Source organism: Triplophysa dalaica, chromosome 3 (genome assembly GCF_015846415.1).
Source record: "Triplophysa dalaica isolate WHDGS20190420 chromosome 3, ASM1584641v1, whole genome shotgun sequence".
In the NCBI taxonomy this organism is placed as follows: Eukaryota; Metazoa; Chordata; class Actinopteri; order Cypriniformes; family Nemacheilidae; genus Triplophysa; species Triplophysa dalaica.
Window position 1 is genome coordinate 1,399,594 of NC_079544.1, and position 118,293 is coordinate 1,517,886.

The window sequence follows — 118,293 nt, forward strand, 5'->3', positions numbered from 1 at the left end:
ATACAGTCTATTGTTTAAATACATACGTGACGTGGCTGTGGTTAAGCGTGTCTTTGTTCCGTTTTATGAAGCTTCACAGAGATTTAATTTAATAATGTTCCTTGCAGTTTAAACATAAACTGTCTGGTACTACAGTTTGTTGTCATCACTTTATGAGTGCTTTCTTACCTGACTTATTAAGTACGTTTGAAAAGCAATAAAGTCCGTTTTTCTTCTTCGTGCGGTTCGTTTGGGCAGGTGTGAATGCAGCAATCGCACTCGAGTGCTCACAAAAAGCGGACCAAATAACCTCGGTACGCTTTCAAACAAATCTAGGAGAAGTTCGTTTGTGGTGAGAACTTGATTCGACCTAGAACAGACCCAAATGCAAAAAATACTGCACTTTTGTGAACTAAACCAGTTGTCATAGTCAGCAGCGCTGTGGGTCCGTGTATCATCTGATCATTTGATTATTCCATTCAATACAACAAACGGGAAAAAAAATCAGTTTTCTGTATGTACAATTTTTTAAAAGAAACGATGGTTTTCTTCTAATTTCATCCTAAAACGGGAAATCCAATAAATACATAAACCAAAACGAAATAACGACCCGAATTACTGTCTTTTCATTTTGGGGTAATTTCGCAAGGATTTACGCTCTTCACAAATGCGATCCATCAGTTATAATTAACAATGTCTGTAGCTGTACATGTTTCATATTCATGAAATGTATATAAATAATGTGACATATCAAGAGATGTTGGAAAAAAAGTCCATATGCTCTCTGGGGAACACTGCAACATTATTATGGGCCGGTACAGGCTCCTAAAAACAGTAGCCTATTGCAAGCAAAATCTGCATAAAGGAAATTATTCCCTAGATAGGCATATGACTGTAATAATTTGGCAGTTTACTAGGTTAATTTAGCTAAAACTGATGTAATGTAACAGTGCAAATGACTCATAAAAACCTCACAGTTTCAACACAAACTGAACAATTTTGTGTATTACTCTATTTCAGAACTGTAGTTTTTGCTGGGGTAACCTAATGATTTCGGTTGAGTGACGTTACGGGGGGAGGGGCTGTTTGCATCACATTACTTATAAATTACAACTGTAATGTATGGATTTACACCTTTGCTGCGGCTAGCAATTGCTGTGGCTAACTGTTCACTTAAATGTCACATATAAAAAGCAATAATGCTAACAAACTTCGACTGTATAAGCTCTGGAAAGTATTGTATGTGAACGTAAGGCATTGTCCAATATTATATTTATGAGATATTTTCCACCGTCATGTCCTCCTCGGTGACTCTTTTAACGGGAGTGAAAAGTACAAACGAAGCATATGTAAATGCACTTGATCCCGGTCCTTCACCCTAACCCACATACTAACCCTAACTAACTCTAACCATATTAACTGATTGTTAAGCTTGCTAAAAAACAGAGTTGCGTGATGACGTCAGACTGGAAACACCAAGGATTTAGTGAGAGCCGATCCCGGTAGTCGGCTGTGCATTGCGCAAAGCGTGCGCGCGCAGAAGACTTGCGAAATCAACCAAAAATGAAAAAAACGTTATTCGGGTGGTTATTCCGATTCGGTTTATTTATTTATTGGATTTCCCGTTTCAAGCTGAAATAAGAAGAAAAACGTCGTTTTCCCGAAAAAATGTGCATAAAGAAAAACGAAAAAAACGAAATATCGACAGTTTTTTTTCTTTTCCCGTTTGTTGTATTGAATGTAATTATCAAATGATCAGATGATACACGGACCGTTGTGCATTATGTAGCAGGGAAGGAGGAAAATAATTTGTTGACAGTTTGCACTGCATGGCAGCTCGCAGAGTTTTATGGAGCAGCAGAGCCTCATAGAAATTTGTCTGATGACCTTATTCCATCCTAGAGGGTCCGTGTACGTTTTATTCATTTGATATCCTATATTAAATAAATTAATGGAAACTGAAAGATGACTCGTTTTTTCATTTTTCGTTTAGTTCAACAAACGAAAAATTAGATTTCGCCCCGATTTTTCATTTTTCGTTTGTCGTTTAAAAAACGGATTTCGGACTCAATATGGGATTCGTACATGTGGGCGGTGCTGTCACGCCCCTTTCACCCGATTGGTCAAATCGCTCACCATTCTGTACGGACTTAATTCTACCCATCAGATTAAGAGTCTGTACGAGTGCGATACTGACAAGTGTTTGCACTTTAAAATATGTTTACTTCAACCACCAGACAGCCTCGCATATCTTAGACCCGCTAGGTTAAGAGGGACGTGCTCACTGGACTTTCTCTTGTTTTCTGTGCACCTTGTCTCACAGCAGTTTAGGCATTGTTATGTTTTTTGTTATAAATCAGAAATGACAAGGATGCATTTTCCCGCAATAGAAAGTGGGTTGGATTGTTTCCCCGGTGTGGGCGTGGCCTAAATGCGCTCTCTCTTTATGCGCTAGCTCAAGTTCAAAGTCTACTCCTGATGCAAGTTGGGCCAATTTTCACTTATTTTAATGTTTATTGTTATAAAAAAGTGGATGAATAGGCTCTATATCACGAACTTTGATACAGATCATTTAGATCAAACTCCAAAAATTCCATGATGACCATAATTCTTAATGCTGTCCACAAGAGGGGGTGTCAGCCTCTTTCAATCTAATTTATCCACTCTCCATACAGATAAAGTATGAATATGTTGTAGCTGTATTTCTGAGAACAAACATCACACATAAGGAACATCATGAATCTGCACAGTTGGGAGCCGGCATGCAGATGTGTATGTTAGTTTGTAAAACACAAAATTTAATTCTGCAAAAAATTATTTTATTCTCACAACATCACATGTAACCAAACGAAATGTGACCTGAAATGTTTTAGAAATTTAAGTCAATTTATCACAAATAATTTTCTTTCAACAGCAACAATTTTATAGTACAAGTTTATGAACATTGCTGAACTTAAAACAGCATTCTGTAATGATGATTGGGAACATTCATCGATTCATGTTTAAGGAGAAATAGTTCACGCCATGAAAGTGAAAGTGACCGATTCGTCAGGTATGGTGACCCATACCCGAAATGTGACCTCTGCTTTTAACCCATCCAGTGATTAGTGAGCACACACACAGCAAGTGATGAACACACGTACACCCGGAGTAGTGGGCAGATATCACTGCAGCGCCCGGGGAGCATGTAGGGTTAGGTGCCTTGTTCAAGGGCACCGCAATCGTTACCCGCCGGGCCTGAGGATCGAACCGGCAACCTTCTGGTCACAAGTCACAAGGAGATGGTGGTCTAGTGGGTTAAACCACTGAACTGGTAATCAAAAGGTTGCTGGTTCGATCCCAGCAGCCACCAGTGTGTCCTTGAGCAAGACACTTTACTCCATGTTGCTCCAGGGGGACTGTCCCTGTAATAAGTGTCAAAGTAAGTCGCTTTTAAAGCGTCTGCGGAATGACTAAATGTAAATGTAAGTCCAACTCTCTAAACATTAGGCCATTATGACTACTACTAACCGTAATTGCCCCATCAGTTATATTCCAAAAATAAAAAATTCAATCAATATTCTTCTCCCCAATAATTATTGTGATCCGAGTAAATTATATGTACAGTATGCATGTATGTATGTACAGTGAGGGAAATAATTATTTGATCCCAACACTGATTTTGTAAGTTTGCCTGCTTACAAATAAATGCAGGACCTATAATGTTTAGGTTTATTTTAACTGATAGAACCTGAAAATCAACCAAAATATCAGTGGAAATAAAGGTTATAAATTGATTTGCATTTCAGTCAGTGAAATAAATATTTGATCCCCTACCAACAAGCAAGAATTCTGGCCCCAAAGATTGGTTATGTGCCTACATGGCCCACAGATTAGTCCTGTCACTTTAAGACAGTACTCCTAAATCATCTTATGTATATAAGAGAGGCCTGCCAACAGAATCTGTATCTCCCATTTCAACCTCTCCACCACTATGGTCAACCAAAGAGTGGCTTAAGGAGACGCACATTAAATGTCCTAGCCAGTCTCTAGACCCTAGTCCTATAGAAAATCTGTGAAGGAGGTTAAAACTACAATTTACTGAGCGACAGCCAAGAAACCTTAAAGATATAAATCGTGGCCTAATGGTTAGAGAGTCGGACTCGTTACCAGAAGGTTGCCGGTTCGATCCTCACGGCCGGCGGGTAACGATTGTGGTGCCCTTGAACAAGGCACCTAACCCTACATGCTCCCCGGGCGCTGCAGTGATAGCTGCCCACTGCTTCGGGTGTATGTGTGTTCACCACTTGCTGTGTGTGTGCTCACTAATCACTGGATGGGTTAAAAGCACAGGTCACATTTCGGGTATGGGTCACCATACCTGACGAATCGGTTGAATCTTATCTTATCTAGATTGACAGAGGAGTGGACTCAAATATATCCTGACACATGTTCAAACCTGGTGACCAACTATCAGAAATGTCTGACCTCTGTGCTGGCCAACAAGGGTTTCTCCACCAAGTACAAAGTTATGTTTTGCTTGGGGATCAAATTCTTATTTCACTGACTGAAATGAAAATCAATTTATAACCTTTATATAACATTTCCCCCTGATTTTTTGTTGTTGATATTCTGTCTCTATCAGTTTAAATAAACCTACCATGAAAATGATGGACCCTTCATTTCTTTGTAAGCAGGCAAACTTAAATCAGCAGGGGATCAAATAATTATTTCCCTCACTGTATGTATGATTAACAATAGTTTTAGCATTTGTCTTTTGTTTTAGTTTTTAGTTTAGGCATTGACTCTTTGTTTCCAGTTTAAAATAACAGCTTTATCTAATTGTGAGAATCTACATATCACTATGTTTTGCAAATGTTTGAGGGAGAAGTGTGTGTGTGTGTGTGTGTGTGTGTCTGTGTGTGTGTGTGTGTGTGTTTGTGTTTGTGTGTGTGTTTGGTGGTGGAATGACTATCTGTAGGTGACCAGATTTATAGATATGCTAACCGTGTTGTGCCTAAACTAGGGCTTCTGTTGTCTTACAGTATTGAAGATATGCTGTGAACTGGACATCCATGTGTACTGTAGATATTATCTAAATTATCTTTGGCTTATTTGTATCAGTACCTATTGTGTGATTGCTCCTGTTTGACATGTCGCTTATTGCTCCCTGACCTCTCTGTAATACTCTTTGGATAAAAGCGTCTACTAAATGACTAAATGTTAATGTAAATATATAGTTCTATCATTTTGGTTTTGTAACAATTTCTGAACCAGCTCATGCAGACCGAATGAGAAACCCAATTATAAAGCAGAGTTATATACACTGCCTGTTCAAAAACAGTCAACAACAGCATGAATTCAACTAAGCAAATAGGTAAGAGCCTCCCATTGGATTTGAGGTATAGGTTCAGCAATGTTATGTGCCCAGAGAATGAGATCAGTTGACTGAATGATCAAGTTATGCCATCAATGGGTTCTTTCCTTCCTGATGGCACGGGCAGATTTCAACATGACAATGGCAGGATTCATCGGGCTCAAATTGTGAAAGAGTGGTTAAGGAAACATATACATCATTTTCACTCATTGGCCACCACAGAGCCCACACCTTGACCCAATTGAGAATCTTTGGAATGTGCTGAAAAACACTTTGCGTAGCGGGTAGACTCTCCCATCAATACAATATTAGTTTTATCGTTTAGATTTTGTAACAATTTCTGAATAAACTCATGCAGACCGAATGAAAAACCCATCTATAAAGCAGATTAGTTTTTGTTGAGAAAAACCAGCACATCTAAATTTTCAGGTGAAAGTCGAGTCTGTAAAGTACCCTAGGTGTCGACAGAGACACTTACATACAGATGTCACGGTTTGTGAAGCAAACACTCAAGACAAGCAAGCAGATACTCCAAACTGGTATAATTTAATCCACAGAGACACAGGAAAAAGCACAACACCATAAACACATTCAACAGCGGACAAATAACAAGACCAAAGGAATAAGACAGTAAACAAGGGGTAGACAAGTGATGGGAATAGTGTCCAGATGATGGGGATCAGAGTTATTCTGCTATTTTTTTTTATAATTGAGGAACATAAATTGCTGAATTGACGAAATGCATGCAGCAGGCAGTGAGTAGCTGGACTGATGCAACTCTGTCAAACACCCGCAATGCCCCGTGAAAAAGGATCTTTGTTAACGTTTTTACTTATGCTATTACACATGTATGTTTTCTATGTCTGCGTGTCAGCAGAGACCTTCTGTAGTACTTTGAAGAGGTCACATTTCTTATTCTTGACTGTCTGTGTCTTTTAAGTGTTTATTGTAATGGGTGACTTTTGTTGGAAAGATACTATATCATCATAAATCATCATAAATTACTGTATACAGAGGGATCTTCAACCCTGGACCTGGTGAACTACCGTCCTGCAAATTGCAGCTCCAACCCTGCTTCAGCACACCTTTCTGTAATTATCAAGCAACCCAGGTGTGTTTGATTGGGGTTAGAGCTGAAATCTTAAGGAGAGTAGCTCACCAGGAGCAGGGTTGGAGACCCCTGGTATTCAGCATACTGCATCTCTTAAATGTCGTACATTGCAACAGATATGTCTGCTTAAATATCACGCACTGTTAACAATAAGCAGTGGTTCGCGCCGACATACTTGCAATAACTTAAAAATGAAGGACTAGAGGTGACTCTTATTCTGCCTGGCAGAATTAAGGCCGTACAGGATGGTGAGCGATTTGACCAATTGGGTGAAAGGGGCGTTACAGCACCGCCCACATGTACGAATCCCATATTGAGTCCGAAATCCGTTTTTTAAACGACAAACGAAAAATGAAAAATCGGGGCGAAATCTAATTTTTCGTTTGTTGAACTAAACGAAAAATGAAAAAACGAGTCATCTTTCAGTTTCCATTAATTTATTTAATATAGGATATCAAATGAATAAAACATACACGGACCCTAGAGATGGGCATTTTTCAATAATTTCATATTTGAATATTTCAGATGTTAATGTCGAAAAAAAGTATTTAAACTGCATTTAAACCTGTTCGGAACGGTATTATACAAAATGAAAACATGGAAAACGAAACGCAACGTATACTGACAGTCTGTGATATATGGTTATCTTGTTTATTTTGTTTTAAATGTTCTTGATAAGAAAAACAAGAATATAGGTCTATTTGGCGACCTTCTGTGTAGTACTGGTGTGAATGCCACCAATAAACTCAGGCAAACTTTAACCTGAACCTGTTTTGTGTAAGAGTATTCATTAAAGAGAGTACTGTAACAAAAGTAAAGGGCTTGATACCTCCATGCCGACTGTTCAGATCCTAAAATTAACAATGCAAAAAGACGGAGCCATTGTAATGCTTGTTTCCATGTTCATTGAATGACCGTGCGATTTTATTTACAGGCTGTAACTTGAAGGCGACGATCCTATTTGGACTTCTTAAAAGGAAAATTCAGGCTTTAGATTTGGAAAAAGGTGCCAGTCTTATGCTAAAGGAAAATTCATTAACATGAGTTGCAGTGAAATGTACATTTTCATGTTTTCATTTGTTTTTATTGAGGGTGATTGGTGTTGTTATGTTTTTATTACAAATCAGTCCGATTGATCTTTTACCTCAAAGAACAGCTTGCAAACCAGAAAACCGCATAAAAATACGCAAATGCAACTATCCTTTTATTAAAGATTTTGTATTAACCTTTTGTACTACTCTATATATATTTGTTTTTTAAAGGGACACAGGACGGCTTGTAAGACCGTTGGTCTGAAAGTGGCCATTGTGAGAATCTGGATTTCATCCAGTCCTCCACAAATACTGCATATGTGTTTATTCCAATATTCATCATATGTATTCATATTATTCACTTCTATTTCATAATATTTGCTCCTTACTTTCTTGTTGTTTAACCTCGTTGGAAGTTCTATCATGTCATGCTGTCTTATGTTGATATAAGCATCTGTTGTTCACCATATCAAGGTTCCTAATGATGCCTATGGACAATTGTTTTATTATTGTAATATTAAATATGTAATCATATCTGATTGTTTAGGAGGAAAGACTAAACAGAAAGTCTGGTGATTGTCCACTGTTTTGGTGGTTTTATATGAAGCCTCCTGATGCAAACGTATAAGTATTAGTCCTAAAATAATAAACTTGGGACTCTGATTGAACAAGCACTTGTGTCTGTGTCAAACTTTGTCTCCTGGATCCAGAAACTCTGTGTGTTCCGTCGACTAGACTCTTCAACCGTAGAATATTGTTAGACAAGGGAACATAAGAAGTTTACATTCTTTCAAAGATGTTGAAATTAGCATTACTTAATATATTTTTTAAAGGACGAATATGAATTTACCAAGAACAACCGCTCCGAACAAGTTATGGTAATAAATTAATTATTGTTAATCATTTAATATTACGTTAGTATTTTTATACCTAATGTAAGTAGTCTAAACAAACTCTGTGTCTCACTAGTTTTTAAACATTTTAATTATGAGTCGAGCCTACGCGGTACGGGCATCCGGTGTGTAAACTTAAAATAGTTAAACTAGCTTGCGATTTGAGTGAACAAAGAATAAGGAACACATGAATTTATTTTTTATTAGTTTCTTTACATTATAAAATCATTACAGATGAATTGAATAAGCATTAAATAAGACGTGACAACTCTAATGTTGTGTTCAGACCAAACGCGAATGGCGCGTCAAGCGCGAGTGATTTACATGTTAAGTCAATGCAAAGACGCGATAGACCTACTTGCGGCGCGAATCGTGCGAATGAGGCGGCGCGAATGGCGCGAATTGCGCGAATGAGGCGGCGCGAATGGCACGAATCGCGCGAATGATGCGAATTGCGCGAATGACGCGAATTGAGTTGAAAAATCTGAACTTTGGCGAAAATTCGCGCCGCGTTAACCAATCAGGAGCTTGCTCTGGCAGTCAGGTGATTATGATGTTGCGAGGGGAGGCAGAAATCCCAAACGACAATGGAGGACAAAATTATCGTTGCTGTATGTGGATGCTGTATGTGGAGCTGTACAATACATCTTACTTTTATCGAAACAGAAATAAAAAGGATCTTGCTTGGAAGAAAGTGAGGAGGTCGGACAATCGGGCAAGTTGTCAAAAACGATCTTTACACAATTTAAGCAATATATATATGGGACTGGAGCCGCCTGGCAGAAGCCCCTCCCATGACGCGAATTCGCGTCTGCAATGAAGTGAATTTGACGCGCGAATGAAGCGAATTTGACGCGCGAATGAAGCGAGTAAACTAAAATGTTCAAGCGTCCAACTACGCGCGAATAGCGCGATTCATTCGCGTTTGGTCTGAACACAACATAAGGTTATCTGTAGCGGTAACTTATCCCTGTGGGGACGCAGTTTTTAACTCAACTCAACTCAACTTTATTTATATAGCGCTTTTTACAATTTTCATTGTTACAAAGCAGCTGTACATGAGACACATTGAATACAAGTATGAATTCGAAAGCAGCCCCCCCGGCCAGGCAGATAGTGCAAAACAATATGCAAACGGTGGTGAGGAACCCAAAACTCCCATTGAGAAAAAAAACCTCAGGGGAACCCAGGCCCAACCAGGGGATTCCAGTTCCCCTCTGGCAAAAGCTGCTGCCTCTGCACAAGCTCAACAGTGCTTGCACAACAAGGCTTAATAAAATATAAAAATTAAGGATTTAAGATTATCATTAACAATCTAATAGCATTTGAAATGTTGTAGGAAAAACAAAGTTGTCGCGTCCTTTATCCAGCTCTATCCTCTTAGCTCTTTTCAGGTCACCGCTTCCCATTCTCAGCTCTGCCATCAGGTCTGGGCATGAACTGCATCCTGCGGTAACCTTGGAACAAAGAGACAAGACTGGCTGAGAGTAGAGTACTGTTCTGCACTCTTTGATGCAACAAGTACATCATTTGTTGTTGGATGTGTTCCTGGTTCCGGTTGATCTAAATAATGCAGCCTAAATCCTCTGAGGATTAATATTATGGAAGTGTAGTGTATGCAAGATTAAAAAGATGAGTCTTTATTCTAGATTTAAACTGACAGAGTGTGTCTGCCTCCCGGACCGTGCAGGGAAGAATATTCCAAAGTTTAGGCGCTAGATAAGAAAAGGATCTACCACCTTCACTTGATTTTGAAATTCTAGGTATTACCAACTGACAGGACGCCTGAGAGCGTAATGTACGTGGAGGTCTGTAATACAATAGAAGTTCATTCAAATACTGCGGCGCTAGACCATCTAGGGCTTTATAGGTAATAAGCATGATCTTAAAGTTAATGCGATTCTTTATAGGTAACCAGTGCAAGGTTGACAGAAACGGGGTTATATGCTCATACTTTTTTGTACGTGTAAGAACTCGACCTGCCGCGTTTTGAACCAGTTGCAGTTTTTGTAATAGGCCCGCAGGGCAACCACCTAGAAGTGCATTACAGTAATCTAGTCTTGATGTCATGAATGCATGAATTCATTTCTCTGAATCTGACAGTGACAGCATATGACGTAATTTAGATATATTCTTAAAATGGAAAAATGCAATTTTACAGGTGTTGGCGACATGGCTTTCAAATGACAGAGTACTATCGAATACAACACCAAGATTCTTAGCTGATGATGAGGATTTTATGGAGCATCCGTCAATCGTTAAGCAGTATTCTTGGTTGTTACGCATTGCAGTTTTCGGTCCAGTAAGTAGCACTTCTGTTTTGTCCAAGTTTAGTAGTAAAGATTTGTTACTCATCCACAATTTTTAAGTCAGCTATGCAATCCTTTATTCGATGAAACTGCTGAGTTTCATTAGGCTTCGCGTAAATATAAAGTTGAGTATCATCAGCATAACAGTGAAAGCTAATTCCGTGTCGCTTTATTATATCTCCTAGAGGTAGCATGTATAAAGCGAAGAGCAGAGGCCCCAAGACTGAGCCCTGTGGTACACTGTGCTGGACTTGTGATTTGCGGGACACCTCATTGTTTATTGCTACAAATAAAAACGGTCGGATAAATAAGACTTAAACCATTTCAATGCTATTCCGTTAATGCCGACGTAATTTTCGAGTCTATGTAGAAGTATGCTGTGGTCAATGGTGTCAAATGCAGCACTGAGGTCTAGCAGCACCAATAACGAAATACAGCCACGGTCAGACGCTAAAAGCAGATCATTTGTAACTCTGATCAAAGCAGTCTCTGTACTGTGACATGCTCGAAATCCAGACTGGAATTCATCATTAATGTCATTCCTTTGGAGGAAGGAGCATAATTGAGTTGAAACTACTTTTTCCAGAACTTTAGATATAAAAGGTAAATTCGATATAGGCCTGTAATTCCCTAGTTCTTTAGGGTCGAGTTTTTTTTTTTTTAAAAGAGGCCTTATAACAGCCACCTTAAATGCATAAGGCACATGTCCTAATGTCAGAGATGAGTTAATAATACTGAGAAGAGGATCTATAATTTCTGGGAGCATTTCTTTCAGTAGTTTTGTAGGTATAGGGTCTAGCATGCATGTTGATGATTTAGATGATCTTATGATTTTAGACAGTTCATCGTGATCTACTGTAGAAAATAATTGCAATTTCTCCTTAGGGGTGCTGTAGTTAGTTTGTTCAGCGGATTTCACTACAGGCTGCATTGTTATAATTTTTTCTCTTATATCTTGGATTTTACTCGTGAAGTAGTTCATAAATTCATCACTGTTATGCTGATAATCAGAATCTGACGTCGATGACAACTTAATTTTGTTAATTTAGCCACGGTGTTAAATAAAAACCTAGGGTTGTGATGGTTTTCCTCTATTAGTGTTGAAAAGTAGGCGGATCTAGACGTTTTTATTGCATTCCTGTAATTTCGAGTACTATCCTTCCATGCTATACGAAATACCTCTTAATTAGTTTTCATAAAGTTGCGCTCCATTTTCCGGGACGCTTTTTTTAGAGTCCGAGTGTGTTCATTATACCACGGTGTTGGGCTGCTATTTTTAATTTTCTTTAAAACGCAGAGGAGCAACTGTGTCTAATATTTCCGAGAAAGTAGTGTTAAAATTTTCAATAGTAGTGTCAAAATCGTCAACGTTTTTACTCATGCTAGATATTTTATACAATTCAGGCAGATTATCGAGAAACGCATCTTTGGTAGTTGAAGTAATCGTTCTACCATATTTGTAACAAGGAGTTTGATTTGCAGCCGTAGGCCATTGAAGCAAACATAATATCAGATAATGATCCGAAATGTCTTCACTCTGCTGAACGATTTTAACATCGTCCACATTTATACCATAAGAAAGTATTAAATCTAAGTATGATTACGGAGGTGAGTGGGTCCTGACACATGTTGACTAACACCCATGGAGTTAAGAGTGTCTTTGAAAGCCAGTCCCAAGGCATCTGTATCATTGTCTACATGGATATTAAAGTCACCGACGACAAGGACTCTATCTGCGGCCAGTACTAGTTCTGATAAGAACCCACCAAATTCTTTAATAAAATCTGTGTGGTGCCCTGGAGGCATATATACAATAGCCAGAATAAATTTTAAAAATGTTTTTTCCTTAGTATTAGGTGTCGATACATGAAGTTCCATGACTTCAAAAGAATAGTATTTAAAATTAGACTTCTGAGAGGTGATAAAAGAATTCTTGTAAAGTGCAGCGACACCTCCCCCTCTACCTTTTAGACGAGGCTCGTGTTTATAGTAATAATCTTGGGGAACGGATTCATTTAGAGTAATATAATCATCTGGCTTTAGCCATGTTTCTGTCAAACAAAGCATGTCTATTTTATGATCGGTTATCAAATCGTTAACAAAAAGTGCTTTATTTGAGAGAGATCTAATATTAAGCAATCCGAGTTTATTCTTATAAAAAATATTCGAATAGCATTTTGTAATTTGTGAATAGTTATTTCAGATCGAATATTTGAAGATTCGAGCACATTCCTATTAGATCCCAACTTTCGAAAACCCACGAACAGCAATATATTTTCATGGTTTAGCTAACAACTCATAGAAAGGGGGTTCAATAGAGCTGTGGAACAGTGCTGGATTAAGGTAAAGAAACTCCGCCAGCAGTACATTTACATTTATATTTAGTCATTTAGCAGACGCTTTTATCCAAAGCAACTTACATAGAGTTAGGGAGCAACAAGCGATGTCATACAGGAGCCATAATACAATAGATGCCAATACAAAGTTACTGGTTTCAAACAAAAGCTATATCACTACCTGTTGCGAGAAATGGTTAGTGTTTTTTTTTTTTATTCTCTATTTGTATGTCAAGAGATGGGTTTTAATTAGTTTTTTGAATGTTGTGAGAGATGTGGTTGACCGGACAGAGTTAGGAAGAATGTTCCACCAGGAAGAAGTTGTGAAGCAGAATGAGCGGGAATGCAATTTACTGTCCTTATGAGAAGGCAATACAAGACGCAGCTGGTTTGCTGAACGAAGGGATCTTGATGGGGTGTAGGAGTGCAGGAGGGTGTGAAAGTATGCCGGTGCAGATCCAGTGATATTCCTTTAGGCAAGCATTAGTGACTTGAATATGATACGGGCTGCAACCGGTAGCCAGTGAAGAGAGATGAAAGGGGAGTCACGTGAGCCCTTTTGGGCTGTTGGAAGACAAGGCGTGCTGCTGCGTTCTGAATCAGCTGAAGTGGTTTGATAGCCTTTGCAGGAAGACCAGCAAGGAGAGCATTGCAGTAGTCCAACCTTGAGATTACCAGGGCCTGGACAAGGAGTTGTGCCGCATGCTCCGTGAGATAGGGTCTGATCTTTCTAATGTTGAATAAGGCATATAAGGGTGGAAGTCACTTTAGCAGAGAGAGTGCTCGGGGAGAGAGACCGAAGGTTCCGTCTTAAGTAAACGGGTGGTGGTGTAAGTGTAGTGCATGTAGGAAGGAGCATGTTGAAAGTGATGAAGAAGTGGTCCGAGATGTGAAGAGGTTTGACTTGAATGTTATCTGTGGTGCAGTTACGGATGTAGATGAGATCCAACTGGTTTCCTGATCTGTGAGTACAGGCTGTGATGAGGCGCGTGAGGTCGAACGAGGCGGTGAGGGTGTGGAAGTCAGAAGCATAAGGTTTCTCCAGGTGGATGTTGAACTCCCCAAGGACTACAAGAGGGCCGCTATCCTCCGGAAATGATGAGAGCAGCACATCTAACTCTTCAATGAAGTCGTGAAGATGACCTAGGGGATGGTAAACTACAACAACGCTGTGCTGAGTGGGAAAAGTGATATTAACAGCATGGTATTCAAATGAGTAGTTGTTGCATAGGGACGATAGTGTGGAATATTTCCAGTCATTGTTGATAAGCAAACCTGTGCCTCCTCCTCTTCCAGTTTGTCGGGGAGTGTGAGAGAAGGAGTAGTTTGTGGAGAGAGCAGCGGGTGTAGCTGAGTCTTCAGGACGAATCCATGTCTCAGTAAGACCAAGAATGTGAATCTCAGACTGGCAGGTAAACGCATGGATGAAGTCAGTCTTGTTAACAGCTGACTGGCATTTCCAAAGACCCATAGAGAGAGAGAAAGAGGTGTAGAAGGGGAGATGTGAATGGGACACGAGGGGGAGTGTGTGCGTCCTGCCTTGCGTCTTGGGTGAGAACGCTGCCTACGGTGGAATACAGGAGTAAACTCGAAACACATGTTAGTAGACAATTAAATGAAAGCAAAGGTATGTTAAATATACTGATGTCCCTTGCCGGTGTCTTTGCTCGTTGGAGTCGTGCAGGTAGAGTCGCAGGTCTTTACACTCTTCGGTCTTCACACGAGGGCTGACTCTAGCGCTGATGCTTATCGTGCTAGCGCAGAGGTACATGATGTTCAAGTTCCTCGTGTTGTCATGTGACTGAATTTTGGTTCATTTCAACTGGTTCGTACGTTGGCCACTAGGTGTCACTGCGCTGCAACAGAAGAAAACACATGCAAGCACAAAAAAACACAAGCAAATTCACAAAGCATCTTCATTAGTTTGGCAACACATACCTTGCAAATACTCGCAACACAAACAAACAAAGAAACGCGCTGCAAGCTGCACGCACAACAACGGAAGTGTTTCCGGGGACCCCAAACACTGATGCATCTGATTGGGACGAGCTTCATTTTGACTTCATATTCATTAGTGGAGTTGTCAGTCACATTGACTATGTCGACTAGAATAAGTTTACAAGTTTTTAATCATGTTTTTAAACCTTTAAACTTTTTTATAGTGACACCTGTTTAAGTAAGTCGAGCAGCTACTACGTCTCATACTTTTAGTAAACTGTTCAAATCGACAGCCTTATGAAATCCTACGGACATACGTTAATAAAGTTAAAATAAAGTTATAAAGCAATTACCTTCAATGTGGCTGACAACTCCACTATCGAAATTGAACAGTCAAAATGAAGCATGTCTCAATCAGGTGCATCAGTTTTTGCGGTCCCCCGGAAACACTTTCGTTATGTTACAGGGCAGTGACACCTAGCAGCCACCGTAGGTTCGGACCAAAGCAATCAATGTGGTGTGAAAGGCAACCAACACCGATGAAAAATGTTACAACGTATCATTTGTTTCAATTGGTCTGGACCAAATGAACCTTTCCCATTGTGGTACTGTGGTTGTCAATGACAAACTTTGATAAAATGATCGATGGTCTTAATCCGGCACATTCCCATGGGGCAATAAAAGTTGCATTCAATACTCTTAAGTCCTTAATTATTATTTGCCAGCTGAACTGTCTCACTAATCTAAAATTCTTATCGATATTAATTGCTTAGATCATTATATTTCTTGTTTTGACCATAAGAGGGGGGTGCACCGTTCCCGGAAGTACTGCAATACCGGGTCGATGCGTGGAGTGGTCGGAGCAAGCTCCTATTCCATCTCCCAGTTCCAAAAATCAATTTAATATATGGTCCCCGGGTAGGGGACGTATCAGATATTAAACTGATAAGAACAGATACTACACTTGATCTTAGCCAAAAGGCCGAGAAGCGATACCTACAATGGGTTTGAAGTAAACCCCACGTGCTTTGAGACAGCACATAGAATGGCGGTAAACTGATGTCATAGTTGTTATTTTCATCTCAAATGGTCCATATGAAACATTTCACCAGGATTCGATCTTTCTTATGAGCATTTGTGAGCTCTATGTTTGTTTAAAACAGCAAAACCTTCTTCAATAAAGCCTGGAGGAGGAGTTGATATTATAATGAGGTAGTGATTCTCCAATCAGAAACACGGATTTAATTCTCCCAGTATTACACAAATAAACAGTTGTTATCACACATGATAAAATGAGAATGCAAAAGAAACTCTGCGTAACACAGAAACGGTAGAACGCACTGAACGGGCGCATGTACAATGTTAAAACAGCTTTATTAACGTCACGTGTTTGCCTCCCAGTGGACAAGTAAAGTATTACAGTATTGATGCTTTCCCAGTTTAACCAATGTCACAAACCATTAACGTTATTCAAAAATGAACGGAAAATCAGATAATAAAAAAGAATTATATCATAGATTAAACAACTTCAAATTTAAATAACCTTTTATAAATCACACTTTTTTTACTGACTGTTATAATCACATGGCAGATTACAGCATTTGATTTGGCCAGATTTCCAACACGGAAGTGACTTTAACTGCAATTTATCGATTTCCCGCTAGAGGCTGACTCCAAAAGAGAGCAAAATCTCATTGAGTTCCGTGTTAAAATGAGCACCTGTACAGCAGAACAAAACACGTTTACAGCCTGGTACAAAAAATATTTTGGTCTAGAAATTTATTTTTACCCTTCATGACAACTGTGAGGAGGGTGAATTGTTGTATATCTCATCCGTTTAATTTATATTAAGTCAAATCAAATCTGTGCAAATTAGGTGCGTGGCCACTAGAGTGACAAGTGGTTTCAGCAAACCAGACGCCTCAGCTCTAACCACATCCCGCCTTTATGCCCATTTTCGATCATCCGGGAGTGACGCATGATGCCAAGATGGCGACGAGCTCTCTCTTTTCAGGCTTCATTTAAGCCACCCTCTTCACTTTTGAAACCTGTATGACAGTATAATGTGTAAACCGTATAAACACAAAAGAAGATATTTGAAAGAAAGTTAGTAACAGAAAACCGTTTGTCCACATTGTCTTTTTCTTCATACAATAGAAGTCAATGGGACCATTGGTAAATGATGACAGAAATTTCGTTTTGGAGGTGAACTTCCTTCAATCATGACTTGACTTAATTTGACATATTACACATTTTACACATAGCTTCCTGGAACCTTCTTCATTAGTTATATGATTTCTTTTCGGCGGGTTTTTCTTTCATTTCTTTCCATTTTTAGTTTTCTACAAAATTAAGCTGGATATGGATTTGAGATCAGACGAGAAGAGCATCCGACTTGCCGTAGACCGTGCAAACCCAGAAGAGGAGGGGCTATGTATATTAGCTAATAAATTTTCATTTTGATTGACGTTAACTTAACGTCGATCGGCGCACGGGGTTACTTAAACGAGTAATTTTGCACCATGCGGCGCTTATTTAACGCCTGGCTACGTTAAGAAATCGACGTTTTAATATTAATACAGCGATCCAAAGCACTCGAATTGTGATCCTTATGGCTTTCGATACTGGCGGCGTTAAAAAAAACGGCGTTTTTTAATATTGCTACGGCGATCCAAAGCACGCGAATTGTGATCCTGTTGGATTTCGATAGGATTCACGTGTAGCATACACACACATACATCATTTCCGGTGCACGCATACAGCGTGTTTACGTGTTACAACAACAGCTATTGTTTTGTGTGTCCTGCTCCTGAACTTTGTGGCTTCTCTGATTTCATCATAATCCTGAAACATGTCGTCCTCTCGCTGATCTTCTTGGGGATTGGAAGGTGGGATTTGATCTCGTGACATTATAGTTAACCACGATTAATATTGAATAGACTATCAATGGGCAAAACGCAACGTAAGAGATAATATCGTGGATTTTTTTACAAGATCAATAATTATTACATAAGTAAAATATACGTTCAATATTTATCTGCCATAACATACAAACCTTAAACTTTTTGTAAAGTTTACAATGATAAAGTAAGACCTTCTTTTGACCATAAGAGGGGGGTGCACCGTTCCCGGAAGTACTGCAATACCGGGTCGATGCGTGGAGTGGTCGGAGCAAGCACCTATTCCATCTCCCAGTTCCAAAAATCAATTTAATATATGGTCCCCGGGTAGGGGACGTATCAGATATTAAACTGATAAGAACAGATACTACACTTGATCTTAGCCAAAAGGCCGAGAAGCGATACCTACAATGGGTTTGAAGTAAACCCCACATGCTTTGAGACAGCACATAGAATGGCGGTAAACTGATGTCATAGTTGTTATTTTCATCTCAAATGGTCCATATGTAACATTTCACCAGGATTCGAACTTTCTTATGAGCATTTGTGAGCTCTATGTTAATTTTAAACAGCAAAATCTTCTTCAATAAAGTCTGGAGGAGGAGGAGTTGATATTATAATGAGGTAGTGCTTCTCCAATCAGAAACACGGATTTAATTCCCCAGTATAACACAAATAAACTGTTGTTATCACACATGATAAAATGAGAATGCAAAAGAAACTCAGAAACGTAACACAGAAACGGTAGAACGCACTGAACGGGCGCATGTACAATGTTAAAACAGCTTTATTAACGTCACGTGTTTGCCTCCCAGTGGACAAGTAAAGTATTACAGTGTTGATGCTTTCCCAGTTTAACCAATGTCACAAAACATTAACCTTATTCCAAAAATGAATGAAAATCAGATAATAAAAGTAATTATTTTAGTGATTAAACAACGTGTGTTGAATGGTATTAAATATCTTGCAAATATAATTTGAAATTACCTTTTATCAATCACCCTTTGTTACTGACTGTAATAATCACACGGCAGAATTCAGGGCATTTGATTTTGCCATCTTTTTATTTGGGCCTTACGTTGCTTATACAAAAAAGAAGACTTTAAAATTAGGATTCATGCTGCTACATAAAGGTACAAAGGAAGCCACATAAGTAAGATAATTATCAAGTCAAAAGTAAAAGAGGAAAGGTGTCAGAAAATAAAACATTCAAGCACTTTAAAAACTTAAACAAAAAAAACATAAATTCACTCAAGGGCAGACAGTATTCTGGGTTCATTTAAACCAGTTAACTGGGTTCCTCAATGTTGCAATAACGGCAAGAACATTTTCATACTGAGAATCCTTTTCTAGACGCGTCTTTCTCAGTAAATAAACATGCACACACCTTTCCTCATAACAACAGTTTACTATTAAGGCAGGTGGTTATTGCTAAAATTTATTTCAGACAAAACTCATTGATTTTGTAACTCATCAATTACACATTATCATCTAACTTGTCTAAGTCTGACTAGTCTTACTATGTGTAATAGTTTAATCCATCAATATTTACTCAAGTCTCTAAAACAAGGAATAGTCTAAAGAATTCACAACACATGTAGCAAAAATGTAGACAATTTACTAACCCATCATGAAAACAAGGCTGTTACTTTGTAACCTCCCATTCCAAAAAACCTGTCAAATGTCAGTATATTGTTTATTTGAAATAGGAATATTTTATCTTCATTTTTATGTAAGAAACACTTATTTGATTGATCTTGGTCTGTAATGCTAAAAACACCAGATTTAATATCTAACTTTTTGCAAGAAAAGTTTGATGTACTTTGACTAATTTTACAAAGAGAATATGTCATCATGTGAAAGCAAAATGGACTAAAATAAATGACGAACTTGACAAAAACTTAAAGCTATATATTTTGGAATAAAACAAGAAGCATCAAGTATTACATTTAGGTATAAAATGTTTTATGAAAAAAAACGAGTAGGTGTAATTTTCTGCCACATGACGGAAAAATAAATCTAATGCATAAAAATAAAAAAATGTCGAAGAAAACAAATGTGATTAAATAAAAATGTATATTTACAGATGGGGAAATATAAAGATGTGCAAAGGAGTGTGAACAAAATGTTTAGACACTGAACACATCCAGTGACAAAGTTAAAATGTCGAGTGCAAGTGTCGTCTTGTTAGTTATAGTTGAAATTGACAAGAACTTAAAATGAGTTTTCTACTTTAATACTGTGCAACTGTGATCGTTTTTTTCTTCCACCCTCACGATCGCCGGCGAGATGAAACCAGCGTTTGATCACATTTTCCACCTCCAGCTCGGTCGTCTGTGCGCATGAGGGATTTCTTCTTACAGCCTCTAAAATATAAAATGAATAGAGTTTTAAGCAAAGACCTCTACAAACACTACCAACATTAAATCATGACATGTGACTTTCTGAGTTCCTTACCAATCACCACATTTTTAAACTCTAGATTTTGGAACGGTGTTTTCCCATTAACACCTCTCCAGTTCACCGTTTTGGCAAAGTCGTTTTTGATAGCCTGCTTCATGATCCGCCACACCGTGTCCTTCACGTCAACTCCACCCAACAATCCAAACTCATGTACCTGTAAAACATGGCCAAAACATCGTCTACAACATGCTTTTGTATGGAATGCAGCACTTAAGTGATACTCACCATTTTTCGCCTCGTTTCCGGACACGATTGAAGTTCATTTTCAAGCTCGGTTAATGCCTTGAGGTCTTCAATTGGAAAGTGCCTTTGACTTATATTGTCCTCATCTGCGATCTCGCTGTCGTTGTTTGCTTGGAGATCCTGAACCATCATCATGATGCTCCTCTGTTGCTCCATAAGAATCTCCTGGTTTCTTAAGACCTCGTGAAGAAGCGCTGACACGTGAAACACAAGCATTGTAAGATTACCAGAATCACAAATGACCAACTAAAAGAAAGGAAAGCTTACATGTTATGAATGGATCGCAGCATGCTGGGCTTTTTCTCTGTGGACTGGTGGTTTCTTGATGCCACGTTGACTGAACACTACAGTTCTCTTCCACTCTTCTATCGGTCTGAGAATGAATCTCCTTTTCCAAAGAATCAAACACCTTGTTGACTATTTTCACAGCCCTTCTCCTTATGTTATTGCGTCTGCTGTATGCCCACTTCCTTTCCATGACTCTCTGTAAACAGGACTGGAGAATAACACTGGAATTAAAACCAATCAAAACATTGAAGAGAAATAAAAACGCTGCGAAATTGTAAAATAAAGGAATTGCTCCAGCAGACAATCGAGTGGATTTGTGTTCTGCAAGTAGAAACCAGCAGCGGGAAATCCGTGAAATCTGCGAGTTTTTTTTTTTTTAACGCATAAATTTACCTTTTTGTAATGAAGATGTGCAAAATTAAACCAAAACAGCGCGAGTTGTGCAAAGCAGTTTGAAGTTCACCTCGACTGTGTGTGTGCGTAAAGGTACATATGAGCGTAGAACTGCTGCGCAACTTCCGGGTCCTGAAGTAGGCGGGTGCGCCAGCCGCTTGTGAGCCTGACGTCATGCTGCACCATATATGGAAGGCTGATACTGTTTCCGGGTCCAAACGCTCAACGGGACTCTACGGAGCAAAGACGGCACAGAAACCGGCACACAACCAAAATTTGCTCTAACACAGACTGTTCATGTGTCTCTAAAGCGGCGTATGTGCTTTTACACAGGAGTTAAAATTATGCGAAACAATGATGAACATGACCAGACCCAATTCTTTAAGACGCTTTACAGGGAGGCTTCACCCAAACATTTAATTTTGTCATCATTTACTCACCTTCGAGTTGTGTGTGTAAACATGTCTTTGTTCTAATGAACACAGAGAAAGATATTTGGAAGAATGCTTATAACCAGACAGATCTCGACACCCACAGTAGGAAAAAAACAATGCTAGTCAAAAGTGCCCCAGACATGTTTGCTGTACATTCTTAAAATGTCTGCTTTCGTGTTCAACAGAATAAAAATGATAAAGTCATTTTTCCTATTTATGGGAGTCAAGATATGTTTGGTTATAAATCAGTTATAAGAATTATCCATTTAACTTTGCATTCATGTGCAACAGGCAAACAACAAAAATTGCGAATATACGCTAATGGCGAGCTATAAATTTCCCAGAAAACCGCGATACCAACACCCTACATAAGGAAATCCCACATGGCCAGTAAGCGATTCAAGTTATTTATTCAAATATTGATGTCGGAGATTCCGTGAGCCTGGCGATTGTATTGAGTTAATATTGTTAATATTTATTGAGTTAATAAATGTTTCGCTTAAATATGCAAGATGAGTAAACAGTGCTCATAAACAGCTGTTTAATCTGCAGCTCCGCTTGAATAGATGCTCGGAAAATGTATCGCTTACGTCACTACTTAACAACTGATATGAAAAGTACGCTGCGTCTGAAATCATATACAGTACGTGCTGAATTTGAATACGTTCCTATCGGCCGTTAAAACAGTTCTATATAGTTGGCAATGAGTGTGTGTAGTATGAATACATTTGTGACATACTGCGTCCCCTATGTTTTATGGTCACGTGACCCCTATGCTGCTTGACCTATGACGTTTTAACAACAACCTACACGTGAGCGTTGATAAAAACTGTTAATCACGAGAAATTAATTTTTGAGCACTTGCATTAAAAACGGACGTCCACCTTGAAGTTTCCCGCTATATTTATTTGATTTACTTTTGAAATTCGACCGTTGCTCAGCTCCCGTTGCATCATGGGATGGAAAGTGTCTATACGGTCCACACTCACGAATCCCGGCGGAAGATATTCTCGCCTACTGTATTTTGCATAGTGAAGTTTCGTCTACTGTATAGTATGGAAATAGGCGATTTCAGTCTTTATGGGAATTTAAAGAAGCATTTGAACTCTCAGGAGACGCCCATTCAATCACACAACTGAGTCTTTTGTCTTTATGACGCGGCAGACAGAACCGTTATTTCTGTTCTCTTCAATCTGAACTCATTTAAATACTGTCTGTCTTCTGCACATTGACACCTACTTATTTGCATTAACTGCCAATTAAAATAACTGACGTGAGCTGTGTTTTCTTCTTACAAATGTTATCATTGCTCGTTGAGGTTTGTAATCTCATTGTAAATTGCTTCTAAAAGTGTCTACAGTGTCTGTATTTTATAAAGTTTTTCCTATAACAAAACGATTTATCGCTGCATATGGCTTGTTGCTCCCTAACTCTTTTTAAGTCGCTTTGGATAAAAGCGTCTGCCAAATGACTAAATGTAAATGATATATGGGTTTTTTATTCTCTATTAAACGTATAATGTTGAACAGCTACAAAACTAAAAATGAACCACACAAGAATGTTTTTCTGCTTATTCACATATATTCACAGCCACCACATTTTTTTAAACTGCTACTTACGGTAACTTCATTTCTTTCTCAGAAAAATATTGACATATGTTGGACCTTTAAATTATTGTAATATTATTGGGCCAACTCTTACATAAAATATATAAACATGTACAATTCATATTAAATGATTACAAAATATAAATATTCAAAATATTTGTTTAAGTTTTACATTATTAACTGCATTTTACTTGTTATTTTGTATGTTAAGAATGTTAAAAGGACATTTTGGAACCACACATACACAATCTAGAAACACACAGGTAAAAGACAACGACAATAGAAACCTTTATCTGTCTACACAACAAACTAGACCACATTCAGGTTTTGGTGTAGTAGATTTTTATTAGTTGCACAGCCTGTATCCCTTATTGACGGAAATCTTATTTACTCACAATGTTTATACATACATGTATGTCGGGACTGCAGTTTTAGACTAATAAAGGTGCATTTACATCAAGTTTGACACCTTACAGAAGATGCCAAACACCACAGTATTTACTCACAATGTTTACACTTACATGTATGTCAGGACTGCATTTATAGACCAATAAATGTGCATTAACATCAAGTTTGACACCTTACAGAAGTGAACCACAACAACGAACATTTAAATGCTGCAGTTCTGAGATGATTCATCCATGGATACTGTAGTGTTTCCAATCGACAACACGACAGCTTATGTTTTTACGTCACCAGTAGCAAAGTAATGAGAGCTTCTATAATTTTGACATTTTTAGGCTGCTTTCTTGTTAGTGGCATGAGATTTTTCATTTGACGTTAAGTGTAAATCTGCATGAAGATGACTATAATGACAACGTTATACAGTTATTGCTTATTTTGTTTTAAACTCCTATATTCAGTCCTAAATCAGACATATAACAGCAGCACACAGTAGATAAGAAACAGTTCATATAAATGCAACTAATGAATTACTGGATCCAACACAGTCTGATCACTGGCAGTGATTACTTACCAATATCAGATTGCATGTGCAATAAAAATCGAAGCAGAAAAATGACAATCAAATGAACGGCCTAAAATTAGGATTAAATTACACCCTAAAGCGCTTTTAAAATATGTTAAATAATAGAATGCACGCAAGTAAACTCCAGCCACAACACTGCTGTCCCCTGAGGTGAACTCAAAAAAAAGCAAATGATGGAAAAAAAATTAAATACTTATAATTAAAATACTTACAAATGACAGTAAACAAGAGATGGCTTTAAAGCTCATGTTAATCAAATCATTAAAAAGAAAGAAAATACGGTTACATGCACGGACCACTATTACTAAGCCACAATTCTTTACTACCAGAGTCAAAGAACACTTATTAAAATAGCCTTTTCATTAAGGGATCAATGCTTCCCATTGGGAAAACAAAATAATCATGAACATAACCGCAACTTCTGAAGTTGACAAAACCCCGTGTGAAGTAATCCTCCATCATGCAAAGGCTAATAGGTTTAAAGCAAAACGAAGGCAAAATGTTATAACGCACACAACGCCAAAAGGCCGGCATCGAAACGACTAAAACTCAGGAGTCAGGGAACAGGATTCAATTATTTGGCAACATCCCTGAAAACAAAACCTTCCTTTTTGGGTAAACTTCCTGAGGCTAAAATTAAACATGCCAACAGACGTACACAACTCAAACGAAATCTAAAGCTTTGCGAGCAAAATTAAAAATCACATCTCTTAAAATGCAAAAAGACTTTGTGGTCTCCTGGTGCTTACATAATAAATAGAAGAGCGACCTGAATCGCTATAGTTACACATGTCTTCTGGTTACTGAACGTTACTGAAACCTGCAGAAATAAAAGAGTTTAAAGAAAATTCATAGGAAGGTGCGTTTATGAATCGGTGTTGTCTGAGGGTCTCTGCACCACGGCGCTGTATTTCATAGGAGCTCCGTAGGCCTTCAACTGAACATTCAGAAGCGTGAAGATGGAGATCTCCTACAGAAAGTGAAACACACACATCACCTTCTGGGAGTCGTGGTCATCCTCAAATTTCTAGAGATTAGGTCGGGTCAGGTAAAGATCAGCCTACGTAATGTTTAATAGCTTTAAAATAACAGGCACCTGTCGTATGGAGTCCTTCTCTGGGTCATCGGTTTCCCAAACAAGCGTCATCTCGGGTCTCTTCCCAACTTTACGGAAGTGGAATGTCTTAAGTCCTTCCAATGACTTCATGACAGAGACAAAACACTGCATTATGTCATGAATTATTCTGAAGAAACACAGATTTTTGGCCATTGGCGACTGAGTTTAATTTCAGACCAAACATTTACAGGGGAATTGAGGTCACTTCACAACGGTGGATGTTTTGAAAGTGAAAGTTCACCCAAAAATGAAAATTCGGACACACTCGTCATTTCATACCTGTATAAATTACTTTGTTCTGATGAATACAGAGAGAAATATTTGGAAGAATGGTACTCTTTCAATTCTGTGACATTATTGACTGCCATTGTAGGAACACTTCACTGTAAACCCAGGTAAGTTGGTAATACTCTTTTTTTAGTTTTACAGGTTCTTGGTTTTAGTAGAACTTTCAAATTTTGATTACTTTTAAGGTAAAGTTTTTACCAAATCTTAGCAATTGCGACTTCATTTAATAAAAATGATAAAATAATTGTTTAAGTAGACAGAACTTAAACAAATAAAGTACACAAAAAATGAATGTTTATGTTAACTAAACTTTTTCTTTCAGTTTCTTTTTTTTGCATATTTCTTAGCCTTAATATGCATAAATCAAACACTTTAACTTATGCAAACAGAATCCTATTGCACTGACGCAAAGCATGCTGGGAATTGGAAATCCTTCTTGACCAATTGTGTTGAATTAACGTCTTTAAGTTAAGTAAATTGAACAAGGAGCAAATCAATTTTGAGTTTTAGTCAAAACTTCAAGTTAATCAAAAATAATCATTATACTTTACTCAAAAGTAAAAAAATGTTTCTGGAACTTAAAATATTTAAGTAAGTAGAATTTTGTTTTATAAAATTAAGTTTACATTACTTAATCTGTTAAAATTTCCCGCTTTGTGTTAAACAGAACCAAAACTTTCTTTTTCCTACTATGGTAGTGGATGATGTCCCAGAACTGAAAATGGCTCACATTCTTACAAATGTCTTTCTTTGTGTTTAACAGAGCAAATAAATGTATGAGTGTGAGTAAATGATGAAAGAATTTTCATTCTTGAGTGAGCTTTCACTTTAATGCAAATTGCAAGAATATTTTTAATATAATAACTTCAACGTTTTGAAAGCGACGCAAATAAAAAAAGTAATTTGACGTACGTTACAGTAAACTCGTTTCTGCACTCCAAAGCGAAGCACAAGGACATCAAAGGACTGATCCAGAACTCCCATCACCATGGCCTCCGAGTCCAGCGGACCACACTCCTGTAAAAAACAACACCACAACAAAGTCTTCAGTCATTTCATTTATAATTCATTTCAATCATATTGATTTTTTATGCACTGAATAACCCAATTCACTCCTAAATATAATATACATTAGACAACCACAAACGATTGATTGTTTTTTTAAAAAGTTTTCCAATGCTTGACTATTTTTAGTGTTCAAACTTTGCTTTTCATTTTTTGTTTTAATTGTATTAATTTATGATAAATTGCTCTGTAGAACTTTGAGACTTTCTTGAAAAGGTAAAGTGCTTTATAAATAAAATGTATAATCATCAGTAGACATTTTTATTTTCTCGAGCGTATGATGATGTGTTATTCTGTTTTTATTTTAAATTTATTCTTGTCTGTGTCCTTTACTGGAAAGCACATTGGTCAACTGTAGTTGAAAATAATTGTGCTATATAAATAAATTGTCATTTTCATTATTATTATTATTAAGTAAATGGTTTGTGAGCCTTGTTTGCTTTATGGTCAAACCACAATGACATCCAACATCAGAATTAGCAATGGAGACATTTTGCATTTATTTGAATTGCGTTCATCAACTTTTCTTGTACTAGCACGTACTAATAAGTCTTGTGAAAGAAATGAAATAAGCCCTGACGTTTACCTTCACAAAGATGCCAAAGAAAAGCTCAGAGCTCAGCTCTTGAACTCTCTTGGATGCGGTCTTCTTGTCATTGCATTGGGAAGATTGCTTGTGAACTTCCTCTCCTGTGAGACCCAAACTTGGCCCGCAATCTGACAGCACGGAGAGAGCAAGTGCAAGAGTCCATCAACATTTACCACTAAATCTTCCATTCGAATATTTGGCAGCCTTCAAACATCAAAATCTCGAAATCTTGATAACGGAAGATTTCCTGTTACCCAACGTTCGTCACAACAGAATTATCCCCTAGTCACAAGACTCCAGAGTAACTCACTGAGGGAGGCGGCCAGTAGGCGGTGCACTATGACATCAGCGTAGCGTCGTATAGGAGAAGTGAAGTGCGTGTAGAGAGGCACGTTCAGGGCGTAGTGCCGGAAGAGCTTCTCGTCCCTCAGTGCTCCGGAACAGAAATACATTGCCATCTAAACAAGACCAAAACATCATCTTTCAATATAAGCCGTCCTGCTTTTGCGCTCTATACACGTCCGCATGTTGAACAGGAGCGCATCTTCACCTGCATGGGCCTGGAGCACATATGAGTGAGAACTTCCTTCCTGGCTGCGGCGTACCCGTCATCGCCAAGCTGTTCATTCAGACTCCGCTGTCAAACACAGCAAACCTGTTAAACATTCACCACATTAAACCAGCACGGCAGCCGTGTGTTTACACTCACGTGCAGAGCTCCAGACGAGGAAAGGTCGATGTCAATGCCCATCTGATCACAGAACTCCTGCAGGTCGTCCACCATCTTGCTCTGAGGCGGCGGGTGTCTCCGGAGGAGGGCCAGCTCTGGGTACGCGCGGAAGATCCGATGAGCCACCGCCATGTTCGCCAGCAACATGAACTCTTCCACCAGCCTGTGTACAAAGGACTCAAACGCTCTGTATGGATGCGTGGCACATTATGCAATACTGGGACAGAAGGTTAGAACTTCAAGAGCAGCGAGAGAATGGCAAGCAGAAGAAGAACAGACGCGAACAGTGCTGCCTTTAGACGAGGGCGCCCACATTTTGTGTGTGTGTGTGTGTTTTGGCTTACTTGTTGCTGTCCCGATACTGATAGACGTAACAGCCCTGAGGCATGCCGGAGGCTTTATCAAGAGTGAAGGAAAGCTTCATCTGCATTAGTGAAAAGACATCATGTTAAAAGAAATACTTCCACTTATTATGACAATGCTGTGTAGTTATAATTTGCATGTAATGTATATTATTGAATCTGATTACAAAATACAAGTCCTGGTGGATTTGAAAACGTACATCGGATTTAAGATTACTTAGAAATTTTTGTGAAAAATGCTTAAGGAACCGTGCACAATTATTTCGCTAATAAAATCTAAAACCAGAGATTTTTCCCTTGCTGTAAAAAATGATGCGTTTACTATTACTATTTTTTTCCCATTATGAAAAAAGTTGTAATGGTTTGATTTGTATTACTATTATTATTATTTAGTTAATTCTTTTTAAATAAAATTCTCCTCAATTTTATATGGCATTTGATTTCATTTGTGAGGAGGTAATAGAATACTTTTATTTTGACATGCATTGGCGTGAGTACAAGCCAAACATTTTCAGTATGGAAGAAACCCAGACACACATGGTTATGGCATCAAAGGTGAACGGTTTGCATGGAATTAAACAGATTTAGCTCGTAATAAATGTAGCTTCAGAAAACTCAAACCTCAGTCCCGAGGTTATTCTAGTTCAGCAAAATTAAAACTTAAAAAACGTTTCTGTTCATTGAAATCAAATTAAATAATGGCCTACAAATTATAATTGGAAATAATTTAGAAAATAAAGTGAAATAAGTTTAAAAAACTTTTAATTATACTAATAAACAAAAACAACATTTAATTAATCTTTTATAGCAACATAAAAAATAAATAAATAAAATGACAAAAGCATAAAACAAAATGGCTTAAACACTTATTAAACTTCTTTTAATCAAAACATTTAAGCTAATTTAAAATATTAATGAAACTAAAAGCAAAACTATAATAACTCAGCTCAGTCCTCAGTGTTTAACAGACGCAAGTCTTGTAGTTTGCCACCTTTCTCGCTATTAATAAAATATACAAAATGATCAAACAGTACAGTTATACAATCTGTCACTGGAAGTGAACCAGTGATCTGGAAAAAAATCTTCCAGGTACAACAAGTTCTTTGGATGCTTATTATTTTTGACAGTTAAAACTAATGAACAATTATTTTCTTTAATGTCAAAATGTGTACCCCGACAACAAGGTCAGTAATAAAAACACTTCCTGTAACTTTCGCCTCTTTATAACCATCTCTACATGTATAAAAAATGACAAACTGAAAATCAAACGTTGATTTTAAGTCTTTAGTTTGACAGGGTCACAAATTTCATAAGCATGCCATCGCAAGTCAAAGAAAAAATATCATGAAAAGTTTTAAACGAGTGCTAAATTATTTAATCATTTAGCATTAATTTAATTCACTCTCTATCTCCACCTCTATACTCATATTTTGAGTATGATTCAATGACTAATAAAGAGAAAATACAAAATCTATTTGCTCTAAAAAAGTAAATGAAAGATCCTCAGTTTAGAAATAGCGCTCTGGTGGTTTTGTGTGAATCATGAGCTTGTGTTGTATAAACAGAGATAAAGAGCAGGTGAAAAGCTTTATGGCAGAAAGCCGGTGTCGTGCAATACGCTTAAACACTCGAGTGAGCCGCAACGCCTGAGGACATCCCCATCCTATCAGATCCATCACTGCAGTCAAAGCAGACGCATGTTCTCCTATGTTTCTTTCATTTCTAGGTAACAAGTGTTATGTAACGAAAAACCTGATCAATCTCTACATACATTGTATATTAAGAGATCTGCATATATTTATGTGTGTATCCACCATGCATTTACAAAACTTAACAATTCTGACTTTTATTTTGTAACTTGTTAGCGAGCCTGTGGATTAATTACTGCATTTTGACAGTTTTTTACAATAACTGGGGTCTGCTGTTATAAAATGTACACGTTTGTTATCTTTATGTTTTTGAATAAAGTGTGAGGTTTAGTTTTTTTAAGAGCCTTTAAAATTATTTAAGGCAGGAGAAATGCTTCATTTATTTAACGTTTTGTTATGTTGCTGCTCTGTGTTACACTACTTTAAATAGAATTTTTTTACATGAATCTTCACTCCATAATCCATAATGACAAAACATAAACGTGATTTGCAATAACTTGTAAAATTGACTAAAAACAAAACTTGAAATAAGAATTTTTGCAAGCCACTGTATTATGATAATAAATAATGATAAAAAAATGTGTGATCTTTACAAGTTGTCTCTAGGGGTTCAGACTAATGCTGGGTTTAAACCAAATGCGAATTAAGCATTTTGCGCAATTAAATTACATACAAAGTTAATGCAAAGATGCGTATAGACGCAAACACGCGCGTCAATCTCGTCTTCCGCAAAGGTTGAAAATATATATTTCTATTCCAACCTTTCCCGCGAGTAATAAAGAGCGTGGAAGGTGATTGTTCGCCTTTGGTGTGGACCTATCATAAGGTTCCAGATCCACTGAGGCACTTTTAAACGGCTAGAAACGCCGGTTGTGGGCATTTGAACTGCGTTGGCATGAAAAAAAACCCAAAGTGCCGGCGTTGACACTGTGTCCAAACCACACGCGCAGCGTCAGGTGATAAAAGGTATCTGTTCCATGTTAATCAGAGGTTTTGTCCTAACCCGCTGGAACAGGGCTGCGTGACGAGCAACGGCCATTTATTTTTTTGTGACGTTGTGGGTCCACCCACAGAATGATCAACATTGAAAAACACGCCGGCAGAAACGCCTCTGTGGACACAGCCACCAATTTCAATTATCCAGATCTATCATTTAAAAAAAAACAGTATTGTATATTGTCTCACTGACTGATTCACAACGCAAAAATAGACTTTGTATAGTTAGCCGTCTCGTCAATAGAATTGTTCATTTGTTTTATTGATCCATCTTGTAATAAACTTCTGCTTATGTCATCACATATGGAGAACTCAAACACAGAAAGAATAACAGCTTTGTCAAAAACGTGATGATGTCACACTTGGTCTGTCTGACCTGGTCTAGCCGCAGGGCTCCGCCCTCAAACCGCTGAGCACGGAGTTGTTTGGCGATGTTGTGCAAGTTGATGACGGCCTCCTGTATCTCTTGGATGGAGTGGTTTGGTGAGCAGGGCGGCAGCTCTTCAGCACTGAAGCTCTTGTCAGGGGATTCGATCATACTCTGAGCGTGATCGTAACTCAGCTTAATGCAGGAACAGATGACTGATCGACCAAACCATTCGCTCAGAATCTGTAGGACCAACGGAGGCAACACTATAGAAAACACCGGATTGGTATTTGGGAGGACTGAAGGTTTATCTGACATACCTTGCCCTCTGGAGACAGCTTCCAAACGACAGAGAAGGTCAAGCGATCCGTCAGCGGGTTCAAACTGCACAGCTCCTCACACAGAAGACGAGGCAACATGGGGATCACCTGCAGGCAAACACTCGCGTGTCAAAATACAAACTACTACAGACATGTATATACCTTTATAACATCTTCAAAATGTCCTTACGTGTAAAAACACAAGAGAAACATTTGCAAAAAAGGCCCAGATCTCATCCAATCACATTTGATCTGCGTGTTCATTTCACTCAGATTAAAAATAGGACTAGAACCACTCTGTACCACATGAAGCCGTTGAACCGAGATCAATGAAACCTTGGGTATCATTGTACCTACCGCAAGGCCAATAAACAGACAGCTAGCCCTAAGCTTTGTTTTCACCATGACAATCACCTTTCAACGTTTCTAATATAAACTTGTCTTAAGACTTATTGAAGTCGAAATTCCATGATCTCATTCAGGAATCCCGTTATTTCGTAAACAAAACAAGCTCAAAATAGTCTACAACCCTGTGATGAATCGAAGAGTAAAAAGGCATCGTATGTGAACGAGAAGAAGATTTCTGTGCTTTAGAAACGAGACCCTGAATGATCTATAAACTTGATTTTGTGTGGGATAGTTCAACCACAAACTGACATTTGTTATTTTCTAATCATACCCCAACCTTTTTTCTGAACACAATGTGGGGAAAAGAAATGCACGGCTAATGATAAAACTAGGGATGTGCACAAATGTTCGAATATTCAATCAACTATAATTATCTGTATTTTTCATAAGAATAGAAAACTGCTTCACCACAGGGTTAAGTGACACTACAGAAGACCTTATTAGAATGGTCTCATCTTATTTAACGCTTCTTCACTGCATCTGTAAAGATTTTATAATATACAGAAAATATAAAAATCATTTGTGTGTGTTCCTAAATCTTTGTTCACTCAGATCGCCATCTAGTTCAAATATTTTAAGTTCACACACGGTGGCCTGTCCGGATGGCCATCAATCAGACGGGATTGAGAAATCATTTAAAGGTAAAGTTTTATATGGTCAAGTGGTTCATGCTACGACATAAAGCAACGGTGCGTTCCGGGCGACCCGAGTTCGAACCCCAGACCCCCGCCCCGCTCTCTTTTCCATTTCGCTTCCTGTCATCCCTAAAATAACTGTCCAATAAAGGGAATTTTTTTTTAAACATTTTATTTTTGTTGCGTATAATTGTGGTCCATAAATAAGTAACTGCACGAATGCTGAAGCAGTTTCTAGCGTCTAGCGAGCCACTTGTTTCGAACAGTCCTCTAGCGGCGGTTTTTACAAACTTTATATTCGAATATGTTATATTCGAAAAAGTCAATTTCTAGATAAAACCAATAATATATTATATTGTTATAAATAAAATCATCATCTTAATGATCGTTGAAATTGTTGTACTTGATCATTGAAATTTTCAATGAATTGGGGGACACTGATGGATGAAGTTTTTCATCAAACATGTTTATTGGACACCACACCCTTCTCCCATTTCAGATCTTCTTTCAGCTCTCGAGCAATTTCATGTGCATGTCCAACAAAATGCCACGCTGTCAAACACTTAGACTGCAGCCTACAGCATCAACATGGATTTCAGTGACATCTACAACTGCACTGCAAGGTTTAAGCCAACTTAATATCAATTGGTTGGTCAATTTGTAGCTTTCCCCCCATTTTTATATAAAAAGAAAATATCCCATTCACCTTTTGGACGAGATAGACACTTGTGGCTCTTCGGCTGGCGATTTGATCCAGAGCGTTTCCTTGCTCCACAAAATAACTCACATCTGCTATGTGAACACCCACCTCAAAATTACCTATACCAGAAAGAAGAGAAAACTGCATCATCACAAACTGTGACTTATCTCGAGGATTGGAAATAAAAAAAGTAAAAAAACGTGAATGTTCAAATTCAGAACAAGGAAACACACCATCTGACAGTTGTTTACAGGACAGTGCATCATCCAGATCTCTGGCTGTAGCTGGGTCAATTGTAAAAATACATTCTTTTCTGAAAAGAATAATGACAAAAATAATGCATTTAAACAAATGTAGATTCCTAAACAAACTACTGGTGCAAACATCTTCGTGCATATGTGATACATTTCTATGCAAAGCTCTATAGGTTACCTGAGATCTCTTCTTCTGGAAAGCTCCGGAGCAGGGATACTCCAGGGCAGATCTTGAGGGAGACATCCAACCACCTCTTCGGAAAATTCGGAAAAGTCCACGTCATATTCGGTCAGGATGCCTTCTGTTTCTGGCTCTATTTCACCTGCCTGTCCTAACGATTTCATAAGTCGCCTTAAACCAGAAAGAAGCAACATTTAAGTCTCTAACAGGATCCAAAGAACCTCCACGTTAATCTGAGAAACTACAATCCCAAGCGAGTCCACAAACAGAGAACTCACCCTTCAGCGAAGTTGCTGTCTGCTGGCCAGTGTGTGATTCGACAGACAAAGAGTATGTTTTCATAGTCCCCAGGTCTAGAGATAAAGTCGGCTGGACAGTCTGTTAGAGGGACGTTTACTCTTGGTACCCGGTGGTCCACTGGAGAAAACATGGCAAAATTCTTGCCGGGGAGAAATTTCAGGAAGCCTGATGCTGCCCTGGAGTGCTTCGGTTCGACAATATACACAACCTGAAATACATTGTACAATGGTTAGAACATAAATAACTCAAGCATTTATTTTTATGATAATTACTTATGCATTAATATGATGAATACCTAAATGCACACTAGGTAGGGTAAACCTAAACATCATCCTTAATCGTTTGTTTACACACATAACAACCAACATGAACGTATTTACAATTGTTAGACTCATGAATACTGTAAAGAATAACCAAAACGATCGTGTTGTCCTAAAATTGAACATTCTCAATATTCTTTTGAACAAATGACTAACCTTTCCAGTTCTTTGAACATTTTTGTCTGAGCTTGATTCAGAACTGTTGGATGGATTTACATTTTTGACAGATTGTGTCATGACAGGGGCTATAATAAAGAAAAAACAGAATCAATTTGATTGCCGATCTGGTTGATTTTTTGGTCTGTATACTCTGTATTTCACCATTTCATATTGGTGTACCTCAGGGTTCGGTATTTGGTCCAGTCCTATTATTGAACACTCAGAATTTCCTACCACTGGTGTGTGAAAAACCCATTCTCCTGTATAATCGATCTTTAACAAAAAAAACTTTTTTAGGAGCACTTGACCTACTAACTCACACACTTACTTCCTAACCCCTACTTTTCTTTAACTTACTTTTTTGGCCAATGAAACTGTTTTGTTGTCACGGTCTCCTATTAATTGCTTGTGTTGTAGTATTCTTCTTTTCTTTTTGGACAAAAGTGTCTCCCAAATGAATCAATTTATGCATTATAAATGTAATGCAGCTGAACCGTGATATAAACGGGAAAATCAGACTGTCAAACAGCAAGACAAGGGTCATTTAAGGACAGAACAATAGGTCACGAGGATCCGAGTTTTGGAAAAGGGAGGTGAATGGCTCATTCATTCGGCAAACACAATCATGTCTTTCTTTGCCTGCTCACTTCATGCCTCGTATCAGTCCTGACACTCTGGAATCCGCTGCAGTCTTTGAGCTACAAACGTTTAATGATTTGATATGTAGACAACTTCGGAAGGCATGTGCAAACAAAGAGATCTGGACTTAATAAAGAGCGAAAGTGATCTCAGCTCTTTGCTGTGTGGTTCTGTTTAGTTCTTTCTCATTGAGTGACTCAACAGTTTTAATCCTCGTCTTGTAACTTGCATTAGTCAAGAAACATATACAATTAAAGTCCCATATAAACTCGTAGCTAACCTGATTTGCAGGAGGTTTGGCTTTAAAAATCACAGTGACAATACTTATAGCACAGGTCAGAGCACACAAAACAGTTTATTTAATCTACTGAATTTCCAGATTGAAAATCTATATTCCGATAACAAAGCTACAAACTCTATTTAATTTTGCAGAACCAAAAGCTACCTGTAAAGTCTAAAGACTTAAAAAATGAACATACCTTTATCGTGGAGACTGACACTCTTCATTTTTCTGACCACCTCATCACCTCCATCGTGATGGGCTTCCACTATGACATCAGGAACCTTTGACACCCTCTGACTGGCTGAACTGCTTCCATTTGTGTCTCCGTTGACTGCCTGCAAAATACATTTACCACGTCAGGTTTAGTGGTGAAACGGGTCGCGGTTGATCCGTGATGCTGCAGTTCGGAATGCATGTGACTCGCGGATTAACTTTGTGTTTATTCATCACAGAGTTAACGATAGCTTTAGCGGGCACGCTCGCTCTCTCCAGTAGCTGGACGAGTACAATATGAAGGCGCTTTCCTGCGTAGATCTTAACTTAAACTGCTGTGTCATCTAGCTGTAAAGTTAAAGTAATGTACTGTTGAGTCAAAGCACGAATGATGCGATCCACCTGCACCACCTCAGCAATTTGACACACCGCCCACTCATAATTCAGTAATGCATTCAACACAACAAGAGAATGTCAGTCGAGATACATACTCCATGATCGCCGCCTCGTAACACAAGTCACATTTTTATCCTGATCTCTAGAGATCCATTTGTCAACTGTTCACTTTGACTGCACGTTTATATCATATTTATTTGTCATACATATTGTTATTTTAAATATTGGATGCATACTCTATAACATGAAGATGAATATGAATACATAAATACTAAAACCTGCCGATTTTATAACAAAGCTCATGGGTCTGAAATGCATGGTGTGCTATGATTGGCCAGTTAACCAGTATGTAGTGATTGGTGGAATACTGCAAGCATGTGAGGGAAATGTAACGCCTTGACCATATTTGGAACATCAGGTTCCTCTTCAATTGTACTGACTGGTACACCACCTTACTTGTGTTTACATTTGAACAGTCTTGGTCAAATCAGACCACCAACTGACGTGGGTTTGTGTGGGTGTGGTTACACAAGGTGTTTCAGCCAGGTCTGGGTGAGCAATTGCTTCTAGATAGAATCCATCTTTTGTTCCCACACTTTTATTTTTGCAATTTTATGTGTCTAATACATGCATGGGCATCTTATAACATACCAAAGACATGTTTTTGCGCCATATGACCCCATTCTTTTACATTTTAGTAAAAATACAAAGTAAAAAGTGAAGGAGTTGACTAATTAGGTGACACCGTATATTTCCTGACACTTCAGACCCTACAGAAATGTGTCTACAAAAATAACTCCTTTTTCGTCAGACCCACATGCAGAAATTTCCTAAATATTATATGTAACTTTATAAATACAAACTAAATATGCACCGACATATATTATTACAAACCCAAACTCTTTTTCTGGATGCAAATAACCGTGATTAATTGCAATGAATCGTGGAAAAGCCCTGATGCTGCACTGTGCGTTAACAAAAAATCTTTGCAAGAGCACTTTTTATAGTTCACCTAATGTAATTAGTTGAGTAAAAAAATATTTTTTTTCCAACTTGGGTTTCACAGTCTCTCTGAGCCAGTATGAAGTCAGGCTGAAAGGCTCTTGGTTCCTATCCATATACTTGACGTTAGATGATAGTTGATCACCTTACATGACTCTGCAAATCTCAGAATAAATATATTTGTGCCTCCAGGGCTTGATAGCTACATTTTCTCTCAGTTTAATTGCTTCCCTGTGCTACTGACTATTTACAAAGCGTCTTCTTGACATATCGTGCCTCGTAGCATTTTCAGATTTCCTGATACAAAACTGCCCACACATGCACACATATGGTGTGGCTTATATACGGAAGGTTTACATAACTTTCAAAAGAAAAAAAAAGTTACATTTCAATGAATATATATATAGATTTAAAACTAAAGCTAATATATCAATTGAAACAACATTTCCACAACGCAGGACAATCTGTGGGCAGATCATGCTTGGACGTACAAAATATAAAATCATAAAACTGATATACATCTACAAACACGTATGAGGTGAACATGTATCATCACTGCTCAAACCTTGAATAATCTCAAGTTGCGATTGAGATCTAGTGAGCGCAAAGCCGTTGCTGATGTTCATGTCTATTGCAGCGTTTGACATTCAACTACTAGCCGAATTGATTTCACAAACCACACGTTGAAACACGACGCCAAAGCTTTTCTGGAAATAATCATCGCTAGGTAACATTTAGCAATGGGTTATGTAAGGTGGTACCTCTCTTTCTGTTCCAGAGACAACAAATCATGAATTGACGGCTACAGAACATCAAAGAATGTTCAAGTCGTACCCACGCGCCTGTAGGCCTGATGAGTCTATAATAGGAGCACATCTTGCCATTAAAGTTACTAAATCTGTCAAACGCCGAGTCAATTATGATGAAAGTACCTTCCATTGTTCAGGGGGGAGGATTTTCACAACAACAACGTCTCCGTTCAGAGCCCTGTTACGAGCTGCAATCCCGTCCAGAAAGATATCGGCAGACCCATCCTGCAACAACACATCTGAATGACACCGACACAACTAAAAGCAACCTATACGTTGTAAAGTTATATAAATTACAAGCAGAGTCTAGAATGTGTGCGTTCAGGAACGGTTCAGTACTTACTGGAGCCGGCGTAAACGCTTCTTTATACCTCTTGGGGTTTATTCTCAGTGCACCCTTGAATAGAACGACATGAATGTTCAGATTGTGATGACAGCACGCTACATTTGCACTCGCTTACATCCGTTTGCATGTATTTACCTGAATGAGTTCTCCTCTTTTCAGGCCGGCAGAGACGTTCTCGGTAGACATGTAGTGCTCGAAGAGAGGCTTCCGTGAACCTCTACCACGTCCAGTGTTTTTATCTTTGTTGTTTGGTCGCACACTTTCTGTTGGAACTGTGAAAACGAGAATGTTGTTTTACTCTCATTTTCTCAGTACCTATGTTTGGGAATCAAACATTCAGAATCGAACGCTACAATAAGAATCGGATATTACATGCAGAAGTGTGCATGTGTTGACTTGTGATCTGCTCAATAACAGCCCTTATGAAAATGAGCTTATCTTTACTATAGTAAGCGTGGTTTAACTCTAGTATTTGAAGTAAAGCTCCATAGTTTCATCAAAGTAACGACAGTATTACCATGGTGTAGTTAAACTGAGGTTATACAAATCATTACAAATCAGAGAAAACATTGCTGCTTATATATATTTATATATATATTACAAACCAGCCAAAAAGCAGGCTAAATGACCCTGCAGGTTGATATCAAAGTGTTTGACATCAAATGTGGAATTGAAACAATTGACACATTGACACTAAAATTCAAACGACTAATACGAATATAGCTAATGCACAAGATCGGGGGCCTGAAATATTGCATATGCATAAAATGGCCATCGAAAAGTGCGTGGCGATATTACGATAACCGGCATATTGTTTGGCGATTCTGTGGCGATACATCGCTGTATCTGCCTGGCTATGAAAACAAAATGCCCATGAAAAGATTAAGTGGAACATTTGTCTCTTTATTCAAGTCCACAAAACTTTTTCAGAAGGTAAATTAATATATTACCAGCATGAGTAACAAGTAAATTAAACATTTTATGCTTAAATTAAAAGCTTATCTTTGTAACCTGACACATTTGAAACATTTAAATAGTGGCATATTTCTAAATTTAACAGCCACTTATTGAAACCTGGGAACATCTTCGTGTCGACCAGCTTAAATGAAAGAAACCTAAAAAAACTTTTCAGTGCAGCAGCTTGTATTAAAAATTTACAAATATGCATGGAGCATATTTTATTTTGCAATCCTAAACTCTTTCTCAGACTAGTTTGTTCCATTTCCCTCCGCCCAGTGGACCCATGACATTATAACAATTGGAAATATATTTAGAGTGTTTTCTTTTATTAATGAATTAAAATTTTGATATTTGGCGCAGCGTATTGGATTCTGGTATAGCACGGAGAGGGACAACGATACATCGCCATATCCATATATTGTCCCACCCCTGGTGGGCATGGCATGTGTTTTCCACTGTAAAGTGATTGGATGGATAAAACTGATGTTGCATTTTGAAATGTAATTGGTAGCAGACTGACAGGTGGAGGGGAGGAGCTAACAGATGCTCTGGCCATGCTGTCTAACTGGGCAGACATGCCAGATTTTGATTGAAGATGATTAAGGGAAGATGAATTTTAAAAAGATAATGACTCACACCGATAAGCTGTTTATAACAAACACTACAATGTTCCATGAAAAAAAGGATTTGTAATTTTTCATTTCACCAGGACTTTAAGGTCACAGAAACATTTTGGGCACAAATGAGGCCAGTTTTTGAAAGAAAATACCTGGAGTCTGAGGAGCTTTTTTGTTCTGTGAATTCCCAGCAGCCACGGTATCGACTGTAGGACCGCACACCTCCTTGGTTTTCTTGTCCGAATTTCCTTTTGATTTCCTCTTTTTTGATTTCTTCTTAGCCTGTTCCTCTGGACATGAACCGCTGAACTGCGGCGCGTCGCTTTCCTCAGATCCCACCAGACTCGCTTTCATGTCTTTCTCACTTTTCTTCTGTCGCCGTTTTGAGGGAAACTTTTTGGACACGGCAGCCTTTTGTACCTCTGCTGTGGCGTTCTTTTCAAGCGTGCCAGGTTTCCCACCCTGGTCTTCAGCGTTTGTGGCTTGATGTCCACTCTGTTGAGATGGAACGCCATCGCTGGAATACGATGACTCTGAATTTGCCTTTTTTCGCCGGTTGACCCCATTTTTGACAGACCTGTCTGACGCGCTTGCGTTCTCCTCTGTCTGCACTGGCTGCTGCTCTTCAGACTCTTGCAAGTGAGACCGTAACTTGCCATTTTGATGCTGATTCAGAAGTTGAGGATGCGTGTCCTTTTGGGACCTGGGCAGATTTTTTCCAGCTTTCCCATCTCGGGGTTTAGTGGTTCTCTTTACTTTAGGTGACGACTCCATTATGTCCGTTTAAAAATTTGCTGTAAGAAAAAATGAACTTGTCAGGGGTTACCCTACACCAAAATTTGCTTTGGTCAAGTTAACAAAGGCAATAACAGTTCTCAATTATGTTCAATTAGTCTGTTTATCATTTAATGTAAATGTGTTTCTGGGCCCCAGAAAACATAAATTCCATATAATGACTACATTTAAAAAGTAGCAACAACTACTGCATAGTAAAAGGAATGCAAGACTAATACAAAACAATGCAGTACAATTATACTATACAATACGGTTTCAGTGGCACAGAAATGATCAAATTTGGGTTTGATCACAACACACGCGCGCGCACGCATTAAAAACACACCATTTAAAACACACACACACAAACGCACACCATTTAAAACACACAAACATACACACACACACGCACACACACACACAAACTCCATTTAAAACACACACACAAACTCCATTTAGAACACACACAGACACAAACAAACTCCACTTAAAACACACATTGACACACACAAACTCCATTTAAAACACACACAGACACACAGCATTTAAAGCACACACACAAACACACAGCATTTAAAGCACACACACAAACACACAGCATTTAAAACACACAAACACAGCATTTAAAACACACACACACAAACACAGCATTTAAAACACACACACAAACACAGCATTTAAAACACACAAAAACACACCATTTAAAACACACACACACACACACACGTTACTGGTGTTATGAAATACAATGTTGAATGTGCGTTAACCTTGTATAGGCTGAAATCAAGAAGTTAAAATTGGAGATAAAAATTCTGCTTATATGTAAACAAATACCGTTATTCCACAATTTTATTATACTTGCACAAAGAAAGGTGATCTATGTGGTAGTTTATAATGTCAAGTTATTTTCCAGACTCGGTTTACTACACACATGTCATCTTTCGTAAAATCAGTTTACATAATGTTTGAGCACAACGCTTCCCTCTGAGTCACACTGCTGTACAACAAGCTAAACGCAAACCTACCGCTACAAACCTTTGTACGTTTCAATATAAGATACTTGTATCTTGCTTTAAAACGAATGTGAAGGTACTTTTAAAACACAGATGAAGGACTCACCGTATGAATTTGAGGTTAATCAGAAGTGATTTTCTAGCTAGACTGAAGACCTTGGACAACAACAATAACTGCGCCTCTTCTTCTTCTTCTTCTTTCTTTTATGGCGGGTGAATCTAACGTTAAGGCGCATTAGCGCCACCTACTATACTGGAGTCTTTAGCTTTACCCTTTATTTTTTTTAAACAGTCTACAGCAAGATGTACATTCCGCAGAACGCATATTATAATACATGTTGACATTTATACATATTAACATGTACATCCCATAACAAAAAGCCCAATGTCCATTAGTCAGACGTCACACATTAATAAAGTCCTCTTTGCTTTTTACTAACAATGCTTTGCAAAGCTGGTGCAGTAATCCTTAAACTCCTGAAGAAAATGAATGACATTTGACTTGACTCCTGTGCGTGTTTTCTTAACTGTGTGGAGTTTCCCCAAAATTATTAACAGTTGTACAATATAATTGAAGTTATGATTATTTTCACTGGAAAAATATAAACACGTATCAAAAACATTTAACTCACAAATAATATATGTTTTCTTTCAGATAAAGCTTTCCACATCCACCTAACAAATCTTGTGTATACAATTATAAAACAGATGGACAATGGATTCTTTCTCTTTTGAACACCCACAGGAATAATGAAAATCTCACTGAAATCTCTCGAACACACTTTTAACTGGATATACACCATGACAAATTGTAAATGTTACCTCTTTTAAAAATATTTATATGTAACTATTATGTATAAAATAAATAACTGCGCATTTTCCGGGTCTGGTAAATCAAGCGCCGCTGTTGCATTGTGGGAACTGTAGTTTTGTGGATGGCTTTTCGTGATTTTGTTCAGAATTTTTTTTTCTCGTAAAAACATGTCAAAAAAGATATCCACATCCACCAATTTGATTCATAAACATACAAAATAAAAATAATAAGATCAATTATTTGCAGAAAGTTCCTTTCATTCGCCTAGTCCTAGATAAATATAGGAATGCGTTAAAGGCAATTGATTACCTTTTATTAGGCAATTCAATCTCCACATTAAAGTTTCACAAAAGATAAGAGCTATAATCTGCACAAAACCTTTTGTTTTTATGAGCAGCAAAACTCTTTCTAGGAGCAACTATTGTTCTTTTATCAACATAAAAAACGTTTTTCGCGTTAAAATGGATCCAAACATACATTTTTTAAGATTCAATTTAAACATTTGGCCCAAAATGTATGGTTTTACAGTTTTGCGAGAGTTGTTTTTTAAAATGTTTTGTTAATTTGATCCTAAAACACTTAAATATTTCAAATAAGTTGGACCCAAAACGATCCTCATCAAAGCACCAAAATGAAATCGACGATCCTTGATGTCACTATTTAAATAATCGTGACATCACAGCTGGATTATAAAACACTGCGTGGAGTGGGCATGTGTGATCCAGTCTTTTTCAGTGAAAGTTTGCAAAGAGTCGCGGGAATGGATATGATTTACATATGGTTTTGCGGACTGTGCATGGTCAGTCTGTCACTGTACGCAAAGCCCTTCACCACAGTCCAGTACAAGGTTTGTGTCTTTTTACGCAGAAGTTTTGCATTTTTATTGCGTATGCGTGTTTTATTGCGAAAGTTAAAACAAGCGGAATTTGCGTAATTCTTTTGTACTGCCCTTTCCAAACATACAACTATTTGCGTACTAGCTTTAGAATAACTAGGACAGCGTAAGATCGCTCATGATAATTTTTTGTTCCAGTCTACAAAAGCCCTCCCAGCAGAGAACCGGAGCGCGAGACCTGCGCGGAATGAAACGGTGGAGGCGCGAGGGTCCAACAGGTCTCGCGCTGCGAAGGAACCGCACGAGCTGAACGCGAACGCCAAGGGAGCGAAACAGCGACCGGCATCGGGCGATCAGTCCAATTCACGCAAAAAACAGCCCCCTAAAAACAGAGAAAAACGGAAAAATTGCTTCGGTTTCAAGATGGATAGAATCAGCGATATCAGTGGAATGGGCTGTAAGAATGACTGACGTGCACGTGCAGTGATGAGCAGAAATGGACTAATATCCCAATGCATCATGGATTCATCTAATGAGTTGATGGGACATATACTCTAAAAAAAAAAGTTTCTACAATAATTATTTACATCAACCATCGTCTTATCATGAACATTTTTCGCTGTAAAGAGATTAAGTTCTTGAGGATGTGACATCTTTAAACCACCATTTGGGACTTTTTTGGGGAGGGGGAAGGTGCTATTTATTTTTTACAAATTTACAACCTATAGAGGCACGTTTGAGATACATATTGGATCTCTTGATAAAATTTTACTTTTATATTGTACCTTTAAAAAATGTCACATCACTGTGGAAGAAGTTTGCAATAAATTATCAAAAAAAAAATGATTTCTTCACTGCAATGTTTTTTAAAAGTGTTAGTAATACTGTAAGTCTTGAAGATTTGGAGATTTGGAACTGAAAAGCAAGACTCTGATAAAGGGAAAAACTGGACTAACATTTAGACTTCAGATTAAACTTTCATTTCCTATTTAAATTTGCACTGAAATGTTTGTAAAAAAAATAGAACAAACATTTTATAAGTCGTAAAGGAGGCAGATGATGTTAATTATTCTAAACACTGAAATATTGCTGAACTGGGATCAGTTTACAATGTGTGCATAGAAATAAATGGTAAAAATGGAGATAATCCTTTTGTTTCAAGATTCAATGAATCATATGTAGAATTTGTTCAATTAACATTAAGATGAAAATGTTATTAAAGCAATGTAGCCTTATTAAATTATATAACAGTATGTCCATTGACAGGTTTGGAACTAAAAGAAAACTGAATTTGAATACAGATGGTCCAGATTAGTGTAGCTTTAAGTTTCTTTGCTTTAATTTGCTAAACAACATTTGACTTCTCTATTTCTATATTCTCTTTTCTCTTTTTATATGTATTGCTTTCTTTAGATGCATCTTGTTGTTTTTCTCTACTATAAGTCTGCCAAATGAATAACTGTAAATGTCATTTTGCACAAATTCCTCAGCATTTAGTAAAAGTTTGTCTTATTTGTCTTATTAAAATCAAAAGCCCACATAAGTTATTTAGCCTACGATAGAGAAGTAAAACTATAATTCCTTATCGTCTAAATAAAACCTGTTTTTTTATTAAAACGTTGTTATTTTGTTCTAGCTTTTATCACATTTATATGCCAAATGTATTAAACTAAATGGAGTAAATTGTGTGCGTGAGAGAGAGAGAGAGAGAGAGAGAGAGAGAGATTGGAACATCCGGGAACTTTCTGTAACCCCGCCCACATTCCGCTGACCCTCAACAGCGCTGTAAATATGGCGGAGGTAAGAAGGAAATTCTCATATTTTCTTTCAAATAAATAAAATATTTTTTGCTGTTATATCTAAAACTATTTTTGTGCATTGCTTTATAAAACACGTTAAGCGTATATATTTATTTTTAAGTCGCGCGTTATTTTTGGCTGTAAAACGCGTTAAATTCTTTGAAATGTTATTTCTTCAAAGTTAATAGCAGCTAGCTCGCTCTCAGTTAGCCATATACTCTTATTATAATTATATTATCATTAATTATCTTAAAAATAATCACACAACAACCGACGCGTGTGCTGGTCATTGCTATCAAGTCATGAATTTGCGGAATATTATTTTACACCCGTTATATATTTAATGTTATTTTATTATACGAGTGTTTGTAATGAATGCTAATCGAAGCTGCTTTTCAGCCTTAACTTCCAAAGTCCCAAACACAAACACACACATCATCTCTGACTCATCTGCTTTCATTAGAAAACCTTTAACTCTGGTCTGTTGTGCAGTTTAATATTTCTTTTGAGTTGTGTTTGCAAGAAAACAAAATTAAAATAATTATGCCAAAAAATCAGTAAAACTTCACATGTTGTGTATCCTTTTTAGGGTCTGATTCAGATGTCAGAGTTACTGTTTTAGGAAGTCTGTGTTTCGGTCAATGTTAAATCCTACTTCCTACATTCACTTTTTAAAAAAATCAGAGATACTTTTATTATGATTTGATCATACACGATTCCCTTTATAAATCTTCTTGGATTTCTTGTGCAGTTTATTCGTCCATATTATTAAATCTTATTTTTATCTTTATAATCTTTTATCAGAATGTAATAACTTTTCGTCTCGCTGACATCACAAACCTTTTTCTCGTTTATCTTTTCTCCTATTTCATGTTTCCATTTTGTAATATAAGGGAAATCTTTATGATTTGATTAAATACTGATTACAGATACGGATGAAATCCCACATCCCTCCGTACACGTGTTTTGTTGATGCTTTTTTATTTAGAAATACTTCAGATTAAGCGTACAATAGATTGTGTATGTTTAGACTCGTATTGAAGGGAAATATAGTTACACTACTTTAAAACTTTTATAATGCAATACTTATCTCTTCAATTTGTCTCACGAACAATCAGGATTTTTCATCAAAGTAAACAATGTTTAATGATGTCAATTGATGTGAATGATTTAATTTTGTTGTTTTTCTTTTGCAGCCCTCCTTAGGGAGTTCAAGCCCAGGTAAGACAGTTATTTATTCCATCATGCTAAACTGATGTTAATCCTATAGGTATTTATGCAAACTGATACTGAAAGACGACAATTATTTTGTGTTTATGGTGGCAGATGATATTAAAATACAGTTGTATATTTTTACTACATATAGCTTCAAAGTAGTTCATGGACGTCCGTTTTAAGACTGCATACTTCTCTGCTAAACATGCTCTTCAGGAGATAATGCTCCTAAAAGATTCATCAAAGGACTACAAAAGTCATAATAAGAGTCCACAATTGAAAATCCTTCAAAAATAGTGCAATATTAATTTAAAACATGTTAACTATCACCGTTCCACAGAAGGAACGCTAAAGGTTACTTAAAGATTATTATGTGCTCCTAAATGTCACTGTTCCACCAGTGGGACACTGAGGTTTATTCAATATTTTGCAATAAAATTTCATTCTAATTATGACAAACTACACTGTAAATCTTTGGAAAGTTCTAAGCCTTTAGAATAAGTATCTGAATAATGTTTGACAATATAAAGTAGTAAATAGTTTTATATTTCTAATATGTTTCAGTTTTCTGATATTATTTTAGTTTTTATCCTTTGGTAAACATTTGTGTTTCATTCATTGAGGTTGTGCATGAGAAAGTAAAAAAGGGATAAAAACTTCTCAGTATGTGTTGTGGTGTTTAGGAAGTATACACTGGAGCATTCATGTCCCCCATGTGGACATCTGCGGTACTACAGCTTAAAGTGTTACACAGATCAAACTCAAAATCAGAACATAACTTAGTTACACATGTGGCTTTCAATTTCTAGCATTTTTTGGCTGAAAAAAAAATTATTCACAGAAATACATATTTTTTTATATATTTTCATAATCATGAAATGAAACAAAAAAATATATAGAATTTTTATTGAAGTGATTCCAGGTCAGTGACAATCTCTAAAATGTCTTCTTTCAGACAAGACCAACCTTAGGTCTGCATTTATGATATATAATGATTTGATATAGTTTGGATGGTGCATTTTCTTGTGTATGCTCAAACAGGGCAGTGACAGTTAAATATTGTCCTGATGTTTCTTGTATCCGCTCATGTGTGGTGTGTTTTCTTCTGTCTCTCTGTAAGGAGTTTCGGTTGGTTCGGATATCGTTGACTTTGAGCCCTCAGCTGAGATGTTGTTACCAGAGTATGAGGATGATCACACCCCTGAAGACCACGAGCTGCCTGAAGGAGACAATGAGATAGAAGAACTTGAAAAGGTTTGACTTTGATCTTTATTCATGGATATGGTGGGGATATCTGACCCTCAAATCTGACGGGTTCAGACCGTTAAAGACAGGCCCGAGTTATGTCATGTATTTGTCAAACTGTTGGGTTATATAGACGATTTACGTCACATGTCACATATCTTGAATAATCCTAAACAGGTTAAGAATTGGATACGGGCATTAACTCGTAATATACTGTATGTGTAATGTTTGTGAACTGCAGGAGAGCGAAATGCCCATCCAGGAGCTTTTGAACCTCTATGGCTATGGCGGAAGCCGTTCGCCGGGAGAAGAAGAAGAGGAGGAGGATGAAGACGAGGAGGAGGAAGACGAGGAGGAGGAGGATGTGGATGGAGATGAGGATGATGAAGACGAAGGAGAGGACGTGGATAATGATGAGAGCAGCAGAAGCACTGCAGAACTAAAGAAAAGCAAGGTCTGTCCCGTAAGGAACTGGGATGTTCAGATTATATCATGAAGTGTTTTCTTGACGTGAGCGCCATCTGTTCCCATATAGGATGGAGGGAAGATCTTCAAGGGTCTGGTGGACGACAGTCACTCCACTGACGGCCGAGCGGGTGCGGCTCCAGCCTGTAACACATCTGAACTCATACGATCTCAGAACCGCAGCTACTTTCAGAGTAAGAGAAATTCTCTAAGTCTGTATTTGGAGATTGACTAAGACATCTGTTGATGATGACTTGTCCAATTGTTTTTTAGATAATGAAGCGGACGAGGAATCAGAAGAGGATGAAGACTATGTTCCCTCTGAAGACTGGAAGAAAGTAAACACTGTTACTCTCTTATATCATCATTACGGGTCTTCACGTCTTGTGTCTGTAAGTTCTGATTGAATGTCTGTGAATGATGTGTTCTCAACAGGAGATCATGGTGGGCTCCATGTATCAGGCTGAAACACCGTCTGGACTGTGCAAATACAAGGAGAATGAGAAAAGTAGAGTTCGCTTTCTATTTTTTGTAGGGTTGGTGTTGAAATATGTTCATAAGGTGTATAGGCTTGTTGTAGTCACGGGTTTTGATTTACGGATCTTTTAAGGCTGTGTTCACTTTAGATTTCTTTTCTGACCAGAAAAAGTCGACCATGGCACAAAAAAAGCTTGCCGTTTCGGAGGCAGGAAGGCAGCTCAGAGAAACAGATACAAATAGGCTTCATAGTCAACGTAACGGAAGTGAAATTATAAACAGAGAGCGTCTTCGCAGTAACCAGTCACATACAGGGCGCACTTTTTGATTTATAGCGGCCACTAGCGTCATATTAATGATCGCTCAGTCCAAACACTACGGTGGCCATCATAGTACAAAAAGATGTCGTTCTCATGTTGACGCAGGGAAGAGATCATGCGGGCATTAGAAAGACTGTAGAGACAGCGATGTCTTATTTAGTACATAAAATAAAAGGTCTGCGGATTTTAAGCATAAAAAGAAGGATAAAAGTCAGGCAGGAGCTAGCTAATATTATAAAGACTTTCAAGCAAAACTCGCTTTACAAAACATGGCGGCGAATTCAATGTATGTAGGGCCGCTCTGAATGTAGATATAAACAGCTTATTTTAAGGTTTAAGAAACATCACGGTTCGTAATGTAAGGTCTTTGTACACCTCTGAAGAAATAGTTTTGTAAATTATATTGCATTTCTGTCAGTAGATCCTCCTAAAACCCCCGTATTGTTCCTTTAAAAACTACATTACTAACGCTCTGACCTGCAGAAAAAGATGCCGGTGTTGGCGTATAAAAAAGCGAAAACATGTTTTACTCCATAGGATCATAATGTAAAACAGATGCTAAAAAGTCACATCTGAACACATCCTTACATTGTTTATTTAAGCTATATTAGACCTTAAAATTTGAGTGGATTTTGATCGCCTGTCAATGTTTTATTGTTCCTATCAGCTGGGAAAAATTGCTCGGCAAGTGATCCCAATAATATTATTCTTTTGTATTGTTATTAAAATAATGTGGGCTCCGCTTTTCACTTATAACTTTATACAACACAACGTCTAGTGTTCTCCCTTCTGAATCTTTGACTCCTTCACTCGCAGTGTATGAAAACGACGACCAGCTGCTGTGGAATCCTGACGTCCTCCCAGAAAACACAGTGGTGGAGTTTCTCACAGAAGCTTGTCGACGGACGGGAGAGGAGATGGGAGTAGATGCTATTCCTGAAGGATCCCACATCAAAGACAACGAGCAGGTACTCAGCACCGCCTGTGATCTCAGTGGTTTTATAATAATGTGACTTGATGCACAATACAAACAGTGTTTTCTGCCCACAGGCCTTATATGAGCTGGTGAAGTGTAACTTTGACACCGCAGAAGCGTTACGAAGAGTACGATTTAACGTCAAAGCAGCCAGAGGTGAGAGACACCGAGTCGGTTTAGTGTCGTTTAAAGAAGGCAGTAGAAAAAACGATACACTTTTTTATCACTAAGCCTTAAAATGATGGTTTAGCCGAAAATGACAATTCTGTCATCATTTATGCTGTTTGCATACCACACATTCTTCAGAATCTCTTCTTTTGTGTTCGTGCAGAAGTTAAAAAGTCACACAAGTTTGGATGAATAAATAATGACAGAATTTTCATGTTTGGGTGAACTACCCCTCTAATGTCATCTCTCTAGTGCTACATTAAAAAGCTTTTTCTTTGTTTACTCGGATTTGAAGTATTAAATTGAAATGCCTGTCGTTGTTTGTTGCTGCAGATGGATTGTCTGTATGGACAGAGGAAGAATGCAGAAGTTTTGAACAAGGTTTAAAGGCTTATGGCAAAGACTTTAATTTCATCCAGGCCAACAAGGTACGGCTCTGTTTCTGTCAATCATCACAACAGAATTCATCAAGTTTCATTTGCATGTAATGACTGATGTCTGTAGGTAAGTGATCAATTTGATTTTCTCGAATACTTTCAGGTCAGAACGCGGTCAGTCGGGGACTGTGTGGCCTTTTATTACATGTGGAAGAAGTCAGAACGGTATGATTTCTTCGCACAACAAACTCGGCTTGGAAAAAGGAAATACAACCTTCACCCTGGGGTGACGTAAGTACCTCCGCACACATTGGAATAAACATCCTAATAATCGTACGGGGTTTCTTGTCGTCATATACTGTCATGGGCTCTCTCAGGGATTACATGGACAGACTGCTGGATGAGACCGAAAGCACCGCCTCCAGTCGAGCGACCACGCCCTTACCCGCCCCCTCCAGCAGCAGCACCAGCCAATCAGAGCGAGAGGACGTCAGCGCTCACAATGGTACAATTTTAACACGCCCAACAATTTCTGTGTGAATTCTTCTTTGTGTATCAACTTATTTTAGTAAACAGTCATTTATTTGAATCTGTATGGTTTCTACTGAAGGACTCGGGAGTCATGCGTCCAGCGCAGACTCCACACAGACACTAAGCAGTGTGAACGAGACGAAGAGTGAATGTCTTCATTCGAACGGAACGGACAGTCATGAGGACAGTCAGACAGATCATCAGGACTCCAACGGCTGTAAACTCACGGACACCTTCATCACGGACACTAACGGCTCTTTGAAGCGCCACTTGGACTGCCAGAGTCTCGACAGGCCCACAAAAAAGTGCCGGACAGAATCAGACTCACTGGTCCTGGTTGAGACGGACCCTTCCAGAGCGAAGGAAGACTGAACCAAAGTTCAGGCCAAATACAGAAAGCGGGGCGATGGGACACAGCGCTGTGACACCCGTCCACCCCCAACCCAAAGCCAAGCTGCTCCAAAAACACCACCCTTCAACTCCAACTACAGCCGATCCATGCGCCTTTTTCACCAAACCATTTTACAGAGAAATGTATATTCTATTTGTAACGGAATTTGTCTGATATTTTTTTACCGACGAGATATTTATATTTTTATTAAGACATTTTGACAATGGATGAATATGCCATTATTAAAGCCATTATATGTTATTCATGAGGAGGGTTTGATGGTGGGCGTGGCCTCGTGTGCAGGGGCGAGGAGATGAATTGAAGTCCTGTGCACAAGCAGCGTTCTGCAAGCCCTGGCAGCCGTAGTAAAAATAAATAAGCCAAGAGAACCACTCTTAAGCGTCGCTGTAAAGTGCTTTCATCGGTTCGCTTGCTGTATGGTCCGGTCACTGGGTGAATCTGTGGTTCACACCCTGAAATTACGTATATTTTGCATAAAGAAAAGGAAGAGTGTTCTTGGCTTTAAAGGAGTAGTTCACTTTCAATATAAATGTTCATGATCATTTACTCACCCCCATGTCATCCAAGATGTTTATGTATTTGTTTCTTTAGTTGAAAAGGATGACATGGGGGTGAGTAAATTATCATGAAGGTTTATTTTGAAAGTGAACTACTCCTTTAACATTAAGATTTTCTGTCAATTTACACGTATGTACATTTTATTGACGTTTTCGAATTGTTATCAGACGCTGTCATACATGAAAACCATCCTTTTCCCAACACAATTTAAAAATATGGTTCTACACACAGCCTTCCTTTATTTTATTCAAAACATAGGGTTTAATTTTAGGGTGAACTGTACATGGCCCAACTTCTTTCTTGTGGGTTTTACCTCAATCCCGATTTATGATGGTTAACTTGCACACACCTCATGCTTTTGATAATCACTGTACGTGTACCCGACGGTTTTCCTTTGGAGTTTTTGTACGTCACATGCACAGCTGATGATTGTGAGGAAACTCGTTTTGTAGCAAAAAAACACTAATATTGACTGATCACTGACTGTGACTGTAACACCTTTCTCAATCCACTATAAATGAAATGAAAAACAAATCAATGATGTAAATCATTTAAAAAAATGACCTCCATCATTACAATCAACGCTGAATAATTAAATGTCTTTCATTCAATTTATTTCATGAACTTTTCATTTCTGTAACATCTAAAAGCTTATTTAATAAGTCGCTTGATATTATTTTTATATCCCAGAGATGGGAAAGATCTTTGCTCCCAGATTTGCCTTAAATTTTCAGAAGTATAACATTTGAAGTATTTTGTTACAGATGTGAATTCACAATCCCAGCAGTCCTTAAAGTACCAGTGCAAATAAACCTCTCAGAGATCACAGTGCTATTTCTGCATTGTGATCTTGATTTGGATTATTTAATGTCATTTCTGATGTTTCCTGAGAGCTTTTTTGACTCGTGCATGTGATCTATAACTTCTTGAATATGGGAAAAACGCCGCCAGCTGCAGATGAAGAGCAGTCGTCTTTCATCACCCACTGCTACTTGTAACAGTCGAGAGGTGTTTATTTAAAGTTAAACCATGACTGTAAGACGAACGTTTATCTAATAAACATTGTGAATGTATTCTAAGCTGTACTGTCTGCTTGTATGTTTCTTCTGTAATATTACACAGCATCTTCTGATTGGTCAATCACAGCCTTTTTTTATTGACTTTTACAAATAGACAACAACCCATGTCACTCCACAGTCTTATTTCTTAATTTGTTGATATGTGTTTATTGAGTAAATTTAAGTTGGATAATATAAAGTTGTTGTCTGTGTAAAAAGTTTCATTTTTACTTTAAACCGATGGCTGTGACAATACAGTAAAGACAATAAGAAACGAAACCAGAGGACATTCTTCAAGGTTCCTTCAACAACTTTTCTTTTAATTTCTAATTGTTAATCCTTAAACCAACCTTCATAGAATTTATGAAAATAATTACAAAAATACTGAAATAATGCATATTGAAATTAAACAGTCAACAAATGTTAACAATCAAGTGCTTCTGAGTTTCAGAAGAAAAATCGTTCATTTTCTCAATAGAGAATTACGTTTTGTCGCTAAAATGATCTCCATAGCTCTGATGATCGCTGTAAACTGATGATATTTGTGACCCCGGACAACAAAACCAGTTATAAGTAGCACAGGTATATTTGTGGCAATAGACAAAAAATAAATTACATTTATTTAAATAAAATAATCGCAAAATTAATGTTGTATTATCGTATTAAGTAAGGATCGTGTTACATGATATTTTGTTTATTTCCTACCATGATTACATCAAAACTTTATTTTTGAGCCTGCAGCGAAATGGCAACAAAAATGTTGGGAAACACGCCTACAAACTTGCCGCTCTTTGACTGTAGTCTGCTACAGTGCCTCTGATGGACAACTTTAAAGGCGACTTTCTCAATATTTAGATTTTTTTGCAACCTCAGATTCCAGTTTTTCAAATAGTTGTGTCTCGGCCAAATATTGTCCTATCCTATCAAACCTTACATCAACCGAAAGCATATTTATTCAACATTCAGATTATATATAAATTCCTTACTAGTTTTGTGGTCAAGGGTCATATATTGTAATTTATGATTTAATTAAATAGTTTTTAAAGGTTTAGGCCATTGCACATTGTGTCCGAAATTTCCACACGTTAAAAAATAAATACGCACGTTGTGTCAATCACATTTACATACTGCCTGCGATATTTTTGATCGTCATAAAAAAATACGGAGTTCGATTTTCTGCATTGTTCACATCTGTATCAAGCATTTTGAGATGCAATTTGACAATTCAGAGACACCGAACAAAAGTGCGCCAAATACGAAAAAAACATATACGAAAATTTCGAAATGTATGTGCAAAAACCTTCAGAAGGATGATTCATTCTGGCTGTTAAATAGCATTCAGGTCACAGACTTCTGTACCTTCGTCATTTTGTCACTTCTAGTTGATCTCATGTGGTTATGGCTTCAAATTAGAATTTTAAATATAAATTTACAATAAAAATACTTTCAGAACTGAAGCTGAAGGGATCGAGAGCTTCATCGTTATAATGGTGTCACAATGAAACATGTCTGCGTCTGTCCACTGTTGACTCCCACCATCATAAGTTGACATTCATCTTTTGTGATCGTTTGATGCTGATTATTTCATCAACTTGTTTCTGTTGAGAGAAAAATAATTTTGCTTCATGATATCTCAAACACACTTCACTTTAATTCATAGTCTGAGAGGAAATGAAACTTGCATTTGAACATTTTGCTTCACAACCATGTAGAATTTACAGAACTTACTTTTTTGTTCCTTAGTGAAAGTGATGTAGGAGTACACGAGACTGCCTGCAATGCTGTTGTAAAACAAATTGAGTCAGAAAACAGTTAGTACCTATTTTACAACTACCATGTACATTTTGAGTCATACTTCCAGATTCTTTTCGGTTATGTTTTGAGTACCACATGAGTGTCCCAAACTGTGCAAGGGTGGATTTTAAGAAATACTTTAAGAACCTGCGTATTAACACATTTTTACCTGATGTTTAAGCCAATGAAGTTTAGCCATGTGAAGATATAATCTCCACCGAACACCATCCCAATATACGTCACCAAGATATTCTGTTGGTTTTGTTAGAAAAATATCAGTTAACTATGACCTGACACCATATTTACTGTAGTTCATCAGTGTTGAGAGGTTAAATACAGTAAATACTGACCTTGATACAGCCAACAATTGTAGTAGTTAAAGCCGAGTTATAATGTGTACATAACATAATGGAGTACATAAGAATAAACCTGCCCAAAACAATAAAAACATGACACTTACAAAATATAATTATATTTCAATTGAATCTGCTGGGAAATTATATAAAAATTATTAAGAAAATAAACTTAAACATTTGTGCAAGTTACACTGGCTAAAAACCACTTAATACACTATAAACAACTATACAAATTCATATCAATACCATATTTTAAGCAGGGCTAGATTTTATAATTTCATTTTGAGTTCGATGTAAAGTCCTGTCCACACCCTGACGAATATTGCATGCGCTTACCGCCAGCGTTGTTCAAGACATTTTTCGGCGTTCATACCCAAACGATTTTCACTGCTGGTGAGGCCAGTAAACGTGCAAATTCACTTCCTACATTGATGCCACTTAATGAAAAACAGAACTACCCCGGTACACAAGGTGGCGCTGCGCAACTTTATGCTTCTGACACTCGCTTATCACACAGAAGAAGGATTCATCTTGCTTCCTCTTCGTCAATGGCTGCGTGCGAAATAGCATACTGTGACAGTACGAACTGAATTTGAATAAGTACCTACCTATCGGCTATTAAAACAGTACATTCCATATAGTATGAGTGGGAGTAATATGAATACACCCCCCATGGCATGCGCCATGTTTTATGGTCATGTGACCCGTATGCTCTTTGAACTATGACGTATTAACAACAACCGTAATAATGAAGTCACGAGAAATGCATTTATTGGCACTTACAATAAAAACGGCCTTCGGCCCTAAAGTTTCCCGCTATATTTATTTGATTTACTTTTGAAAGTTGACCGTTGCTCAGCTCCCTTGGCATCATGGAATGGATAAGTGTCCATCCGATCCACACTCACGAATCTCGGCGAAAGTAGTAGACCATCCGGTAATTTCTCGCCTACTAATTTTGCATACTGAGGTTTCGGACGTACTATTCATGACTTTCTCCTATTAAACAGTATGGAAGTAGGCGATTTCGGACGCAGCCAATGTGCTTGAGCTCCACCAAGTCGTGTTTTCGATTTGCCAAAATCGGCAATCTCATTGGTCGGCCAGTTTTAAATGCATCAAACTAAAAAACAAGCCCGGGGTGGTAAAAACTAAGACGCTTTTAAGCCTGCCGTTTTGCGCGTCTGTGTGTGCACTAACAATGGCTTTTTGTTAGTCACGAGGCGTTAAACATCGACAATAAACATATGTTATTATCATCCCAGTGTGGACAACACATAAGACTATCAGAAAACACATACTGGAAGGAATTATCACGTAAGTGATTCCTGTAAATTTTATGAAAACAATTAAATAATCACTCTTACCCCATGACACACGTCAAGACAAATTGGAAAACAAAGAAAAGGTCGGCCCACCCATCGTATTCCAAAGCCTAAAATTTGACAAAAGATGCATTTATTTCGCATATTTTTCTTTATGTATAAATACATAACTTGTGTTATACAACAAACGTTAGATCATTGTTTTTTGTCCTTTATTCATTTTCTAAATGATGTTCAGCTTTAAGAGTAAAATCTTTGCTGATAAGAAGAATGTTTATACTTTGTGAATGTCTCCGGTGAAGTATGCCAAAACAATAGTGGGAATGATCATCAATAAAGCATTATAGTACAGCAGCCCGTATTTTCCCAGTTCCTGAAAAGCAGTATAAAAACTCATCTTACATGTCATCCCCCAAAATATTTTTGTAAACTGTATATATTTTATGAGCACTTGCATAAATGAATGTTGCAAAAATGTTATATTAAACATCTTTTAGAGTTCTTGTATGATATGATGTGACCAGTGTTCTTGTTATCAGCATTTGCACGCTGGACGCTAAATCAAAAAGATATTTAGTGTCTTCTTGCAGTTGCCCGGTTCAATACAAAAATCTCAACTGATAATTTCATTTAATGAAACAGAATATTTAAAAATCGAGATTGATATTTACTACAGGAAGGGAAATGGTTTTGATTTAAAGAAAGACGTCAGCAATATATTTGCTAGGTTGTCTGAGGGTCACATTACCTTGGAGTCCAGTTTTTGTTTCATATAAGCCCCATTAGCAGCAGTTAGAATGTTGTTAAGTGTAATGAAAATGTATCCTTGGAGGTCAAAAGCTAAATCTGTACTGTGAAGTAAGAAAACAACATTAAATTGAAGTGACATTGATGGTCTTTTGAACCAAATGTAAGTCCAGACTGTCACAAAAACCTGCAAGACCCAAATTATGCTAAAAGCTGTCTAAGCTTTGTTTATTAACACGATAAAAGATTCAAGACTTGCACATAAATGCAAAGATAAATAAACAGGCATGAGAAGAAAAAAAACAGGGAAAGGTGTAGAATAATGTTTTATCACACAGTGACTTACCTAGCAGCTATAAATGCTCCAAAGATCATGGTGAACACCGTTGCCTTAATCGACCATGAAAACGTCTTTCTACATACAGATGAAAACCAGACATGAGTGTGAAAGTGCAACTGCGCAGAGTCTACAACAAACACTGAATATACAGACGTACTTCAGCAGGTAACCCTCAAACAGCATTGTGAAGAAAATGGAGAACCTTCTGAGCACAGTAAACATTGGCAGACTGCAAGAGAAAACACACAGTGTGATATGATATATTGATCGTTTATTTAAAACATAACAATACCTAGAAAAGGAAAGATTATTATTGAATATTCTGTCATCACATACTGATCATTGAGTTGTTTGGATGAACACAGAGAAAGATATTTAGACGAAAGCTTGTAACAGACAAGCTCTGGGACCCCATTGACTCCCATAGAAGAAAAAATGACAAGGGTAGTCAAAAGTGCCCCAGAACTGTTTGCTTTCTTACATTCTTCAAAATATCTTCTTTGGCGTTCAACGGAACAAAAATTATGGTCATTTTTCCTACTATGGGAGTCAATGGGGTCCAAGAACGCTTTGGTTACCTGCATTCTTCCAAATATCTTTCTTTGTGTTCACCAGAACAAAGACATTTATACAGATTTTGAAAGACTTTAAGTTGTGTCAGGGCTCTAGACTCATCTTTCCCACTGATCGCACTGGTGTGACCCACTTTCACAGTTGGTCGCACCAACTTACAATTTGGTCGCACCCATCATAATGACCTCAGTTGATGAATCGTGCACGCTCTTTCCTGCAATTATCGCAAGCACGTCATTCACCACTCATAAATCACATTAAATGTTCAAGTAAATCTTTGCCGTTTCGTTTTACGCTCTCGCACCAATGCGTGAAAATTGTCCTCGCACATTATGAAAAAACGATCACATTTGCGAGCAGTTTGGTTGGCAGTCTAGAGCCCTGTGAGTAACTGACAGAGTTTTATTTTGGGTGAAGAGTAAAAGTGGGGATGTTGACTTGACAAATAAAACCCTAAAGACCATAGCACATGGAGTCCGAAGTTTGCGTCCGAAATTTCCACATGTTAAAAAATAAATACGACCACACATTGTGTCAATCACCTTTACACAGCGCCTCCGATATTTTCGTCAGTCCTAAAAAAATTCGGACTGGATTCGATTTTCTGCGTTTTTCGCATCCGTAGCAAGCATTCAGAGAGACGTTTGGACAATTCAGAGACACCGCTCAAAAGAGTGCCAAATACGAATAAAACGTATACGAAAATTTCGGACTGTATGTGCAAAGACCTTAAGAGCTATGGGCTATGGAAGTTTCACTTTTCTTTACTTAATCATTAATAAGTAGTTACAAAAAAAAGAATAGCAATTTACCGATATAAGCAGTTAGTTATATACATCACTAGAGGGTGCTAGTGTAAAGACAGACAAATCTTGGGTGAAGTATCTTAAAGTGATACTTCACCCAAAAACGAAAATTCTGTCATCATTTACTCACCTTCGAGATGTTCCAAATCTGTATAAATGTCTTTGTTCTGATGAGCACAGTGAAAGATATTTAGAATGATGTGTATCACCAAACAGATTTTGCCCCCCATTTACTCCCATAGTAGGAAAAACTACTTCATAATTTTTTTGGTTCTGTGGAACACAAATGAAGTTATTTTGAAGAATGGCACTTTCGACTACCATTGTTTTTTCCTACTATGGGAGTCAACAGGTGTTGAGATCTATTCGCATTCTTCCAAACATCTTTGTGTTCATCAGAAAAAAGAAATGTATACATATTTGGACCGACTTGAAGGTGAGTAAATGATGGCAGACTTTTCATCTTTGTGTGAAGCATCCCTTCAACATTGAAGCCCTTACTTGACTTGTTGTGTTCCAAACAGGCCCGTTAGTTGATTTCCCACATAGAGTAAAGGGAGAGGAAATACCTGCAATGAAAAGCATTTATTCAGACCTGTATGTATGACGTTCTTTATAAATAAGGTTTGGTTAAAAGGTGATGAGCATTGAGTCTGTGTACAAACATCACAGCTCACCTTGTGCACCACACTTCTGTCGAAATCTGGAAAATCTATCACGTGCAATGTTTTCGACCCTCTCAAAACAAAAACAGTTGCCAACATCTGCAAAAGGTTAAAGGTGAACTTGTATCACACGTGCTTAATGCATCAGTATCAGTTTAGACAGTGAATTGTAATGAATGGGTGAAACGGATCGTCATACTTGGCCAATTCCCACTGATAAGGAGGACGGGAATCTGTAAACACACAAGTTATATGAATTATGACGTGCACATGTATTAAACATCATAATGTGATGCACTAAATACTATATTTTTAACCTATTGAACGATAATAACAAGATTAAAGTGACTTCCTTTGGTTAGAAACTCAAGCAAGCTTTTCACCTGAATGCAGATGTGCTTGCAAACTATGACGAAGCTGTTTAAGTCCCGACAGAGGTGAACATCATCAGAGATAACACGATGACTTCATATAAAGACTTTTCAACAACACGACCTGCAGTTATATTGCGTTAAAATCCGCTCACAATGACTCACCTGAAAGTGAACGCGTTTGTTTTATTGTGTTACCTGTACGTGGTGAGAACACTCTTGTTAACTACGACGATGAGAAAAGAAGCGAGTCCGTAGAAAGCTGCAGCGGATAACTTTAGAAATAACGCCGATGTGTCGTTGTCTTCTGTCGGCACGTCATGTGTCGCGTTATGGAGAGGAGAAGATCTCTTACGCGCTCGTGTCGACGCCATGCTTCCCGTCTCACTCCTAACGATACAGCGCTATACAACTTCACTGAACAATCCCCCGTTCTCTGGACTCTTAAAGAGACAGTACCGTTGACAGTTGTTAAATATGGAAGCCCGTTTCCGCCAGGTTTGGTTTTTTATAGAATTAGTAAGTAACTAATAATAATAAATTAGTATCTCAAAATAATGAGTTAATATCTCATAATAATGAGAAACTAAATCGAGATTTTTACTTAGTAACTCATAATAATGATTTAGTCATTAGAGAGATACTAAGTCATTATTTTGACTTACTAAGTCGAAATTTCGACTTAGTTTCTTTTTTGAGATATTTAAGTCATTATTATTAATTCTTAAAGAGTACCTTGCATATGTTTTTTCAGGTCTTACTTTGGTTTATGGAGTGTCCAACAATGTACATACAATGTGTAAAAACACTATAATAATGTAATAATAGGCAGTTCTTCGTACCTTACTTCTGGACTGACTCTCAAATGATTCGTTCCGCGATTCATCCGTCTAGGCCCCGCCTACCCGCTAACCTTGTGTCATGAGATTGGTCAGATGGTTTAGTCTGTTTTTATTGGTCAAACGCGTTCATCATTTGTCGTAAATGGAATGGCTCCCATCATTACAGGATTACGGTTTACATGTGGTTGGATGTCATGTATATTATATGTGTAGCTAGAGATGGCGGCGATTTAACCAATATGAGCCCGAGTCTGACGAGGAAGAAGACACTAATCCACCACAAACTCCACCACGACTGGAGCAGGATGTTTGTCAGTGGCAAGTGACAACTCTGGTCATAAAATCTCCCAGTGTGACAACATGCATGTTGTGCTTTTGCTCATCAATGAAATAAAAGATTATTTTTTCTTAAAATACTGTTAATACGTTAGTATTACTATTATTTCGTCTTAACTGTGCATTGTCATGGTACATAGAGCATTTCAGAAAGTCAACGTTATGAAAAATGATATATACCCATATATACCTATATAGGTGCACGCGGCAAATGTGTCAACATGCAAAGTTATTAGCAAGATAAACAAACTCTTAACACAACAGAAATAACGGTACATGCTAATGTTAGCGTTAAATGCATTAGCTAAACACAGACATATGGTACGAAAATATTTCTTGAAGTTAAGACAAAAATCAAAAGTCACACTTACAGGTTGGGACTCGGTGGAACTAACAGGTCCAAAGAGTGTGTTTTACCCCTTCTTTCAAGGATCGTCGTTTCACATACCCTGCAGTGAACGCGCCAAGATTATTAAACCAATCTTCGGTGAAATGACGCGCGCACAGTTAAACCCTTGTGTTATTATACTCCTTTGGTATTGTGGGAAAAATGAATTGTAACCGTTTTTCCCTCAGACGTTCTTCCTTTGGCAGTTGAAATAAGACCGACTAAGTTTCACACCGTAGAACACAGGTTCTAAACATGATACACACGCATCACGAACAAGCAACAGTATTTGGGGGAGGAGAGATACGTTTTCGTGGCAGTCTCAGCAAAACGTAGGCGGGGACTATGTATAGTGACGTAGATACGCAGGTGAACTATTCCACGTCTCGTTTGTGTGATTCAGAGTCGACTCCCATTTTTACAAGCAAATAACTTTGTTATTTAATTACCTTCGGACTTACAACTTGGCAGACAGGTTACTTTCAAACACGGCAACAGAACAGACTGCATGAAATGTAATTTTCATGATCTCATGCTACGTACTCTTTAAAATAAAATCCCAACCCTGGCGGAACCGGGCTTCCATAGGTCAAAGGCGTAGTTCACTTTCAAATAAATGTTCATGATCATTTACTTACACTCATGTCATCCAAGATGTTTATGTATTTGTTTCTTTGGTCGAAAAGACATGAAGGTTCTTGATGAAAACATTCCAGGATTTTTCATATAGTGGACTTCAATGGACTCCAAATGGTTGAAGGTCAAAATGAGAGTTACAGTGCAGCTTCAAAGGACTTTAAACCATACTAGACGATGAATAAAGGTCTTATCTAGTGAAACGATCTGTCATTATTGTTTTTTTTATATATGCTTTTAAGACACAAATGCTCGCCTTGCTTCATGAACGTTGATAAGGTCACAACTGACGTGAAAGTAACGAATCAGTGTTTACAAGTTGAACGTGCACGTTTGTAAGATAAATAGTCAATTGGATATTATAAAGACAACACATTGTTTCTAAACCTAGATGGTCGGCAAACATTTCTCTTTGAGTTCTTAAAAAGAAACTAGAGTGAGAAAAACTCAGTATAGAAAGATTAAAATATAAACAATTCTGGAGACTATCAACAGCAAAAAAAAGAAGATAAACACTTTGGACTTTTATCCTTTTTTATCACCCCTTGCAACTTTCAGTAGGCCCCCTTGCGGTCCCCGGCTCCCCGGACCTCAGTTTGAAAACCCCTGGACTAATGTATCTTTATTATTGTAGCAGATAAGGAATATATTTTGTAACAGATAATATTACCATGCATATTTATTAAAATGCAAAAAACAATATGATTAACATTGACACTTTTAATACTATAATATTCATTTTAAAACATCAGTTATCACGAGTCTTCAGATATAATGATAAAATCATTCAAAATCGGACTCCCCGTTAGATTGTGACTCTCCTCTTTTCCCCTATGAAGGTAAGGATTTGGTTTGGGGTCGGGCTTTAGAGATAGGGACCAATCGCAAAACAGCATCCAGTGAATGAACCAATCAGAAGTAGGGCGCTCAAAACCTCACAGGGAGTCGAAATTCGGTAAAAAAACGGGTCTGGGAACAATTGCCCCCCAGATTTTCCTTGGACCTCTCCAAAAACGTCCAGCATACAATAAAAAAAAAACATTTGTTACTTCTTATTTGTATACATTTACATTTAGGCATGTGGCAGACGCTTTTATCCAAAGCGACTTACATTGCTTTATCCTATACATTTTATATAGGTATTTGCAATACCCTGAGATCGAACCCACAACCTTGCGTTGTTAACACAATGCTCAATGCAGGAAAGCGTCTCCGGTTACTTTCGTAACCTCGGTTCCCTGAGAAGCGGGAACGAGACATTGCGGAGACCGCATATGAAACTCCTCCTCTTTTTCACTTTTCCTGAAATCTTATAGGATAACGCCAGTAAAAAAACTGGCCAATTGTCGCAAGAATGCAACCGTATGCAAATACTGACGAATCCAGACAGTATAAATACAGTGCATGTGACGACAATCCTCAGAATCTACGAGAGAACGCCTGCACGGTGATAAGCGGCGAACACGGCGTTCTCCGCAATGTCTCGTTCCCGCTTCTCAGGGAACCGAGGTTACGAAAGTAACCGGAGACGTTCCCTTTCGAGAGCGGTCACTTCGACATTGCGGAGACCGCATATGGAACGGTAGTACAATCCCGCCGTGAGAGCTTGCAAAATCAGCCAGAAAAACTGGGTTAAAACACACAAGCATGGGAAGCATACTATTTTAACCATTCACGAGGTCGCTAAGCGTCAACAGCTGATTGGCTTAAATCGGCCAATAAACTGCTAAATCACTGAACCGGCCAATGAACTGCTATATCGGGCTCCTGCCAAATTTGCATATCCAAACCCAACGAATGCAGCGGGCTGCGCTGAAACAGGGCAGACACCACAACAGTAAGAGCCAGCACGGTATCCCGGGCGGATATAACAGAGATATAAAAGTACACCAAGCACAGCATAAACAGCAACGCGGCAACCACTGTGTAGCATAAGGATTATAAAGTAGAAGATAAAGAGTCATCAGCACTCACCGAGAGGACTTGAGACGACAAAGAGGACACGTCCAATCTGTAGAACCTGGCGAAAGTGTTCTGCGAAGACCAGCCAGCCGCACAGCATATGTCCTGAATAGATGTGCCCCTAGACCAAGCCCACGAAGAGGCGATAGCCCTAGTCGAATGAGCTCTGATACCGAATGGGCAGTTCTGTCCCTGACTCTCATACGCTAAGGTAATAGCGTCCACCACCCAGTGAGAGAGCCTCTGCTTTGAAACAGCCCGACCTTTAGTTCCCCCACCATAGCAGACGAAGAGCTGTTCAGACTGCCGAAAACCGGCCGTGCGATCAATGTAAGCCCGCAAAACCCTTACCGGGCAGACCGCTCTCGGAGCGTTTGCATTCTGCGAGTCTGACGACTCGGAAAACAAAGCGGGCAAAGAAATGACCTGTGCTCTAAATGGGGTAGACATAGACTTTGGCACATAACCCGATTTCGGCCGGAGAGTGACATTGCAGTCGCCGGTTCCAAAACGAATGAAATCAGCGCCGACTGAGAGCGCTTGTAAATCCCCTATGCGCTTAGCCGAAGCAAGGGCAAGAAGGAGAACGGTTTTTAGAGTGAGCTCTCTTAGGGAAGCCGCGTCCAGAGGCTCGAATGGGGGAAAGGAGAGAGCCTTCAACACCAGCGCTAAGTCCCAAGGCGGCACCGAAGGGGATCGCGGTGGAAAAAGTCTCCTCGCTCCTCTGAGGAATCTGACTACCAGCATGTGCCTTCCAATGGATTGCCCATCAACCGGGGAACGAAACGAGGCGATAGCAGCCACATAAACCTTCAGTGTTGACGGGAGTCCGCCGCTGTCCAGCCTGTGCTGCAGGAAGCATAAAATATCAGACACGGGGCAGGACATCGGGTCGATATTGTTACTACTGCACCATTTAACAAACACCCCCCATTTGAGAGCGTATAAACGCCTGGTGGAAGGCGCTCGACACTCCGAAATAGTGTCAAGTACACGCTGAGGAAGTGCATTTAAAACCCCCGAAGAGGCCAGGCATGAAGACTCCACAGCTGCGGGCTGGGGTGAAATATCGTGCCGTTCGCTTGGGACAACAGGTCTCTCCTGAGGGGAATCCGCCACGGCGGTGCCGTTAACAATTCGCTTAGGTCCGGAAACCACGGTTGATTCGGCCAAAACGGAGCGACGAGGATCACCGTCGCCGTCTCCTCTCTGATTTTGCACAGCACCAGGGGCAAAATCTTCACCGGAGGAAACGCGTAAAGCCGAACGTTCGGCCATCGCACCGTCAGAGCGTCGCTCCCCATGGGGGAATGGGTCAGCGAGAAATACAGCGGGCAGTGCGCGTTCTCGCTCGTCGCGAATAAATCCACTTCCGCCGTCCCAAAGCGCTCCCAAATTGACCGCACTGAGTCTGGATGAAGCCTCCATTCTCCGTGCGGAAGACCCTCCCTCGAAAGCATGTCCGCTCCGCAGTTCAGACGACCGGGGATATGCGCTGCCCTGACAGAGAGTAGATGCCGATCTGCCCACAGTAGGAGACTCGCAGCCTGTTTGAAAAGAGTTCCTGAGCGGACTCCTCCCTGGCGATTTATGTACGAAACCACGGACATGTTGTCGGTGCGAATCAGGACATGTTTCTTCTCCAGTCTCGACTGGAAAGTATGGAGAGCTAGAGACACCGCCATCAGCTCCAAGCAATTTATATGCCATTTTCTCTGTGACTGTGTCCAAAGGCCGGATGCCGGCATGCCCTCGCACACTGCACCCCATCCCGAGGACGACGCATCCGTCGTAACGACTATGCGTCTCGTAACCAGCCCCAGGGGAACTCCCCGACTGAACATGCTTGGGTCGCGCCATGGGCTCAGGGCACTGAGGCAACTGAGTGTAACCGGGACTCGCACTCGACCCGAGGACCATGCTTTCCATGGAACACGAGCCTTCAGCCAAAACTGTAGCGGTCGCATGTGCAGAAGACCCAGGTGGCAGACCGCCGAGGCTGACGCCATGAGACCCAAAAGCCTCTGAAACTCCCTCAGTGGAACAGACCGACCCGGCCTGAGCAGATGTAGAGCTGAAGAGATGGACTCCGTCCGCTCTTGAGAGAGGCGAGCGCGCATCTCCACTGAGTCGAAACATACCCCCAGATACGTTATTGACTGACTCGGAGTGAGCTTGCTTTTCTGCATGTTCACGCGTAGCCCCAGGGATGTCAAGTGACGAAGCAGCATTTGCGTATGACCGGATAGCGCCTCCCGTGAGTGGGCTAAAATTAACCAGTCGTCCAGATAATTCAGAATGCGCATACCGCTCGCTCTGAGAGGGGAAAGCGCCGCGTCCACGCACTTCGAGAATGTGCGCGGTGCTAATGCCAGTCCGAACGGGAGTACGGCAAATTGGTACGCTGAACCCGCGAAAGCGAATCGCAGAAACTTTCGGTGGCGCTTGGCTATCTGAACATGAAAGTACGCATCCTTCAGATCCACGGATGCAAACCAGTCCCCGGGACGCACTTGTGCCAGGATCTGTTTTAGAGTTGTCATTCTGAACGCTCGCTTGTGAAGGGCTCGGTTGACGGGTCTCAAGTCCAGAATCGGACGCAGACCACCATCTCTCTTGGGCACTACAAAGTACCGGCTGTAAAACCCGCTTTCTCGCTCGTTCGGAGGGACACGCTCGATCGCTCCTTTCGCGAGCAGGCTGCCGATTTCCTGCCTCAACACAGGCGCATTTTGCGCTGACGTAAGCGACGGAACCACACCGCTGAAGCGGGGAGGTCTTCGTCTGAACTGCAGGGTGTACCCGTGTTCTATCACATTTAGTAGCCAATGAGAAATGTCCGGAATGGCCTTCCACGCGTCCAGAAACAGACATAATGGCCGAATCTCTTCGGGCGTTACCGTCAGCGGACCGTTTAGGGAAGCACGCTGGTGCAGCGAGGCTAATTGCACTGGCGGGGAAATAGCCCGTGCGTGAGACTCCAGCCGTCTCTCGCCCACGGGAAAGACCGTGGACGAGGGAAGGCTGGTTATAGTCGGGATTAACTGCGGCTTCGCGCTGCACCGTGGCAGGGCAAGGAACGCAGCATTGGTCGTGTGAGGGGGAAAGAGCTCTTTTTGTGAACAGGTATGTGTTTTTATTGCATTTACACAGACATTTACAACATTGCAATGTTCGCCCGCAACCGCGGGGGAAAACTGATGCAAACAGCGGCGTTTGGGGGCCACCGGAACGCTCACAAACTCTCTCCTCCTCTTTATAGGTCCGTCAGGATGACGGCTTGGCAGACGATGACGCTCCGCCGTCGTGGCGCGGCGGTCCTCTCTGCGGTCCTCCCTTCGGCCCGTACCTCTTCTTAGGCGGGCCCGACCATTGTTTAGGCCGTGCATCCGGCTCACGACCTCGAGAAGCCTGGGCGGAAGCAGCGTGCTGTTTGGTCGGCCTCTGCGCGGAGTGCGACGCGGATGAAGAACGGGCTCTAGGAGACGGTTGATAAGAGCGTCGCGGGAGCACGTGACTCATGGCCTTGGCGCGCTTTTGCGTCTCCCCGAAGCGCTCCACCACCGACTCCACGACGTCACCAAAGAGGCCGGAGGGAGTGATCGGGGCGTTGAGGAGAGACTTACGGTCAGCGTCTTTCAGGTCCGCCAACGTAAGCCAGAGATGACGGTGTAGGACGACCATGAACCCCATGGATCGGCCGATAGCTTGTGCGGTCCGCTTCGTTGCCATCAGAGCGAAGTCGGTCGCTGCCCTCAGATCCCTCGTGGCGTCCGCCTCCAGGCTGCCGCTACCCAGCGACTGAAGGATCTTAGCCTGGAACACCTGCAGCACCGCCATTGCGTGCAAGGCGGAAGCGGCTTCTCCGGCGGATGCGTAAGCCTTACCGGCGAGATGAGCGGTAAACCTGCACGGCTTCGACGGCAGGCCTGGGTCCGAGCCCAGCGAGGTGGTAGAAGGGCACAAATGAGCGGCGAGGGTCTCCTCGACGGGTGGCATGCGCACGTAACCGTGGGCCTCCGCTCCGACCACGTGGGCGAACATGGATTGCGTAGCGGCGTGAACGCGCGCCGACTGAGGAGCAGACCACGATTTCACCACGTGCTCGTGGACATCTGGAAAGAATGGCGCACTCCTCTTTGATGTGGCCTGACGGCGGCCCGCCTGAAGGTACCACGAGTCGAGCTTACTTTTTGCCGGCTCCTCAGGTGAACTCCAGGTGATGTCGAGCTCGCTGACGGCCTTCTCGAGGACCCTCATGAACTCCTCGTGGAGGTCCGGGGTGCTCTCTAGGTCGGGGCGATCCCGCTCCGACCCTGCCCAGTCCTTGTCTGAAGCCGAGATGGACATGGAGTCGTCGTCCTCCTCAGCGCCGAAGGAAACGGCGCCCAAGACGGAAGGCGGGGGACGAAGACTCTCGTCGGCGTAGAGGACTGGGGAATGGGGTGACGGCAGAGGACAGCGGCCCGGAGCCGTGTCGTCGCCGCTCCCCCTTGGAGCGGGTAGACTCACCAGCGACTCGTTGGTGGCAGTGAGCCTTGACCCTATATTTCCACGAGCGATGTTCCTGCGAGTTCTCAAGACACGCGCCGGCAGGTCCGCACAGTGCGCGCAATCGGACTCGCAGAATGCAGCCTCCGCATGAGCCAGGCCCAGGCAGGCAATGCAGTGCTCGTGCGTATCCTGCGGGTCAATGGGACCCGCGCAAAGACGACAGTATGAAGCCATCGGATGCGGTGAAAAATATCCAGTTGCGTCTTCAACGATGGCAGCGTGAAAAAGAAGATTCTGAGGATTGTCGTCACATGCACTGTATTTATACTGTCTGGATTCGTCAGTATTTGCATACGGTTGCATTCTTGCGACAATTGGCCAGTTTTTTTACTGGCGTTATCCTATAAGATTTCAGGAAAAGTGAAAAAGAGGAGGAGTTTCATATGCGGTCTCCGCAATGTCGAAGTGACCGCTCTCGAAAGGGAACTATGTATGGTATATTTATTAAATAAGAATGCAATGAATTGATTAGAAAACTGTTTTCGCACCAGATTATTTCACAAAACATTCACGTCGCTTAATTAAATGAAGTTTGAACCACAGGACTTTACTAACTCTCTGTGCTTTGAGTTTGTTTTTATTTGTGGAATGACGTGTTGGGGACATAATTTTCATTGTCTGCTAAATTAACCCTTTGAGTGAATGATAGATGTGGAGCTCAGTCCGTCCAACAGTAGCAAGCCGGTGTTTATGAGACATATGAGGCAGAGGATAGAAAGTGAAATATCCTAAATACAACTGAAGGTCTATTTTTGCATAATTAGAAGACGTATGCACTAAGTGTGGATGTGAATAGTTCTGTATTGACCTTTGCAGAAACACACACAACTACATCAAGATTACATTATTATAATTCATTTAGCAGACTTACAAAAGAAAGGCAGCTTAATATTTTCTCAAAAGGACGAAAAACTTTTCTGTCAGTGTGTTGCATTTTAAAGGGATACTCCACCCAAAAGTGAACATTCTATCAATTGCACTTTCCTAAATTGTATGAATGTTTTTGGTTGAACACAAAGAAACGTATTTGGAAACATGACATCTCTTTGACGAAAAATGTAAATGTTAGTCAAATGTGCCCTGAACTGTTTGCTTTCTTCAATTCTTCAAAATATCTTATTAAGAGTTCATCAGAACAAAAATAGATGGGCTACAATAATTATCATACAGTGGAAGTCATGTATTACTACCGTCTTCCGGAGCAGAAGGTGGCGGTACTGCGCTACTACGTTGGTTGAAAACCGCCATGAAACAACACTGGAAGAAGAAGAAGTGGAACCAGAAACGGAGATCTGCTGAAGAAGAGAGAGCTTTAAATCAGGTTAGTAACAGTCTGTCTCAAAGTAATGTAATCCCTTGTTCTCTAAAGCTTCTGGTCAATAGAATTGAGATCACCACTTTAAATTTACCCTATACAATAATCCGTAAAGCTTTTGTTAAAGAGCTGGATCCTTGATCTTAAAAAGAAAACTATTTTATCAGTTTTTTATAAATGATGAAAGTAAAAAATTGAAAACTAAATATCTTACATTTCCAATTCCGCCTAACGTTAAGGAAAATCATTCATGATATCTATCCTTCTAGAGAACATTAAGAGGTCGATTTGGTGCTATTGTAGACTGTATCAGTTGCTCATTTTGTGTTGATGAAATTTAAACACTAGAAAATCTCTTTTTTTGACTAAGTTTGCTCATGCTTTTTGGGAATATTTGGATTACTGTTTTTTTATTTCATAATCTTCCTGTTAAACAAAGAAACATCTTAATTCTTAATTCTTAATAATGGAAAATTATTTTTACATAAAAGCAAATTTCTGAAGACAACTCCCAATTTTTTACATATTTCACGAGGATGTATGTTTGTATTTCTTGTCACTCGAGTTTATGAAAGAGAAAAATGCTATATTTGACCCTGACAACAAAATTTACGGGTCCATATTGAGATTTTTGCATAATCTGAAAGCTGATTTCTAAGATTTCTATTGACGTATGAGTTGTTAGAATATGACAATATCTGGCTGAGATACAACCGATTAAAACTCTGGAATCTGAGAGTACAAAATATCTAAATATTACGAAAATGACATTTGAAGTTATCAGGGGCACTTTTGAAAGCAAACCACAAACAAAAATAAAGTTTTTATATATTCAAGGTAGGAAATTCACAAAATATCTTCATTGTACATGAACTTTCCTTAATATCCTAATAATTTTTGACATAAAAGAAAAATCAATAATTTTGACTCATACAAACTATTTTTGTCTTTTGCTAAAAATGTTCCCGTGCTACGTAAGACTGGTTTTGCGATCCAAGGTCACATTTGTTTATGTGAGAGCGCCTAGTGTGTTATTTTTTTATTATAATATGTTTATTATTTTTCCTTGTATTGTGTAATTTCAGTTTCTACAAAGGCATATAATAATAATTATATTTTTTTATCTTATTTTGATTTGTAGTGCATGTCCGATGTCTATTTCGACATTTGCTCTTTTGTGCCATGCCACATTTGTTTGTAAAGCTTTGAATGTTCAATTGATAAAAAAGAAAAATCAGTTGAGTGGCATGTCGGGATGTTCATGTGCTGGTTACCTGCCTAGGATAGTTAATACAGAGGAGATCTGTAGTGGTGGGCAGAGCGAGGCGGACTATGGGCTATTTTTGCAGGGAGAATTAAGATTAATAAAATAAATCATACCACAATGTCTCGCATACTTGGATAAAAAGATTTGTGTTCAAAAACATAACTTGGTCTGCTGTGGAGGAGACTATACCATAACCGTGTACTTCAGTCGTGCGATGTAGAAGTAGGCTTACTTTATAGTCTTTAGAAATGCACGGAAGCCATCGTTCTCCAACACTGAAAACAGCTCTGAATCTTTGACTCAAAGCCCAATCAATGTCCTTTCCACTGAATGATGAATTCTGTGTGTATATATATATATATATATTTGAATTAAGTTGTATAGCTTTTTAAATGATTTGAGGACTTAAAAATTGTGTTCTTTAAATTATGAGATGCCTCAGAATTTGTAGTGATTATTCAGTGTGAAACACATACATAAAGAACAGATGTTTTGGCTGCACCCAGAGCCATTGAGAGAGAGAGTCGCATCTTCTATGTTGACTCCGATGGACCAGTTTTTTCACAGTTTCAATAGTTTTTAACTTCCGTATTCTGAGACATTTCTGAATGTAAATGAATTTCAAAGGAGAAAATGAGTGGGCATGGCTTGCATATTTCACAGCAAATTGATTGGATTTTACTATTTTACATTTTGCTGCATTTGGGCAATCATATTAGAAATGACTGAATTCAGGTCTTTCCAAATTGTCTGCCCAAACAAGCTATTTCTATCTACATACACAGTGGGTCCTATCACATGGAATTCACCATGTTGTTTCTACGGTCGCCATAAATGGACAAACTGCTCTACAGAGGATGTGAAAATGTGACCAAATCTTAGTTCTTCAAAAGGGAGGGGTTGAGTGAGCCATTGGTTGCAATTCACAACAGACACCACTAGATGCCGCTAAAATGTCCACAATCTCCATGTGACAGTTAACCGTGGATTGGTTTGTGCCCACTCACCCCTGCTTTGTCTCTGTTGTGCTATTATCGAAACGTTACCCATGTGACTACAGAATGTAGGTATTTATGGATGTGTAAATTATGGTTAAATAAAAGCAGATTCCTTTCCGAATGCAAATCACTGCATGAATGATGCGATCATTTAGTGATTTATCGACTATATAGAGAAATATCAGCTATCATCATTAGTAGGAATAATCTGTGATTGTAGATGTTTCGATCGAGATGTGTTGCAGTTGCAAATGTCCATTCAGTGTTAACATGTTAATACCTTGTTTGGTTAAAGATCTCACTGTGAAAAGCATTCATTTCTTGATTGATTTCGTCAGGTCAAGACTTACACGAGAACAACAAGGTGTTAAAGCCAGAGTTGTGAGACACAGTCCTGCAATCTAATCCATAAAGAAAAGATTGAAGACATGAGTGATCTGGACGTATGCCAAAAAAAAAACCAAGAGGAAGAAACAGGTCGGTGACCATTTTTGATTTTATTACATCACTGTATGAGTTTTAAAATGAGAGAACCATTAATCGCAAAAATATGTACGTCTTCAATTTAGACCCGATGAAACTGGAAGAAACCTCAATACCAGTGACCACACCCAATTGCATCCAGACTTGTTTTTCGAAAACCGGCAGCAAAACTTTTCTTTGCCCTCATTGTGAAAAGGTACTTGGAAGTAAATGTAGCCTTGCGGAGCACATAAGAATCCACACTGGAGAGCGCCCACACCCATGTCCTCACTGCGGAAAGTGTTTCATCCGAAAAGCAAGGCTTACAGAACACATGGCGGTTCACACCGGTGAGCGTCCGTTCGCATGTCCTCAGTGTGAAAAGGTACTTGGAAGTAAATCTAGCCTTGCGGAGCACATCAGAATCCACACTGGAGAGCGCCCACACCCATGTCCTCACTGTGGAAGGTGTTTCATCCGAAAAGCAAGGCTTACAGAACACATGACGGTTCACACCGGAGTGCGTCCGTTCACATGTCCTCAGTGTGGAAAGAGTTTCAGAAGAGGAGCAATGCTTAAGCAGCACTTGAGAATCCACACCGGAGAGCGCCCGTACACATGCCCTCAATGTGAAAAGAGTTTCATGAATGAAGCAAATCTGAGAAAGCACATCAAAATTCATACAGGAGAGCGGCCGTACTCGTGCGTTCAGTGTGGGAAAAGTTTCATTCACAAACACAAACTTGACATCCATGTGAGGATTCACACCGGGGAGCGTCCGTACGAGTGTGATCAGTGCGGAAAGACTTTCAACAGGCAAGATAAACTCACAGCTCACATGAGAGTTCACACCGGACAGTACCCATACACGTGTTCTCTGTGTGAAAAGAGTTTCGTGAATAAAGCCACTCTCAACATCCACATGCAGATCCACACTGGAGAGGTTTCACGACCGTAAATAGATGCTTCGTGAGTACATTTTGAGAGGAAACCCTCACCAAAAACTTTTATTGCTATTTAGGAAGACTCTGGGGTGGTTTTCCCGAACAAGGTTTAAGACTAGCCAAGCCATAGACTAAAATAATTGTTAAAGCAGTTTGAACTGAAAAATGCTCACACTGATATATCTTAAAATACATTGGTGCTGTTTGTTTTTGTGGTAATGCTGTGTTCATACCAAACGTGAATGATCGTGCTCCTCGCTCGTTATTACTCGCGGGAAAGTTCGTTATTTTATAATATTTGTGACGCGAGCTGACAAATATTATCTACTTTCGTGACACGCTTTTGACGCTCGTTTCTCGTCATAAGCATCGCCTGCCGTGATACTGTGTCTGCTCGTGACTTTGAATTGACTTAGTATGTAATTTACTTGCGCAAACCGCTTAATTTGCATTTGGTGTGAACACAGCATTAGATCAAATGCTTGGTTCACACCAACCACTAACAAACACGTTCCTTGCTCTTTATTACTCTCGGGAAAGTTTGTTATTTTCACGTAAGTGACTCTAGCTTCAAAATATTTTCAACTTGCAGGCAAATTTCTTAATTGACGTTTGGTGTAAACTCAGCATAAGGCATGATGCAGGGTTCACACCAAAACGCTAACGACCGTGTTCCTCGCTCTTTGTTACTCGCAGGAAAGTTCGTTATTTTCGCGCGAGTGATGCAATCTGACGTGTATTTTCAACCTTCGCGGAAGACGAGATGTGCGCGGCATTCGCATTGCCTGCCCAGAGTTTACGTCTATATGCCTCTTTGTGTATGTAAATTACTCACGCAAATTGGTTCATTTGCATTTGGTGTGAACCCAGCATAACATCCATTTTATAATAACATATTTTAAGACAGTCTTGATATTTATTTTTGGTTATTAAACTCAGGTACAGTTCTGATCACATTTGGAAAAGCAGGTGTCCACTAAAGGTGCTATGATGATGTTCATTGTCATAAATCCAATATCCTGGGTAAAGATTTACGTAAACTCTATCACCCTTTTCCAGCAACAGGGAAACTCCATTCGAAGAGCTGATGAATCCACCACTCTGACCTGCATATGTAGAAAACACATGTTGATCGTTTTTAAACAGGCCTGCGACCACAGCTTTATCTCGACCTCCATAGGCCTTTGAAAACACCATGAATACATAGATTCCCCTCATAGGCGCTGTAAAGATTCCTGTGTCAGATGAATATACAAATTAATTATCGATCAAATCATTTATAAAGTAACAACTGTATGAACTGTGTGTACCTGTGTTTGGATCGTAGGCATTTCCAGTGTTGAGGAAGACGTGTTTGTAAATCAGTGTGTGTAAACTGGCATGGGGCCCGTTAGAGGACAACAGGGACGTTGAGAAAACCACTTTTGAAGCTAAAACATAAAATATATGAGTGTACAATTTCTTTCAATTAAGGCTAAATGTCATTAATTCAATTTGACAAAACTTGAATTTCTTACATTACCATTTTTTTGTTTTATAAGTTCATCTACTTTCGACTTGATGTCATTCATTGTACCCTCCAGCTTTATTGCCTGTTCTAAAACAATCATTAATAGATGAAAAGTAATTCATTATAAATGTTCAAATGCATGGAATTGGAAAGGTTTTTTTTTAAGTTACCTTTATTTTCTGTTATCAGTTCATCCATTTTGATCGTTCTCTCGTTCATTTTAACATTCAGGGACGCCAATTCTTTCTCCTGTTCTGTTAGAATCATTCAAGAACTATTAAATTCATACATGAACAGTAAAGGCCAATGTTATTCACTTTTTTGTCGCCCTACTGAAACACAGAGCATACTCCATCAACTACATGTTGTAGATGAGCGATACTGTTGCTGTATTATAAAAATGTGAATTGTCACCATCAAGAGGAAACCAACATCAATTTTCTAAGAAAAATGAATCAATGTTGAATCTTTGTGTCTCAGTGTGGTCTTTAAACAGAATTGTCTGTAGGATTTTACCTGTGTTTTTTGTTTGCAGTTGTGCCATTTCGCTCTCCATAGATTTCATCCTGATTTCCATGGTTTTTATCTTCTGCAGTTCATCCAGGATGTTAATGTTCGGTGAAAGTATATCTGCTGTTATTGCCCACACATTGAGCATTAAAACTGGAACAAGCTTCATGGTTTGTCTCTTTTACTCGTCATGTATCCTCTGAATGACAGATACCTAGCCGTATGAAGACGAGAAAAACAACTTGCGTAATTGTTTACCAACCAGTAGAGTTTGGACTGCATTTTGCTTTGATGTATCCTTTTCTTCTTTGTCTAAAAATAACTTGGGCCACACATTATTTTAAGGTCCAATTCTCAGTATTAATAAACTATGAACTATGACTTTTGCCCCAGTTAACGATGCATTTGTTGCTTATTGATAGTTAGTAAGTAGTTGTTAGGTCTAGGTATTAGGTAGGGAAGTAGAATATGGTCATGTTGAATATGTGCTTATACGTAGTAATAAACAGCCTATATGCTAAACATAGTCTAATGAGCAATACGTTAATAGTGAGAATTGGTCCCTTTACCATAAGTGTACCATAACTTGTATTATAAATGTACTTTCTTGTTTTAAATATCTGTTCTTGATTCAATGGAAAGCACAATCTATCTAAGCTTTAATTCTATTTCAATGTTTTTATTTCTTCAAAGATGTATGAGAACTTTTGCTTTAGTCTCCCCTGATATCACATAAGCATCTGGCAGATGTCTATTGGATGTCTGCATTTACATACGCAATACATCCGCACAAAATAGTTTGCTCAACGTCAATCCGTCTCAGAGAAGTCTGATCATATCGACATCAAGAAGATGTCTGTAAGATGTTTACGATTCAGAATGGATGTAAAATTGCTCTTTCTTAGATGTTTAGCAGATGTTCCTTCACAGGAGAGGTTTTCCGGATCTCCGAAACGTCTGACGGACGTACCTGTGCTAGACGGGTCAAGAAGTTCTCCTGAGGAAAAAAAGAGACATTTAGGTTTTAAATAAAAAAGATTTTGGGTTTAACAGTTGGATTTACATAAGAACACAATGAATTTAGGGAGTCCAGCACCACCTGACGGCTTTCCTTGTATTTACAGCCAAACACAGTGTTCAGGAAAGGGCGGAGTGAATCACATTTCTCTACGTACAGTAAACGAGACTCAGTTTTACTTCACTACATCGACCTTAACAATATGGAGACAGTTAACTATACACACGTTTCTTTCATTTAATATAGGTAGTTTGTTTTCCTTTTAAAGTGCTCTTTTGAAGCGCACTCGTCGGGGAAGTGTGCAGCGGTGAGTCCCGAATGTCACTCTTTAAAATCTTTCAGACTCCGTCAACAACAGCAGGTAACACATTTCAGAATGTCGTTTTATATGTTTAAAAGTGTCGAAATAAAACGGAAACGTATAGAAACGGAATCATGAATCTGATGAGTAAGGACATTTTAAAACACCGGGATTGCCAAAGACGGTAACGTTAGAAGAAGTAACGTTAGTTTGATCAGGAATGAGGTTTGACAAGTCTGGATTGTCGTGAAGGATAATTCTTCTCAATTCTTATTTTATTTATAATCGAATCCGTGGAATTTGATTCTAGAAAACGACTGAGAGAGCTGGAAAGTTACTTTATAACTAATAATAATATCGACTTTTCAAGATAAAAGACCCAAACCAAGTAAAAAAATCTTAAGACAAATAATAAATGCAATAAACTCATTTTCGTCGTTACAAAAATAATCTTAGAAAAAAGTAACAACTAATGTACATAATGTATAGAATATAATAGCAAACAGTTACACCCATTCACAGTAATGAACAAATTGATTGAGTTTTTTTTGTGTGTGTAACCCAAATTTTTTTAGGATGAGGGTAAAGGAAGCATCGGTGATCACAAAACGTCTTCAGGAGTTGATTTTTTGGACAACACCTCAAACTCTATGAGTTACATGTTTTTTTATCAAGAGAAACCCCCTTGAAACCCTAATTGACGGCGTCTAATGGAAGATTCTACAGTAGACTGCTGCTGAAACTGAACAATTACTCTTTTGTTTTTCAGGATAGCCTCGGTTTAAAGTGCATGTGACGATGAGATCAATGACAGTCTTTAATCTTCCTCCTGACGTTCATATGACCTTCATCTGTTTCTAACTGTTTCCAGCAGGACCTTCACATAATGGAACTTCATAACATTAGTGAAACCTTAACAAACTACACTGCTGAGGTATAAATCTTAACGTTGTATTGACAATACAGTGCACCATCAATTTTCCCATTCGGGAGAATTCAGTAATGAAACCTTCCGACCTTGTGTGCTATACAAAACACTTACAAGCCTATTAGCGCTTCAGTTACTCTCAAATGTTTATTTATCATCGTAAAGAGGGTGTGACATACATTATGTCGGGGAGAAGGTTTGAGGATAACGTACAGTATGTTTCAATAACTGAACCATAAGTTGTTTTGTCAGTATTACTGGTATAAAGACATTGCATACGTCGGCCATTTTAAATAGGTTTTTAAACTTCAACGATCTTCACCAATCATCTAGCAACGCAATCTTCAGTATAAGAATCAAATAGAAATTGTTGCATGTTCCAATTGTAAGGCATCTGCTTGCCCAGCAGGTTAAGGAAAGAACCCAACTGTCTTTGGAGTGCAATGAGGAACCTGGTGATAAACCATCACAATTCACGCAGGTGGGCAGGTGTATTTTTGTTTTTGCACATTGGTGAATTTTGGGAGGATTAATGGATTATTACACAAATATCTGTATTTTTTCTTTATATCAACCTTTCATTGTATAAACACTTGAATGGGGGTACTTTTCTGTTTTGTGGCAGATTAAGGGTCCTGATTCAATTACAGAGACTGATGACCAACAAACACATGAGCAAGTAAGCCAGCAAATGATTTTTCATTTCTGCTTAACATTGAAATCGTTATTTTAAGCTGTTGTTTGTACCCATTTCTAAGGTTGTTGTTTTTAGGCATGACCTGTTTCTAACCAGTCGGACACATTTAAGTAGAATCAATTTAATTCTTTAATAGTATTCCTCATACAAATATGATGGGTTTTTGTGAGAGGATCATATGTTCTTCAGCTTAAGGTAGAATGCTACATGCTACACAACTATCCAAATTTGTATTATTAATCTCAGTTTTTCTTTATATCTGACCAGGAGCTTAACAGGATCTCACACAATATGACAACAGAGATGGACATTAATCAGGTGAGGTGGAGATTTGACAGAATGAATCCATGGCTGCGTCCGAAATCGCCTATTTCCATACTATATAGTAGGTAAAAGTGAGTATGAGTCATGAATAGTATGTTCGAAATCTCAGTATGCTAAAAACTGTAAGTGAGAAATACCCGGATGGTCTACTTCTGCCGAGTGTGGATGGGATGGAGACTTTTATATCCCATGATGCCACGGGAGCTTAGGAGTGGTCAAATTTCAAAAGTAAATCAAATAAATATAGAGGAAAACTTTAAGGCCGGCGTCTGTTTTTAATGTAAGTGCCAAAAAATGAACTTCTCGTGAATTAATTTTTTAGGTTGTTGGTAATACTTCATAGGTCTAAAGAGCTTACGGGTCACATGACCATAAAACACGGCGGACACAGTATGTCCCAGATGTATTCATACTACTCACACTCATACTATATAGAACGTACTGTTTTAACGTCCGTTTTGTGTTTGTATAGTGTCTAACAAAATAACTATTAAAATTGTATTTAATTTATGTTGATATTAATTAAATTATTATTTTATTGTATAATCATTTAATTTAATAAACAATTTGTTAAATGGGTCCTGTAGATTTGACCTGGTACACTGACATCTAGCGGTTGAGCTTGGTATCGCAGTCTAAATTCAAAATATAGAGAGGCAAGTTTAGCCAAGTAATGCTTCTTCTTTGTAAAAAACATGCGCTGTAACTTTTGTTTATGTTGTCGTTTCAAACCGTCTACATGTATCGTACTCATTGCAGGGGGATAGTGATCATGTTCTGGAAAAGAAGCAAGACACAGAGCGTGAGACACCTAGAGGAGAGAACAATCCCAAAGTAAGTGAAGCCAATACAGATCACATTATATGTTTCTAAAGAACAAAAACAGTTTCATATCTGTATTACTTTATGCTTACAGCAGAAAGGAGAAAAGAAAAAAAACAGAAATCCCTTTTTGCCCGATCTTGCAGCTAGGGTAAACAAGTGATTTTCAAGCTTCCTTCTCTAAAGTAAAAGTATGACATATACCAGTCGATGACTTAATGTTTCTCATTCAGAGCAAAACAGTGCAGAAGAGGAATGGGAACCAAGATGGTGGAAATGACAGTGACCCTGCAGACGTACTGAAATACACTTACAGATCATTTATTCACAATCAAACCCAGTGGAAATCACTTTCTCACATTCCTGACTACTTTGTGTTTTTCTAACAGTTTCATTCAGCCACTGTTCATGGCTCCTTTATGCAATTAGTTTTTTCCTTTGACTCATGCCTGCTCCATATTTTGTGATTTTCCTCATTTTCTTCTCCCACATTTGATCATTCCTTACATCTTCTCAATCCCCTATTTCAGAAGACCCTGACATGACCTTCTGTTTTTATATCAGACTAAAGCCCATGAGAGGTCCCTCATGGAATGGCTGGATGACTTCCGTTTGGACGAATCTAAGAGGGAAGATGAAGAGGTTGGTTACTGTAAAAATATACTAATATAGCACTTGTCTTATTTTTAATGTACTCAATCTACATCTATCTGTCGCAGAATCTTGATGGCCTCATGGATTGGTGGAGCAATGTGGAGCGTGAGTCAGTCCCGCCATGTTGGCACCAGTTATCATTTCTGTCATGTGGTATCTACGAAGATTGACATCACAACCGTCTTCTTATTTTTCCCATTTAGAATGGGAGGAGATGGCCAAAGGTGTCAACATGACGGAGAAAGAAGAAGCCAAGTCAGTTAGAATTCATTGTACGTGTGTGACATGCTTCTTTGAGGCAATTTGACCAACTTGTGTTTGTATTTCAGGGCTTTTGCTTTAACAGCCGAGAAGGTGCAGAAAGGCATACATGTGTTTAACAAACTGTTCTCAGAACGAGCGGAGGGACTGTGGCAGCACGTGATCGACCTGCACGCCATCGCTGATGGCCTGGACCGCTTTAACAAGAAGACCAAGATCGCCCAGATCACTGGCGGCTCCACGAGTGCTTTGGGGGGCATTGCCACCATCACTGGTCTCGCCCTTGCACCTTTCACCCTGGGAACCTCTCTGATCGTGACTGCCGTCGGCTTGGGCGTTGCCATAGCCGGCGGACTAACCTCGGCCTCTGCCGGGATATCCAACACCGTCAACAACTCTTTGGATCGCAAGAAAGTAGAACGCATCGTGGAGGACTACCAGGAGAAGATGGCCGACCTTAACAAATGCATGAAGTTCATCAAGCAGGGAATCACAAACCTGCGCAAGTTCAATCTGAACAGGGTGAAGAAGCACGCGTACAATCAGGATTTTCCTGGTTTTGATAATATCTATGAAGACGGCGCCATGGCAGGCAAAGCCATTCTAAGCAATGCCAATGAGATCATGCGAGTGATGCAAGTAGCCAACGCAGCCGGAACGACGGCGGCACGCGCCGTGCAGATCGCCAGTATATCCACTGGTGTTTTGACTGGACTGTTTGTTGGGATGGACATATACTTTGTGGCAAAAGACTCGCACGAGCTGAAAAAGGGTGCAAAGTCAGAATTTGCTGCCAAGATTAGAGAGGTGGCAGAGCAGTTACATGAGGGTTTGGTGGAGCTCAACAGCATTCGAGAGGAGCTGCAGTTAAGCAACGCTGGAAACGAAAAGCAAGCTGCCTCCTGACAACACCTGCAGATATCTCTATAATCGCTTCCTTGATTTGATGATCATCTACAGGTAGAAAGGTGGATGGCAGGTTAAAACAATTCTTGCGTCCCACAGGTCCATGAGTTTCCAGTTCTTTTTTTAGAAATTAACACAAAGCTACATCCTACAGCTACAACTATAGCTACAACGTTTTATGTACTTATTTTAGCTTCAATTAGACTAATAGAATATGCAGTAATATAGTCTGTAAGGTGGTACATGTACTTTTGTAATATGTTTGATGAATTTGATGAGTGGTTCTCCATTTTTGGTTTTATTTTGTAAATATTTCCCTGTGGGTATTTCTAAAACCTGACATAACACTGTGCAAGAAAATTATGTTCTTATTCGTTTAGTCTTGTTTTCCAACACAACTATTCAGAATTCTATAAAACATGATATATTCACTTGAAGCAAAAGCATTTTCTTTATTTCAGAAAAAAATCTAACACAATATTAGTTAATGTATGAGGTAAAAAAATCCTTGATTTTTTCCTTTTGAATTATATTTATAATATTTATATTTTATAATTATATCCGATAATTCATACTGTTTATAAGATGTTTTAATTATTGTTTTGGAAAACAATCAGAGCTGTCAAATGATTAATCGCGATTAATTGCATATAGAATAAAAGTTTGAGTAACACAAGATATGTCTGTTTACTGTGTTTGATAATTTTGTTTTTATAAAAACGTACACATACATGCATGCATATATTTTAGAAAAATATCAAACATAAATGTATAATTAAATTATTGGTAAATCTAAATAAATACATATAATAAAAATGTATACATGTGTGTGTGTTTATACATAAATTAATATGCACAGTATCCAGACATGAGGCAAACACAAACTTCCGTTTAGATGTGATTAATCATTTGACCGCCCTAAAAAACAAACATTGTTTTTGCTATTTATTACATTTTGCAGAGCATTATATATGTGTGTACCAGGACAAAAGCATTGTGAGGACCTTTTTGCTTTTTCCTAACATTAAATGATTTAATAACCTGGAGTTGTGTTTTTTTAAGTGTATTTCAAAAAATAATGTTGCTTGTGTAATAATGACGTTAAATACAAGTAAACACAAATCCATTAGATCTCATAATCACCCCATTAAAATAAAACGACGTTAAGACCTGACAAGTTCAATTTTAAAAAGTTGAAGTTAGTATATTTTTGTGTTATTCTTCAGTGATTTTCGGCGGTTTGGTTTCATGTGCTTTTGCTTAATCGACATGAAGACACGCGAATAACCGTTACATCATATGACCGACCTCTCAAACCGCTCTGTGTTCCTCTCATTGCTCAACACAGATCAGTCAGGCGGAGCTTGACAAAGTTTGACAACAACCCTTTTCTCTGTCACTGAATGTCTGCTTGGGAATCTAAGGTAGGCGAACCGTATCGTCAATATTAGATATTTATCAAATAAAAGTTTACCCTGAACTTAACCGACTAAGTATAGTCACGATTCGATGTGAAAGTGACCTTCTGTGTTTAAAGCTGCATGTCATCAGGCGCTTTCTTTCCGACCAACAACATCCATATGGGCGCTTTATAAACTTCGAAAAGATTTTCACTTTGCTTTTCGAGAATAAAAAGGCACAAAGCGACTCGATTAACAACTTATAACTATCACGAAGCGTCACGAGCGAGGCGTGTTTGAATTCACGAGGAGCGATCGGAGTATCCAAACCCCGCGAGAGCGATTCGAAAGCATGCGAAGCAGTCTCTTCTCGCGGTATTCTGACGTCATACGCTGATCGGTGTGCGCAGCGGCGCATGAAGTCGAACGCATCTAATGCGTCTATGCAGTGTTGAATCGCGAAACACTTTCCATACAAATGTTATTTGAGTTTGCATGTTTTGTGTAAACGTGATGTCTGTTTTGGGTTAGAAATAGAGAAGTGCGTGGTGAGAGGAAACTGATTACAGTTTACACATTTCATCAAGTTCAAAGTGTACTTTACTTTTGTTACAACAGTAAACATCTCCAAATTCCCCATATCTCTTTCCTGTAACTGCACTCATTGCAGAAGTATGATAACAGTGGACATTTTATTTTATTACATGCAAATGACCCTTAGGGATATTATCCATTGCTTGTAACCATGTTGGCAGATTTATTACAGATCAAAGAGATTACTTGTTGGCAGATCAATTGTGTTACCATAACTGAAGATATTATTATTGGCGTGAAACGACTCGTCCAAAGCTATGTCAGGATTCCCCTTAGCTAATATAAGGTGGTTATATGTTGAGTCACGTGACAAAAACTGACTGCTCTCTTTCATTTCCATTGTTTCATGTACGACACTGCTAAAATCATGCTTTTTATGCATAACATATCGTAGTCATTTGCCTCTGTTTTTTTTCAGGCAATTTGAATTTTTACTGAAGATGAGGAATCAATGAGAAATATTCTCTTAGGTCTCACTGAACATCATCATCTCCAGCATCATCTTCATAGTTCGGTTGGCAGGTGAGCTGTGGCACATTGTTATGATTTGTATGTGCTGTGTAAGTTAACAAAAAGTGTGATGTATTCTGTGTTAGACACACGTTTACACAGCTTTGCATAACTTTATTTTCTGCAAGATTAATGAGCTGGGATTCATTTGCTCGCACACGAAAGCAGAGAAAAACATATTGAACCATGAAAGATTTCTTTAAAGCCTTGAAATCCCAATCTGATCCTATCAGAATATCCTACAATATTCTTTAAAAAACACTCGCATACACTGTATATCTGTGAAATCATGGACAGTTGAGTCCTGTTTTTCTTCTTCTCGTGATGTTTCTCATTTGTTAGTCACTTTGGAGAAATGTCTTGTAAATGACTGAAGCTTTAGCCTACATGAAGATGAAACCTGGTTTGTGTTTTTGAGCCACAGAGCCAAAACCAAGAAGAACCAAAGATGGTAGCATACCCTACAGCATTCCTAGATTGATTATATTTAATTTATATACACAACATATTTTCCATTGAACAACATACACCTTACAACAAGTTAAAAAAAATGTGGCATTAATAATAGAAGGTCCAACGATCAAGCTGATGAATACACACACAGATAAATAAATAAATAACACAATACACCAAAAGCAGACTCATGGTCATTTACAACAGATGTACCATTTAGATTTTTTATAATATTTAGAGACTCCAATAAAGGATTAAGTTCGATAGAGAAGATTTTGTATGACGGTGGAGATTTAGACAGTCGACATTTATGAATAAAAACATTGCTATTTAAGATAATAAGATTGACAAGATTGTCAATGTTTTCGTCTTTGTGTTCATAGTAATACATTATTGCTTTCAAATCCAATGTTATCATTGGACCAATTTTTTCCAAAATAATAGCACCTTCTGACAACCAAAAAGTAAATGACATTGAGACTCATTACAAGTGATACATTCATTTCTAATATCCAAAAATGTAGAAAGTAAAACATTGGTGAGATTTTGTTAGAAAAATTTCGCTTATCTTATTTGAACTACAAAATCGTTAATGAATAAGATAGCATTCCAATAACATTTTCTTTTTGGAATAACTTTCTTCTTTCATAAAATGCTTGTTTGATTTCTTTATTTGAAAATGTTTTTAATCCAAAATGCCTTTGCATTTATAAGGAAAAGATGATCTTTAATATGAACTTTAAAATATGTCAAGTGACTACAAAGCATGTATTTTGATGATCAGGTCAGAAGTGTAGTTCAGAGTCTACTGCAGAGAGAAGCTGTTTTTTATTCCTAAGATAATTGTGAAGGACGGTGTAAAAAACACATAGTTGAGTTATTATCCTTCTCTATATGTGATCTGGACAAACAGTGACTTTGATTCACATAAAAAACAAGTAATAAACCAGGCGAGATATTTTAAAAGAAATTTTATTTCCTTAAAAGTGTGCACAAAAAGAAGACAAAAGCACCAAAACAAGCAAAAAGCAAATAAAGTTGTAAAGTTGGCACACCTTATCTCCAAAAATATCAAAAATATATTCATTAAAAGACTTTCGCATGATGCGTGACGTTTCGAGCACACATGCTCTTCATCAGACTTTAGACAATTCTTAAAAGTGTGCACCTCATATTTGTTCAGTTTATTCTTTTCTGTTTGATCTTTCACTAAATGTCAAGTTCATCATTGTGGCCACTCGTATCTCGTGTCTTGTGTGACAGTATGCTACAGGGTTAATACCTTCATGTTTAATCATTTACGTTTTTCACATTCACTGTGTTTCATGTATGTTTTCTCCGTGCTGCAGCAGAAATCTGATTTAATGTTCAGACCGTCAGACAAAACTAAACACTCATCTGAGGTGAGCACATAGAAACACTCAAGCTAGTCCAGTTCATGTCTTTTATAACCAATCTCTTGTGAGTTAGTGCACTTTTGCAAAGCCTGAATGTTGTGTGTTTTACTAGGATGAGCACATTGTGCATGGCAGTGCAGCGGGTGTGTCGGAGAACAGCAAAATCAATGTTAGTTCCTACTTGTATGCTCTAGAGAGGAAGTTATAGTTTTGATTTAATTGAAATTCAGCTCTAACACTGCTTTACAAGAAATAGCAACACTTGGTTCTTCAGACAATGAAGAATCATTTTATTTTTTCCAGAACAAACTAGCTGTTGACAGCAGGCTCCAACCATCCTGCCCCAGTAACACTAAGGTCAGTTGTCTAGTGTTGTTTGCGATTCATTGTTCGAATTGTTTCAGAATCATGCTGTGATGTATAATAATGTTAAAATAATAATTTCATCAAATTGTTGTTATTAAAATATCAAATTTAAAGCAAAATCATAAATGTTCTTATCAACATACAACAACATAATCATTCAAGTAGCAGAAGATTTTGTGTTGTGGAGAGTAAAAACCTCTGCTCCTCCGCCAACCACGCCCCCTGCATCAGGGAAGTTTACATTTATGAATGTTTACATGTTGTGTTCAATAAAAACATGAAAACGTATAATGTTTGTGCGGTATTAGTTTAAGCAGACTGTGTTTCTCTATTGTTGTGACTTAGATGAAGATCAGAACACATTTTATGACCAATTTATGAAGAAATCCAAGTAAGCCCAAAGGGTTCACATACTTTTTCTTTCAACTGTATATAAAAACACAGATTAATTGAAATGTTTAGTTCACCCATCATTTGCTCACCCTCAAGTTGTTTCAGACCTCTATACATTTCGCTGTTCTGTTGAACACAAAAAAAATATTTTGAAGAATGTGGGAAACCAAAGAGTTCTGGGGCACCATTGACTAGTTTATTTTTACTAATATGGTAGTCAATGTTCTAATCTGCACTCAGAACCTTTTGTTTAAAGGTTTGAAACAACTTGAGGGTGAGTAAATAATGACCAAATATTCTTTTTTTGTGAACTTTGAAGTGCACAAAATCTATTTGATGACACTGATTCACGTATTCTTATTAGTGATTCCTTGTCATTTTAGTTTGCACATTACAATACTATACCATATTTGACCACCATGGGGCGAAAAGAAAGCACCTCACGAGAGTACTCCTCTATCCAAACCTTCAGTAGAGAAATCACATGATCAAGCTTAACATTTAGACTGTGGAGTTGCATTTCTTTATTTATTTCACATGAGATATGTTTTGATGATATGTCACTATAAATTTTTGTTTTTTCTTTTTCAATAGAAAGAACAAAATGGAGAACAGTCATCCAATAGCAACCAATCAAAACACGACACCATCAAGGTAAAACTGTTAAAAATATTCAATGTGCACATGTAAAGCATGTCATAACAGTGGAATATATTAAAGACATCTTTAGACGTTTCAAAGGAGTCACTAAAAAGTAAAATCTGGATGTTTATTGTGACTTACACATGTCTTTCTCTTATTTTTTGCACCTTATGACTCGCAAACTGCAGAGATCACATTGGTCATACTGTGGGTTCACGTAATTCTGTATAAATCCCGTTCTGTTTTCCTCTTCTTTAGGAGGACAATAGCGTGTTTGATTTTCTCAAAACATTTCCTAGAGAGGCTAACGTAACTTCAGGAGAGGTACACCTACACAAAGATAATTGGTCTTGTATTTGTACTTCTTCTTGAAGCTTTCACGTTATTTTTTCTCTACACACAATACACACTAGCTTCAAGCTTTTCTTTTTTAGGACAGCCCACCGTTACACATTAAACTGCTTTCTTGTAACGATGACCTCTTAAGTGTCCCAAACAACAACTCCAAGGTGCTCAAATGTATATCATCTACCTTTCAAACATATTGTTATTTTAATCCAAAGCCACATGGTATAAGCAAATGCTCTTTTCTTTCGTTCAGGATAACTTCGGGAAGCTAGGCAGCATGCTACGCACTTCCCCAAAACCAGCATCTCGCTTTCCTGTGGAGACGGTAACGGAACCCCCTGCCCCAATGGTGTTTAAGTCTGTTTATACCATAACATACATGATAATATAGTGTTTTCTGTATATAGGATCCTCTCAGTGAACACAGTGAGTTTATGGACTGGAGTCATGACGTGGATGTTGCAAAGGTACTTCCTTTACATTTAGCAGACGCATTTATTCAAAAGACACTTATAGAGAATTCAGGGAGCAATAAGCAATACGTCATAGTTGCATCAAAAGCTAGACCAATACCTGCTGAGAGAAAGAGTGTAAGAGTAAGTGTCTTTTTTTCATTTGTCTGTCAAATATTCACAGAAGAGATGGGTTTTAAGCTGTTTTTTAATGTTCTGAGAGATGTGGTTGACCAGACTGAGTTGAGAAGAATGTTCCACCAGGAAGAAGTTGTGAATGGGAATGAGTGGGAGAGTGATTTACTGCCCTTATGAGAAGGCAATACAAGACACTGCTGGTTTGCTGAACGCAGGGATCTTAATGGGTGTAGGAGGGTGTGACAGTATGCGAGTGCAGATTCAGTGAAAGTCCTATAGGCAAGCATTAGTGACTTGAATCTGATACAGGCTTCAACCGGAAGCCAGTTGAGGGAGATAAAAAGGGTCACATGAGCCCTTTTGGACTGTTGGGAGAAGAGGCATGATGCTGTGTGATTGTGAGTGATTGTGGTATTGCCAAGTTGGATGGTGAGATCGTGTTGCACCACGGGGTGTGCCGGAAACACAAGTAGTTCAGTCTTGGCAGGGTTCAGCTGGATGTGATGCTCTTTCATCCAATCTGAGATGTCTTCAAGGCAGGCTGTATTGCAAGCTCCTATAGTGGTATGGTCGTCTCGGTGAAACGAGATGTAGATCTGGGTGTCATCAGCATAACAATGATGCCAGAAGCCATGTGCCCGTATGATGGGTCCCAAGGATGTCGTGTATATGGAAAAAAGTCCATGCACCAATCCCTGAGGGACCCCAGTGATCATGTGGTGAGCAGTGGACAGGAACAGTGGTGAAGGATCTGCCGGAGAGGTAGGATTTGTATCTGGTGATTTGACAGTGTCGAACGCTGCAGATAGGTCAAGCAGAATCAGGACAGAGGATTTAGATTTGACTTGGCTAGCCGCAGTGCTTCTGTGACCGATAGCAGTGCAGTCTCAGTGTAGTGGTTTGTTTCAAAGCCAGATTGCCTTGTCATCCAGTAGTTTAATCTGGAATAGGTAGGAAGACATCTGGTTGAAAACTGCTCTTTTAAGTGTTTTTGCAATAAATGGGAGGAGAGAGACAGGTCTGTAACTGTCGGGAGTAGAGGGGTCCAATGTGGGTTTCTTCAGTAGGGGCGTGACCTGGGCCTGTTTGAATGTGGACGGAAAAGTGCCGGCAAGCAGGGATACGGATATGGCCTGGATGAGATGGGAGGGGATTGGATCAAGAGGACAGGTGGTGGGGTGGCTGGAGAGAAGTCTGGTGACTTGAGTGTAAGTCAGTGGGCAGAAAGAAAAGATGATTGATGTTCATGTTCTCAACAGTAGAAGATGTGGCGGGCAGGGGAGGAAAGGGGGCAAAGAAGAATGTTAGGTTCATTGCATCATTGAGTCATCACGTTTTAGCTGTGGTAACACTAGCAGAGAAAGAGGAGAGTAGTGACTGGTAGTCCCTCAGGTAAGCAGGATTCTTGGTCCTGTGCCATTTTTTATTGTAGGCCATATTCAGCCTAACAGAGAGATCCAAAATTACTTTTTAGATTTTCAGAAGACACTTGTTTCATAGGAAGGCGTTTAGTTAAAATTATGTCAAATCTTTGGTTTCATTTTGACAATTGAAATGCTGACAAAATGTCTCCCAGATCCCAACTAAAAATGTGTTTTGTGTTTGCATGTATTTGCATGTATTTGTTTTCATAGCAAAGTGTTTTCAGACATTGAATACTGCAAAGAAAACATATCTGTACTTATGTTTAATATTTTATGACATTGTAATGTTACGGCCACAAGACATGTGAAAATACTGAATTAAGATCTTTTAATTTTTGTAGTTATAAATATTTATAAAAACATTTACTTTATATATTAAGGCCCGGTTTCACAGACATGGTTTAGCTCGAGCAAGGACTATGCCTTAGTTAGATTAAGAAATTGATGTGCATCTCAACACAAAACAATGGCACTGATATATTTTAAGATATTTCTGTGCCAGTAATATTCAGTTAAGACAGATCACACATTCATTTTAGTCTGGGACTAGCCTTAAGCCTTGTCTGTGAAACCTGGCCTAAGTATAATTCTCTCCTCTGATCTAGAGATTCTAGTGAGAAACAAAGGTTTGCTCATTTGGTTCTTGTACTGGTCAGTTATGGGTTTTGCAATATTTTCAGGTCGTGTCTTTCAGAGTGAAGAAAACACTGCCGGAAGATGCTATTAGTGAGCCAATGGAAATGCAGCATATACAAACCACTGGGGTGAGACCTCATACGAGTGAATTAAACGCTCACCTTTCACAAAATGAAATTTTCACATGTTTATTTCCCATATCACATTACTGTTCAATGGTCTGTCAACATATAAAACATAACTGTAGCATAATGTCTGCATGTATGTTTAGGAGTGCACGTTTGAGGTCATGCCGGTGGAGATCGCTGCCTATCCAACAGATGAAAAGCCCATAGAGATGGACGAGGTTCATGTCTTCTTCTAGGATTGGTTAATGTGGTTGAATTTGCGGGTTTTCATGTAGTCTTTGTCTCCACAGGATGATGATCTGATAGACTGGTGGAAGACTGTTGAGGGTAAGATGGGACTCAAAGGGTTGACTGAGCATCGGGTTATTCCTGTTATGCACCCAGCTAACACGGTTTCGTTGTGACAATGTACCTGAACCGGACAATTTTCGTTGCCAAGAAGTACCATAATAACGGTCTAGCGATGTTATTTTGTGATTCCCATATTCGTCCTGACGACGTAACATTGGACTGTTGGGACATTCGCTGCATCCGAAAACACCTACTTCTATACCATATAGTAGGCGAAAATTAGTATTAGTCATGAATAGTATGTCCAAACCTGAGTATGCTTAAAATGGTAGGTGAGAAATACCCGGATGGTCTACTACCTCCACCGAGATTCGTTTTTTAACGAGATAAAAATATAGTGTACTTAAGTATTTACTATAGTAAATTGTAGTATATTACAGCTGTCGAATATTATGGTAACTTATCACACTCTCTCTATTAACATATAGTATAGTATTCTGTTTTATCTAGATATAAATATATATGCTGTCATAATATAATGAAATAATATAATCATATAGTCTAATATATATATCCAAACACTTTATACATTCTATAGTATACTTTAATATTTACTACAGTAAAATAACGTTACTACATCTAGGAAATTTACTATAGTTTGCTATAATAAGAAAAACATGGCATAATTTTTATAAATTGTCACAGAATAAGAATATGTGAATAACTACATTTTGACCAAAATGTCTCACAGAACCTTAGGCGATGTTTTTGACATGATAGAAACAAACATGATGGGCCGGTTTGACTAGTCTTACAGGTTAGTCAGTAATCCATTTTTTTTTTTTCTTCAAGACTGGTCATAACATCTGTAAGTCACATAAAAAGGTAGATTGGTCTTATTAAAATCTAAAAAGATGGCGTAATAGTACTAACTAATTGCTTGTTAGTGGGACCAGTTGTGAATACACTGTCTTAAACTATCAGCTTTGCTCATGCAACTGGCAATACATGAACCCAGTCTATAAAAACCATGCTAGAGTTGAAGAAAAACGGTCTTAGAGTGTTTTTACCATGAATTAATGTTTTAGCATGTAATAATTTTTGCATAGGTACTGTATCTATAACATGATATATCAATATGTAACAGGGAAGGCGGGATGAGAGCCGTGAGATATGCGGGACCGGTGTGCGCAAGACTGACTCCTACTATCACTCACGCCACCGGCACAGCCTCACGGCTCTAGTTCTGCCCTCCTCATTACACAATATTTCTATGATTTATTTAGGATGTGAATTATCATAACAGTAAAATGTTAACGTTTTGTTTGACAGGATGGAGTGAATGGAACGAAGCTGCACATTTTCAGAAGGATGACCTGTGAGTAAATGTGAAACCAATGGGGTCAAACTAACTAGAGTTGAATCTAAACCCAGGAACACACGATTGCTTGAGACAACCTCCCTATCATTTCTGTGTGTCAGAGCGGTTGAGGCGGCGGCGGACAGAGTATTCATGGCGGCTCGTCTCTTCGTCAGTCTGTTCAACCAGCGCGGAGCATCCCTGCAACGTCGGGTTGTGGAGTTGCTGGCCCTGGCGGACACCGCTGACAGCTTTCATAAGAAGACCGTGAGCGCAGCCGTCGGTGGAGGGGTGGCTTGCGTGGCGGGGGGTATAGCCACCATTACTGGCCTCATCTTGGCCCCCTTCACGTTCGGGACGTCCACCATCGTGACGGCGGTCGGGATCAGCGTGGCAACAGCTGGAAGCATCACCTCAGCAACGGCTAACATCACCGACGCCGTTCAATCCAAGATGGACCGCAAGAAAGTGGAGAAGATGATACAGGACTACCAGAATGAGATCGACGACATTAAAGATTGTCTTGAATTCATGCAGGTGTGTTGAGTGGGATGTGTCGAAGTGTTTACCGCATGTTCACTGTTGTGTTAATGTGTCTTGATTGCTTTGTATGTAGGAAGGAATTAACACTTTACAGGAATGGAACTTCAAGGAATACTTTGAGAGTCTGGCCAACTCGAGGCTCCAGCGCAACATAAAACACGTGGTGAAGGAAGGAGGACGAGCAGGTAAAGCACTCATGATAAACACAGAAAAGCTTATCGGAACGGTGAAAGTTCTGGGCGTGGCTGGAGGGGCAGCTCAAGCTGCCAAGGCCATCAGCATCACCACCGGGGTCGTGTCTGCGCTCTTCCTGGCCCTGGACGTCTTCTTTCTCGCAAAAGACTCCAACGAACTGCGCAAAGGTGCCAAGACCAAATTTGCATCCAAGATCCGAGAAGTTTGCCGTGAACTTCAGCACGGCCTGTTGGAGCTGAACAAAGTGAAGACTCAGCTTCAGAAGACCATGGATGGGATTGAAGTGGAAGAATATGACAATCAGGGTGAGGTAGAGGATGACGATCAGGATCCCATCAAACTGGCTCAGCTGGAGCAAGAACTTGATCAGTTGGAGGAGAAACTTGAATGGAAGGTTACGCAAATGAACAACAGTGATAAAGGAGAAACAAAAAAGAAAGGAGTTGAAGAGTCATCAAGTAAAAGAAAACAATAACAAAGGCGTGTAATAAAACAAATGTGTGATCAAAAGCGTGAGACTTAAGACATACTGTATGTACTGTACACAGCTATCAAAAAAATGAAGAGACCATTCCAAATGTTCATTGAATCAGCTTTTCTAGATGTATGGTGGCCGTTCCAGACCAGTGTCGGTGGAATTTGTTCTTTGCAGTATTTGAGGTCTGAAAAAACACAGAGGATCTTTTCTGTTATTTTCACCTGTTTCTACAGATTTCATGTTCTGCAAATAAACGCAAATAGAAAATGCTAATATTTGAAATTTGGGAGAAATATTGTTAGTTGTTCACAAAATAAAACAAAAACGACAATTTATCCTAAACACATACCTATAAATAGTACATTTTGAAATGGTGTCTTTAGTTATTCCATGGCTGTATATACAGTTGAAAGAAAAAGTATGTGAACCCTTTGGGCTTACTTGGATTTCTTCATAAATTGGTCCTAAAATGTGTTTTGATCTTCATATAAGTCACAACAATAGAGAAACACAGTCTGCTTAAACTAATACCGCACAAACATTATACGTTTTCATGTTTTTATTGAACACAACATGTAAACATGTAAACATTCATAGTGCAGGGTGGAAATGTATAGCTTTAGCTAATAGATGAGCTGATCATCAAGAGAAGTAGCGTTTTTCCTTGTAAATTTTTAATACTTTGTAATTGTACTATAATTTATTGTACTTGTTGCATGGCCGTGTGGAAATCAAGTTAGAAATCATGTTAACAATCATAATTTGTATAAATGGGGTTTAAGTTATATTATAATACTGCTTAGCTTTCACATCGTCTCTTGTGCGGTCCTCCGCTGTCTCTCCTCGGCCTGCCTGCATCTCCAACACCCCTATCTCTCCAATCTCTTCCTCTCCCTCTTACTACCTGTGTTAAGTCCTCTGGTGGACTCTGTGATGATGAGAAAAACGTCTGCTAAGACTTTTGCGGTACGATTACACGCCTTTAGCATTAGCAAGCGGTTTCAATAGGCTGTAAGATACGAACCAAGTTACAGTGCCAAAAAATGCTATGCGAAATAAAAAAAAATTACATCACTGACACAATGCTGAACAAGTAACAATAATATTCACTATAAAGATAAGAGTTAATGATGAATTAAGTCAATTTTATTTATTTATTTTTCTTTGAAAATAAGCCTCGTCACTTGACTTTCAAAGGTTACTCTCTGCTGTCTCAGACGACGACATCTCTGTCCTGTGTCCGTAACTTCAGTCTGTTGTTCGCCTGTGAGACGTAGATTGGAATGATCAACACCACCGATCATGGCCACAATTATTTACGGAACCCTTTTGTCCTGTGACGGCAACCGTAGCTTCTCTAATGGGAGGGGGAGTGGGCTGGCAGAGCTGTAGGTTGCAATTTCCTACGTCGCCAATAGTGGCCTCTGAAACTTACACACCTAACCTTTAAGAACACTCACATAATGAAAAAAGTCACTTTTGGATAAGGTTAAATGTGAATAAACTGAACATTTGAATACACTTCAAGAAACAAAAGTACAGAAATGAAACAGTCAGAAATAATATGAGTCGACAGATACATTCACATAAATACCCTGTTCACCTTAATGAGCTCAAGTGTTTTGTTTTTGTGTATAAAATTTTGAAACATTTAAAAATTGGTTTACGTTAATTTTTTTTGTTAAATAAACGTTCTAAGTTGAGTAAATTGCCATGAATTTGTCATGATAGTAAATCGATCATTTGATTTCAGTTTCGTTTAGATTTTCCCTTGTTTCATATGATTCTTTGAATGGGTAATCTCTTTGGCAGTTTCTAAAAGTTGTTTTATGAAGAAAAGGTCATTTATCTTTTATACCCAAGATGAAACAGGCCCCCTTAGTTGTCAAGACAGCCATTTCAAGTATTACATTTCCTGAAGCTGATGATTTAAATAATCTTATTTTTATTCTCAAATTATTTGAATTCATTGTTATTTTGGATGAATGTTGTTTCATGATTGCAGTAGTATAAGCATACAGTATACTGTGTGTCAAAAATGTTAATGATTTATGGTCCTCCTGTCAAAGGTCTGTCATCTGCAGGGAAACCTGACGGTTGTGTTTTAGAAAAGAGAAAGTAAATGTTTATGTGACATTTTCTTCAGAAAGGGAGTGGACCTCTGAAAAAATGATTAAAGTATGTGGGTCTGCATTCTTATCATTGTGCCATAAACTAGATTTTGATTCAATGACTTGTTCTTTCTGGTCATGCAGGAATGGGGATTTATTTTTGTTAGCACCTCTCATTGGTGTGTTCTAACATTGGTTTGGGCTTGAGAGCATGAACCAAAAAAGGTTTGGATCTGTATCCTGACTGATTTGACAATCTGATTCTTTTTGGCATTAAAAACACCAAATACTTCCCACATCTGGTTTAAGGTTAAACTTTTAAAACCAGGCATAAGAAAAAACCTAGTAAATATAATATAAATATATTCATCTTCAGTTTAGTTCTACACTAACAGGTCACGTAATCCACAGGCAGTGTTGTGCAAAATAGTTCAATACATTACAGATTAAATGTAACTGTTATTTAAAAGTAATCTCTTACCTCACAATATTACTGTCTCACAATTGTAATATGTTACATGACTCCTGTATTACTTTTGAGTTACTTTCACTAAAATAACTACAGAAGTAGAACTTAACATGATAAAATGATAAAATTTATTTTCAAAATACTAAATACTTTTTGCTAATCAACTTCTTTATTAGACTGCTGATTTATTTAATTATAGGCTTTACAAAAATGCATGCATTAAATGCATTTCGATATAAAATACAATTACAAAATAATAGTATTTTGTATTTTAAATAGATATATTTGAAACACTGCCCATCCATGCTCTCTATTATGGATGAACATATTGATTGGCAAAAAGTATTTTAGTTTAAAAATACATAGATTCCAAGTTTAAACACATTTAAATACAAAATATAATTATTTTTTTCCAAAGGTATACAAAATAGCCCCGTCACTGAACAAGATTATACAGATTTGGAAAACCCGTCCAAAAGGAATTGAGCCCATTATTTTCCGTTAAAAGTTAACAACTCCCAAAAGAGGTTGGAATCGCTATATTTACTTATCTGAATGGTTTTATAGGTATTGTATGTATTTTTTCCTCTTTCGAATGAACTCAAAAGATGTTTTGGGAGATTTAGGAAAGCAAAAACGTCTGGGTCACCTTTGACTACCATTATGATCTTTTCTGCTATGGTAGTCAATGATGCCAAAGAATTTTCAGTTGCTAACATTAGAAAATAGCTCTCTATTCAACCGAACAAAGAAGTTTATAGAGGTCTGAAACAACTCGAGTGTGAGTAATACACAACAAATTTTTCATTTTTGGGTTGGGTGTCCCTTTAAAAAGATCCCCTGTGTGCTCGAGGCCACGCACGCAAATGTATTCTGTTTGTAAGACATGTAAAAACTTGCTTAAGAAATAATCATTGTTATATTTATTGCACATGTATAATGTGTACATGCACGTCAATGTTTTAGTTCTTCTAGACTGCGTATAGCTGCTCAAACGTGATATTTACAGCCGGAAGAATCAAGTTTTGTAAACTCACGAGTGATTTCTTTCATTGTGCAACGTGACATTCACCTGACGAAACATTTGTAAAAACATAATTTCTGATTCATTGTCTCATATCACCACTATATTTAACTCTTTGGTTGAGCTGAGCTCCCGCGTTCCTCCCTGTACTGTAGCCTGTCTGTCAGACTCGTTCCCCACACCTTTGAGAATGTAAGAATCTGAGAATGAATACACATTAAGAATCTCTTCAATTAACATTATCCTCAGAATATAAATTAACATTTTGGAGGCCGCAGTACATAATGAAAGTATCCCAAAAACCAGCGGCTCCACCCGCTGGGGTTACAGTGAACCGGGCGGGGCCAATATTCTCTGACCTTAAGCTCAGAGGCTGAATCATGGTGTGTTACAATACGAATTTTTTGATTTGTTAATGTCTCTTGGGTGAAAAGTTTGTTGTGACGCAAGCGTGTGCTATGATTGACCAGTTAACCGCTGCGTTGTGATTGGTTGAATACTGCAAGCGTGTGAGGGAAAGGTACGCCCTCCTTACTTGCGTATACATTTCGGCGGTCTTAGTCAAATCAGACCACCAAGTGACGTAGACCTGTGGTGGAGAGGTTACACGAGGTGTTTCAAGACTGTCTATGTGAGCGTTTGCTTTTAGATATAATGGTTCTTTTGTTCTGACACATTTTTATTTATGAAATTTTACGCGACTAATAAATGCATGGGCAACTTACACTCGCCTAAAGGATAATCAGGAACACCTGTTCAATTTCCCATTAATGCAATGATGTAATGGTGGTTGTGTAATGGTGTGGGGGATGTTTTCTTGGCACACTTTAGGCCCCTTAGTGCCAATTGGGCATCGTTTAAATGCCACGGCCTACCTGAGCATTGTTTCTGACCATGTCCATCCCTTTATGACCACCATGTACCCATCCTCTGATGGCTACTTCCAGCAGGATAATGCACCATGTCACAAAGCTCCAATCATTTCAGATTGGTTTCTTGAACATGAAAGTTCACTGTACTAAAATGGCCCCCACAGTCACCAGATCTCAACCCAATGGAGCATCTTTGGGATGTGGTGGAACGGGAAATTCGTGCATCCCACAAATCTCCATCAACTGCAAGATGCTATCCTATCAATATGGGCCAACATTTCTAAAGAATGCTTTCAGCACCTTGTTGAATCAATGCACGTAGAAGTAAGGCAGTTCTGAAGGCGAAAGGGGGTCAAACACAGTATTAGTATGGTGTTCCTAATAATACTTTAGGTGAGTGTATGTGCCTGAGAGAGTTTATTGAAGGACCTCGCAATAAACAATACTTCACAAGAGATAGGGCCAAGCAGTCTGGTGAAGCCCAACCACCCGCAGGATATCAGAACCCCAGACGAAGCCCAACCAGGTATAAACTTACCAGCAACTAGAAAGGAAAATTGATGGTAGAAGACCTCAGATACTTTGCCCTAAATCCTACAACAAAGAATGGGCAACCATTGACTCGGATCTCGTCCAGCTATGAGCAGGCCAAAACGGAGATGTCTAAAGAAAATTGGAGAAGATGGGGGAGATCATCTACACCTATGGGGATGAGATATTTGGATAATCATTTGACTGCTTTTATACATTCTTAAGCCCTTGTTATTTTAAGTCAGTTAATTAAAAAAAAAAACAATTCATTAAGTATTTTTCTACTTAATTTCTGCGCCTCGCCACAGATCAAAATGCAGAATAATTTTTATGAACTAATAAAAGACAAAAACAAAACAAGGTAATCCAGACACTAAACAAAACAAAAAAACAAAGACCGACACCAGACAAAGGAAATACTAGGGTTTAAATACACTGGGCTAACAGGCGGACCTGTGCCGTGGAGCAGTGGAGGACCTGGTGGATTCCAGTCGGCTATCTTGACTGAAACACGGAACTCGGGAAGATTGTAGGCGGCCATCTTGCCTGAGGCAGGAATCTGGGGAATGACATCGGTCGCCATCTTCCCTGAGGCAGATCTCTCAGAACGATCATCGGCAGCCTTCTTGTCACTAGCTTCCGGAATGGTATAGCAATACACAGCCCAGACACACCACTAGACTCCAACCACAACCGGCAGAGCTGACATCAAGGACAGGACCTCAGGATCAGATACCTCCAGGTCCTCAGGACAAGGGACCACCGGTGTGGCTGCTGCGATGACTGGGGGCTCTGGGCTGGTAGCAATCTTGCGAGCGGCTCTGGACAATCTGAGTAGGAATTGCAGGCTTACTGACCTCCCCAAAAAATATTCAGGGGATTCCTCCTCAGCTTCACCCACAGTGAAGGGGGACAAGACACAGGATACAAAAAAATTTGGGGCAACTAATTGAGTCCAAAATTACAGGGAACAAAAAACAGATCATAACATATTCGATCGATTACGTCAAACCTATTTGCTCATCGTGGCATCATTCCTTAAGGCACTGGGCGGAGCCAAGCACACTCTGATTGTGTAAAGATTTAGTCCTGTCAGAGACATAAATAGGCAGATTTGCTTTCAAAACTTCACACATTGATCAAGAGTGTGAAGGTTGACGTATCTACAAAAAATAAGGTAAAAGAAACATAACTGCCTGTGACTTGCATTGTGGTTTATGTCATATTCTCTTTCTCTTTCTCTCTCTCTCTGTCTCCATCTCTCTCTGTTTCTCTCTGTAGATTGGTACATATTTTCAATTGAAGTTTGATTTAATTAATGAATTTACTTTATAATAGCACATTCACTGCTCAAATAATACATTATATTTTTCGTTTTAATCTACCTTTAGTTCTAATTGTGGTTCATCTTTATCTTCATTTCTTTTAATAAGAATAAAATGTCGTTTTGCTTTGTAAATCAATCTTGAGAAAAAAAGTAAGAACTGCCATAAGAAGTTTTTTTCGAGAATACAAAACATTTCTGACTTTTTTCTAAAATTGCAGTTTAATTAAAAATATGGCAGTTCAGATGAATTTTCTTCTGAAGAATGTTTTGTGACAACTAATTACTTTACTATTAAAAATTGGGCACAAACTCTTGATAAAGCTTTATAACCAAAGTTTCATTCTCAAAGTAAATATATTCACTACTTTATCATTCTTTAATGTAATTTAATATATATCATATCCTCCACAGACATGGACAGCAGACTGGTGTTTTTGGTGGTGTTTGTGATCTCCTCTGCGGTGCTGTACAACAAGGCAAATGGGGTCGAAACACCTTTAAATGTAAGAATCTCTTTCATTACTATTTTTATGGCAGGTGTTCAATCCGAGACCTGCAGCGATTGTTTAGAATCTAGATGGTATTGTGATGAAAAGTGTGTTAGTTTATCAATAGACCTGAGATGTTTCTGGTGTTTCTTTCTGCAAGTACATCTTCACCCGCAGTGACTGTGGAACAACCAAACTCTGCGTGCAAAAACCGACTTCATGTGACCCTTCAGGCACCTCCGAGTGCTTCTTCGCCTCTACAAGATTCAACTTTATAGATTCACATTTGGCCATTGAGCTCAGCGGTTCCTCCACCGGTTACATCGCCCTTGCAGCGGGAATTAAATCCGATCTGGTAAACTAAACAGCTAAACATTGGACAAAAAAACTCCTTCTTTTAGGGCTTTTAGTTCCTTTGTAGACTGTACTCAAAAGTGTCACATCAGTGGTATCACCAAGATCACGGGATGGTTTAAACTGGAAAAACCTGTCAAACTTACCTGGCACACAAACTGTCAGTTAAGGAATATCTCATTACAATTATTTCATTGGTCAAGCAAACAGTAGGCAACCATTGTTAAAGATTTGGTGGCGAGTCTTAAAAATGAACTCTAAATACATAACCGAGAAATGTTTGTTCATCTACATTTCTCCCAACAGTTTTCAAGAATCATTTCTTTTCTTCATAACATTTCCCTTTCTTTTATGCACAGGGGGATAATGCTGTCTTTGTCTGTACCAATAACAATGGCAGCTTGTTGTTCAGAGCCGGAACTTACATAAACAATAACCTGGTGATACGTTCTGTAAGTCATTTCTGATCATATCATTTGAACTCTGTTCCTTAGATATTTCTAAAGAAAATTTTAAATTAGACATTTAGATTTTATTTTTGAATACATGTACTGTATTACTTTGCTGTAGTTTTGCAGCATGTTTTCCAGTAACTTACTGTGATTTAATTACTTTAATTTGAGTTCAACTTAAAACACTTTGACTTCTGAAAAAAAGGACTTTCAAAATAAGAGGTTTTACAAAATGCATCTAGATTTTTTAAAGTTTAATAAATTCCAATGGCTTGATAAATATGAATTCATATGATTTGAAAGAAAGTTGATGTAGCTCCGGACAATATAAAGTTGTGAATTGTTTCTCTCTATTTTCATAGTTCGGTGAAAGCAACATCCAGTACCGTCTGAGACAGCCGAATATAATTCAGTGTGCTTTCACCATCCCCTTTAAGTTGTCTAATAACAATATAAACATCTTGGGCGTCAACTTTAATGCCACCAACATTCCTGTATTCCTTGAGGTCTATAAAGGTTCATACAATGGTGGGTGTTTGATATTGACATGTACTGAAAGTAAACAATATACCATAAGAAATGAAGACGATTGAAACTGAGTGTGATCATTTCATCTTTTCTCTTTAAAGGCACTGTTTTTGGAGAGCCGATGAGTGCTTTTGGCTCCTCTGTTTCTGTAAATCTGGCTGATGTTAAGTCTTCTGGTGCCACAAATTCAATCTCCACCACCACTGCTCTTGGTCTGCTGGCTGCAGTCGCTCTGCGTTTTCTCTGAAGGAAAAGATGTTGTAGTTGTGCAATAAGTATCTGTGATGTAGAATGTGTATTTGATGTTTAACCTCTGGTAGGAAGAGTAGATTATTCTCCACTGTTTTGGCATTGGTCTGTATGTAAAGCCAACTCTTTTCACTCAGGTGTTTTAATAGTACTGGATCTTTATCATTTATTACTGGTGGAAATGATCATGAAAACTCACTTTTATATATTACCCGGTGATTTGAAGTAACATTAATGCTACACTGATGACAGTAAACGTGAATATTTTAACTAATTTAATTTAACAAATGTAATGAATATGACAATAGTGTTCTTTTGTGATGTTAAATACTGAAGATGAACACTACATAAATTAAACTCCTTGTTTTGGGAAACTGATGGCATTGTCTTTCTTTCATCACATGATTTTTTAACATCATTTATAGATTGACCGGGTCACTTGTCACACTTTATCTTTTTTATATTTTAGTCACACAGACACAGATCTTAAAGCTGAAAATGTCTGTGAGGAAAATGTGACAAAATGTAACTTCCTATTAAAAGTCTATTAGACATTTCAGCTAAATTTAAACAATAAGACAATATATAAAACATGTGTTTACAGTAAACAACATTGAGACCATGTTAATAAGTTACCTGAGAAAACACTCTAACCTTGGTATTTTAGTTCAACACATTTTAAGTGTGATTCAGAAGAGGAGAAAATCGATTTCAATAATTTCCTTTTTTTAAACATTATAGATATATCATAATAATATCATTTCGAGAGTGGTTTTTGGCCATGAAATTTGATATTGTATCAGCTCCATACAAAACCAACATAGAGTTGTAAGTTGTCACAGACATCTTGGAGACGTCTATCTGATCTATGAATACACATCTGCAAGATTTAATTTTTTATGTCTGCTCATCTGGAATGCGTGTCTGAGATGTTTTCTGTCAGATAAAAACATCTAGAACTTGGGTCTTCAACCGGGGATCCGTGGTGGAGCTGCAATGTGTCCGCTGATTACCGTTTACTCACAGGCAACTTTTTGTTAAAATGGAAACATGAGAACAGAAATATCACAACAAATGTTCCCTTTCGAGAGCGGTCACTTCGACATTGCGGAGAACCGCATATGAAGCTCCTCCCCCTTTTCACTTTTCCTGAAGTCTTATTGGATAACGCCAGTAAAAAAACTGGCCAATTGTCGCAAGAATGCAACAGTATGCAAATACTGACGAATCCAGACAGTATAAATACAGTGCATGTGACGATAATCCTCAGAATCTTCTTTTTCACGCTGCCATCGTTGAAGACGCAACTGGATACTTCTTCACCGCATCCGATGGCTTCCTTATGTTGTCTTTGCGCGGGTCCCATTGACCCGCAGGATACGCATGAGCACTGCATTGCCTGCCTGGGCCTGGCTCATGCGGAGGCTGCTTTCTGCGAGTCCGATTGCGCGCACTGTGCGGACCTGCCGGCGCGTGTCTTGAGAACTCGCAGGAACATCGCTCGTGGAATTATAGGGTCGAGGCTCACTGCCACCAACGAGTCGCTGGTGAGTCTACCCATTCCTAGGGGGAGCGGCGACGACACGGCTCCGGGCCGCCGTCCTCTGCCGTCACCCCATTCCCCAGTCCTCTACGTCGACCAGAGTCTTCGTCCCCCGCCTTCCAGCTTCGGACAAGGACTGGGCAGGATCGGAGCGGGATCGCCCCGACCTAGAGAGCACCCCGGACCTCCACGAGGAGTTCATAAGGGTCCTCGAGAAGGCCGTCAGCGAGCTCGACATCACCTGGAGTTCACCTGAGGAGCCGGCAAAAAGTAAGCTCGACTCGTGGTACCTTCAGGCGTGCCGCCGTCAGGCCACATCAAAGAGGAGTGCGCCATTTTTCCCAGATGTCCACGAGCACGTGGTGAAATCGTGGTCTGCTCCTCAGTCGGCGCGCGTTCACGCTGCTTCTCAGTCCATGTTCGCGCACGTGGTCGGAACGGAGGCCCACGGTTACGTGCGCATGCCACCCGTCGAGGAGACCCTCGCTGCTCATTTGCGCCCTTCAACCACCTCATTGGGCTCGGACCCAGGCCTGCCGTCGAAGCCGTGCAGGTTTACCGCCCATCTCGCCGGTAAGGCTTACGCATCCGCCGGGGAAGCCGCTTCCGCTTTGCACGCAATGGCGGTGCTGCAGGTGTTCCAGGCTAAGATCTTTCAGTCGCTGGATAGCGGCAGCCTGGAGGCGGACGCCACGAGGGATCTGGGGGGAAGCGACCGACTTCGCTCTGATGGCTACGAAGCGGACCGCACAAGCTATCGGCCGATCCATGGGATTTATGGTCGTCCTCCACCGTCATCTGTGGCTTACGTTGGTGGACCTAAAAGACGCTGATCGTAAGTCTCTTCTCAACGCCCCGATCACTCCCTCCGGCCTCTTTGGTGACGTCGTGGAGTCAGTGGTAGAGCGCTTCGGGGAGGCGCAAAAGCGCGCCACGACCATGAGTCACGTACTCCCTCGACGCTCTTATCAACCGTCTCCGAGAGCCCGTTCTACATCCACGCCGCACTTCACGCAGAGGCCGGCCAAACAGCACGCTGCTTCCGCTCCGGCTTCTCGAGGTCGTGAGCCGGATGCTCGGCCTAAACAATGGTCGGGCCCACCTAAGAAGAGGTCCGGCCGAAGAGAGGTCCGCCGCGCCATGACGGCGGAGCGTCATCGTCTGCCAAGCCGTCGTCATGACGGACCAATAAAGAGGAGGGGAGAGTTCGTGAGCGTCCCAGTGGCCCCCAAACGCCGCTGTTTGCATCAGTTTTCCCCCGCGTTTGAGGGCGAACACACATACCTGTTCACAAAAGGAGCTCTTTCCCCCTCACCCAACCAATACTGCGTTCCTTGCCCTGCCACGGTGCAGCGCGAAGCCGCAGTTAATCCCGGCTATAACCAGCCTTCCCTCGCCCACGGCCTTTCCCGTGGGCGAGAGACGGCTGGAGTCTCACACACGAGCCATTTCCCCGCCAGTGCTATTGGCCTCGCTGCACCAGCGTGCTTCCCTAAACGGTCCGCTGACGGTAACGCCCGAAGAGATTCGGCCATTATGTCTGTTTCTGGACGCATGGAAAGCCATTCCAGGCATTTCTCATTGGCTACTAAATGTGGTAGAAAACGGGTACACCCTGCAGTTCAGACGCAGACCTCCGCGCTTCAGCGGTGTGGTTCCGTCGCTTACGTCAGCGCAAAATGCGCCTGTGTTGAGACAGCCTGGTCGCGAAAGGAGCGATCGAGCGCGTCCCTCCGAACGAGCGAGAAAGCTGGTTTTACAGCCGGTATTTTGTAGTCCCCAAGAGAGATGGTGGTCTGCGTCCGATTCTGGACTTGAGACCCGTCAACCGAGCCCTTCACAAGCGAGCGTTCAGAATGATAACTCTAAAACAGATCCTGGCACAAGTGCGTCCCGGGGACTGGTTTGCATCCGTGGATCTGAAGGATGCGTATTTTCATGTTCAGATAACATGCAGAAGAGCAAGCTCACTCCGAGCCAGTCAATAACATATCTTCAATTCAATTCAATTCAAGTTTATTTATATAGCGCTTTTCACAATGTGTATTGTTTCAAAGCAGCTTTACAGGGGCAAACAGGAAAAACAGAAAAGTTAAAACACAGCACAGTGCATGGTATTTATACAACGAGTAAGTTCATTCTAATAAATAACATCTAATTTCTAAATAAATAAATGAATGAATGCAGTCTCCCGGTGAGCAGGCCAACACTGCCCTGCTGTGGCGAGGAACCCAAACTCCAATGATTGATTAATGGAGAAAAAAACCTCGGGAGAAACCAGGCTCAACCGGGAGGGCCAGATCCCCTCTGACGTGTCATAGCTGCACTCAGACTGGTGACATGTGATTTTAGTTTAGCATTTAATACCAAATATTGTAACTTCAGCATTAATAAGACAAATAGTCCGTCTTTGCTCTTGGTTGGGGATGTAGTGGTCTGAGCTGGGATGGTCCGATGGTCATATTTCTCTTGGCAGCTGGTGGAATTGCCTTAGATGGAGCTGGGATGGTCAGTCAGTCTGCAGCTGTATCTGGTGTAATCTCAAATTGGGGATGGGCATCTGTCGGTCGTCTGGACATGGTGGAACTTCTTCCTACCTCGGGATGGGCATCTGTCGGTCGTCTGGACATGGTGGAACTTCTTCCTACCTCGGGATGGGCATCCCGAGGCAGAGGCGGAAAGAGAATAAAGAGAATAATTAGCGTAGCTGCTGTTCATTAACTATGCATTAAGTGAAAGCTTGGCTGAAAAGATGTGTCTTTAATCTAGATTTAAATTGGGAGAGTGTGTCTGACCCTCGAATAGTATCAGGAAGGCTATTCCAGAGTTTAGGTGCTACGTATGAGAAAGCTCGTCCACCTTTGGTGGATTTTGTTATTCTAGGTATTGTCAAAAGTCCTAAGTTTTGAGATCTCAGCGAGCGTGATGGGTTGTAACGTGATAAAAGCTCGGTTAAGTAAGTAGGTGCTAAACCGTTCAGGGCTTTGTAAGTAATTAAAATAATTTTAAAATCAATGCGATACTTAATGGGTAGCCAGTGAAGCGATGATAAAACTGGGGTTATGTGATCGTATTTTCTTGACCTAGTAAGAACTCTGGCAGCTGCATTCTGAACTAACTGTAGTTTGTTTATCGATGATACAGGACAACCACTAAGTAGAGCATTACAATAGTCAAGCCGTGAGGTCACAAATGCATGAACAAGCTTTTCTGCGTCTGCAACACATAAACTATTTCGTAATTTGGCAACATTTCTAAGGTGGAAGAAGGCTGTTTTTGTGATATTTGAGATGTGATTTTTAAATGACAGGTTGCCGTCTAATATAACGCCTAGGTCTTTAACTGTATTTGTTGGAGTAACAGTGCAGCTTTCAATTTGCAGGCTGTAATCGGAGATATTCGGTTTACTTAATTTTGGTGCTATAAGTAATATTTCTGTTTTGCTAGAGTTTAAAAGGAGGAAATTACTAGTCATCCAATGTTTTATGTCCTCGATGCACTCTGCCAGTTTGGATAGCTTAAAGGAATCATCTGGTCTTGATGAGATATATAGCTGAGTATCATCTGCATAACAGTGGAAGCTAATTCCATGTTTTCTAATAATGTTGCCGAGGGGCAGCATGTATATGGAGAAAAGCAAGGGTCCTAAAACCGATCCCTGTGGTAATCCATAATTGACTTGCGTAAGATTTGACGATTTCCCATTTAAATGGACGTATTGATATCGGTCTGTTAAGTAAGATCTGAACCATTGCAGTGCCTGTCCCTGAATACCGATATAATGGTGTAAACGATCTAGTAGTATTTTATGGTCTACAGTATCGAAAGCAGCACTAAGGTCAAGCAGGACTAAGAGTGAGATGTTTCCTTTATCTGAAGCAATAAGAAGGTCATTTGTAATTCTAACGAGCGCAGTTTCAGTGCTGTGATGCGGTCTAAAGCCAGACTGAAACTTTTCGTGCATGTCATTATTTTGTAGGAAGGTACACAGTTGAGTTGACACTACTTTTTCTAGTATTTTAGACAAGTACGGGAGATTTGAAATCGGTCTATAGCTTCCAAGTTCATTTGGGTCTAAATTTGGTTTTTTGATAAGAGGCTTAATTACAGCCAGTTTAAAGGGTCCTGGGACATGTCCTAGATTAATAGACGAGTTGATTATGTTACAAATGGGCTCAATTACAGCAGGTAGTAACTCTTTTAATAAAGTAGTCGGAATGGGGTCTAATAAGCATGTCGTCGGTTTGGATGTTGCAATAATTTTAATTAAATCTTCCTGATTTATAGGAGAAAAACACTCTAGCTTTTCTTTTTGGGTGACGGTTGAAACTAATTCTTCCGACAAACTTGGAGGTTTGGTTTTAGCTATGTTGTCTCGTATTATTTCGATTTTCTCTGTAAAAAATTTCATGAATTCATTGCTACCAAGGTGCGGCGGAATACCCAGGTCAGGTGGAGTCTGTTTGTTTGTTAATTTAGCAATTGTACTAAATAAAAACCTTGGATTGTTTTTGTTATTTTCTATGAGGTTACGGAAGTGCTCGGCTTTTGCTGCTTTTAGTGCCTTTTTGTAACAGCTTGCACTCTCTTTCCATGCAATTTTAAAGACCTCTAATTGGGTTTGTTTCCATTTTCGCTCCAGTTTACGCGTTTCTCTTTTTAGGGCGCGAGTGGTGTTATCATACCATGGTGCTATGTTCTTTTCATTTATCCTTTTTGACTTCATAGGTGCGACCGCTTCTAATGTATTAGAGAAAATAGTGCCCATGTTGCTGGTCATGTCATCGAGCAATTTTATATTCGTTGGAAAGGTTATTAGAGAAGTCAGATCTGGCAAGTTCTTTACGAAACTATCTTTAGTAGTTGAGGTGATTGTTCTACCTTGTCGATAACGAGATATACAACTGATTTCTGCAGTGCGCAGTGTACATATTATAAGATGGTGATCGGAAACATCGTCGCTTTGAGGTATAATATAGATATTGGTTAGATCGGCTCCGTGAGATATAATCAAGTCTAGGGTATGATTAAGGCGATGAGTAGGTCTATTGATGTATTGTGTTACACCACAAGAGTCTAGTAGTTCTTTAAACGCCACAGCTAATGGATCGTTAGCACTGTCTACGTGGATATTAAAATCTCCAACAATCAGTACTTTATCGACGTTAACCAATAGATCCGATAAGAAGTCTGCGAACTCTATCAGAAAATTAGTGTAAGGCCCAGGGGGTCTATACACAGTAACCAATGTAAGAGAGACCAATGATTTTTTACTTTTGTTTGGAACTGTTATGTTCAACGCAAGCATTTCAAATGATTTAAATGTATGCATTGTTCTCCGAGTAACGGTAAGAAAGTCTCTAAAGATTGTTGCGACACCACCACCTCGACCAACCGGACGTGGCTCATGAATATAACCGTAGCTTGGAGGAGTAGACTCATTTAGACCAAAATAATCATTTGGCTTAAGCCAGGTTTCAGTGAGGCAAAGTATATCAAAACTGTTGTCTGTGATCATTTCATTTACAATAACTGCTTTTGGATTTAGTGATCTAATATTAAGTAGCCCAAACTTTAGGCGTTGGTTTTGCTCATTAAATATATTGTCTTTTGGTTTAATCATGATAAGATTTTTTTCTCTGACTTTTAAATAAATTATTATTTGGTTGTATTATTCGGGGGACAGACACAGTCTCTATGCATTTGAAAGCAGTAACATTCATAACAGTTGGGTGAGAAGAACACAGACTGTAGTTAAAATTTGTACTTACTAGTCAAATGGTGCGTAGCGTCTTTGAGATGTTGTCAGACAGAATTTCCGCTCCAATGCTGCTGGGGTGCAGCCCGTCGGGGCGGAAAAGCCTAGGTCGCTCCCAGAACAGATCAAAATTATTTACAAAGAGCAGCTTCTGTTCAATACACCATGACATTAACCAATTATTAAGCATAAATAGTCTACTGAACTTTTCGTTCCCTCGTCGGTAAGTTGGAAGCGGCCCTGATACGATGATCCTCGCCGTGGGCGATGCGTTGCGAACAGTATCGACCAGACTCCTGAAGTCCCTCTTCAGGATCTCCGACTGCCGCATTCTCACATCATTCACCCCCGCGTGCAGAACTACGGCTCCTACTCTTGCATCCTCCTTCAGAATCGCAGTTACCTGCGCAGACACATCGAGAACACGGGCGCCAGGAAAACAGTGAGTGCGCACCTTACCTTCATTGAAGGAGGCGCGTACGTTCCGGACGATTGAGTCTCCGATGACCACAGCGTTGGATTTCGTCTCGCAGCGGGCGGCAAAGCGATTTCTCGTAGAAATCTCGAAGACCGGTCGCGGCGGTGGGGGAGAGGTCATCGCTCCGGTCCTGGATTTCGCCTTCCGCCGTGTGTGTGCAGGTGCAGGAGTGAAGTTCATTTCGGCTCGTCGTGATCTTGAAGCCTGGGCTCTGTGCATAGAAACACATGGAGTAGAAGTGATAGGAGTATTACAATCACGTCGAACACTTACCGCAGCTTTGCGAGCGTCAGCCCGGGATGTTTCCATCGCCGTTTTACGTTCTCGCAGACGTGTTTGCCTCTCGAGTAGATCGTGGATCTGCTTCTCCAATACTTCCAGTTCTGACTGAAGTGCGAAGAAAGATTCATCATCTGCACTCAAAGGTAACGTTAAACACATATCTGAATCATTAGCCATTAGTGGTGTCATAATGAGAACAGTGAGTTAAGCAGTAAAGGCAATATTCACAAACTAAAGGCTGGGAATGCTAACAGCCTGAGTGCTAATAGCGAATGATCGTATAAAACAAATCTATCTGTGCGTTATATGACGATATTTGGTATGGGATACACTTAAGGATAGGTTTAACCCTCTGTGAGTTATCAATTTACAATATAAATATTAAGAAATAACAGGAATAAACGATATATTTAGAAAAAGTTTGACGGAGCTCTGTCTCAAACCACGCTCTCTCAGCGAACAGGAAGTGATGAGGTCCTGTTCTGGGGGTATGTTTCGACTCAGTGGAGATGCGCGCTCGCCTCTCTCTAGAGAGGACGGAGTCCATCTCTTCAGCTCTACATTTGCTCAGGCTGGGTCGGTCTGTTCCCCTGAGAGAGTTTCAGAGGCTTTTGGGTCTAATGGCGTCAGCCTCGACGGTCTGCCACCTGGGTCTTCTGCACATGCGACCGCTACAGTTTTGGCTAAAGGCTCGGGTTCCATGGAAAGCATGGTCCTCGGGTCGAGTGCGAGTCCCTTTTACACTCAGTTGCCTCAGTGCCCTGAGCCCGTGGCGCGACCCGGGCATGTTCAGTCGGGGAGTTCCCCTGGGCCTGGTTACGAGACGCATAGTCGTTACGACGGATGGGGCGCGGTGTGCGAGGGCATGCCGGCATCCGGCCTTTGGACACAGTCACTGAGAAAATGGCATATAAATCGTTTGGAGCTGAAGGCGGTGTCTCTAGCTCTCCATACTTTCCAGTCGTGGCTGGAGAAGAAACATGTCCTGATTCGCACCGACAACATGTCCGTGGTTTCGTACATAAATCGCCAGGGAGGAGTCCCCTCAGGAACTCTTTTCAAACAGGCTGCGAGTCTCCTACTGTGGGCAGATTGGCATCTACTCTCTGTCAGGGCAGCGCATATCCCCGGTCGTCTGAACTGCGGAGCGGACATGCTTTCGAGGGAAGGTCTTCCGCACGGGGAATGGAGGCTTCATCCCGACTCAGTGCGGTCACTTTGGGAGCGCTTTGGGAAGGCGGAAGTGGATCTATTCGAGACGTGCGAGAACGCGCACTGCCCGCTGTATTTCTCGCTGACCCACTCCCCCATGGGGAGCAACGCTCTGACGGTGCGTTGGCCGGACGTTCGGCTTTACGCGTTTCCTCCGGTGAAGATCCTGCCCCTGGTGCCGTGCAAAATCAGAGAGGAGACGGCGACGGTGATCCTCGTCGCTCCGTTTTGGCCGAATCAACCGTGGTTTCCGGACCTGAGCGAATTGTTAACGGCACCGCCGTGGCGGATTCCCCTCACGAGAGACCTGTTGTCCCAAGCGAACCGCACGATATTTCACCCCAGCCCGCAGCTGTGGAGCCTTCATGCCTGGCCTCTTCGGGGGTTTTAAATGCACTTCCTCAGCGTGTACTTGACACTATTTCAGAGTGTCCTGCGCCTTCCACCAGGCGTTTATACGCTCTCAAATGGGGGGTGTTTGTTAAATGGTGCAGTAGTAACAATATCGACCCGATTTCCTGCCCCGTGTCGGATATTTTATGCTTCCTGCAGCACAGGCTGGACAACAGCGGACTCCTGTCAACACTGAAGGTTTATGTGGCTGCCATCGCCTCGTTTCGTTCCCCGGTTGATGGGCAATCGATTGGAAGGCACATGCTGGTGGTCAGATTCCTCAGAGGAGCGAGGAGACTTTTTCCCACGCGATCCCCTTCGGTGCCGCCTTGGGACTTAGCGCTGGTGTTGAAGGCTCTCTCTTCTCCCCCATTTGAGCCTTTGGACGCGGCTTCCATAAGAGAGCTCACTCTAAAAACTGTTCTCCTTCTTGCCCTTGCTTCGGCTAAGCGCATAGGGGATCTACAAGCGCTCTCAGTCGGCGCTGATTTCATTCGTTTTGGAACCGGCGACTGCAACGTCACTCTCCGGCCGAAATCGGGTTATGTGCCAAAGTCTATGTCTATCCCATTTAGAGCAAAGGTCATTTCTTTGCCCGCTTTGTTTTCCAACTCGCCAGACTCGCAGAATGCTAACGCTCAGATAGTGGTCTGCCCGGTAAGGGTTTTATGGGCTTACATCGATCGCACGGCTTTCGGCTTTCGGCAGTCTGAACAGCTCTTCGTCTGTTTTGGTGGGGGAACTAAAGGTCGGGCTGTATCAAAGCAGAGGCTCTCTCACTGGGTGGTGGACGCTATTACCTTAGCGTATGAGAGTCAGGGACAGAACTGCCCCTTCGGTATCAGAGCTCATTCGACTAGGGCTATCGCCTCTTCGTGGGCCTGGTCTAAGGGCACATCTATTCAGGACATATGCTGTGCGGCAGGCTGGTCTTCGCAGAACACTTTCGCCAGGTTCTACAGATTGGACGTGTCCTCTTTGTCGTCTCAAGTCCTCTCGGTGAGTGCTGATCACTCTTTATCTTCTATCTTATAATCGCTTATGTTACACAGTTGTTGCCGCGTTGCTGTTTACGCTGTGCTTGGTGTACTTTTATGATCTCTGTTATATCCGCCCGGGAATCCGTGCTGGCTCTTACTGTTGTGGTGTATGCCCTGTTTCAGCGCAGCCCGCTGCATTTGTTGGGTTTGGATATGCAAATTTGGCAGGAGCCCAATCTAGCAGCTCATTGGCTTGTTCAGTGATTTGGCAGTTCATTGGCCGATTTAAGCCAATCAGCTGTTGACGCTTAGGACTACCTCGCGAATGGTTAAAATTGTATGCTTCCCATGCTTGTGTGTTATAACCCAGTTTTTTTGGCTGATTTTGCAAGCTCTCACGGCTGGATTGTACTACCGTTCCATATGCGGTTCTCCGCAATGTCGAAGTGACCGCTCTCGAAAGGGAACGTCTCCGGTTACTTTCGTAACCTCGGTTCCCTGAGAAGCGGGAACGAGACCTTGAGTGGATCGCCGTGTTCGCCGCTCATCACCGTGCAGGCGTTCTCTCGTAGATTCTGAGGATTGTCGTCACATGCACTGTATTTATACTGTCTGGATTCGTCAGTATTTGCATACTGTTGCATTCTTGCGACAATTGGCCAGTCTTTTTACTGGCGTTATCCAATAAGACTTCAGGAAAAGTGAAAAAGGGGAGGAGTTTCATATGCGGTTCTCCGCAATGTCTCGTTCCCGCTTCTCAGGGAACCGAGGTTACGAAAGTAACCGGAGACGTTTTCTTTTAAGCTGCGCACGTGCGCGTCCCGCGGACTCATTGGAGCTATCGCGCATTGCAATTTTAACCTGCGTGCGTGCAGACAAAATCATCCATTCAGGCACCGGAAGCAAGATATGGATGAAACGTTACATCTGCATCATCAAAACCGATGAATTCAGACTACGCATGGATTGTGTCGCGTGCAAATAAATTGCATTCTCATATGTTTCTGAACTTCTCAATTTGTTAAAGCTGTAAAACGCTTATTTGACTGACGCCGCTTCTCCATTGTAAACTCTGACAAAACTATCGTACATGTTTAAAATCAATGGAACCGTGTAGTACTGATGGCGCACATGAAACACCGAAAATATCGCTTACGCGTAGCATGTTACGCTCCTCAAAGTCTGACGTGATGCTCTTCAGAAAAAAGCTTGTGTTCGTTTTCGTGCAACTGCCGGAAAGACAACGAGATCCTTGTCGCTACACTATCCGTCCCGGAATGATTTGTTCCGCTTGTTGCTACCCGATCCGTCCCGGAAACACGATTTGTTCCGCGCATGCGCGAAAGTGCGTCTACTTCCGGTAATTACCATTTTCACGACAGTCGACTCGATGCGTTCTAATTGGCGCCACTTCCTGTTATCTTAGATGTTTTACGACAGTCTGTTAGTGGCGATGTTGGAGAGTACAAAAATGGTTGACAGCGCTATGGATTCGTTTGTGTTTTATGATCGACTTCAGAAATTTCTCTTAAAAGGAGAGATTCCTGACTGTCCTTCAGAGCGTCGTTAGGTTGAGTGAGTGGGTGGGTGGGGTTTGGGTTGTTGTTTGGAATAACCAAATGTGTAAATAAATGTAATAAATACATAAATAACTTTTTCTGTGTGTTTCTTAAATGCAGACATTTGTTAAAATATTAGAAAAGTAAGGTCAATGCCCTGTTCCTTAATCTGCAAGTTAAGCAAATGAATAGATGTTTGATTGTGTGACTGAGAGAGGCTGGGTGGGAGGTTGAGATTTAGTGAATGACTAAAGAAAATAAGGAACAAATGTAAAAATAAATTGGATGAATTCTGAAAATCCTGCTTGTCAAGGGCAACCATGTAAGGATTTCAATAATCTAATTAGGTTATCAATTTGTGCCACATATTAACCTTGACATATTTTGCCAAAAAAAGGTTTTAAGAGAAACATATTCATTTTAAGTTTTATAGTTTTTCTATAAATAAAGAAGTATTTTTATATATAAAAATCAGTTTCTCACTCCTGACATATAATATTTTGTCATATTGTATTTTCTTGGAATCAAAAAATATAATAAAAAGAAACATAAAGATTATTAGAGAAAAACTACTTTTCACTCTTTACAGGATTCCTTGTGTTTCCCTCCGTACGTTTCACCAAACCATTATCATTTGTAATATGTTTGATGTCTTTTGATGTTAATTGCTCTTTTTTATACAGAGTTTATTTAAAAAAATATTTCCGGTATGGACAAACAACTTTTTTATTAAAACTGCCGTAAATTGTTTCGAACAGAAGTAGACGGAGTTTCACGCATGCGCGGAACAAATCGTGTTTGCCGTAAATTATTTCGGCCGGAAGTAGACGCACTTTCGCGCATGCGCGGAACAAATCGTGTTTCCGGGACGGATCGGGTAGCGACAATGCGTTCTAATTCTGATTGGCGCCACTTCCTGTTATCGCAGACGTTTTACGACAGTCTGTTAGTGGTGATATTGGAGAGTACAAAAATGTTTGACAGCGCTATGGATTCGTTTGTGTTTTATGAGCGATTTCAGAAATTTCTCTTAAAAGGAGAGATTCCTGACTGTCCTTCGGAGCGTCGTTAGGTTGAGTGAGTGAGTGGGTGGGTTTGGGTGGTTGTTTGGAATAACCAAATGTGTAAATAAATGTAATAAATACATAAACAACTTTTTCTGTGTGTTTCTTAAATGCAGACATTTGTTAAAATATTAAAAAAATTAGGTCAATGCCCTGTTCCTCAATCAGCAATTTAAGTAGATGAATAGATGTTTGATTGTGTGACTGAGAGAGGCTGGGTGGGAGGTTGAGATTTAGTGAATGATTAAAGAAAATTAGGAACAAATGTATAAATAAATTGGATGAATTCTGAAAATCCTGCTTGTCAAGGGTAACCAGGTAAGAATTTCAATTATTTAATTAGGTTATCAATTTATGCCACATATTAACCATGACATATTTTGCAAAAAAAAAGGTTTTAAGAGAAACATATTCATTTTAAGTTTTATAGTTTTTCTATATATAAAGAAGTATTTTTATATATAAAAATCAATTTCTCATTCCTGACATATAATATTTTGTCATATTGTATTTTCTTGGAATCAAAAAATATAATAAAAAGAAACATAAAGATTATTAGAGAAAAACTACTTTCCACTCTTTACAGGATTCTTTGTGTATCCCTCTGTACGTTTCACCAAACCATTATCATTTGTAATGTGTTTACTGTCTTTTGATGTTAATTGCTCTTTTTTTATACAGAGTTTATTTTTAAAAAAAATTGGTATGGAGAAACAACTTTACTTTACTGCCGTAAATTGTTTCGAACAGAAGTAGACGGAGTCTCACGCATGCGCGGAACAAATCGTGTTTGCCGTAAATTATTTTCGCCGGAAGTAGACGCACTTTCGCGCATGCGCTGAACAAATTGTGTTTCCGGGACGGACCGGGACTACGATCGGGTTATTATCAAAACGTATTGTTATTATTATGAGGACAGATTATAAGACAGTGCCCTCTGCGGTTGCAGGATGCTATCTCAACTCAACTCAACTTTATTTATATAGTGCTTTTTACAATTTTCATTGTTACAAAGCAGCTGTACATGAGACACATTGAATACAAGAAAAACAACTAAAGGCATATACCTGTAAAAACAAGAAAAAGGTGAAAACAACAAAAGACATATAAAATATATTTCATGATATAAGAACATATTCCCACATTAGTTATGTTAATTGACAAGTCAGTCAGTATAACAGCGCTATAATGATATCACTTTAAACCCAAATGTTCAAATTAATCAAACAGATTAAGTACTATCAACTTAATTTTCTAAAAAAGTTCCACTTACTGAAATATTTTAAGTTCCTGTAACACTTTTTTACTTTTGAGTAAAGTATAATGATTATTTTTGATTAACTTGAAGTTTTGACTAAACTCAAAAAATTGATTTACTCCTTGTTCAATTTACTTCATTTAAACATGTTAATTCAACACAATTGGTCGAGAAGGATTTTCAGTTCCCAGCATGCTTTGCGTCAAACTGCGTTTGGAGAGTAAATGACAAAATATGATTATTTTATATGTATCTAGTAAAGTTGTTAGTGTTTATCTTCACTTCTCTTAGATGTTAAGAAGAGTTTGACATATTATTCAGTTTTGTGGTTACCATCGTTTAGAAGAGTGGAGCATGTGCCTAGTGTCTGCGATGCAGCATTTCACCTGTAATATGTGTTAGGTTACCAGTGAGCTGTAACCGTGCTATTGCCATTTCTGAAATTAGTCTCTATTTGCCCATTTTGGATTGCAGAAGTGAATGTGCTTGATTCATGCATATCTAGACTAAGGAATGTGTAAAATAAGGACACTGAAAGAATTTAGTTTAGTTTCTTAATGCAATTTTGGTGTACTTATTTGTTTAAGTTATCTTTACTTCATTTCATAAAATGCACTAACTAAAGACTTTGCTTGAACCAAAAACCTCTAATCTTGCATTTTAGGCTGCTTAAATCAAGCACACGCAGTTTTACATTTGCTTCGTTTATTTTTCTCTCTTTCAGATCTGTTGGAGGTAAGAACCAGTGGGCTTCAGTCTCCCAAAAACCAAAAGCACAAATAAAGAACATTAAAGGATACATGTTGTGTGATTTCACTAGAATGCTTACTTGACAAACAAAGAAGCTTTCACCTTGAAAATACATTAGACTTACCCATTGCTTATAGACCTTATTATCACGAGACGGGGGCAGGCACGGAAACGCAGGAACGGTAGACCCAATCGCAGGTGGACACAGACTGGATGCTGCCGGACATGGACTGGAATGAATCCCAGCTTCACCGGACTGGATAACGGCTGGAATGGCGGGAGGGATCTGTGGCGGGACATGACACCGGCGGCCTCTACCCTGGAAGGGCTAGCTTAATCTCATCCTTTTTTACCCTGTCATTTCTTGTCATTTCAAACAATTACATGTTCATATAGCTAGAAAAGAAAATGGCCCTGCTTTATAAATCGCTTTGGAATCCATTTTAAATTTCCAATAACCCTTATAATATTCATATCACACATGTAATGTGACATATATTAAGATTGCAGAGTGATGTCATATGATCATCCCTAAAGGAAGCATTTCCACGAAATGCGTTATGTTTGAAATATGCTTTCAAATTTTGAAAACTGACTTTCCACTTAAATCAGTCTTTGTTAACACTAGCTTCGTAAATAGCTAAGAAAAATTATATATATTCTGAAAAGTTTATGTATTAGATCCCAGATGCCATTTGGCTCAATATTTTTTTTTTATTAAATGTTTTGTATATCCAAAAAAAACAAATTCTGTCATTGTTTACTCACCCGTAAGTTGTTTCAGACCTCTATACGCTTCATTGTTCTGTTGTACACAAAAGATATTTTGAAGAATGTGGGAAACCAAACAGTTCTGGGGCACCATGACTAGTTTCTTTTCCTACTATGGTAGTCAAAGGCGACCCAAAACGGTTTGGTTACAAACGTTCTTCCAAATATCTTGTTCTAGGTTCAGCATTACTCAAAACTGTATAGAGGTTTCACAACACTCGAGGGGAGTAAAGGATGACAGAATTTTCATTTTGGGGTGAAGTGTTCTTTGAAGTGTACAAAATCTATCTGGTGACACTGATTCATGTTATATTTTGCTGCACTTTTATTCTTATTAGTGATTCCTTGTCATTTTAGTTTGCACATTAAGACACAATACTATACCAAATTTGACCAGCAGGGGGCAAAAAGAAAGCACCTCACGAGAGTACTCCTCTATCCAAACCTTCAGTAGAGAAATCACATGATC

At 39.4% G+C, this 118,293-nt stretch overlaps 11 protein-coding genes and 2 non-coding genes across 27 annotated transcripts; 6 read left to right on the forward strand and 7 right to left on the reverse strand.

Annotated features, from left to right (window-relative positions):
• Positions 1–15,756: 15,756 nt before the first annotated feature.
• Positions 15,757–15,947, reverse strand: LOC130418547 (U2 spliceosomal RNA). The gene has a single exon (XR_008906356.1). It is a non-coding gene; the product is annotated as a U2 spliceosomal RNA (small nuclear RNA).
• Positions 15,948–18,065: 2,118 nt separating this feature from the next.
• Positions 18,066–18,256, reverse strand: LOC130418550 (U2 spliceosomal RNA). The gene has a single exon (XR_008906359.1). It is a non-coding gene; the product is annotated as a U2 spliceosomal RNA (small nuclear RNA).
• On the reverse strand, positions 18,077–22,265 carry LOC130417236 (uncharacterized). Its single transcript, XM_056742615.1, has 5 exons — positions 21,241–22,265; positions 20,827–21,055; positions 20,542–20,753; positions 20,311–20,470; positions 18,077–20,219 (listed from the first exon to the last, which is right to left on the reverse strand). The coding sequence occupies exons 2-5, from the start codon at positions 21,035–21,037 to the stop codon at positions 20,068–20,070; spliced, it is 735 nt and encodes a 244-aa protein (XP_056598593.1). The 5' UTR covers positions 21,038–21,055; positions 21,241–22,265; the 3' UTR covers positions 18,077–20,067.
• A 1,538-nt stretch (positions 22,266–23,803) lies between these two features.
• On the reverse strand, positions 23,804–42,002 carry dis3l2 (DIS3 like 3'-5' exoribonuclease 2). Its single transcript, XM_056742554.1, has 21 exons — positions 41,868–42,002; positions 40,127–40,768; positions 38,533–38,669; positions 38,395–38,448; positions 38,175–38,276; positions 35,828–35,966; positions 34,707–34,795; positions 34,209–34,438; positions 33,928–34,101; positions 33,729–33,808; positions 33,502–33,614; positions 31,753–31,860; positions 31,442–31,675; positions 28,403–28,482; positions 28,038–28,221; positions 27,879–27,965; positions 27,639–27,786; positions 27,326–27,456; positions 26,587–26,691; positions 25,366–25,470; positions 23,804–25,239 (listed from the first exon to the last, which is right to left on the reverse strand). Exons 2-21 carry the CDS (start codon positions 40,746–40,748, stop codon positions 25,135–25,137), a joined length of 3,027 nt encoding a protein of 1,008 aa, XP_056598532.1. The 5' UTR covers positions 40,749–40,768; positions 41,868–42,002; the 3' UTR covers positions 23,804–25,134.
• A 1,288-nt stretch (positions 42,003–43,290) lies between these two features.
• On the forward strand, positions 43,291–44,091 carry LOC130417242 (C-type natriuretic peptide 4-like). Its single transcript, XM_056742622.1, has 2 exons — positions 43,291–43,422; positions 43,609–44,091. Exons 1-2 carry the CDS (start codon positions 43,336–43,338, stop codon positions 43,879–43,881), a joined length of 360 nt encoding a protein of 119 aa, XP_056598600.1. The 5' UTR covers positions 43,291–43,335; the 3' UTR covers positions 43,882–44,091.
• A 1,092-nt stretch (positions 44,092–45,183) lies between these two features.
• Positions 45,184–51,768, forward strand: mier1b (mesoderm induction early response 1b, transcriptional regulator). Its single transcript, XM_056742577.1, has 13 exons — positions 45,184–45,210; positions 46,406–46,430; positions 47,545–47,678; positions 47,911–48,123; positions 48,205–48,328; positions 48,408–48,472; positions 48,570–48,642; positions 49,748–49,899; positions 49,982–50,063; positions 50,409–50,503; positions 50,616–50,743; positions 50,830–50,957; positions 51,063–51,768. Exons 1-13 carry the CDS (start codon positions 45,202–45,204, stop codon positions 51,353–51,355), a joined length of 1,521 nt encoding a protein of 506 aa, XP_056598555.1. The 5' UTR covers positions 45,184–45,201; the 3' UTR covers positions 51,356–51,768.
• Positions 51,769–53,171: 1,403 nt separating this feature from the next.
• On the reverse strand, positions 53,172–60,447 carry slc35d1b (solute carrier family 35 member D1b). Its single transcript, XM_056742598.1, has 13 exons — positions 60,187–60,447; positions 59,817–59,850; positions 59,630–59,716; positions 59,454–59,521; positions 57,731–57,802; positions 57,580–57,648; positions 57,235–57,337; positions 56,767–56,859; positions 56,529–56,596; positions 55,156–55,234; positions 54,975–55,057; positions 54,740–54,792; positions 53,172–54,609 (listed from the first exon to the last, which is right to left on the reverse strand). The coding sequence occupies exons 1-13, from the start codon at positions 60,360–60,362 to the stop codon at positions 54,599–54,601; spliced, it is 996 nt and encodes a 331-aa protein (XP_056598576.1). The 5' UTR covers positions 60,363–60,447; the 3' UTR covers positions 53,172–54,598.
• An 8,737-nt stretch (positions 60,448–69,184) lies between these two features.
• Positions 69,185–74,316, forward strand: LOC130417231 (gastrula zinc finger protein XlCGF8.2DB-like). 2 transcript variants are annotated; one of them, XM_056742606.1, is made up of 3 exons: positions 69,185–70,027; positions 72,625–72,763; positions 72,856–74,316. In XM_056742606.1, exons 2-3 carry the CDS (start codon positions 72,715–72,717, stop codon positions 73,704–73,706), a joined length of 900 nt encoding a protein of 299 aa, XP_056598584.1. In that variant the 5' UTR covers positions 69,185–70,027; positions 72,625–72,714; the 3' UTR covers positions 73,707–74,316. The 2 variants fall into 2 exon arrangements, with proteins under 2 accessions (XP_056598584.1, XP_056598585.1); XM_056742607.1 differs by lacking the exon at positions 69,185–70,027 and having other exon boundaries at positions 72,252–72,763.
• A 272-nt stretch (positions 74,317–74,588) lies between these two features.
• Positions 74,589–76,085, reverse strand: LOC130417237 (complement C1q-like protein 2). The gene is made up of 5 exons (XM_056742616.1): positions 75,719–76,085; positions 75,373–75,456; positions 75,215–75,289; positions 75,003–75,122; positions 74,589–74,927 (listed from the first exon to the last, which is right to left on the reverse strand). Exons 1-5 carry the CDS (start codon positions 75,879–75,881, stop codon positions 74,644–74,646), a joined length of 726 nt encoding a protein of 241 aa, XP_056598594.1. The 5' UTR covers positions 75,882–76,085; the 3' UTR covers positions 74,589–74,643.
• A 240-nt stretch (positions 76,086–76,325) lies between these two features.
• apol1 (apolipoprotein L, 1) lies at positions 76,326–82,665 on the forward strand. 11 transcript variants are annotated; one of them, XM_056742579.1, is made up of 12 exons: positions 76,326–77,091; positions 77,801–77,965; positions 78,366–78,440; positions 78,585–78,638; positions 78,924–78,974; positions 79,740–79,814; positions 79,897–79,953; positions 80,036–80,098; positions 80,367–80,444; positions 80,522–80,561; positions 80,660–80,711; positions 80,786–82,665. In XM_056742579.1, the coding sequence occupies exons 2-12, from the start codon at positions 77,918–77,920 to the stop codon at positions 81,621–81,623; spliced, it is 1,431 nt and encodes a 476-aa protein (XP_056598557.1). In that variant the 5' UTR covers positions 76,326–77,091; positions 77,801–77,917; the 3' UTR covers positions 81,624–82,665. The 11 variants fall into 11 exon arrangements, with proteins under 11 accessions (XP_056598557.1, XP_056598558.1, XP_056598562.1 ...); XM_056742580.1 differs by having other exon boundaries at positions 77,903–77,965; XM_056742584.1 differs by having other exon boundaries at positions 77,903–77,965; positions 78,369–78,440.
• Positions 82,666–82,775: 110 nt separating this feature from the next.
• apold1a (apolipoprotein L domain containing 1a) lies at positions 82,776–95,599 on the forward strand. Of its 2 annotated transcripts, none has more exons than XM_056742569.1 (16): positions 82,776–83,047; positions 84,036–84,139; positions 85,930–85,983; positions 86,090–86,146; positions 86,281–86,334; positions 87,331–87,390; positions 87,637–87,702; positions 87,813–87,887; positions 87,980–88,051; positions 88,134–88,193; positions 90,421–90,504; positions 90,648–90,722; positions 90,795–90,831; positions 92,128–92,173; positions 92,278–92,692; positions 92,772–95,599. In XM_056742569.1, the coding sequence occupies exons 3-16, from the start codon at positions 85,945–85,947 to the stop codon at positions 93,366–93,368; spliced, it is 1,737 nt and encodes a 578-aa protein (XP_056598547.1). In that variant the 5' UTR covers positions 82,776–83,047; positions 84,036–84,139; positions 85,930–85,944; the 3' UTR covers positions 93,369–95,599. The 2 variants fall into 2 exon arrangements, with proteins under 2 accessions (XP_056598547.1, XP_056598548.1); XM_056742570.1 differs by having other exon boundaries at positions 85,933–85,983.
• Positions 95,600–99,526: 3,927 nt separating this feature from the next.
• Positions 99,527–102,279, forward strand: LOC130417239 (ferric-chelate reductase 1-like). The gene is made up of 6 exons (XM_056742619.1): positions 99,527–99,555; positions 100,117–100,208; positions 100,354–100,548; positions 100,907–100,999; positions 101,362–101,527; positions 101,629–102,279. Exons 2-6 carry the CDS (start codon positions 100,119–100,121, stop codon positions 101,772–101,774), a joined length of 690 nt encoding a protein of 229 aa, XP_056598597.1. The 5' UTR covers positions 99,527–99,555; positions 100,117–100,118; the 3' UTR covers positions 101,775–102,279.
• A 3,114-nt stretch (positions 102,280–105,393) lies between these two features.
• On the reverse strand, positions 105,394–113,715 carry LOC130417229 (uncharacterized). 3 transcript variants are annotated; one of them, XM_056742603.1, is made up of 3 exons: positions 113,579–113,702; positions 109,829–109,968; positions 109,094–109,766 (listed from the first exon to the last, which is right to left on the reverse strand). In XM_056742603.1, exons 1-3 carry the CDS (start codon positions 113,585–113,587, stop codon positions 109,094–109,096), a joined length of 822 nt encoding a protein of 273 aa, XP_056598581.1. In that variant the 5' UTR covers positions 113,588–113,702. The 3 variants fall into 3 exon arrangements, with proteins under 3 accessions (XP_056598579.1, XP_056598581.1, XP_056598580.1); XM_056742601.1 differs by lacking the exon at positions 113,579–113,702 and adding an exon at positions 105,394–105,912 and having other exon boundaries at positions 109,091–110,302; XM_056742602.1 differs by having other exon boundaries at positions 109,094–109,942; positions 113,579–113,715.
• Between the last annotated feature and the right edge of the window lie 4,578 nt (positions 113,716–118,293).

What these genes read in the sequence shown, in the direction of transcription:
- dis3l2 (XM_056742554.1), bottom strand. Translation starts at nt 40,748, where the DNA reads ATGGAGTCGTCACCTAAAGTAAAGAGAACCACTAAACCCCGAGATGGG. An exon ending in GACAGCAACTTCGCTGAAGG is followed by an intron (nt 34,102 to 34,208) that starts GTGAGTTCTCTG and finishes TTCTGGTTTAAG; the next exon opens with GCGACTTATGAAATCGTTAG. An exon ending in CCTCGTCTGGAGCTCTGCAC is followed by an intron (nt 27,966 to 28,037) that starts GTGAGTGTAAAC and finishes TGTGTTTGACAG; the next exon opens with CGGAGTCTGAATGAACAGCT.
- apol1 (XM_056742579.1), top strand. Translation starts at nt 77,918, where the DNA reads ATGGAACTTCATAACATTAGTGAAACCTTAACAAACTACACTGCTGAG. An exon ending in ACCAACAAACACATGAGCAA is followed by an intron (nt 78,639 to 78,923) that starts GTAAGCCAGCAA and finishes ATATCTGACCAG; the next exon opens with GAGCTTAACAGGATCTCACA. An exon ending in GAGGAGAGAACAATCCCAAA is followed by an intron (nt 79,815 to 79,896) that starts GTAAGTGAAGCC and finishes TTATGCTTACAG; the next exon opens with CAGAAAGGAGAAAAGAAAAA.
- apold1a (XM_056742569.1), top strand. Translation starts at nt 85,945, where the DNA reads ATGTTCAGACCGTCAGACAAAACTAAACACTCATCTGAG. An exon ending in CAAAACACGACACCATCAAG is followed by an intron (nt 87,391 to 87,636) that starts GTAAAACTGTTA and finishes CCTCTTCTTTAG; the next exon opens with GAGGACAATAGCGTGTTTGA. An exon ending in CATTTTCAGAAGGATGACCT is followed by an intron (nt 92,174 to 92,277) that starts GTGAGTAAATGT and finishes TCTGTGTGTCAG; the next exon opens with AGCGGTTGAGGCGGCGGCGG.
- LOC130417242 (XM_056742622.1), top strand. Translation starts at nt 43,336, where the DNA reads ATGGATATGATTTACATATGGTTTTGCGGACTGTGCATGGTCAGTCTG. An exon ending in TCACCACAGTCCAGTACAAG is followed by an intron (nt 43,423 to 43,608) that starts GTTTGTGTCTTT and finishes TTTTTGTTCCAG; the next exon opens with TCTACAAAAGCCCTCCCAGC.
- mier1b (XM_056742577.1), top strand. An exon ending in GAACCGCAGCTACTTTCAGA is followed by an intron (nt 48,329 to 48,407) that starts GTAAGAGAAATT and finishes ATTGTTTTTTAG; the next exon opens with ATAATGAAGCGGACGAGGAA. An exon ending in ACATCAAAGACAACGAGCAG is followed by an intron (nt 49,900 to 49,981) that starts GTACTCAGCACC and finishes TTCTGCCCACAG; the next exon opens with GCCTTATATGAGCTGGTGAA.
- LOC130417239 (XM_056742619.1), top strand. Translation starts at nt 100,119, where the DNA reads ATGGACAGCAGACTGGTGTTTTTGGTGGTGTTTGTGATCTCCTCTGCG. An exon ending in GGGTCGAAACACCTTTAAAT is followed by an intron (nt 100,209 to 100,353) that starts GTAAGAATCTCT and finishes TCTTTCTGCAAG; the next exon opens with TACATCTTCACCCGCAGTGA. An exon ending in CGGGAATTAAATCCGATCTG is followed by an intron (nt 100,549 to 100,906) that starts GTAAACTAAACA and finishes TTTTATGCACAG; the next exon opens with GGGGATAATGCTGTCTTTGT.
- LOC130417229 (XM_056742601.1), bottom strand. Translation starts at nt 110,026, where the DNA reads ATGACACCACTAATGGCTAATGATTCAGATATGTGTTTAACGTTACCT.
- LOC130417236 (XM_056742615.1), bottom strand. Translation starts at nt 21,037, where the DNA reads ATGGAAAGGAAGTGGGCATACAGCAGACGCAATAACATAAGGAGAAGG. An exon ending in CTGCGATCCATTCATAACAT is followed by an intron (nt 20,754 to 20,826) that starts GTAAGCTTTCCT and finishes TTCACGTGTCAG; the next exon opens with CGCTTCTTCACGAGGTCTTA. An exon ending in CGGAAACGAGGCGAAAAATG is followed by an intron (nt 20,471 to 20,541) that starts GTGAGTATCACT and finishes CATGTTTTACAG; the next exon opens with GTACATGAGTTTGGATTGTT.
- LOC130417231 (XM_056742606.1), top strand. Translation starts at nt 72,715, where the DNA reads ATGAGTGATCTGGACGTATGCCAAAAAAAAAACCAAGAGGAAGAAACA. An exon ending in AAACCAAGAGGAAGAAACAG is followed by an intron (nt 72,764 to 72,855) that starts GTCGGTGACCAT and finishes TCTTCAATTTAG; the next exon opens with ACCCGATGAAACTGGAAGAA.
- slc35d1b (XM_056742598.1), bottom strand. Translation starts at nt 60,362, where the DNA reads ATGGCGTCGACACGAGCGCGTAAGAGATCTTCTCCTCTCCATAACGCG. An exon ending in GGAGCATTTATAGCTGCTAG is followed by an intron (nt 57,338 to 57,579) that starts GTAAGTCACTGT and finishes CTTACTTCACAG; the next exon opens with TACAGATTTAGCTTTTGACC. An exon ending in CAATTGTTGGCTGTATCAAG is followed by an intron (nt 55,058 to 55,155) that starts GTCAGTATTTAC and finishes CAAAACCAACAG; the next exon opens with AATATCTTGGTGACGTATAT.
- LOC130417237 (XM_056742616.1), bottom strand. Translation starts at nt 75,881, where the DNA reads ATGAAGCTTGTTCCAGTTTTAATGCTCAATGTGTGGGCAATAACAGCA. An exon ending in ACTGCAAACAAAAAACACAG is followed by an intron (nt 75,457 to 75,718) that starts GTAAAATCCTAC and finishes TGATTCTAACAG; the next exon opens with AACAGGAGAAAGAATTGGCG. An exon ending in TGCCTACGATCCAAACACAG is followed by an intron (nt 74,928 to 75,002) that starts GTACACACAGTT and finishes CATCTGACACAG; the next exon opens with GAATCTTTACAGCGCCTATG.